This window comes from Cryptomeria japonica, chromosome 7, assembly GCF_030272615.1.
Source record: "Cryptomeria japonica chromosome 7, Sugi_1.0, whole genome shotgun sequence".
Classification (NCBI taxonomy): domain Eukaryota; kingdom Viridiplantae; phylum Streptophyta; class Pinopsida; order Cupressales; family Cupressaceae; genus Cryptomeria; species Cryptomeria japonica.
Window position 1 is genome coordinate 67,352,497 of NC_081411.1, and position 144,179 is coordinate 67,496,675.

Consider the following 144,179-nt stretch of genomic DNA (forward strand, 5'->3'; position numbering starts at 1 on the left):
AATTTTCATTATTTTCCATCCTTTTTGGCCATTAGTTTTTTCCTATTTATTATGTTTTGTTTTTCATTAACTTTACCAACATTTTTTTTATGATGTCAACTTTTACTTAAAATTTATTCTCCCTACCATGTTTTCAACTACAAATATCATACCTAATTTTATGGTAGGTTCTTATCTTTTTTATTCCCCTTCAATTCAATAAATGAATTAACATCTAATTAATCTAAAATTTCCTTGACAAATCCTACTCTTTCTACCTTGGCACTCATTTTTAACTTCATCTATCATTGCTAGACGTCTTATTACAGTCTTCCTCTAATGTATTACCTTGTTCATCAATAAATGATGTAAGTCCTAATATTGGAAGTTGGTGTACTAGTAGTACTAAACCACACACATTGCTAGTTCATGACATGTTTTTGTGTTTTGATGAGCACCCTTGAATACTTCTAAGAAACTAGCTATTGTTTGATATCTCTAATGAATTAGAAGTTGCAGAAAAATTTCATGGTGTTTAAGTTTCAACATTAAGGACTCAAAATAAACAATTTTAGTATCATCTATAACAATGAAACTGAATAGGAAATGTCAACAAAAGGAATCATAGATGTGTAGGGTTTACACATATCACTACTCAATATCATATGTAACAATAAAACGAAATATGGAGCTCCCGCTGGCTGCAACAGCTCCCTTTCTTGCTCAGGATGGTTTGAATGATGGAGCTCCTAGTTTGAACGATTCTCTCCCAGGTTCACTCACTGCTCCCTATGTCAGTTATCCTCTTGTTGTTGGTGATAACTTAATGAGGAATGATGAGTACCAAACCGGTACTGAGAGCGGGGGGGGTGGGGGTGGGGGGTGAATTAGTACAGGCAAAACACTTTGCTTAAACCGGTTAGACAACAGACACTGTGCTTTGGCAGACAAATGGTAATACCGGTCTTAAACAGAGTACAACCGACAAAACCCAGAATAGATGAGACAAGCATAAACCGGTTGACACTTATCTTTTCATACAATCCTAGTACTACACTTCCATTTCACCCTTATGCATGAACAGGTAGTCAGTCATCAGAAATACAATAACAACTAGTTCAGCATGATTTACCATCAGACACAAATTACTTAAACCATCACATGAAAATCACCACACATAACACACAAATTTTTCACATGGAAACCCAACTGGGAAAAACCATGGTGGGGATGAATACCCACAAGCTATTTTGAACTCTTTAGAAGTCTGCTCTGTTAAGAGCCTAGTCCAGTTAAAGACTTATTATAACAAGTTCTATTAGGAACCGATCCTGCTAGGGATCACCTGGTTAAGGGATGGCTAAGATACCCGGTTAAGGGTTAAACCCTGTTAAAGGTTACCTTGTTAGAGGATTTAAAGAACTCAATAAATTTGAGTCACCCTATTAAAGGATTTTCAGTAAGCTGGATAGCTACCCTGTTAAGGGATTTTCCAACTGTTGAGGTGGTTAGAGATCAATAAGTATTACAATGATCTGGTAACAACACTCAATGCCAATGCAGATCCACTTTAGCTCCTCTTCACCTTCTGCACTTACACTCTGCAGGTATTACTTCTCTCCTCTGGTTTGGCAAGAATCACATATCACTTCACTAGGATACACACATACAACTTTTTCCAACAACTTCTAAAAGAGACACAACAACGACCTTATAGGAAATAGATAGGTCAGTAGCATAAACCCTAAACCCTAAACTTGTTAGGTTAAGCAATTCAAATGGTTCAATCCTGACCGTTGAGCACATTGCATTAAATGCAACAGTCTTGAACCGATCTCAAGACATTCACCATCATTCATTTTTCATCGCTTTCATGGCGGCTGATAACCCATCACGCGTTTTCACTGTTTACAGACTTTGCACATTCCCGAGGTAGAAGGGAACAATCTTCTCCATGCAAGATCCTTCATGCGCACAAGGCTGATGTGGAAACATGGTCTGTTCTTCGTTACAATGCTAACTCATTACACAAAGTCACCAGTTGAGTCACACAGGCTTGAAGCACTTCAACCGAAAACCCTGAGACTACCAACCGGTAGTCATACAAAGCTTCCATATACCAGTTCCCATATCAACGTGCCGGTTCACCTTGAACAGACACACCGCTTCACTTTGGCACATATACCGGTTCACAATGTTATAACGGTTCTCACATATACCGGTTCTCGATAACATACTGGTTCTCTCTTCTTCAACATATTGACATCAATGACAGCATACAATGTCATCATGTCCTCACATTGGTTCACATAATGCCAACAATCTCCCCCTTTGGCATTGATGGCAATATAAAAAGATATCTCTCTACTTCACATCTTCTCCCCCAATTTCTGCAGATATCTTCTCCACTTCACTTCTTCTCCCCCTTTGACAACAATGCCAAAGTGGAGGCACAAGCTTCCCTGTTCCATTATGTTGCTCCCTCTGAGGAGTAGCATCCTTCAACACATCAATCCTGAAGAGAAGTTTGACTATGCAATACTTGACTGATGTGGAGCATATACCTTTAGTTTACCTCCAGAAGGGGCAGCACCCCTAACTCACCTCTTAAGTACATAAATGTAGCCTTTGGGAGAGGCTTTGTGAATATGTCTGCTAACTGCTCCTTACTGGAAACATGTTCCAGTGTAATCTCTTTGTTCTGAACCTTTTCCCTCAAGAAATGATACTTAAGCTCAAAGTGCTTGGTTCTAGAATGTAAAACCGGATTCTTGGAGATGTTAATTGCACTAGTATTTTCACAAAATATACTTATCGATTCAGGTACAGGAACTTTGAAGCCATTTATACATGTTTCATCCAGATTGTCTGAGTGCAGTTCATGAAAGTTGCAACATACTCTGCTTCCACTGTAGACTGAGAGATACAACTCTGCTTCTTACCCATCCATAAGACCAGTCTACCATCGAGAAAGAATGCACCACCAGTTGTGCTCATCTGGTCTTCCACATTACCTGCCCAATCAGCATCTGTGAATACTTTCAAGTTGAAATCCTTGCTATATGGATACCACAATCCATAATCAATAGTTCCCTTCAGATACCTAAGAACCTGCTTGACTGCAACCAAGTGGGATTCTCTTGGACTTTTTTGGAACCTTGCAGTAATGCCAACTGCATGTGCAATATCTAGTTTGCTATGCACTACATAATGCAACTTACCAATCATTGATCAGTATTACTTCTCATTAACCAATGCTGAGTCATCCTCTTTGGATAGTTTACAACCGATCACCATCAGAGTACCAACCGGTTTGCTATCTTCCATGCCAAAGGTCTTCAACACCTCTTTGACATACTTGGACTGAGTGATAAAGATTCCATCTTTCATCTACTGAATCTGCAGTCCAATGAAGAACTTAATCTCCCCTATGAGTGACATCTCAAACTCTTTTTTCATCTCATCTGCAAACTCATGACTCATCTTGTCATCTCCACCAAAGATAATGTCATCAACAAATACCTCACAGATCAGGATCTGATCTCCTTCAGATTTCAAGTAGATATTTCTATCTTCACTTGTTCTCTCAAATCCAATCTTCACAAGATGGGAGTCCAGGTGTTCATACCATGCTCTAGGTGCTTGCTTTAGACCATATAAGGCTTTATGTAGCCTACACACCATGTCACTGTCTTTAGAAAGGGCAAACCCATCTGGTTGCTCTATATACACCTCCTCTTCAAGTACTCCATTTAGAAATGCAGATTTTACATCCATTTGATATACTTTGAATCCTTTAAAAGCTGCATATGCAAGAAGCATACGAACTCCCTCCAATCTGGCTACTAGGGCAAAGGTTTCTCCATAGTCTTCTCCTTCTTCTTGAGCATATCCTTTACATACTAGTCTAGCTTTGTTCCTTACCACTGTGCCATCCTCATTCAGCTTGTTTCTGAAATCCCATTTGGTTCCAATGACATTTTTGTGCTCCGGTCTGGGTACCAAAGACCATGTACCATTCTTCTCTATCTGGTCAAGTTCCTCCTCCATTGCCTTGATCCAGTCTTCATCTTTATGTGTCTCTTTGAATGATTTAGGCTCAAATTCAGAGATCATACAAGAATTTTCTCCGACCTTTCTTCTTGTAAGGATTCCTACATCCTTATCTCCTATGATCTGCTTTGGATCATGATTCAGTTTGACATATCGAAGAATGTTCTTGACTGATTCTTCCTGCTTTTCTTCTTCATCCTTATCTTCATCAGCATCAGCATCTACCAATGAAGGAGCACTGTTATTAGTACTTGGTTGATTAGTAACCGGTTCCCAGAAGGTTACTACCGGTTCATCTCTTACTTGCTTACTGTCGGTTTCCTCGGGTTTTCCAGAGTTTTCATCAACTCTAACATTGATGCTTTCAACAATTCTCTGAGTCCTATTGTTGAAACATTTGAGAGCTTTGCTCTTGGTGGAATATCCTAGGAATATTCCTTCATCACATTTTGCATTGAACTTACTCTGATGTTCACTCCTCTTGATATAACATTTGCTACCAAACATTCTAAAGTATCTTACTACTAGAGTCTTACCAATCCAATACTCATAAGGAGTCTTGTCTTTTCCTTTCTTGATGAGTACCCGGTTCATTCTGTATACTGCAGTGCTCACTGCTTCTCTCCAAAAGGTGTGAGCAACTTTTCCTTGGATCAACATAGTTCTAGCTGCTTCAACCACAGTCCAGTTGTTTCTCTCTGCTAAGCTATTCTGTTGTGGAGTCCGGGGGGCAAACAGTTGCCTCTTGATGACGTTCTCTTCACAATATTTGTTGAATTCACCGGAAGTGAACTCACCTCCTTGATCAGTTCTAAGGCATTTGATTCTTCTACCACTTTCCTTTTCCACCAATGCTCTGAAAGCTTTGAACTTTCCAAAAGCTTCAGACTTATCCTTTAAGAATGTGATCCACATCATTCTTGAGAAATCATCAGTCAGAATCATGAAATACCTATCTCCGTGCACACTTCTAGTTTTCATAGGGCCACACAAATCAGTATGCACAAGATCAACTAAATTGTCAGCAGTGAAGGATTTACCTTTGAAAGTTGAGGAAGATATTTTCCCAAGTTGACACTCCCTGCACAAAGGACTTTCCGGTTTGCTTAGCACTGGCAATCCTTTGACTGCCTTGGTCTTGCTGGCCTTCACAATGTTGTCAAAGTTTACATGGCCGAGTCTCCTATGCCATATCCAACTATCATCAAATTTAGCCATAAGAAATGTACTTACATTTGCATCTAGTTGAAATAAGTTACCTTTGGTCTGCATACCGGTTGCCATCAATCCACCATTCTTTCCTTTGATTTTGCACACTCCCTTTTTGAATTCTAGAATGAGTCCACTATCATTCAACTGGGCAACACTTAAAAGGTTGTGTATGAGACCATCAACCCAATACACATTGTCAGCACTGCTCTTTCCATTCAGAGAGATGGACCCTCTTCCTTTAACCATACATGGTGCATCATTACCAAAACGAACAACACCACCATCATATTCTTCCAAGGATAGAAACTTTCTCCGATCACCAGTCATATGGTGAGAACAACCACTATCAATAATCCACTCATTGAAATTATCAAAGTGGGAGATAAGAGCTTTCTTGTCTGACACATCTTCCTTTACTGCAACAAACACAATGTCTTCATTCTCTTCATCTTCTGATTTCTCATCTGTGACACCTTCATCAACTGCAACAAAACTGTTTCTCCGGTTTATCCTTGTTGTCACCATTAGGATAGTTTATAACAATATGTCCTATCCGGTTGCAAGAAAAACATTTCAAAGGGAGCTTACCTCTGTATTTGTCGGTTCCTTTGGGAAGTTTCCTAGCAAGAAGAGCTTAAAATTCCATCAGGATCTCCTCATCATCCATTTCTCTGCTCTGTCTCGGTTCACCACTGGTGCACGCTTCTTTTCCTTTTCTGGATGGTACAGCAGAAGCTTTAAAAGCTGATTCAGTCTTTTGAATGCTGCCATCAAAACTATTTAGCTCATAGGCTGCCAACTTTGCAATGATGGAGTCTAGGGATACCTTGGTTTTGTCTATTGATCTCGACTCCTGAATAGCAGCAACCCTTATTGCATAGATTGGTAACAAGGATCTCAAAAGTTTGCTTACCACAGTGGAATCTTCCATTTTACCATCTGCACTCTTGATATCTCCAACAACAATTTTGATTCTTATTCCATACTGTTGAATGGTCTCACCTTCAACCATCTGCATGTCTTCAAATTTCTCTCTAAGGCTTTCTTCCTTAGCTTGTTTTACATGCTCATCACCACCATAGATATTCTCAAAAGTGTCCCATACTTCTTTGGGATTATCTTTATCCTGGACATCAATAAACTCAATGTTAGATAAGCTATTGATTAGGGCTTCCATGACTTGCCCATTCTCTTGAATTTCTCTTTTTTGATCATCAGTGAGAGTACCGATGGGAATAAAAAAGGCATTCTCAGCATAGCTCCAGTGTTGAGCACCCATGCTTCTGATGTAAATCTTCATTTTGTCCTTCCATATTTTGAAGCTATCTTTATTGAACTTTGGACCTTCCCTCTTCATCATTACAATAGGATCTTTCCCTCAAGCGGTTAAGCTTACAACACAAAGGACCTGGAGGACGCTCTGATACCAATTGATAACTTAATGAGGAATGATGAGTACCAAACCAGTACAGAGGGGGGGGGGGGGGGGGGTGAATCAGTACAGACAAAACACTTTGCTTAAACCGGTTAGACATCAGACACTGTGCTTTGGCAGACAAACAGTAGTACCGGTTTTAAACAGAGTACAACCGACAAAACCCAAAATAGTTGAGACAAGCATAAACCGGTTGACACTTATCTTTTCATACAATCCTAGTACTACACTTCCATTTCACCCTCATGCATGAACAGGTAGTCAGTCATCAGAAATACAATAACAACTAGTTCAACATGATTTACCATTAGACACAAATTACTTAAACCATCACATGAAAATCACCACACAACACAAAGATTTTTCATGTGGAAACCCAACTGGGAAAAACCACGGTGGGGATGAATACCCACAAGTTGTTTTGAACTCTTTAGAAGTTTACTCTATTAGGAGCCTAGTCCGGTTAAAGACTTATTACAATAGGTTCTGTTAGGAACCGATCCTACTAGGGATCACCCGGTTAAGGGATGGCTAAGATACCCGGTTAAGGGTTAAACCCTGGTAAAGGTTACCTTGTTAGAGGATTTAAAGAACTCAATAAATTTGAGTCACCCTGTTAAAGGATTTTCAGTAAGTTGGTTAGAGCTACCTTGTTAAGGGATTTTCCAATTGTTGAGGTGGTTAGAGATCAACAGGTATTACAATGATCTAGTAACGACACTCAATGCCAATGCAGATCCGCTTTAGCTCCTCTTCACCTTCTGCACTTACACTCTGCAGGTATCACTTCTCTCCTCTAGTCTGGCAAGAATCACGTATCACTTCACTAAGATACACACATACAACTTTTTCCAACAACTTCCGAAAGAGACACAACAACGACCTTATAGGAAATAGATAGGTCGGTAGCATAAACCCTAAACCCTAAACTTGTTAGGTTAAGCAATTCAAATGGTTCAATCCTGACCGTTGAGCACATTGCATTAAATGCAATGGTCTTGAACTGATCTCAAGATGTTCACCATCGTTCATTTTCCACCGCTTTCATGGCGGCTGATAACCCATCACGCGTTTTCACTGTTTGCAGACTTCGCACATTCCCGAGGTAGAAGGGAACAATCTTCTCCATACAAGATCCTTCACGCGCACAAGGCTGACGTGGCAACACGGTCTATTCTTCGTTACAATGCTAACTCATTACACAAAGTCACTGGTTGAGTCACACAAGCTTGAAGCACTTCAATCGAAAACCCTGAGACTACCAACCGATAGTCATACAAAGCTTCCATATACCAGTTTTCATATCAACATGTCGGTTCACCTTGAATAGACACACCGCTTCACTTTGGCACATATACCGGTTCTTGATAACATACCGGTTCTCTCTTCTTCAACATATTGACATCAATGACAACATACAATGTCATCATGTCCTCACACTGGTTCACATAATGCCAACAGTTGGTGCTTATGCTCAGGCTTTGGATGAATCCCTTGCGGCAGTTCTTCCAGGGGGTGTTGCGACAACTCTTCTGAGGGATGCATTTGGTGATTTCATTTCCGCTTCTACCCTCCCATCTATTCGGGATGCAGTGGCCTCGGTTCTTTGGATGGCTTGCGTGATCCCTCCCATTTTGTTGAGGGTGTTGTCATGGGTTTTGGATCTACTCTATCTAGTAGAGCTACTGCTGCCAATGTTACGGGTCCTAAGGTTTCTAGACCTTCTACAGGTGGCCGTAGCTTTTCTCGTGTGGCTAGATCTACTGCTCATCCTGCCAAGGGGATCTTCCCTTTTCCTTGTGCCAAGACCTCTCCTATGATGGTCTATGGTCTGGAAGTTGCTGAGAATATTGATTAATACCAACGCACAACGTTGGTATGAAAATTTATGGGTTTGGAGCCTTCTCTCTTGGATCTCCATCGTTGGGTGAGTGTTTCTTGGAAACCTTTGGTTGCCTGTAGCATTGAACATTTCCCTTGTGCTAAAGTCTTTTTCATTACTGCTTTCACTTCTTCCCACAATCGTGACTTAGTGTTGGGCAAGTTGTGGGCTTGGGGAGATCACTCTCTCTACCAAACCTTGGACAACTTCCTTTAACCCCCTTATACCGAACCACTCAATGTGCGTCCAGTTTGGGTTCGCCTACCTAATCTTCCTCTTCATTTTTGGAAGGACTCATATTATGAGGCCATTGCTAACTCTATTGGTCGATTCTTGAAGGTTGATGATGTCACATCCTCCATGGGTCATTCTACCTTTGCTTGCATTTTAATCAACATTGACATTTCCAAGCCTCTCCTTGGGGGGATGTAGTTCTTATGGTTGGGGATAGGCCATGGACTCAATCATTGGACTATGATGCCCTCCCCTTTAGCTGTCAAAGGTGCTTCTCTACAGGTCATTTGGCTTCAAATTATCCTCTCTCGACACAAATGCTCTACTACTTGGTGGAAGGATGCTACTGCTAATCGTTTGACTGTCAATGTTGTTGATACTGATGACTCCTCTCGGGATGAGGTTGTGCCTCTTACTACTATTGAAGCTCTTGTTCAACCCCTTGGTGCTACTAACTTGGCCTCCTCTTGCCCTATAATTGTTGCTCATGTTCTACATCATGGATCCACTCTTGCCAAATCTACTCCTGATGTTGTTCTATTGTAGCATCTTGTTACCATTTTGCTGCAGTAGCCTACTACCAATGCTGATTGTAACTCTACATGGTCCTCCTTGCCCAATTCTTCCTTTAATGGTCTTAATGATAGTATTTCCTAGACCATGGTTTGTCGCAGGTAGAAGGGAAAATTTTCCCCCTCCCCCAAATTTGCCTTAGCTTGAATGAATCTCCCCATCTTTGAGCTGGGTTTTAGGTTGTTTCAGGTATGACGTTGGTTCCTCTAGGGTGACCTTGGTTCCTCTAGGGTTCGTAACCCTGTTTTTTTGTTTCTTTTACTACCTTTGGGTTGTGTTTTTAAGGGTCAGCACCCTTGTCTATTGTTTTTGTAATGTTGATAATCTTTGGCTATGTTAAGGGTCAATGCCCTAGTAAATGTTGCTTTAGTAATAAAAAACAACAAAACCAAACTTATAACAACCACACAATAGGGTCTTTGTGTTGGATATTGTTGCTGCTAAGATATGTTGTTGTCATTGATGTCAACATATTCATGTGTTTTGATGTTGCAAAGAGTTGTTTGGTGATCTGGTGTTTGCAATGAGTTGATCTGGTTGGTTTATCTATTTGGGATGTTGAATCAAATAGAGATAATTCATTCTTTATTGATTCCATGATGCTATTTGATGGTTTGATTGAGTTGAAGATTTTGGTATGGACATTAGTTTTCAGTGTTCAATGTTGCGGTGTTCTAGTGTTTGATTCGTTGTGTTTCAATATAATCATATCTTGTGTTGTGGATTTGGGAGAGTGTTTTGGATGTTCATGTGTATCTTCATTTCAAATGGTTCGTGATTTGATGCTCTACAAGCTATCTTTCTTATCTGAGTTGTTGCTATTAAGTGTTCTTGAATGCTAGCGTGTTGATTGATGAAGATTTGATTAAGTGGTGTTGGTGCAGCTATTGTAGATGGTTCTAATGTTCTTGTTAGTGTTTACTAATCATGTCCTATTTGTTTTGATGATCTGCATTGATCATTGTCTGTGTTCTTGATGATCTTATGGGTCTGGTGATATTCTTCGTGTTATGTAGTATTTTTGGTGGTGTAACATGTTGCAGTTGATCTTAGCGATATTTCTGATGGTGATGCGTGTTTGGGGAGTTGATTTGGGTCCATTCTATGTTGTTTATGACTTTGTATTGGTTTGGTGGTTGTTTTATATATCGTGTGATGTAATTTTGTAATTAGGTGTTAAGGGTTTGGCCAACCTTGTAGTCAAGGTTGATGATTTGTATAAATGGGTGTAATATTCATGTAATTTGGGTGTTGGTGTTGGGTCTACATTATCAAAGAGTTGTGTATGTGCGAACAACTAAATTCATCTTTCAGTGTGGTGTATTGAGGAGAGAGTGTTGCAGACATATGAGCTTAATCGGAACTGTCATAAGGCATTAGCAGATGCCTTTCCTTGCAGTTCATCTTTGTCGGATTGTAGTATGAATATCTTTGTAAGGTAGTGAACCTTCCTTAAGGGTTGTAGCCTTCTGGGTCATTGTATTTTGAGCAATGAGCTCTAGGCAGTGTGCCTGAATGCATGTGTATTCCCCATTGTAATATTTACACATACTACTGTAGAGTATCATCTCATTGTGGGTAGGTTCCCACTGTGGGTTTTCCCTTGACTGGGTTTTCCATGTCAAAATTTTGGTGTTATGTGTGTTGTTGTTATTGATGTTATCTTTCTTTTTGTTTAAGTTGATTAGATCTGAGATTGTGCTTAAATTATCTAATCTAGTGAAAATTGATTCACCCTCCCCCCCTCTCAATTTTCCTTCCTTGTTGTTGACAACACTTTGCCTAGATTTTTTAAATGTTTCTCCCACCTACTACGTCTGCGTTCCAATAAGAAATATACTTGCTAAAAAAATTTCATTGATGTCAAAGATGAGAGGACATATTGTCATTGATGTCAACAGTCAGAAGATTAGTTCTCTTCAATATATAAATTGTCAATGTTGTCATTGATGTCAAGGTCGACTAGAAGTTTGTCATTTATGTAAACAAAGTGAGACAAGGTTACCATGTGACATGATGATACAAAAGTTGAGGAACATGAATGCATTGATCATACTCAAGAATTTATAAATTGGATGGAATGGAGGCAATTAGATAATCTAGTAGTGGAGTCAATAGAGAAGTGTTCTTGCATATGTTTATCATCAAACACTTTTAGAAATAATGTTTTGGATTAAAAAAACAGTGTTAACTAGGGCACTAACCCTTAACAAAGAGACCTCAATCCCTCTACAATTAGCATTAACTATTGCTAATTGTTTTTAAACAAAGCAGCGTTAAGAAGGGTGCTGACCCTTTACAAAGCCAAAGGCTATCAAAATTTAAAGAACAAGCATGGGTGCAAACCTCAAAAGGACAAAGTCGGACCAACCAAACCAACTAGTCAAACCACAGAAATAATGTTAATAGTATAACAAGGTTAGATTTTTCAAAGCACTATATCAGAGAAGAAATTAAAAAAATAGGCCTAAAGATTTATACTAATGTGAAAATGATGATAGTTAAACAAAAGTCATATGTTACATATAATGGTGTGGATAGATGCAAAGAACACATTGCAAAAATGAGAAAGGTTTTAGAGCATTCAATACTAAAATGATTTGATTAAAACTAAAAGAGAAATATAAGGTTTGAAGATGCATATATGAATCAATAAGAAAATTAAAATTAAATAGTATTGATGTCCAAAACAAAAAACATAAAAGTCTACTTCCTTGCAACCATAGCAGTAGTTACAATGCTTTGAAGACAATTAACAATTATTAAAAATGATTGACCTTCTCAAGAACACACAACAAATTCATTAAGACAACAATCATGTTGAAGACTCATATAAAGGAAGGTGGCAACTTAAAACACAAAAAGAGCAATGATTTTATTAAGAAGATTTGATTAAAATCCAAAGATTAATACGCAAAAAGTTTAGTTGAAAAAATTTAAATATATAAAACACATAAGACAAAACCATAAAAGATAAATTAGGGATGAGACAAAAGTTAAATAAGACAAGATTTGTCTTATATAAGGCATCAATTCATATTTTAAAAGGTTGTTAGTTAATAAATGGAATGTAATGATTTATGAAAGGAAACTAAGCAACCGGTTTCCAATAAGTATTTTTGACTAATCTTTTGACTTTTACTTAAGAGATGTATTTTTGTTAAAAGAAAAAATGTGATTTATGAAAGAAAACAAAGTTTGCAAAAGAGGTGTGGTTTATAAATAGGCATGTGGAAAATTTATAGTCATTTCTTAGAAAATTTGAGTAAAGAAGTGAATATGAGGATCTAAGAAGAAGAGTAAAAGAATATTTGTCAAAATATAGTCATCCATTTAAAGAGAAACATTCAAGAAGAGAAAGAAGAATATAAAAGAAGATTTGTGAAAGGAAGTATATGAGTTGAAAAGATTAAATTGTCCATTATCCAATGAAGAAGCAACAATCAAGATGGAACCTACTTCTGATTTAGAATTGGTGCCTCATAGAAAAGAGATTGGTGTCTCTTATTGAGTTGGTGCTCAAGTAGTGGGATTGGTGCCTCTAGTGAGTTGGTGCTCACAAATTGAATGAGGTGTTGGTGCCTCTAGTGAGTTGGTGCTCACAAATTGAATGAGGTGTTGGTGCCTCTAATAGTATAAAAGTGTGCTCAACATAACTTGCTAACGACCTCCTTTTTCATGCCCATCCTAACCACATGGAGTGCATTGATTTTATTCTTTCCCTTGACTTTTGTTTTTAACAAAAAAGCACAATTCTTGACTTTTCCCTCTAGATTCTTCTTGCCACATGTTGGTATTTGTTTCCTTTGCTCCAAGTAGAAGGAACTACCTTTTTGTCTAACTCAAGTTAATGTGCTTGGTACACACCTCATCAATATTAATCAACACATCAAGTTCCATGACAACCTTGCTAAGGTGAACCACTTTTTCTAAAATTTCACATATAAATTTGCACACTTTTACTCTTGTTGCTACCTAAAAATTTGTCATTACATCATCTAATATTCATGGTAGATGGGGTAAAAATGCTTGAATAATACTTTTCTAATGCCTTGCCACTTAGACACCACTTGGACACCAACCCAATTTTTTTTGAAACTTTTAAGGAATGTGTGTAGCTCCCATATGAGGTAAGAGCATGCTTGACAAGTTTCAACCTCCTGGACAAGATTTTTGCTATGGAGATAGATGTTGCAAATTGAAATATGCTTCCATTTGACATATTTGTTCCTTTACTTTCTTTGAATTGATTTCTCCATCATAAGGTTATATATCAATTTTGGCCTCCAATTTGAAGTTTCTAGCAAAATTTGGAGTGCCCTATTATTTCAAACTCACTTTCTCATCTATACCTTTATCTTAGTGCACCTTATTACAACTCATTATTTCTATCAAGGAAAACATATACTTTCTAGCCTATTTGGCTTTCCCTCAACAACATATCTTGGCCTTGTTTATTTCCAACCTCTTAAATATCACTACTCCAACCTTTTTTCTAATTTTTTTTCTTGTTGATCTCACCCTTCTTAACCATTGCCTTGACTCAATCTTAGACTCAAATGATAGTAGCCTTCTAGGACCACTCGATCTTGTATTAGACATAAGCCAATAAATTATGAAAATAGCATTCTCAAGCTATGCAAATATGCTTTGATACCATTTGGTACATAAACTCACTAGGTTAATAACCACAATGTTGGGTTAATTATGGATTCCTGACCCAGCCCTGCTTTCAACATAGCAAGTATTAGGTGCATGGAAATTTATTGAAGTTAAAGACCTACGAGATAGTTGAACTATATTATTACAAACTTCTTCATTCATTTGTCTTGTCCCTTCCCAACCCAAATTGGATGCTTCCAGTTTTGAGTGGGATGGTAAAGTAGTGGATGTTAGGCCTATAACTTATGTTATTTTAGAATAAATATTTTTGTGTGCATAAATTAGTTTGGATAGGCAATCAAATTATTGTTTAAAATTGTAGAAGAATCTACAATTATTGAGATCATGCGTACAATTTCTCCTTTAGTTTGATAAAATTACATCAAAATTTATATTAACAAATATAAGAAAGTAGCCAATTAGTATTGAATATTTCCATTTTTTGATAATTCATGACATGTGTGAAAGTAAAAAGTAAAATTGAACAATTGTGATTGAATAGATGGTGGTTGCTTATTCAAACTTCATTTATTTTTAGTCTTTTTTGTTTTCCTACTTTATCAAATCATTAGTAAATAACTATAATACTCTTTATATTGATTCAAATCCCTACATTGCTATTAATTTTGAATTGAATATTATGTGAAGATGGAAAGGTGAATAGAGAAGAAGTATCTTTGCAATAAAATGAAATATTAATGAGAATGTTATGTGTTTGGAAATCTCTATAAGTACCATGTATTTATATCATCAATTTCTTGGTTTAGCTTATACAACACTAATGATCACGATCACTTTGTTGCCATGTTTTTATGCATAATAATTAAATATAGAATAAAAAGACCAATTCCCCTTATAAATTAGACACATGCAAATGAAAAAGAGAATGAAATTAATAATTTCTTTTAACAACAATTCAAGAAAATAATAGAGTTCTTTAGAGAAAATATAGAATTTTATCAATTTTAATCTAAAATCTTTAAATGACTAATATATAGTTTTGTGATATTTTAGGAGTGGATTTAAATGGATAAAAAATAGACATTTTGTATAAATCTTTAAATGACTAATATAGTTTTGTGATATTTTAGGAGTGAATTTAAATGGATAAAAAATAGACATTTGGAAAATATAAAATTGTAGTTCTTTTATAATGTCATTAATTAAAAATAATAATTGTAATCAACATCTTATTTAAATAATTTAATAAGAATTATTAAATATAAATTGTGTATGACAATATAGATATTTAATGGCAATAGTTCATTATGGGGTTAGTGTGCCATCGTCAAATGACTTACAGAAGGCAATGGATGGGAATTCCAATGTTAAGTGGTGTAAGCTCAATAGCTTTAACAAACTCTAAAATGAAGCAAGGTAAAGGAAGAAAGTGGTCAAAGGTGTGGAATTTTTAAGCAATATAGGATGTTTCTAGATTCTGTTCATTGATTTTGAAAAGCTTGGAGGACGAGGTAGACAATTGGTATTGAAGGATTTTGTTGCCTTTCCTATTTTTATGGCCTACTAAATCAAGTCTTGATATTGTAAAACTTTTACTATATATGATTACTATAAAAGGAGCAACCCCCACAGTTGTAACTTATCAATTAAATTAAATAAATAGATAGATATTTAATATTTTTAACAAAATTATTTATAAATGTATGCTAGAATATAAATACATCATTATAGAAATATTTCCAATCATATACGATCAAAGCTAAAATTCAAAATTTAAAAAGATATGAAATATTAAGAGCAAAATTCTAAAAGAAATTAATTTATCATCCTCTCATAATGTATGCATGATAATAACTTCAATTGTACAATAATATTTTAAAAAATAGAAATTTCTAGTAATCAAATGGCGTCTTTCTATATTTACATTTGTAATGTTCCACAAATTATTTCAAAGATATAAAAAATTGAGTTCAAATATTATTTTCATTTCTTTGTATAACAAACTGTTAAACAAAAACAAACTGCTAAACAATTTAAGTTTTAATCAAAAGCAACACACCAAAGATGTTTAATTTGTTGTTGATCCCACTGCACGAGTTTTAGCCTATAAACAATAATTAAGAAAAATTAGTCACATGACATGTTGAATACCATAATTTTGTTATAAATTCAAATTATTTATGCTGAAAAATGCAAATAATATGAAATAAAATATAGTTTAATAATGAGTTGAACCTTAAGAAAAAATTATAGACAAAATCACATAATTATTTATAGTCTAAGTGAAACAATTTTCTTAATAATAAAATAAGTAAATTATTCAAAACTCTTTTAATTATTTTACAACTTCTAATATTAGAAAGAGTTGTTTGAGCTATGGTAAATATTTATATTCAACATGAACTTCAACTTCTGGTGTGTGAAGGCTAACAATTTTATAAACTTCTAATTGTTAATAGCTAAATAATATGTTTTTAAAGAACAAAGCACATTAAAGAGGATGTGGGTCCTTTCATAAACTTGTAATTCTTAATAAAAATAAATTATTATAGTTTGAAATTAGTTATTTCTCTCCAAAAAAAGCTATATATGGAGGATGTGAGTTCATTTATGAGGTAGATTTGTGAATAATATTATTATGATGTTGGAATGAACCTAAGTTCTTCCAAAACTTTTTGAGGATGAGAACCCTCTAGGAGTAGTTGCACAAAGCCCAACCCCCTCCCCTCGTTCAATTGGTTAAGTGGTTTCATATAAAGATCATAATTGTGATTCAAATCGAATTTTTCAGATTTTGGGTTGTTGAGATGAAGATTTTTGCAATGTTTTGAGTTGTTGGTTTGGAGTGATAGATAGAAAGATTTCAAGAATATTTAAGGTGTTTTTTAGAGGGTAATTTTGTAAGTCTCATAGCTGGTCGTATCATTTCACCTAGTCAACTCTTTGTAGGTGAATTTGTTGAGTATTTATTCTCCTTTGTTTGCTGTTTAGACTCAATTTTTTGCATCCTTGCAAGTCGTACCAAGGTGCTATAGTCAATGAAAACGTGTACAATTTTGGTACAAGTGTACCATAATATTCAAGATGGGCATGTGACCTAGGGGATTGAGCGCCTAGTTTTGGGAACCTTTTTCACTTGATGAGGGGGCGTCTTGATACTATTTAAAATTTCTAGGCTATTGGAAGGTGGAGAAATGAATGTTAGAAGAGTCATGATGATTTTTAGGGGTTTTACACATTGTACCAACACCCATATCAAATTTGTATGTGTCTAAAATTCATTACAATCTAATATATTCTCTTTTTCGCAAGATAGCACAAATTATCAAGCATAATTTGAAGTGGTCTATCAATCGTTCTTCATGTTGGGTATGTTTGATGATAGTTCCAGTTGTAATGTCCTCTTTGGGGATATTCTTAAATTTTGCCCTAAAATCACAATTCCAACTAAAAATAAGCAATTTAATATAGCTAAGAGTATAAATTACCAATTGAAATGCCTTCTAACAAGATAAATAACATATATCTAAACTTAAAAATGGTTCTCCCACTTCTCCCCAATGGCTCTCCCGCCTCTCTCAATTTGAATGCTACTATCGGTGCCTCTGGTTAGAAGGTGGGTTTTGTTCCTACGGTGTTATCCACTGCGGATGTCTGTGGTGTTCCCTCGTCTTCGGACTTCCCCCCTTCCTCCTCACATGAGGGTTTCTGCTCCTGTGATTCACTATCTGTTTGATGTTGCCACTGATGTTTGGTTTGATGCTCCTCATGTGGTTGTTGTTGTTGGCTCCCCATGGGGATTTGCTTGGTGCAACACTCACGCCCCTCGGTTCTCTGACTGGGGATCCTTCTAGTGTCGACCCTATGGATTATGGGGTTGTGGCTTTGCCAACTGATGCTGATGTTGTTGGTTCTTTGCCTAAACCTACTGGCAAGCGTAGCTTTACTCGTGTGGCCAAATCTTCTGCCAACCCTCGAAGGGGGTCCATCCTCTTCCCTGTGCTAAATCCTCCCCTGTGGTGGTTTGTGGATAGGATGTTGTGGACAACATTGGGTTCTACCAACGATGTGCTCGTGTGCAAATTCTCTAGGCTTTGGCCTTCTCTACCGAACCTTCATCGCTGGATAAGTGACTCTTGGTGGCCTCTGGTTGCTTTCAATATTGAGCTTTTCCCATGTGCTAAAGGTATTTTTGCCGCTTCCTTCACATCTTTCGTTGATCAGGATTTGGTCTTGGGCAAGTTGTGGGCTTGGGGAGTGCACTCCCTCTTTGTTAAGCCTTGGACAACTCCTTTTAACCTTCTCACTAAACCACTTAATGTGCGTCCAGTTTGGGTCCAACTCATCAATCTCCTTCTTCATTTTTGGGAGCACTCTTGTTATGAGGTTATCGGTAACTCTATTGGTCGTTTCCTGAAAATTGATGAAGCTACATCATCAATGGACCACACTACCTTTGCTTGCATTCTTGTGGACATTGACATCTCCCCTCCTCTCCTAGGAGATGTGGTTCTTATGGTGGGGGATAGGCCTTGGTCACAACTGTTGGATTTTGAGGGCCTCCCCTTCCGCTGTAGGAGATGCTTCTCTATGGGTCATCTTGCTTCAGATTGCTCTATTTCACACCACAAAGATGTTTCTACCTAGTGGAAGAATGCTACTGCTGATCACTTAACAATCAATGCCCTTGACTCTGCGTTCGTTGGCTCCCATCATGATGATGATGTCGATGTCGTGCCCCTCACGGCTATTGATGCTCATGTTGCTCCTTTTGTAAGCTCATCTCCAGAGATCACCACTTCTGCTTCTCCTGTTTTGCAGCCACGATCCCCTGTTGTTGTTGTTTCGTTGCAGCTTGTCGCTGCTCTACAACAGCCTCCTCTTGTTTTGTTGCAGCACACTGTTGACAACATTGTTTGTAACCCTATGGGGTCCCTTCTGGTTGATCTATCTTTTGATGGACCTATTGACAACATCGCTTGGACTGTGGTTGCTTGCAAGCGGAAGGGGAAGTCTTCTCCCCTGCCCCAAACCCCCCCTCGTTGGGGTTTGGGTGGCTCCCCCCCCTTGAGTGGGGTATTTTCAGTCCTCCAGTTGGATTGGTTTCCTTGCATGTCTGACGATGTTCGTTTCTAACTGCCTTTAGGTTTTTGTTCCTTTTGCCAACATCATCTCTCTTGATGTTGCTTGTTGTTTGTTGTTGGTTTTTTACTTTGTTAAGGGTCAGCGCCCTAGTTAAAATTGCTTTAGTAATAAAAAACAAGATAAATCCTAGTTTAGGTCTTGTACACAATATTAATCACTTAGAAATTGACATTAAATCATAAGTCAAGCTAGCATTTATTTTTGACTTATCATTAATGTACATCATGAAATCATAAAAACATTCAATTTGTTTAACATTTGCAAACCACAATCTCAAGGTCGGTTGCCCTTATATTGCGAGAGCATGGAAGGTAGGCTTCCCTTCCACCCCTCATTCACCTTGGAGGCTAGTTGTCCTCCTTGTTCAAGCCCAAGAGCATGGAAGGTCGGTCTTCCATTCCATCCTAGGGTGGTGTACTTAATGCGACCTCAAGCCCAAGGGCACTCAAAGTCCCTTGGCGCATGAGCATAACATTCATCTCGAGGTGGCATGCTTGGGTGTCATAAACTCATAAGGGTAGCCATCCTTTCTATTTGTAGTTTGTTTCTCTAAATTCAAACTAGGTTATTAAACAAATCCTTTAGCAACATATAATGAAGAGATACATTTAGGTTACTCATAAAATTCAATAATTCTTGCAAATATTATTATAGTATGCACACATAAATGCACACCTTTAATTTTACTTTATTCACATAAATTATCTTTAATCTATTTGTTGCTATTGAACATTTACTTATGTTCTTAATCTAGATCTGATTACTTATTTTCTTATCTTTTTGTTGATCATTGGTCGCCCCTCCAAAATTAGGCTTCAAATCCTTTTATACCCATTAAATTGGGAAGGGTTACATCTTTTTTAAGGGATGCCCTCTTCTTGTGCACCCACTAACACCCATTTCCTTTTCATTACACCCATTTCCCATTGATAATCATTACTTAAGGAAGCACTGACCCCGAGATAATAGTTAATATGTTCAAGGCAAGCATCAACCCTTATTTAATATCTTTTACTTCTTCTTATGCGGTGATTGGTTGTGTTATTATATTTTTTTCATCTTATCTTACGGTGGGTGGCATGATAGTCGGCCCTTCCTAAGATTGCTTGTCCTCAAACAATTAAAAATTGGGATGATCAAAGATTTTAGTTCCTTCTCGAGTAGTGTCTTCCATATGACCAAATACTTACGAATAGCCTTATTCCTAAGTTTATTTTCTCGCATATCAATAATGGCTTCATGTACCAAAATCAATTTTCATTCATTATTGAGTGAGGCTAATTTAGAACATGGTGTGATATGTTGTCCTAGTACCTTTTTAAGGCAAGACACATGGACAACATTATGAATAATGCTATTCATTAGTAACTCCAACTCATAAGAAACCCCACCAATCCTCCTTATGATCTTGTAAGGCCCATAGAATCTTGGTTTCAATTTCTCGACTCCACTTACTCATGCAGAAGCATCCCCGGTTCTTGGCAATCTTGCATCAACCAAAAAGATTTATTTTCAGTTTGTTTTCTGTTTTGCACTTCTATGCATTTGCTCACCGGATCTTGCGGAGCTGGATTTTGCTTGTAATCGTGACGATCTTCCTTATTCCTGAACCGTGGGACGTTTGGATCTTTTTCTGGCAAGTTATCAATTCTGGATTCCAAGATAGTTTTCTGGCTTAGAACACCGGAACCACTTAGACCTATTTGCTATTGGTGAATCTTGTGGATCATTTTCATAGCATGTGGAGCCCTAGTTCGTTGATTCCAATGTTCCTTGGCATGTGGCCGACCTTCCCTCTGATCCACACTTCTTCCTTTGTATTTTTCGGAGGATTTTCATTGGCAAAGGCCGACCTCGTTGTTTTACATGTTTGATCTTGTTCTTCGGCATTTGATCCCTCTTGGGCCAACCTGGGTCTCTCTTGAGCATATAAATCAATGTAATTAAGCATCATAAATCATCAGAGAGAATATAGAAGATACATCTTAAAATTTAGAGGTCTGGAGTTGATCGATTATGTACTTGAGCATGTATGTAGCAAGCCAGTGAGCTGAATCTTATAGCCCAGATGTTACCGGTTATTTGTAATCAATTTTCATGATATAATTAATCAATCCTACATTGCCTACATCGTCTTGTCTTGCTTTCGTTGTGTTTTACTCTTGCTGCACGGTCCAGATAGATCTCATTGAGGTCCCTCCTAATCGTGACTACACCAAGTGGTATCAGAGCAAGATTTTGTTCTGGAGATTGCGTTCTCCTGAAGATTTTGTTGTGGGGTGGCGGATGTGGATCCAACTTGCTTCTACAAAGGATTGGTGTGAATATGGCATGAAGAGAAAATAGGAATGGTGGAGCGCGTAGGAATGCAGACCCTGTTGTGATCGAAATGTTGAGAGGAATTGCAACCCGGTTGGAAGTTGTTGAGACAACTCAAAGAAGAGGTCGACATATTGAAGATGTGAGTGAAGATGAAGAAGAAGCACCAGCAGAACAAGCAGCAAATCCACCGGCGATTGATCTAGATGAAGAGAGATTTTTTAGGGTTTTGAGTAGGGCAAACACCAAACCACAATTTACCCCACCGGAGTATGATGGAAAGTTGGATTCAGATGAATTAATGGACTAGGTCTCGGAGATGGAGAAGTATTTTTTTTTTGAGAACACCACAAAAGAAAGAAAGGTGAAATATGCATGTACTCGGATGAAAGGTCATGCATCTCTTTGGTGGGAACATTTGCAAGTTGATAGACAAAAAAGAGGTAAAGAGAAGATCAAATCATGGGAGCAAATGGTTGCTAAGTTGAAATCGAAGTTTATGCCAGCTGGCTACCAAGTAAATCTATTCTGAAAGTTATATAACTTAAAGCAAAAAGAATTAAGTGTGAAGGAGTATACCAAAGCAGTCTACAAGTTGAATATCATATCTGAACATGTCGATGATGAGATTGAACAAGTTGTAATATTTGAATGGATTGCAGATGTCTATGCACAATGAACTCTATCTAACCAGCTTGCAAAGTGTTGAAGAAGCTTACTAATATGCCTTGAAAGCAAAAGAGAAGTTGAACAAAAGACATGAGCAAAGATAGAGAGGTAGAGGTGGAAGGTTTTCTAGAGGAAGATTTTAAGGAGGAAGAGGATACTCTGAAGGAAAGGATATTCTAGAGGAAGAGGAACCTATACAGATCAGAACAAGGAAAAGAAAGTAAGCAAATATGGTAGTTCATACCATAAGGATGGCATAAATTTCTACCAGAGAAGAGAACCAAATGGTTACCAAAATGAGGGTTTTGGAAAAGATGACAAAAGACAAGATAATAGAGTGTTTAGAGGAACTTGCTTTAAGTGTGGAGGAGGACATCGTGATTTTGAATGTAAGAAGACAGAGAACACTAGGAGAACCGCATTGGTAAAAGAAGACCCCATCGGATCAGCTAACAAATCGGAAGATGGAGAATTGTTAATGACGAGGAGAGCTTTGTGTCATACCAGAGAGGATGAAAAGCCCTTGCAGAGAAGAATTTTGTTCAAGACTAGATGTAATTTTGAAATTTTCTCAGGCATATATGTACTTCATATATGTTTTCTCTTTTATTCTATTCATTATATATATACATTGGTGGTGCTCTTTCAAAAGGTCACCACTTTTAATTAATTAATTCAATTTGATTATATTATACCATTATATATAATATTTATATTATCTCAATAATATAATAATTATATCATAATAATTATATTATCACAACAATATCCCACTAATAATATAATTTGGAATATAATACAAGTAAATTGCAAACACAAATGTCTAAGGCCAATAATCCAATTAGACATTTGAATTAGATTTATCTACATTAGATAACACAAAAAATTAACACTCCCTCTTTATCTATGTAGATAGATATATGAAAACTCTTAATGTGATGATGTTCACGATTTACCACGGAATGACTCAACATGGTGAAATCAAGATAAACATTGATTCATCATGGATTCACTCAACATGATGTTCATCATGAAATCACCCAACATGATGTTATGCACAAGTGCCCAATTGGAGAATCACTCAACGCAATGTGTTAGCCAAGGAATCTCTCAACAAGGCTTGTTATGGACTCTCTCAACATGACCTTAATTATGACAAGTCATGAACTTTCTCAACATGACAAATTATGGACTCTCTCTGAACCCGATATCAACCTTCTATTCTCCTCGTCCAAGGTTGTATCTAATGAAATGTCAAGGTCCCTCTGAAGCTGAAATGTCAGTTTCTACATTATGAGTTTCACTGAACCTTGTAGGTTGGTCCCCACTTGCATGAAGTTCTTTTTGCAATCATCTTACTCACCATGCTATGTACTTGTGCTTAAAAAAGAAAAAACTCAAACTTGGTTCTAAGATGATCTAAAAGCTTAGAGAATCATGACATTAGGGATAAGTAAAGAAGTAGATTCTCAGAGATTCTTCACAAATTTTATACTTCAGTATATCTAGCACATTTATCCCTTTCTCGATTATTTATTTCGAATATATGTTGGAATGACTTACTTATTACTTTTCTTCTAACATCATGTGCATTTGCAGCCATACTCGGCACCTCCAAAAAAAACATGGCGCAAATCAAATGTATACCTTTCATTTTGGACAACTTTCAGGTCAAGGACATATGATAGGCTATCTAGTCTCACATTTTCTGTATGTTGAATTTGTAGTCCTTATCAACATTGATTCTAGTACCACATACTTTTGCTTGAATGCTTTCAGAATCAATTCAAATATTAATCGAACCGCGGACCAAGAATGATATACACTAAGATGTTGGCAAGTTGAAGTCCGATCTAGAAAAAGAACAATGACAACATAGCCAAACCACCGACCACAAAATAGAATGAACCAATCAATTAGCAAATGATCTGCCACCATGTGGGCTAATGGATATAACCACTAAAGATAGAAACAAGACCAATAAAAATTTGTCAAAAGGATGTCGGCAAACCACACCTGCAAATCTAATAGATACAATGGTTTGCCGAAAATACAAAGGAAACCGGCCCAAACTGTTGCTATTAAACCTATTCCCTAAGCCGAATACTCAATGCACCTACAATCAACTCTTCAACATTATCTAATTATCAACAGCAGAAATCAAAGTCTCTATTCTGAGACAGTCACAATAAACATCATAAGTCTTTCGACACTTACCTTCCCAAACTCTCAAATGCACTCCAGACTTAACATACACTCGGGCACATAAAAAAACTACTCTTCAATATCACCCGAATCTTCAACTCTCCTTCATATACGCTATCCCAGTCAAAAATTCACAAGCATAATATATGGCATTGGTTTGTCTCAATTTTGAGACAAGATGCTATCTCTTCTCACCGATTGCTCAAGCTACTCGACACATGGGTTCCTGCCAAACAAAATGCCTCTTCCATGGTTCTTCCACCAAGTCGGCTATGAACATCATGGGAATCAAAGTTTCTACACCTTATACATTTTTTGTTATTGGAAACCGAGAATGGCCGGTTATGATAAGATTTCGACCACCCTTGTCGAGCCCTAGCGAATGCAATTGGAAGCAACATCAAACAAGGGCAGTTGACTGTCTTCATAAACCGTGGCATAGACAACTGAAACCATTGCCAATACAAGGCGATTCATCCTTTCAACATTGAGTGATCTTTGAGTGCTTCGTTTTATCCAGTCTTACATTCACATGCAGCCAAGAGTTGTTCTTCTTCTTGGGTTTGAATACATTTAATAAGCCACAATGTGATCAAACATAAACAACGCTAAACAAAGTGAAGTCGCCTTCATACATTTCGATATATCTTCACTGAATATGCATTTTGCCCTGTTAATGCTTTGGCCGAGAGTTTCTCAATTCGGCAGGAATTCGACCAAAATAGCAAATAGCATCAACAACAAATCAAATACGATTCAATTCTCATAGACTGTTACACAGATCGACATATGTAGAAACTATGCTTACTCATTATTCTTAACATATTCGCTTCCTTACATATTTGCATTGTTGGGTTGTGGAGGTCGAGAAGGACGAGCCAAAAATATAGTCGATTTTTTATCCATCCTTACTGTGCAGATTACTCCCATCCATTTAACAGTGTACCCGAGGACATTTACTTCATTCTGGGTGTCTCGACCTGCCAATATGAATGATTCCTCCCGATCTAAATACTAACACAACAGATTTGAACCATGCATCAATCGTTTGATCTACGAGGTTCTTCCTTCGTCACGCACCATCTCTGAATGTGCAGATTGGGAGAAGCTATGATACTGGTGTCCATTGCAAGTTCCAATCCCCATCGTAGAAGTATTTGTTGCCTTCACTAGGCAATTCGAACAAATACTTAGCCAAGTAAGTCTCTGCATTTCCTGGGAAAGAAGACAAAATCTCAATGTCTTGACGATTGTCAATGAGGAGCATACGCACACCATCTTGAGCACCTTGCTTGAAGTAAGGTTGTTTGACTGCGACCTTGGAGCCTCTGGGATAAAGCCTGCAGTGGGCTTCCATTTCCACTGTGGGAAGGCAAGCATTATATATTGCAAGTCGAACAACATCTCCATACTGGTTATAATGCCCACCATCTTGTGCGCATCAACACACAACATTCGAGAGAGAACACAGCCTTTATGATGCTTATCAATTTGGAACTCTCTTGCTCGAATGGGCTGAAGACCTTCTACATTGTCCTCGATACTTTTTCTCAACCTTTCCCAAATTTCGTACCCACTCTGATACCATGTTCAAATTTTCTCAGGTATATATGTACTTCATATATGTTTAATTTTTTATTCTAATCATTATATATATACATTGGTGGTGCCCTTTCAAAAGGTCACCACTTCTAATTAATTAATTTAATCTGATTATATTATACCATTATATATAATATTTATATTATATCAATAATATAATAATTACATAATTATTATATCATAATAAATATATTATCTTAAGTATTATATTCTCACAATAAATTTATAATATAATTATATTATCAGAATATAATATAATTATATTATCACAACAATATCCCACTAATGATTTTTTGAAATATCTCTCCCACTCCCCTGCAACGGCTTTCCTGCTTTGTAATGTTTGATCGATGCTTCTACTACTGGTGTTGGGTTTGGTGAGTGAGTTGCTCCGTCCGTCTCCCACATGCCCTCATATGCAGATTCCCCCCCCCCCCCTCCCTAGCGTGGGGGTTGTTGGCGACCTTCCCTCGCCCTCCTGCTTTGTGCCAGTTGAGGTTGTCTCTCCAGACAATGTTTTGGGTGGCCCGGACCTTCCCCCTCCTCCCGTGGGCTCTAGGTTTGGGGGTCTTCTCTTTACTAAGGGCATTGTTGCTTCTTCGGTTATTGCTTTTGCAGGCAAAGGTGTGGATGCTCCCAAACCTCCTCCTCTTTCTAGCGGAAGAAGTTATGTTTGTGCGACTAGGGCTTCTACTATTAAGGGGTTTTGTCCCCTTCCCTGTGCCAAATCTTCCCCTATTGTGGTTTGTGGCCAAGATGTTGTGGACAATATTGACTTCTATCATAGTAATGCTTTGGTGTGCAGACTTTTTGGGCTCTATCCCTCTCTTCCAAACCTCCATCGTTGGGTGAGTAACTCTTGCACAGCATCGAGCTCTTTTCTTGTGGGAAGGGTTTTTTTATTGCATCCTTTACTTCTACCTTGGATAGAAACTTGGTTTTGGACAAAGTGTGGGCTTGGGGAGATCACTCTCTTTCTGTCAAGCCCTAGACAACCTCTTTTAATCCCCTTACTGAATCATTGTCTGTGCATCCAATTTGGGTTCGCCTTCCTAATCTCCCTCTCCATTTTTTGGAACTCTCCTACTACGAGGCCATTGGCAACTCCATTGGTCGTTTCTTGAAGGTGGATGAGGTTGCGTCTTCTATGGGGCACTCTACCTTTGCTCGCTTGTTAGTCGACATCAACATCTCCTCGCCTCTCCCCAAGGATGTTGTTCTTATGGTTGAGGATAGGCCTTGGTCTCAGCCATTGGATTATGAGGGCCTGCCCTTCCGTTGTCGAAAATGCTTGTCAACGGGGCATCTTGCTTCAAACTGTTCTCTTCCTTGCCATAAGGGTGCTGCTACTTGGTGGAAATATGCCACCATTGAACATTTGATTGTCAATGCGTTAGATACTACTTGTTCCTCTCATGAAGATGATATTTCCTCTTGTGATGAAGAGTCTCTCATTGTTGATGAACCTTCTACTGATCCTCTCGTTGTTGTTTAGCAGCCTTGTTCTACTATTGTTGAGCCTGCTTCTGGTGTTGCTCTACTTCGACAACCTACCCTGCAACAATATGTCGTTGTTTCTCAGCTTCTTGCTGCGGTTCTACAACAATACTCTGCAGCTACTTTTGATCACAACTTTATTTAATCACTTCTACCTGATCTCTCTCTTGTAACTAATAATTGTATCGCCTGGACTGTGGTTTGTCGAAGGCAGAAAGGGAGGTCTTCCCCCCTTATCCTAACCTCTCCCTCTCAAATCTTGTGTGTCTCTTCCCCTCCTTGAGTTGGGTCTAGTTTGTTTTTTGATCTGATTGTTGTAAAGGGGCTTGCTCCCTTGGTTTGTTTTGTCTTTTTGATAGTCTCTGACTATGTTAAGGGTCAACACCCTAGTTAATGTTGCTTTTTTAATCAAAAATAATATCCCACTAGTAATATAATTTGGAATATAATACAAGTACATTGCAAACACAAATGTCTAAGGCCGATTAGACACTTGAATTAGATTTATCTACATTAGATAACACATAAAATTAACATGTAAGGTATCCAGTAAGTGTTGTAAAGTAGTTATTGATAGTGGTAGTTCGGATAATCTTGTTTCAGAAGAGATGGTGAATAAATTGAAGTTGGAAAGGTTGAGACACCCTAAGCCTTATCAGATAGCATGGATTCGGGATGATCATAAGTTGTTGGTAAGTGAGCAATGCTTGGTGAAATTGAAAATTAGAAATTATCATAATGAAGTTTTGTGTGATATTATGCCTATGGATATTTGTCACCTTTTGTTGGGTAGACCTTGGCAGTTTGATAGACAGGCAATACATGATGGAAGAAAGAATATATATACTATTGTACCAAATGGGATGAAACAAACCTTGTTACCCTTGGAGGAGCCCCTGAAGAGTGAAGTCTGTACGAATGCTAGAATCTATTTGGTGGATGGAAGGAAATTCTTGGATGGAATGATACATGAGAACGTGTGTTTTGCCTTGGTTCCTAAGAAAACTAAGAAGCCGAAGCATGAAGAACAACCGGAGGAGATAAAAGAGTTGTTAACAGAGTATGAAGACATCATTTCAGATAATGTCCCTGATGGATTACCACCTGTGAGGAGTATCAGTCATTGCATGGACCTGATCCCTGGAGCTAGTTTGCCTAACAAAGCTACACACCTGATGACACCGGCAAAGAATGAGGAGTTGAATAGACAAGTGCATGAATTTTTCAAGAAAGGTTTGATTAGAGAAAGTTTGAGCCCTTGTGTCGTAATAGCAGTGTTAGCACCTAAGAAGAATGGGCAATGGAGGATGTGTACCGATTCTAGAGGGATAAACAAGATCACATTAAAGTATCAGTTTCCTTTGCCTAGGATGGATGACATAATGGATTGCCTAAGTGGAGCCAAATACTACACCAAGATAGACTTGAAGAGTGGATATCATCATATCAGAATCGGAGAAGGGGATGAGTGGAAGACAACATTCAAGACAAATGAAGGATTGTATGAATGGTTGGTGATGTCTTTTGGGTTGACTAATGCACCAAGTACATTCATGAGATTGATGAATGAGGTATTGAAGAAATTCTTGGGTAAATTTGTTATTGTACATTTGGATGACATTCTGATTTTTAATAAGGCAAAAGAGAAGCATTTGTTGCATTTAAAACAAGTTTTGCAGAGGTTGAGAGAAGAGTTGCTGAAAAATCTAAAGAAGTGTAGTTTCATGAAGGAAGAGTTAGTTTGTTTGGGATTTGTGATATCTGCATATGGATTGAAGATGGACCCTAAGAAAGTGAAAGCAATTGTTGAATGGCCTACACTGGAAAGCATTGGAGAGGTAAGATCATTTCATGGATTGGCTAGTTTCTACTGAAAGTTTATCAGAAATTTCAATTCAGTTTGTAGCCCTATGACTGAGACAATGAGAGGAGATAGGAAAGAATTCAAGTGGACAACCAGAGCAAATAAGAGTTTTGAATTGTTGAAGCAGAAGGTGACTCAGCAGACTGTGTTAGCTTTACTAGATTTCAACAAGGTATTTCACGTAGACTATGATGCAAGTGGGAATGCAATTAGAGTCGTATTAAGTCAAGAAGGGAGAGCAGTAGCTTATTTTAGTGAAAAGTTGAATGATGCGAGAAGAAGATATTCACTGTATGATCAAGAATTTTATGTCATAGTTCAAGCCTTGAAGAAGTGGAGACATTACTTATTGCCTAAGGAATTTGTGTTGTTTACTGATCATCAAGCCTTGTAGTATTTGAACAGTCAGAGTAAGTTGAATTAGAGACATATGAGATGGGTAGAGTTTTTGCAGAGTTACACCTTTGTGTTGAAGCATAGGAGTGGGAATTCAAACAAAGTTGTTGATGGATTGAGTAGAAGAAGGAATTTGTTGACAAAGATGAGAGTGACAATATTAGGATTTGAAGAGTTGATGACCTTGTATGAGGATGACTCGGATTTTGCAGAACCTTGGAAACCATATAGAGCACCGGTTATGGTAGATAGAAGTAAGTGGTTGGATTATTTCATTTAGGATTGGATGTTATTCAGAGGAGTTCAGTTGTACATACCTAAGAGTTCAATGAGGGAGAATCTAGTAAAGGAGAAGCATAGTGTTGGATTAGTCAGACACTTTGTTATTGACAAAACAGTAGTATTGGTGAGTGAACATTACTTTTGGCCTCAGATTCATAAGGATGTTAGGAAATTTGTGCAGAGTTGTAGAATTTGTCAAGTTGCAAAAGGTAGTAGTCAAAATGTGGGATTGTATAAACTTTTGAAAGTACTGGAGAGACCTTGGGAGGATCTAAGCATGGATTTCATACTTGGATTCCCTAAGAAACAGAGAGGAAATGATTCTATATTTGTGGTAGTGGATAGATTCTCAAATATGGCTCATTTCATACCTTGTAAGAAAACATCAGATGAAGTGCATATCGCTAACCTATTTTTCAAGGAAGTGGTGAGATTGCATGGATTACCTAAGAGCATAGTTTCGAACAAAGACACTAAGTTTGTTGGTTATTTTTGGAGAACACTTTGGAAGAAGATGAAGACAGATTTGAAATTTAGTTATACTTTTCACCCACAGATCGATGGACAAACAGAGGTAGTAAACCAGAGCTTGGGAAATTTGTTGAGATGCTTAGTTGGAGAGAAGACTGAAAGTCGGGATCTGATTCTTGCACAAGCAGAGTTTGCCTACAATAATTCAGTGAACAGGAGTACCGAAAGAACACCTTTTGAGATTGTTAATGGAGTACACCCTAGAGGTATATCAGAATTGAGGGATATCAATAACGAAGACAAGAGGACTGCAAAAGCAGAAGAATTTGCAGAACACATGAAAGCCTTATATATTCAGGTTAATCAGCATTTGGAGGATATGAACAAGAAGTATAAGGAGAAAGAAGACGAGAAGAAAAGACATAAGGAATTTGAAGTTGGCAATGAAGTGATGGTGTACTTGAGAAAAGAAATATTTTCAGTTGGAACATATAACAAGTTGCAAATGAGAAAGTTTGGACCTTGCAAGATCTTGAGGAAATTCAGTTTCGGAAATGCATATGAAGTGGAGCTACCGAATGGTTTGGCTATTTCACCTGCATTCAATGTTGCAGATCTACATTACTATCATGAATCTGAATTTAGTGATGACAGTATTACAGACTTGGAAAAATAGTTGCCTCGAAAGGAACTAGATCAGATTGAAGACATTTTGGACACTAAGATTGGGCGTAGTACCCAGAGCAGTCAATACATGGAGTATCTTGTGAAATGGAAGGACAGACCAATTGAAGATTCATCTTGGATTTCTCAGGCGTAGGTGGACCGCCTTGGTTTTCCTCTCACCCTAACAACGTGAGGGACTCACTTTTTTTCAACAACCCCAGATGTCTAATGCAGGAGCATCCCCGGTTCTTGGCAATCTTGCATCAACCAAAAACATTTCTTTTCAATTTGTTTTATGTTTTGCACTTTCTTGCATTTGCTCACTAGATCTTGCGGATCTGGATTTTGTTTGTAATCATGACAATCTTCCTTATTCCTAAACCGCAGGACGTTTGGATCTTTTTCCTTATTTCTCAGGCACGCACACACACACGCACATACACACACAAATGCACACGTGTGTGTATGTATATGTGTGTGTATGATGAAGGAACATCCCCAATCTATGAGAAATATTGCATCAACCAAAACTATTTCCGTTTAGTTTAGTTCTTGTTCAGTTCAGTGTGCAGTTTTACATGTTCTTGTCAGTGTGTTTCGGTAGTTGCTTGCTTTTCGTTGCAGATCATATTTTCGATTTTCAGGCTTGTTCTTGTGCTTAATTCCATATCCTCGGTCCATTTGGATTCCTTTCCAGTGAGATGTTGCTTCCGGTTTGGTTATTTCTGGGTTGCAGAGCAATTTTGGGCTTATCGTCTAAGTTGGAGATTTCTTCTTTTCCATAGCGGTTTCTTGGATTGCGGATTAGTTTGGCTCCCCACTCGATGTTCTTAGGCCCTTAGACGACCTTCCTTTTGATCCGCACTCCTTGATTATTCTTTTCCGGAAGAATTTCCTCTCATTATCGAGGCCGACCTATTTACACATTTCATTTTCCTATCTTGGTAAATGTAATCTTTTGTGGTTGACCCAGATATGTTCCGAAGGGTATAAATATTGTTATATGAGATCCTTAGGGGGCAGTTTGAGGTTTAAGAGTTCCTAGTTATAGGATTGATAATTCGGAGGTCTCTTAGAGATCCGGATAGATTGTAATCTGGCTTGTTAGCCTGCATGTAACCAGTTGATCTATGATGAATACATGATGGTGTGAATATCCGATTTTGTAATCTTTTAGTGTATTGTTGTTGCTTTAGTTGTCTTCATCTTGCTGCATGATCTGGTTTGTTCTCCTCGAGGACCCATCAGATCATGGCTGCACCAAGTGGTATCAAAGTTGGTTATGAACCTATTGATGGAGGAAGAGCTAGTTGCAAACCTTGAGGCATTCCTTTCGATGGACAGATCACCGATTGGAGGCAGGTTGCGAACATGTTCGATAGATCGTCGAGTTGAGGTAGTTCACCAGAGCAAAGGAGGAGATTGCACCTAGAAGGATGAACCCTCAGAGGGTGGAGTAGATGATGTAGTACTTCAAGAATGAGATGAGGAACGAGATCCGGAACGCATTGGCTAGTTTGCGGAGGAATCTGGAGTCTGAGGATGAATATGAAGAAGTTGGAGAGGAGCTTGAGACCAAAGAGGTTGATGTACCGAAAGATGGAAGAGAGGAAAGACTTTTGCGAGCGATGGCACAAGCGAGTAAAATGCATAGAGTGGAGGTTTCAAAAATTTTCGAAACGCTGAACCCGGAGGATTTAATTGATTGGATTGGAGAATTGAAGGACTACTTCGAGTTTGAGGATATCAGGGACCCACAGAGAGTCCGGTTGGCACAGACTAAGTTGAAAGGGCATGTTGCCTTATGGTGGAAAGAGTTGCAGAGACATAGAGTGGAGAATGGTGAAATGAAGATCATCCGGTGGAGACAGATGGTTGCAAGTTTGAAGGCTAGGTTCATTTCGGGAGACTATGAGTTGGAATTGTTCAAGAAGTTGTAGAACTTGAAGCAGAGAAACATGAGTGTGAAAGAGTATTCTGAGGAATTCTACAAGGTGATGATCAGATCTGGACACAAAGAGATGGATAGAGAAAGGTGTCGAGGTACATAAATGGACTTGCATTTAACATTCAGGATGAGATGAGTATGTTGAGGATTTCCACAGTTGAGGAGAAGGTGAGAAGAAGATAGCAGAATAACCCTAGAGGGAAGGAGAGATACAAAGGACATATGAGTGGTAGTATAGAGAAGCAGATTGTTGAAGATGAATCAAATCCTAAGTGGAGTAAAGAACTGGATCAGAAAACACATAGGAAAGGGAGTGGCAGTAGAAGAAGAGAATTTTCGAGTAGATGTTTCAAGTGTAGAGAGACTGGACATAGATTTTTATGAATGTAAGCAGGGAACGGCAAGAAGTTGACTAGACTTAGAGAAGGAGTCTTTTCCGAACTATGTCCAAATTAGGTGGTAAGTGTTGCAAGGTTATTGTGGATAGCGGAAGTACTGATAATTTGGTATATGAGGAGATGGTAGTGAAACTTGGATTGAAGAGGCTTAAGCATCATTGTCCTTACAAGGCGAGTTGGTCACACATGAGTTGGTTACAAAAACTCTTCACATCCCAATAAAAACAACCCTTTAAGGTTCATTTGAGGTTATAATCATTACAACCAATTGATATAGCTCTATCTATTGCACCTACCATCAATAAAAACAACTTTCTTAGCTACAAAGAAAGTTGACAAAGCAAATAATTTCATTGAATACAATCAACATATTCCATATGAAGTATTAAGAACTTTGCTAAAAGATCCAATCCGTAATTGGGATCAAACACAAAACCAATTCAAAGTTGGTGAAAGAATATTACTCCATTTGCGAAAGGAGAGACTGGTAGGATGTTTTCTCTAGTCTTCCATGCACAATTTTTGTACTATTATTTTTATCTTTTTTGGACATCCCAGAAGTAATCAAACTTAAGAAAAATAAAATCCATCTAATTGAAACATGCTAGCATGCCAAGGGTTTCTTTGTTGCTACTTTTGTTTCTTTTGATGACCGTGATTTGGTGTTGGGTAAGTTGTGGGTTCAGGTTGTTCACTCCCTCTCAACTAACCTTAAAACCTCCTTTAACCCTCTTACTGAACCAAATCTTCCTTTCATTTTCGGGAGAGCTCTTGTTTTGAGGCCATTGGTAACTCTATTGGTTGCTTCTTGAAAGTTGATGATACCACCTCCTTCATGGGTTCGCATCCTAATCAATATTGACATCTCCATTCCTTCGCCTGAGAGATGTGGTTCTCATGGTTGGGAACAGGCCATCAACTCAATTGTTGGATTACGAGGGCCTCCCCTTTCAATATCATTGCTACCTCTCTACTGGTCACTTGGCCACACATTGTTCTCTCTCGCATCATAAGGGGGATTCCACCTGGTGGAAGGATGTTATTGATGATCACCAGACTAACCTAGCTTTCGATTCTTCCTCTAATAACTTTTCACAGCCAATTGATGATTCTTCATAGGATGGTATTCCTCCTGCTGGTGGTTTGGCCTCCTTAGTTCTCGTAGATATGCCTCTGCCTCTTGTTGCTAGTGTGTCCCCCTCTGACCCATGGACCCTTCTGCTTGTTGCTCTTGTTCTGCTCCAACCTCTGGTGGTTGATGTTTCACCTTGTCAACATTTTGCTCCCTGTGTTGACAATCTCACAATGGGGATTCCCCCTCCCAATCCCCCTTGTAATTGTGTTCCAAACGATAGTATTGCTTGGATTGTTGCTCATCAACACAAGAGAGATTATGCTTCCTCCTCCCAAACTCTTCCTCAAGTTGCGGATTTTTTTTCTCCACACGCTTGATGTGGGTTACTAGTTATTCTACTAGTGTGTTGTAAGTGGTCTATTTGGGGTTGTCAATGGCATGTTCTTGACTAGTTGTTTGTGGCATATTCGGTCTATCTTTGTATAGGGTCAACACCCTTGTTTTGTTGCTTTTTTAATTTAAGCATGCCAATGTAAGTGGATCAATTCATTGATGCACAAGTGAAATACACAAGAAATTAAATTAAATTCCAATTTATCAAATTGTCAAGAGTGGATGGGTCCCTCAACAAGGGAAATCATAAAATATCTTATCCAATTTGCAAAACAGTGTACATATCTACTCTTTTGACTTTCTACAAAGGGGATTGTTGCTTCTCAAGGAGGGATGATAGATCTCAAGGATATATAATTTTGATAATCTTTCGATAACACAACTATTTTCAAGCCATAGTTTTTCTTTGCCACTAGCTTAATCATCATCTTAGGTACACATGATTATATGATGAAGCCTTAATTCATCGTACTTAATGTTGTACAACTTGGACACAATGCCATCCTTGTTAAGAACATAAATTAGGTGAGCAAGGTGAACCAAACAATGGCAATGGGGCAAGCAAGGAAATTCTAACCACCTTTCCCAAGCCCTCCTTTCTCAAGAGTCGGGGTTTTCTCCCCCCTCTTGATTTGGTTTGAGTGTTGATGGTTTAACTGGTTGGTTTATCTGGTCCGACTTTGTCCTTTTGGGGTTTGCACCCCTGCTTGGTCTTTAATTTTGATAGCCTTTGGCTTTGTAATGGGTCAGCGCCCTTCTTAACGCTGCTTTGTTTCAAAAACAATTAGCAATAGTTAACGTTAATCGTTGAGGGATTGAGGTCTCTTTGTATGGGGTCAGCGCCCTTGTTAACGCTGCTTTTTTTATCAAAAACAATGGCAATGGGGCAAGAATGTGCCTTGTAGATAGCCAAAATCATTAAATTATTTTTAGGCTTGGATATTTTACTCTTTTTATTTGCAAAGTGAAATAAAATTCGATAGCTATATTATATTCAAAATTTCCCCCCCAAAAAAAGCCTTGGGATGGGATTGTATTGGAATTAAGCTTGTGAGTCCAAAGCTACCTTTCATAGACTTCTTCAACTTCATCCTCAATGTTGACAGACTTTTTTAACTTAAATCTAATAAAATAAAAAATGTATTTGCAAGAAATTCTCAAGATTCTAAAATTTGTATATATGTCTTATAATAATTTTAATGTAATTTTTTTTTAATCGATAATAAGTGTTTTAGTATTAATGAAAAATAGAAATTTTACATCTTCCAAAGTAGAAAAAGTAGTTTCCATCATAAAACCACCCATCGAAAACCAACACCCTACCCAACCAAAACCACCAACCCAAACCCCCTATACAAACCACCAACCCAAAAATTTAATAGTTTCTTCGAGCACAAAAAGCTCATTGCACCAGACTGATAATTGACAAATTTTCTACAATAGATACACATGCCATGAGCTAAAAAACACAAAACAAGGGATGAACCCCTCAAAACAAGGCAAAACCAAAACCGGAAACATTTCAATGAGAGCTACTCGGGGAGATTGTCAAGGTTTGTTCACCATCCACCTTTCGCTTCCTCGGCCTCAAATGTCTACCTTACATCGCTTTCTCCTCCTCAATGGCATGTTGTAGCATTGCCTCGACCTCCATCAATTGCATGAACACTTTTAGGGCTTCCCACCCCCTTCTTGCCTCTTCTTTGTATCGTGTCTTTGTGCCATCTCACAAATGGGATGTAATTCGCCTCAACCATACGATAAAAGTTCTCAATTCCTTCACACATGTCAAAACCCACACCAAGAACCACCCATTTCAGTAACGACTCCATCCCCAAACGGTATTCCTCAGGGACAATGGCTTCCATCACTCTTCTAACCGATTCCAAAGAATTTTCCAAGTCCAAACCCCACGCTAGAATGAGCGAATATACATCCATATTGGTTATGTACCTGTAACTCACAACACCAATGTCCTCACCTAGAATAATCTATACACTCTTCACCAATTGTTCATCATTAAACAAAAACATTTGCCTCAAATGCTTTTCAAAAATAGGACCAAGAAACGGGCACAATTGTTTCTTTGTTTTCAAGGTGAAGTTTGCCTCCGTTGTACCCTATTTCCACAGTATCACCACCTTCGCTCTCATTTACCAGAGATCAACTCCACACTAAACTTTCGCAAATTCGAGAGAACATTGTTCTGGAAGCTGCTTCCAAAGTTAAGGACAAAGGTCGAAATCAAACATTCCTCATAAATGTAATGTACCATCCCCATCTGTCACCCTTACAAGATGGATTGGCAGAGATGCACAAGCTCTCCAATACTTGCCAAGGGGAACTTAATTATCCACTTCCAATGATACAAACCTCAAGTCCTCATACTAGGCTGGCCAAAGTACAACCTCATCAGCACTACCCCACCATTGGGATACAAAAAGGTCCAACTCACATGCCACATTGGACAAAAGGTCCACCACCCCATTTCCTACCCTTTTAATATGTGAAATATGAAAATTTGACAAAAGCATAACTTTAAGCACATGATTGAAATCTATTTACTTATACGCCAACAAGGAGAGGAACCCTTTGAAATTGCATCAACTACAATTTTGGAATCTCCTTCTAAGTGAACCTTCATAATGTTAAAATTGCTAGCCGACTCCACCGCCAACAATGCTGCTTGTGCCTCCACCTCATCATTAGTACCATCCTACAACCTTTGAGCTCTTTTAATTAACACTTTGCCTTACGCATCACAAGCCACACATCCTGCACTTGAGATTCCCAGATTGCCTCTCAAGGCTCCATCAAAATTCACTTTAACCCACCCTTGTTCCGACTTGACCCACACATTGTCCAAGCCCCCACCATCATTAAGATTAACCCTAGAAAGCCCATGAGCAAACCTAATGTAATTCTTATTAACTTCATATGCTATGTTTGAATTTCCAATAGATGTACATATGTCTATAACTTTCAAACTGTGTATCCTTTTTTAAAATTTCAAAAATACACCATAGTCTAGGCTTCATTAGCTACATGTTTTTTCATAAATTGTATTCCATTTTTTTACAAACTTATTTTGGCCACATTTATTTTTTAATGTTTTAAAAAAGTTGCACTATAAAAATCATAGTTAATTATTATGTACTAACAAATTCACAAAAATATGCCACACCCACTCACATTTTTTTTCACTTCTATCTAGAGTTTGAATGAAAAAAATATTTAGTTTTTGTTCAGGATAGATTGATCAAAATGACACCTATTATTTATTTATTTATGATAATTGTAATAGTCTCATTGAAATATCTAACTTTACCAAATTAATTTGAATTTATTTTAAAAGGCCCATAAACTACATTCAATTTCATATATTTTGTATTCCTTTTATAGATTTTGTAAATAACTTATTCAATTATTTATGTGTTGTTACTTAAGTCTATATTTAACATTTTCATAGCCGCTCAAAGATATTGTTTGAGCCATGAGCATCTATAAGAATCAACACAACAAAGAATCTCAATAGTGTGACCAAGCGATTATGTTTCTCGTAAATATCAAGTTACTCCACCTTCACTTTTGTTTAATGTGCCATATATTTGCCTCAAATCAAAAACTAAATCTTTCAATTAATTGATACATTTGATCTCTTAGATCATTGAATATATATGTAAAATTCTTCATGATACAATCTTGCTTATGATTCTAATATGTTGTCATATTGTTAATTTATTTTTCTGAACCACTCATATTATTGTTGTTGAGCTCTTCTTCATTAAACATTTCGAGACAAAATAAATTAGAATTCATTATTGTGTGTTGTCCCCTATGTCAGTCATCCTTTGGTCCCATATCATCATACTTTTCTTTATATTGTTTAAACCATATTTGATATCGTTTGTAATGTAATACCAACATTTTAGATGTCTAGTCTACTGAAGTCATCACCTATGTAATTAGAGGTGTTTAATTGAATTATTGTAATTTGTATAGTAAAATTTATAAATTTAGTTCAACTTATTTGGAGTTGTATAATTAATCCAATTGTAACCCATACAATGTAATTAGAGGCGTTTAATTGAATTATTATAATTCATATAGTAAAATGTATAAATTTAGTTCAACTTATTTATGGAGAGAAATATACTAATTGGATTATAAAAACATTGAACCTAGAAAAATCATTTTGATTATATAATTATCAAAAATAAATCAAAAGCTAAAAGAGGGATACTTACAACACGCCACTTGTAAGCTTCAAGGTTGATCTCTGGGGGAAGTCTCGTTTTTGCATATGCATCAATCTTATCCATTTCCTACATCCAACAAATGAGAAGACAAATTGCACTAGTTTTAAAACTCACCCCATATAATAATATTAAAACATGCATTGTTAATACATACTCAATCTAAAAGGTGTAAATTTAATGATTGCATTGTAACTTGGAAAAACATTAGGAATATATCATATCATGATTTCATATTTTATAGGACTCAATGTATTCTTTAATTTATTTAACTTTCTTTTAGGTCCTTTTTATTTTCTACCATTTGCAAACTATATCTTAAACTATATTTGCCATGTAGATTAATGTGTGCATAGGCTTGAAAATGACAATCAAAGCATGATAGTTCTTAAGAATAATACTAGTATGGCTTTGCTTAATCTAAGAAGCAACTAAAAAGTTTGAACTTTTAGATATTTGGTGAACTTTCTAATTACAAAATCACAAATAAAACTGCTCTTTATTCAACGATCTATTAGTCTTTAGATTACAACTAAAGCTAGTTTTATGCTTGCCTTGTATCCTCAATTATTTTCTCATAATTTTGCCTAGAGACGTCAAGATTGAAGGAAATGATGAATGTTATCCTAGACAATTATTAAAAAAGAATCACTACAAATTTATAGAACTTAAAACCATTTAGTAGAGAAAGAATGTAACACAATTTAGCTTAGGAAACTCTTTTGGAAATAAACCATATAAAAAATTAATAAAAAAGAAACTATTCAGATTTCATTCTAAGTATAATACAACAATACAATACAAGTACAACTTGAGTTGACCCATTGGTGGAGAACTTGTGCTCTTAAAAGAGAGGTCACAAGTTCAAATCCCACAAGGGGGTAAGGTATATATGCCTCGTTTGTAGTGCAGTTAGGTAGCTTCCGCAAGGAGTACGAGGTAGTCCCATAGGGCTCTAACCCATCTGTAGACCCATACATAGATGGTTGGCATTGTGGACTATAAAAGACCCTTTCCTTTCCTTTTCATGCAGTAGCTTTGAGCAACCACCACCACTACCAACTTATTTTGGAGCAATCACGATAGCATAAATATACTCCAAAAACTATGCTTCATCATGTAATCTACAAACATAAAATAAGACTTATTGCCAAAATCCAATTCATGTTCTAAACATCTAGTTTCGGCTATACATATTCATCATGTCTTTTATCATCGATTTTTTGTCTATCCTAATTAATCAAATAGTTTTTAATTATTTGATTAAGCTAATTTTGCTCTGATAATTAAATAATTTTTAATTATTTCATTATTCTGTATCATTTTCTATTCATAATTAATTAAATATTTTTATTTAATTAATTTTACCATTTTATCCCAAAATTAAATAATTTTATTATTTAACTAATTTCCTTCTCACAATTAGATAATTTAGCAAATACTTCTCTCAAAATTAAATAACTTCAAACAACATATTTAATTTTCCCACCTCAAATAAATAAATTTTAATATTTTATTTATTTCCTCTATTCATCTTACTCCCTACCTTATCCTTCCACCTCATCAATCCATGTGCATTTTAGGTCTTACCCTCTCAAATTTTCTCATTCGTTGATCTCTCTAATTAATCTCCGCCATTGATCAAATATTATCTAAGACATGTAAATAAGACCTTCACTCATTCATTTCTCCCTAGCTAGCACTCTTATGATCAAGTGTCCTATGGAATCTATTATGATCAAGTAAGCATCTATTGTTATCATTATCATGCTAGCCCTATCAGCATTCATTATCAAATATCAAGACTTCATACTATCACGATGATATCAAAGATATGCTACAAAGTCTAAGAGCAAATCTACATTGAGCATTCAAGAAAGCAAATATCAAGTAACAATGGAGCAATCTAAGGTCCTTGCTATGGTATTATTGTTTATCATTTGATTTATGTATGGATCTTAAGTTTCATTTTGTGATTTTGTGGATTATGAGTTTGGATCTTGCAATGTATTGTTTCCATCTTGTTTGATTCACATTTTTATACCTTCACACATGCAATAAAACATATAAAGAAAAAGACCACCTCTCATGAACAAAATGCTTTTAAAGAAAATTTCACTTGCAAGTTAAAGAAAACTTGCAATGTAAGTAAGCTTCCATAAAACAAGGAATTAACTTATTATTGCATAATTCCACTAGTTATTTAGAGAAGTGCACACAAATTTACCTATCCTAATTGTGAGTTCAAAGTCTACAAGGCTTGTAAGGTGTACAATGTACACTGAATTTAACATTATCCCACTTCTATACATCACAAAATGGAAGAAAAACATAAATGACTCAAGGTGATACCTTGTCTCCTTTACCTAGATCATTGAGGTGTTACATGTGCTTTTCTTGACCCCTAAGTTGTTACCTAGCTCTACCTAGATCATTGAGGTGTTACTTGAGGTTTTGTTGACCCCTAAGTTGTTGCCCAGGTGGCACATTGGGGTATCCCAAGCCTTGAATGTCTCAACAAGGTGATAAGTTGCTCAAGGATCTCTCTAAAAAAACTTCTAGAAGTCGTAATTCTTCGTATGGACTTGAAATGAGGTGCCATATTTTGAGATTGCATAATGTTTTAACATAAATCCAAATTCATAATCAATACCTTGACCATGTCCTTTAGAAGGTTTGTTTTGCTTCTCCATAAATGTGTCACTCAAGCAACAATTTGTTGTACCCTTTCCCTCACTTGGGATACCATTTAGGTGATATATTTTCTTATCTTTGCCCTCTAGTGAGGTATAAATTGAAGGAGACAACTTGTATAGCCCTTGCTTAAGATCAAACCTTGATGACAACTTCTTGTCTCCAAGTCCTTAAAGGTATCACTTTGAAGATTATCTATGGAATCTGGTAAATGATAGGAATTCCACACAATAAAGCACAAATTTTAAAGAAAGTTCTAGCGTAAACCCCCTTTAGCAAACCAAATTTCCTCGAACCATTCATCAACCTTATTTACTTCAAAAAACATGCACTGCCAAACCATTCATTTCTTATCACGAATAACAAGTATCTCACCAAACTTAGGATGAGCAACACAACCTCAAGAGATTCTTTGATCTTAAAACACAAGCATGGCCTCTCCATGATTGACAACTTTATTAGACATATTATCTCCTAAGAAAACTTTACCTCCATAATAATTTTCATATTGATAAACATCTCTCTATTAGGAGCCATAGAAAATGGGGCACCTGCATCTAACATCCATGCATCACACATGCACGTGTCCAAAGAGATGCCATGAACATATCTTTGGGTTCTTCTTGAGAGCATTTTTAGTCATCTTCAAATTCATGTTTCTTTTACTTTCCTTATAGTCCCTATCATGGCAAAATTCAACACGATACCATTTCACCTGGGATTTTCTAGAAACTTTGACCTACCTTTATGTTTCTATCTTGACCCCCACAAAATAGAGCTAAGGAGAAGACTTTACCTATATTTCTTGTAAACTAAAGAGGAAAAAATAAGGAAAATTAATAATAATATATTAGGTGGGCTTAATAATTTCAAATCTAAAGGCCATCTTAACAATACTATTATAATAGATAATAAAAATATTTTTAAATACAAATATCAAATTTTTTGAATGCTAAATAAAACATTTTAAATACTTATGGGAATATGGTACCAAGGGCCCAATTTTAAGCACTATTAAAGGAGGTAGATATCTTCATTTCAAAATTCATCAATCAAGTTATCCTCTTTTCAACCAAGTTTTTGAAGTGAGCAATTTGTTTAATCTAGGGCATCCAAGGCCAGAAACCCTTAGCTTGTTTGGGGTTTGAGAGGACAAACACCAAGCATAAGAATTTACTTACTATTTGTACCAACCACTTAATTTATCAAAATTTGGTTCAGATTCGTCTTATGAAGTGTTTAAGGGTTTGATCAAGTATTTTCCATCATTATTTTTAATTTCCAACTCGTTGTTTTAGTTTGATTCTTGTTTTAAAAAGTACAAGGTTAAAAATCATTAAAAAAATACAAAGAGAGCCTGACACCGTTTTCCTTTCTCTAGCCTTGCCCTTGGGCACTATCCTCCAACTTTGAAAAAGAAATTCGTTTGTGAGGTGCACCCTTGGCCCCCATGTGCACACCTTTGAATAGGCTTATGCTCTAAATATCAAAATCAACTTTTTTTTAATCAAGTGCACCCTTCTTCATTGCATGCACACATATGAACACAACTAGCCTTCAGATCTGCAACTCTACTTTTCCTCACTTCAAGTTTTAGCCTATAATTTGTCTTTTGAAAGTTCCAAGGCATGTCTCTAATGCTTAAGTGCACACCCCATAACATACTCTTGTCACACAAGTGCATCCTTAGCACTATACTTAAAATTTATTTTATCATAAATAAATCATTTATACCCGTGCATGTTGATCTTTAGACTTAGCACATCACTCCAACAACAACCTCTCTTTCTTCACCAAGATGAATGAATTCAAAATCCTCTCTTACACAATCATACAAAGATTAGAAAAGGACAAAGGACAACAAAATAAAGCAAATTAGATATGACTTGAAAATAATTTGCACTCGAGGAAAACAACTGAGTTTAGCTTGAAACTCAACTCAATACAACAAATTTGTATGGGGACAACACTACTCATATGGTCTATAGAGTTGAGTAAATATTTTATTAAGCTTAAGATAGAATAGTTGTACATACACACTTAATTTTGTTTACTAATAAATGGCACGTTCTCCAAATAGTAATGAATGTGAACTCTTCCTAAATACAGAAGCGACAATAATATAGAGGGAAAGAGAGGAAATTGTAACTGTGATACGAACTTCAAATAGAGCAATAACCAAATACAATTATAGGAGATAGGAGGTTATTCATGCATCAGAAAACGAACAATCAACTACTACAAGAGCGACATGAATACAATATTTTAAGCAGGGAATTGTTTTCTATTAGGAAATCAAAATAGAGCATCGAACATTACATAACTAGAGGCAAAAATTCATTCACCAAAACTCAAGAGAAAACTCCCAAATGTTTGTTTTATTCTACAACAAGAAATGATTACAAATATAGAGCATGAGAAGATAGCTCCCAATCTTTCACAGATCCAGTTCCATTCCACTTGTTAATGTTTATGCTCTGTCGTTCTTAAACTGCAATCTTCTCCTTATTCTCTTCAGGCTTGATCCCTCTTTTTATCCAAAATTGTCTTTGATTTCTCCAAAGGGGAAAAACAAAACTTGTTCGATGTCCTACTAGAATCACCCTTTGCCTTCACCCCAAAACCAATCTCCTTCCTTCGATAATCTTCCACCACAAAATCAACCTACCTCACACACACTTGGCTGATCCACCAACATGATTCCTCATCAATTTTTTTCTTCTTGTTTCCCCAATCTTTTTTCCAAACGATTTATGAACTAACTTCTTTAACTTCTCTTATCGTTGCATATCAACCTCTAATTGTGTGAAACTAAATCTCCCCAAAGGGATCAATTTGATTTTGACATAGGAAATCAATTGAAGGAGAGAGATCCTAGGAAAGATTCCAGATCCCGCCAAAACTTAGCAAAAGACACAAACCAAACAAATGAAACAAATAGACAAAACAAAGAAGTCGATGCTCCTGCATCAAGCTCCCTAGGTGAGATGTTTGTGCACATAGCTCACAAAGGGATTTGGGTAGTAGAACTACCCTTTCAAGCTATCATGAACTTGTAGTATACCCCATGTGTCTGGAATCAACAACCTTTATCAATTCACTTCTTTTGTTTCATCCAACATGTGCATCAAATAGTTTCTTTGTTACATAGTGAGATGAACTTTGGTTCTTCATGTTCACTTGTGGATTCATGTCCACCCTACATCAAACTACTTCTCGCAAGTACTCCCCCTTACATTCGCTATCCAAAAATTAACTCCTCTTGATTTGTTTTCTTCCACCCAAAATTTTGGTCTTCACGCCCAATCTCATTACCTTCAAGATTTGGCCACAATTCTACATGGAGCCTCTCATTATTGTACCTTTCTCAGTATTTACCCATGTTACAAGAATCGGGTCCATTATAAGGATGAGTGAAATTTGAGAAAATACCCATGGGGTTCGAAATGTTTCTTGTCTCCACTACTACACTATGTTGTTTGGCTTCCTCATAGCTCTCCATTGTAATCCTTGCACATTCATGTAAAATAACTTCAGCTATATCAAAGGATTGTGAATGTTGAAATATCATCTCTTCATCCTCTATTGCAGTGTTTGTTCCGCTTCCTGTCAGTAAAAGCCACTCTTCCTCAATGGCTGCAATTTGTAGTAACAGATCATCTTATGTATTTTGGTTTGTTGTCTCCTCACTCTATCCATGAAGACTCTTGACCATGTACTCATCCTAGCATTGTTGGTGTGAAATTTCTTGAATACCAAGTTGTCCTACATGCATATCAGCACAGTTCACATCCTTGCAACATTTAGAAAAAATAAGAAACGTCTCCTTGGTTGTTGCTGCAACTTCTTCTTTCTCCCTACCATCTACAAACTCCTTCCCACTTACTAACATCACTATGGCTATCCTCTTTTGGATTTTACAATGGCAACAAGGTATGTTTGGTTCCATCCTTATCAAAAGTATAAGTATTACTTCTACCATCATGCATGGCATTTCAATCAAACTGTTAAGGTCTACCAAACAACACGTGAAATACATTATATAGGCACGATATCTCACACAACATTATCCTTATAGCTTCCTATTTAAATTTCAACCAAAGCTTCTTCATCTACCAATAATTGATGCCCCTTTTGTAACCAAGAAACTTTGTAAGGTGTAGGATGTTTAATTCTCTTAAAACCTAGTTTATCCACTATTTAAACAACCACTTGATTATTAGTAGTACCACTGCCATTAATTAGTTTGCAACACTTAGATTTAGCCTTGCATTTTGTCTTGAATAATGCTCTTATTTGTGTCAATTCTTGACTCTCCTCTGGTGGCTTCAACACTACCTTTTTAATACCAAAGACTCTCCTATCTCAGGTTCTTTAGCTTGATGAGAAGGTGATCACACACTTTCTTGATTTGATTGCTCCTTTTGGGCCTTGCACTTCCTTGTAGAAACTCAAGATACTCCCAACTTGTGTCGTCAACATACTAATTGCAATTAAAACATATACCTAAGAAACCTCTTCCTCTTCCTTGATAACTACCTCTTCCTAATGATCGTCCTCCTCTGTTTTGATAACCTTCCCTTTCTTGATTGGTGGATCCAATAGAACTATTGGTCCCCTCATCTTGATGGTGTTGATGTTCTCTATTAGCGTGTTGTCCTTTTCCTCCAAATCCTCTTCCTCTAACTTTTTCTTGTCAACTTTTCTTTCTTATAAGCTCCTCCTCTACCTTAATGGCAAATTGATAGGCTTCTTCCAATGATCTAGGGGGCAATATACTCAACTCATCTTGCAAATTGTATCTCAACCCATTAAGGTATCTAGCTACCTTCTCCATATCCTCTTCACTATGGCCTAATCTAATCACTAGTTTGTAATAATCTTCAGTATACTCCTTCACTAACATATCCTTTTATTTAAGATTTTGCAATCTTTTGAAAAGGTTTGTTTGGTAATCTCCAAGAAGAAACTTTGCTTTCAGTTTGGCAACCATCCTATCCCAAGAAATTTCTTCTCCTTATTCCTCTTTCATCTTTCTGACTAAACATAATCCCACCACATCGCAGCATGGCCTTTCAGCATTGTACAAGCAAACTTGACTCTTCTTTCTTTAGCAACTCCTTCAAACTCAAAGTACTTGTCAAGATCATTGATCCAATCAATGAGTTCCTCTCCACTGAGGCTTCCAGAATAGGTGGGAACCTCTATCCTTGGCTTGGCTCCATCACCCATGTCTACTTTTATTAATTTCTCTTCAACTGCTTTTGATTCTACTCAAGAATTATCAATCGCTCCAAGCTCCTCTTCTTCCTCAATTTCACTAACATCAGCAACAACTACTCCACTCCTTTGTGCTTACTCTATAGCGTCCAATCTTACCATAATGTTCTACAACATCTCAAGTATCCCTTCATCTTGGCCTCTTCAACCACCTCTTCTAGCACCTCCTTTGTGCATTCTTCTCAACGACATTCTAACCAACCCCTTACGTTCCCAGTTTCTTACGTCTCTAACACCAAAATATGATGGCACATTCTCCTGACAGTAATAGATGTGAACTCTTCCTGAATATAGAAGTGACAGTAATATAGAGGGAAAGAGAGGAATTTGTAACTGTGAAATGGACTTCAAACTGAACAATAACCAAATACGATTATAGGAGACGGAAGGTCATTCACACATCAAAAAATTTACACTCAACTGCTACAGGAGCAACATGACTAAATATTTTAAGCAAGAAATTGTTTTGAATCAAGAAATTAAAAAAGAGCATTAGACATTACATAGTTAGAGGTAGAAATTCATTCACCAAAACCTGAGAGAAAATTCCCAATGTTTGTTTTATTCTACAACAAGAAACAATTACAAATGTAGAGTATGAGAAGATAGCCCCCAATCTTTCACAGGTCGAGTTCCATTCCACTTGTTAACATTTATGATTTGTTGTTCTTAAACTGCAATCTTCTCCCTATTCTCTTCAGGCCTGATCCATCTTTTTATCCAACATTGTCTTTGATTTCTTCAAAGGGGAAAAACAAAACAGATTCGATGCTCTATTAGAATTACCCTTTGCCTTCACCCAAAACCAATCTCCTTCATCTGCCAATCGGCTTCCACCACAAAACCGACCTACCTCGCACACGCTTGGTCGATCCACCAACCCGTTTCCTCATCCATTATTTTCCTCTTGCTTCCCCGATCTTTTTTCCCAACAATCTGTGGTCCAACTTCTCTAACTTCTCTCACCATTGCATATCGGCCTCCAACCGTGCAAAATTGAATCTCCCCCAATGGAGTTGATTTGATTCTAACATAGGAAATCAATTGAAGGAGAGAGAACTTAGGAAAGATTTCAAATGTCGCCAAAACTTAGCAAAAGAGACAAACCAAACAAATGAAACAAACAGACAAACTGGAGGAGTCGATACTCCTGCATCACTAATCTATAGACAAGACAAACAAAGGAGTTGTTGATATGTATCTGTGGTTGTCGCAAAAATCATTAACCTCCAATTGGTTAAGGAGTATGCATGTATCGTGGACAATGTAAATAGTTAGACACTTGTTTACAAGGAACACTCTTTTAAGACTTTATTGTTTGAAAGTTTGTCTTTTATAGAGGCTACTCACCTAGCAAACTTAACATGCACCTTTGAGTAAACTATTATACCATTTCCTATATGAAAGATTATAAGAATGGTATGAGATTTATATTGAACAAGTAAAAATTACATTATTGTACATAAATTGATTCATTATTCTTAGTTTCATGGTAAATGATTAAAAGCTCTAAAGCCCGACTATAACAGCATGACCTAGTTGGGGATTGTCTTCATCATGAGAATCCAAGGCAAGGCTCACTTGCTAGATTGTGTTTGCTAGATTGTGTTTGTTGATGATCAATCATCCCTTTTATTTACATTGTGTGAGTGGATTTATTTATAAGTTTATAGTTCATGTGGAGTAATTCAATTATTACAATAATTATATTTATTTACATAGGAATAATCAAACAATGTAACCAATTATTATGTAAGATGTGCAAATATTAGAAAGTGCATTACTTATTTTATTGCTTATGATTGCTTTAGCAGTCATCATCTTGATGTTTCATTAAGTACTTTTGTAATTAACACTATAAACAATAATAATTGATTATTTGTTGATTCTTGTAATCAATTTTACTTTTGGTTGCTTCCTATAGCCAATTTTAGTTTTACTTCATATAGCATTTACATTTTTTCTGGCATCTATAGTCAACATTGCCCTTATCCATATTTCTTTACTAAACTAGTTGCATACATACCACACTCAACCTCATTACATGCAGCCCTTGTGCATATTGCCACTACAGCTTTGCAAGCTTACGCTCTTGGATTGACAATGAATTAAAACAAACTTTAATCTTTCAATTCATTAACACTGAATCTATCTATATATATATATATATATATATATATATATGAGTTGTCCTATAACCAATTTAGTGTCATCCAATCAAGAGATGGTAATCCTACTAAGGTGTATTATTATAATATCCATGCGATTTATGATCATTGACCTTAGCACTCAAGTGTTATATTTAGTCATACAAGACACTTTATCCATCAAAGAATCCCAACTATATAGGTCACCCTCATCACTTTAACTCCTATGCGCCCAAGAAATCCTTGTACTTGCCTTTGAGACTGAAGCACATGTTTCTCTTTTAAGGCACATCTTAAGGCCACTTATGCCACTTAAACATCTTCTTTTCCGTATTGGACATGCTAATGTAATACTCTAGTCATCAAATACTATCTTGGTTTATGGTTCTTCCTCATTCACTCAATTGAGCACTCTAGGCACAAACTTTGCCCAAGACTATCACCCAACACTTTGTTGGGTGCCAATTTTGATTGTCTTCATCATTGTTTACCTCCCAAGTGCCTATTATATCCATGTCTACTATTTAAGCTCATTCATTTTGTTCCCAAGCATGCATTTATGTATCTCTATTACTTGAAAGGCTAAAGGCATGTGGTTCTCCCTCTTCTATCACTTAAAAAGGACTTAGTCTCTTCATGCTAAGGTTCGCTGAACCAAAAGAAAAGCTCGAAAAGCTCTCCAAGAAAATACTTTTTGGCTCTAAACTCTTTTAATTTTCTTTTATTTAGTTTCATTTTCTTGCTCATAAAGTGACCAACTTTATAAATTCACCATTCATATAAAATAAAGTCACATTTTATTATAAAAACCAAAGCTCAACCTTTAATTAATTAAATGTAAATAATGCCAAGGACTATTTAAAATTTATTTAATTAATTATCCCCTAATAAAGCCCAAAATTAGCCTACGGTTAATTAAATACACTAAAATGACACTTTCAACTACCCAACAAAAGAGGACATTATAAAGGCAAACACTAGAAGAGCTCAAATAACTAAATGTGTAAGGTGCAAAATCATTCCAAAGACCAATCTCATAAATATACCCTACTCTAGTAATTTGAGCATCTTCAGATTGTACATTAGAAAATGTATGTAGTTCATTTATTTTTACTATTTTTACCAACTATATATATTAAAAAAAATGTATTATTAATATTATCAGCATTGTATAAATGCTATAGTTTGCGTGTGTCTATATATATATATAAAGTCTATACCCAACCATACCAAAACCAAGAAAAACCAAAATGTCAACTCTATAATTGTCATGACTCCTTTTAGGAAATAGTGCCAAAAAGAAGACCTCTAGCCTATTTTCATTTCCTATAAGCTAAAAGGAGAAGAAGGGAAATAAATTATTAATTTAAGGAGCAACTTAAATAATATTATTAAAATATGTGTTTCTAAACACACAAAATACATATTTTTGAAATACTAAAAATAAAATAAAATAAAAAATGTTTTCTAAATACTAATTGAAGTGCAATGTAATCAAGGATCCAAATTGGAAAAATACAAAAAAGAAGGTGCTTAGCCTCATTTGGTATCTTAATTGGAAAAATACAAAAAAAAGGTGCTTAGCCTCATTTGGTATCTTATTTATATTTTGGCATTGATATCCAGTGATGAACACTCTTGGTTTGTTTGGGGTTTGAAAACCCTATTGGATTCCATATTTTGAGACCAAGGCAAAAAATCTTTGTTTCCCATTTCGGATGATTTGAATTGGGAACCACAAGCATGTTGATTCATTGAGGATTTGAAGACGTTTTCTCGAGTTTGCATGTCATTACAACAATATCCCTACAGTGGTTTGCTGAAGATTTCATCCTTGGAGGGGTTATATATTGCTACTACAATGTTGCACATCATATTTGAACGTTTCTACATCAATTTTTAGGACTTTAGAGGTTTAGTGTGCATTAACAAGTGTTGGATCTAAATTGTTTATAACATTTCTTGTTAGTCCTAGTTGAGCACTACCTTTGGAGGAGTAAAATCGATAAATTGCTGCACTGAGATCAATGATATGGTTGCTAATTTACATCATTCCCAGCCTCCAACAATCATCCTTAGTGTTATATTAGTCACATAGGTATTGTAGTAGTCATCAAAATGTTATACAATGTAATGTCCCATTCTTAAGCACTTCAATTTGATGGAATATTAGCTTATTCAGCAGGTTCGTAAGCTAATAAGTGGGGTTAGGGAACTTAAGATGATAGTTTGATCTAGTAGTGACAAGTGTGTCTTTGAGCTCAGGTGGTTGAGATGTGCATAATGCCCTTTTCTAGAATGGATTGGATGATTTTCCCATACTATTTTTGGTAAGTGAGTTCCAAGCACCGACTAATCTAGTTGCCAGCATTGCTATTTTTAGAATGGTCAGTAAATGCAATTATTGATGATATATCTATATTTGATATAGTCCAATGCTTTTAAATTAAATAGCGATAAGTTATTAAATTATAAAGTTATATTGGGCCTCTCTAGGTTGATTTGGATTCAAAGGAGAAGGAAGTTGTTGGGTGGATGAAACTTGATGTAGTTTGGGTGAAAGTCAACTTTGACGGGGCATTGAGAGGGGATCTAAGCCCTTTGGGTATAAGCTTGGTGGCAAGAGATTGGAACAAAAATATTTTGGCAAGTGGAGCTAAAAGATTGAAGGAAGGTTTAAACAATGAAACCGAAATGCAAGCAGCTTTACTAGCAGTTAGGATGGCCAAAAAATTATCAGTATCACAATTGCATTTGAAAGGCGATTCTTTAATTGTTATCTTGATGCCATTATCAAGGGTGAAATTCCAATGTGGAAATTAAATAAATTGTTAAACTTATTAGAGAAATTTTAATAACCTTTAAGGAATTTAAAATTACTCGTGTGTTGAGAAATGGAATTATGGTGGCTAACAGGGTATCAAAATGGGTGGTGTCGTTAATGGAGGAGCAAACCAAATTTTATTGGGAGGATCTCCTAAAGATCCTGATGGAAATATTGGCATTGATGTCATTAAAGACTAAAGACTCAACACATATATACACATCTACACCTACAACCTACAAGTTGAACCTACAGTATACGCTATGCAGAGGAATAGATGCTATGCAGAAAGCCACTGTCTTCATGATTGAGAAAGCACAAAGACATCACTATACCAATCCTATTCTAAAATATATCTTTCGGAGAATATACAGATACAGTATGGCGGAAGTAATATTGAAAATATATGTAGCGGATAGAGATATATGATCGGCGGAATTATTAAAAACTTACATAGTTTTATCATCGCACTTTGATATAGCTATTGAAAGTATTAAAAATAATATCATCAAAAACAATATAGTTTGCAATAAAACTTTATCAAACCAAATCGTATATTCATGAAGCGGAACCATAGCATTGAGCGAAGTTTTTTTTTAAAATATATTTCAAACCGGAGAAATACACAAAATTTTAATCGCATTGGACTTGGGCAACATTTATATTTAAATTATATTGTGCGGCAAATATATTGAAGCGGCCTTTTATTAAAGATATCGTGAAAGCTGTGCGGGATTAAAGTTAAAATGATAGATAATAATGATCACGATGAAGTGATTTTTAATTCAAGTTCTAAACATTATATTATCACAAGGAGCGGCAAAATGTTTATTAGCGGCATGCTCTTCGATGAAGTTCTTTACTATCGCAATTTTATTGGGTGAAGTTTTCTTTTATCGATATATTAAGATAAAGCGGTGATTGGCGGCAATCAAGTTCGTTTAAAAACTATATATCATACAAAGCCTTATATTCAAACATATAGTTCGGCAAAAAGCGTGAATATATTTAACTCTTATTTGTTCACGATATGTTATCAAGCCTAACTAATTATCAATGGCATTAGATTATCGGTAAAAACATTACAATAAGTCATCGGCTAATTAAATTGATTAAGCTATCACAATACTTCAAAAAGAGAAGTTACGAATGCTTGAAAGGTTGTGATATTTCAGAATATGAAGTATAAAATACATACAGAGATATAAAAAAAAAAAGGTGAGTTGATTGAAGTTATTCAGTGTGTGAGAAGTGTAGTTTGCAAAAATTTTAGGTTATAAGTCAGTGGAAGACAATACGTATGTAGAGGAATTGTTGTATACAAGTGTTGTGCATAAGAATATCACTTTTCTATTGAATGTAGGGAGTGTTAAAATAAAAATTCCAGATTGTGTTGTGATAGCCATGCTGAAAATACAAAGAGATCCAGATTTGTAGAGGCTTCTTAATACAAACTATGAAGCATGTTTTGTAAACATTCTTACAGCAGATAGGAACACATTAAGGAGAGAAATAAAATCAGATTTGAGGAAAGAAATAATGTCCATCATCCGTTGAAGAAGCAACATTGTCAAGGTGGAATTTAATATTTAAGTGCAGTGGGTTGGTGCTCACAGAATCAGATTGGGGAGTTGGTGCTTCCGGTGGGTTGGTGCTCACATAATCAGATTGGGGAGTTGGTGCTTCCAGTAGGTTGGTGCTCACAAACATTGTAAAAGAAATATATATATAGCAAACATTTTCAGTGGTTTTCTCCCGCATTGGGTTTCCACTTAAATCTTGTGTTATTGTGTTCATATGCATGCTTATTTTAATTGATTACAAAGTATTAAATTGAAAAAGATTATTATACTGATTCACCCCCCCTCTTAGTATAATCATGTGCTCTTCAGATCCAACTTGATTAATAGAGATGGGTCATACACCGCCAATTGCAATAACCATAATGGAAAGGTGTACGTTTTAAATGTGATGGGACGAGCATTTGTTTTAAATGTTGTCCATATTTACCCCACAACTATTTGAAACTGGTGTAGGGTGGCATGCAGAGGGTTGGTGGCAAAGAGTTGCAGGATGGAGGTGAATTTCACCCTAGTTACTACAAAGCAACAATCAGCATTTTTGGGCTGAATTTGTAATGTCCCTTCCTCAATTTGGGTCATATGGTCAAGAGTAATTGCACGGTTTTGTCTGTACGGTGGAAGATGATGTGTTTCGTATGGTGGAATGTAGGACGTACAGTGAGGACGTACGATGAGGGTGAGGGTTGTATGGTGTGGGAACCATATGGTGAGAGTGTAGACCGTACAGTGAGAGAACAGTACGGTAGTGGAGACTTGTCACCTGAGCCAGGTTGTTCAGCGTGTGGTTTATTCGACCAAAGTGTGGTATATGGAATCGATGAAACTTGCAATAAGGTATGATGCCAAATAAACGATGAACACGAAGATCTATATTTCAAGAATTCGCACAAACCAGAGAATAGTCAGATTAATGCACTTCAAATTACAACAACCCTGGATTGAGAGCAGGGCAGAGTAGGGTGAGGAGTTACTCCCACCGAAATTGCGAGTACCAAATAGGGAGGGTCTTTCACCTCCAAAATGGCAGATAACAGAACTCCAACAGGAATTCACACAACAGAGAAAAATACCAAATTCGCATACCTACAACAATGACAGACTCAGCCATAAATATGGGCTCCGGGAAATTTCCTGAAGGGTTACAAACAGGCCGACACGACCAAAATAAAACTTGACTTATTAAATAAAGGGCCCGAAAGATTTATTATTAAATTTGGGGCCATACAATAAAGTATTTTAATTTTATTATTTAATTATATTAGGGACATTACAATCCTCCCGGGCCAAGAATTGCTTGCCCTCAAGAAATTGCAGACTTGGATGCTCCAGAATTTGCTCGCCTACCCAAGTGGCATCCTCGATCGGTAGATCCTTCCAACGCACAAGGAACTCCTTGACTATGCGCGATCTCAGTCTTTTCTCTCTGACATCGATGATCTTCGTCGGTTCCAGAATCAATTTTCCTTCTTCGTCGATGGGTGGCAGATCCTTAGACATTGTGACGCACTGCCCGACAGCCTTCTTGAGACATGACACATGGAAAACATTGTGAATTTGACTCCCCTCAAGAATCTCTAACTCGTAGGTGACTTCGCCCACCCTCTGAGCCACCCTGTAGGGTCCATAGAAACGCAGCTTCAACTTCTCCTTACCACTTGTCTTCAAGGAGCATTGTCTGTACGGTTGAAGTCAAAGGTATACCAGATCGCCCACCTCAAAATTCGCTCAATCCGGTGTCACTCGACATACATATTTTGCTGGTTCTGAGCCCTCTGTAGGCTATCCTTGAGAGATCTCAGGATTTCCAAACTCCCCTAAAGCCAGTCTTTGGCCCTCGGTGCACGACTATCTCCCAATGCCAGATCAACAAATGACAAAGGTTCATAACCATACAGTGCTTTGAAAGGTGGCATGGCTATCAACATGTGATAGGTGGTGTTGTAACAGTGCTCACCCAAATGTAACCAGCGAACCCAAGCCTTTTGTTGTGCTGAGACATAGTTCCTGAGATAACCCTCCAGCCATTTGTTCACAATCTAGGTTTGTCCGTCTGTCTACGAATGGTAGCTCGTGTTGGGCGACAACTCAGTTCCTGCCAACCGAAATAACTCCATCCAAAAGGTACTTAGAAAACAGCTATCCTTGTCACTTACTATGTCCCGCGGTAGGCCATGTAAGCGAAATACCTCACGGAAGAACAACTCGGCCACTTGAGCTACTTGGTATCCTATGGGGATGGCAAAAGAATGGGCATACTTGGTCAGGCAGTCTATCACAATGAAGATGCAATCCTTACCTTGCATTTTGGGAAGCCCAGTAATGAAATCCATCGAGATGCTATCGCATTTTTGGTCGGGGATTGGCAATGGTTGAAGTAGTCCAACGGATAAGGTGTGCTCAGATTTGTTCTACTGATAGGTGGAGCTTTCCCGCACGTACTATAGAATGTTGTTCTTAAGTCCCTTCCAGGAACACCTTTCTCGGATCTGTTTGTAGGTTTTCAAGTATCCCGAGTGTTCGGCCAAGGGAGAGTCATGCATTTCCTTCAGAATCTTCTCCTTCATCTTGGACTTAGGCACTAGATAGATTATGTCCTTGTAGTAAATGATGTCATCAACCACCTTGTATCTGTCATCCTGCACTTGTCCATCCATTCGCTCGCAGGCAAAAGTATTCTTGGAGTATTCAACCAACATATGTTCCTTCCAATCCACCGAAATCAGGGATAGAGAACATATGGCAGGCCTTCTTGACAGGGCATTGGCTACCACGTTATTATTGCCCTTCACATACTCAATGTCAAAATCAAATGCCTGGAGTTTTCTCGCCCACTTCCGTTGTCATTCGTTCAAATCCCTCTACTCCAAGAAATATCGCAGGTTATTGTGGTTTGTTCGTACAACAAACTTTGCCCCGACGAGGTACTGCCAAAACTTTGATAGCGTGTGCATGATGGCGAGCATCTCCTAGTCGTAGATGGAGTACAGTCGATCAGCTCCCGAGAGCTTCCGACTCTCGAACGCGATGGGGTGGCGGTCTTGCATCAACACCGCTCCAATGCCTTCACTCGAAGCGTCACATTCCAAGATGAAAGGGCGAGTGAAGTCCGGTAGTGCCAAAACCGGACACGTACTCATAACTTCTTTCAGTTTGTCGAAGGTGTGTTGCGCCTACACATCCCAATGGAAGGATCCTTTCTTTGTCAGATCTGTGAGTGGTGCACCAAGCTGTGAAAATCCCTTCACAAACCTTCTAAAATAACTGCACAATCCAAAAAATCCACGCAGCTCCGAGGGCATCTTGGGTGGGGGCCAATCCAAAATGGCTTGAATCTTCCCCTGGTGAACTTGTACCCCGCGGGCACTGATGATGTGACCCAAGTACAGGACCTCGTTCATTCCAAACTCACATTTGGACCTCTTGGCATATAATGATTGTGATTCCATGATCCCCAATACCTCGTCCAAATGTCTCAGGTGTTCTTCCCAAGTCTTGTAGATGAGTATGTCATCGAAGAATACCAGTAGGAACTTACGCAATTGCTTGTTGAAGATGTGGTTTTGCAAGATTGGAAAGTGGCTGGAGCATTGGTTAACCCAAACAAAATGACTAAGAACTCATAGTGTCCGTAATGGCAACGGAAAGTTGTCTTCTCCACATCTTGCTCCCTCATATGGATCTGATGGTAGCTGGAGCGGAGATCAATTTTGGAGAAATAGACTGCGCCATGTAGTTCGTCTAGCAGCTCATCAATCCTGGGAATGGGGTATCTATTCTTGATAGTCTTCTTGTTTAGCGCACGGTAGTCAACACACATTCTGAGAGTTTCATCCTTCTTCTTCACCAGTACCACTGAGGACGCAAAGGGGCCAGAGTTGGGTCGGATCCATCCTTTATCGAGGAGTTCCTAGATCGTTTTCTCTATCTCTTCTTTAAACTTCTTCAAGTGGCGATAGGGTGTGGTGATAACAGGTTTGGCTCCTTCCTCCAACTCGATGGTGTGTTCAAACCCTCGAGGTGGGGGTATACCGGGTGGAATATCAGCGAAGACCAAACTGCGCTTATCCAAAACCGCCTAAAGTTCCTCATTCTGGTAGTAAGTCGGTTGCCCTTCCACAGGTTTTGTCGAGATCAAGCAATGTGTTGCCTAGACGACTTCATCATGTCTGAAGATGGCTTCCATTCATTTGGCCGAAATCTCCCTCGGGCCGCCATTCGACATTACTCTGAGAACCACCTTCCTGCCATCCACTCTTTTTTGAAGCTCTGTGTTACCTGGTCGAGGGTCTCCATCCATTGAATGTCCAATATGACGCCTGTGTCATCCAGATCTACTACAAAGAAATCGTCTGTCACCGTGTAATATCCCATGGTGATGCTCAGTTGCGGAACCAAGTGAGTGCATGATATGAGATTGCCTCCCGCCACCTTAACGTCGAACCCTTCATGCTCTTTTGTGCGCAAACCCCTTTGGTTGACAAGTGATGAGTTTATGAAGTTGAGCGAGGGTCCAGTGTCAAGCATAACTAGGAATCGTTACCCTTGAAGCATACCACGTACCCTAAACACGCTACACCTTGGGGTGCTAGCCAGTGTGGCAATGACACCTCCCCTCCATACCAATGTGGAAATTCTTTCCGCCAGGCTTGTTTCTTCGTCAGATTCTTCCCTTGGTGGTTCACTTTCCTCATGCTCCTCTTCTCCATCGGACATCACCTTAATATTATGAATCTTTCCTTTGCCCAAACATTGGTGTCCTGATTCCCATGGCTCCTTGCAAGTGAAACAAAGCTTCTTCCTCCTAAGTTCTTGTTTTGTGGCCTCATCCAATGATGACTTCTTTGGGAAGAGTTTATTATCCTTTTCCTTCAGAATGAAGGGTGGTTTGGCATGTGCAAAATTTCTGGAAGAGGAAGATGTTGCCATGTTACGGGCCTTCTTGATTGCTTATGTGAGCGTGCTGGGGTTGAACCCTTTCACCCAACCTTTTAGGGGTTCCATCAATCCGTCCATGAACAAGACTACCAATCTCCGCCCTGAGATGTTTGTTACCAACACGAATAGCCTCTGGAACTTTGTGATGTAACTATCCACAGGTCCCGATTGTTTTAGTTGCGCCAGCTCCTTGAAGTTGAGTTCTGGATCCTTTCCATCAAATCGGTCTATAAGCCTCTCTGTGAAGTCGGCATAGGAAGTTATCTGGTCATGGCCGAGAGTAACCATTCCATGATGCCACCATTCATGAGCAACTCCTTCCAGGTGAAGTGTTGCAAACTTGATAGCTTCATCTTCAGGCATCGGGTTAAGTTGGAAGTAGGTATCTGCTTTTTGTATCCAACCTCTTGCCGAGGTTGCCCTAGTCCCATCAAAGGATGATAGATTGATCTTACCAACTTTTCGCTTGATGTCATCTTTATAGTGACCATAATAGCCCCAACTTCTGCCGCCCAAGTATTTCATCTGGAGCTCAGCATAATCTTTGAAGATTATGTCCCCCTCGAGATTTGCATCCCTCCAATCTTGGTTCAACTATGCTTGCATCTCCTGAAAAGTGGGTTCTTGCTCCCCGTGCGGTGCTTCTGATTTATGGGGAAAAGTCGACATCAACGGCCATGAATGTGAGCGCTGGGAGTTTGACCTTCCAGTGACCGAAATATCACCCTACCCATTATGTTCTCCATTCGTTTTTCCCAAGGCCAATTGTCGTAATGTTTCCTCCATGAGTTGTTTTTGTTGTTCCCCTCTGGCTATGGTGTTGTTGGGCTAAGCTTGGCTTCTAGTTAGCCCCCTTAATAGTGCCATGACTTCTCTGGCAGGATCTTGTGATTCCCCCATTCGGTCGCTAGAACGGTACCTCCTTCTAGTGTACACCTGCATCCACTAGCTGATAGGATGGCAAGATCACCAGCTCTAATACCATGGTAATGTCCCTTCGTCAATTGGGTCATATTGTCAAGAGTAATTGCATGGTTATGTCTATACGATGGAAGATGATGTGTTCCGTATGGTGGAATGTAGGACGTACGGTGTGCAACACGTACAGTGAGGGTGTGTGACTATACGGTGTGGGAACCGTATGGTGAGAGTGTAGACCGTATGGTAGTGGAGACTTGTCGCCCGAGCCAGGTCGTTCAGCGTGTGGTTTATTCGACCAAAGTGTGGTATATGGAATCGATAAAACTTGAAATAAGGTATGATGCCAGATAAACGATGAACAAGAAGATTCATATTTCAAGAATTTGCACAAGCCAGAGAATAGTCAGATTAATGCACTTCAAATTACAACCCTGGACTAAGAGCAAGGCAGAGTAGGGTGAGGAGTTACTCCCACCGAAACTGCGAGTACCAAATAGGGAGGGTCTTTCAGCTTCGAAATGGCGGATAACAAAACTCCAATAGGAATTCGCACAACAGAGAAAAATACCAAATTCGCATACCTACAACAATGACAAACTTGACCATAAATATGGGCTCCGGGAAATTTCCCGAAGGTTTACAAATGGACCGACACGACCAAAATAAAACTTGACTAATTAAATAAAGGGCCTGAAAGATTTATTATTAAATTTGGGGCCATAAAATAAAGTATTTTAATTTTGTTATTTAATTATATCAGGGGCATCACAGGATCTCACAAAAGAGATTGTGCAGCATCTTCAAGCATGATGATCCTATATTTGTGCAGATTTTGGACATCCTATTTGGGGAAGAATTTATGGGGATAGAGCACCGATATCAAACTAATATCAATATTGTTTCCTTGCTTGTGTCATGGGGGTCGGAGCCAAGAAGCAAGGAAGATGTTCAATTGGTTCTAAAGGAATGTGAGGACGAGGGGTGGACTTATGGTTTGAGGCCGATTCTTGTGTGGGCGTGTCCGGGTGAAGGTCTCATGGCACGGAAGGGCAATTAGTTGAAAATTGGAGATCAAAATCCACCACTTCGACCTTTCATTCGATGAAGTGCATCGAGCGGTATGGATGAAAAAAAAGGTGAAACCCATATTCGTTGGGAGGCTTTGAATGATTCTCTGTGAACGGAGTCTAGAATGTGTTAATGTTGGCATGACAAAGGAGCGAGGGAAAGCCCATACGAAGCTAGAACATGGTGATGTTGGTGCAGAGAAAGGGAGAGTACATAGAAATTTCAAATTTGAAGATTACTAGGTCAATGGACCCCTCAAGGCAAGCAAAAAATAGTGTGCAAAGGAAATGAGGAATTTTTTGTGAATTCTCTATAGATTTAGATAGTATGTACATATATGTGCCTTCAATTTTGTTGATATTTTGCAATCTTGTATGACTGTAGTAATAGCTTTGGAGTATATTTCATGTATTTATGAATAGGGAAGCCAATCGAAGTGGGGAATGTTATAATGTTTTAGATACTAATGTGGTGGTTTAGTGTATGGAGGGGTAGTTAGGGTTTTAAGTTCTATGAATTTTACAATTATAGATTTATGAATATTGTGTAAAATCTGAATTTTAAATATTAATGAAAATACTATATTACAAATCAAAAATAAATTATAGAATTAAACTAAAGATTTAGCTTTATTGTTATTTTAATATAAATAAAGGACTATAGGGTGCCCAAATTAAAAAAGTGCAAAATACTTAAAAATAGGTCCTTTTAAAAGAGGACATTGTTGTGTTTTTTATGCACCTCGAGCACAGAATAAAATACCAAGGTATTGTATCCTCTCTTGAAGAAAGAAACCTCATATGCTATACAAAGCGATCAAATGAGATGACTCCAAGGTTTACAATGTGAACAATGCGACTTAATTACATAAATAGACTCAATGAAATTGATGTGATTTTGCTGGAATCACAAGGGGGCTTACATTTTGCTTGAACTTTGTTGGAACATAAAACTAACTCACTTTGAAAATAAAAGACAAAAGGGAAAGGGTTAATAAGTCTAATCTATTCCTAAGAACAATGACGACAATGGATAAAACTTGGATAGACTAATTTCCTCAAACCAAGGTTTGCTTCGCTATGATAACAACTACACAAACTTGATGCAATATTCTAAGGAAATGAAAGGTTTTCATATTGTAAATACATCACTCAAATATCTAGTGCTGGCACAACTTTAACAAGTATCCACAATCGGAACTTAGCACAATGATTAGGTCCAGGCTAACTCTACACTATAGCTTACAATCAACAAACTACAAAAAGTATGAACCAAGGAATTCATCACAATATCTTTATAAGCATCCACCATGATCAATGAACTCTAATTAATCTTGAAAAGTAACAAGAAACCATGCAAAATATAGAAACAACACAAAGATCCACCATAACTTCAATGAAATCAAGTACTTACTTCCACGAGTCTTGGCAACAAACTCTAGTGTCCTCCTCCTACTCTACTGCTAACTACTATCTAACAACTATTATTCAACCATTAACCTTTACAAATGAGAAGATAATGTCTTATATAGACATCCCAATTACAATTCAATGGTTCATATCAATTCAAGATCATAGCCGAGATTCAACTATGAAACCCTAATTAGGGTTTGTTACAACAAACGCCTTCTGGCCAATGGAATAATTACAATGCATTGAATAGATGTCCATCTTTGAGTTCTAACCAATAGGAATTGAAGTTAGGTGCATAAAATAATATTTGATGAAGCGCCATGTGTCACTTGCTCCTTGACTGGATGAGTCAAATTTGTTGAACTTGGACGTGTTGACTTGGAATAACTAGATTAGTTGAATGATGACTAGAGGCCGCCTTAGTTTACTCCTCATGTAGATCACCACAAAGTGTTTGTGATATGAGCAATATCTCTCGATACTCAACATTACCCAATTACCTGGTGTGATGTGGTAGATCATATTCCCAAATTGCATTATCTTGATCAAGTCAACCTTCTAACTTTGATTAACTCTTCTAACACTATCTTTCATTGATCACATATCACTTTCAATCTTCAAACTCGGGAATCCACCTCCTAGTGATGCATTATATCCTTCATCTTGAATTTCTTGTCTTGGATTGCTTCCTTGTTGTGCTAGCAATGATCTTGGATTTTCCGAGGAAATTCAAGATAGTTGTAAATATCCTTCATTGTAGAGTAAAGTCTTGAACACCTTGAACTCAATCATCTTCTTTGTCACTCTTGGAGTGTGAATCTTGTCCTTCCTTGCATTGTTAAACTTGAAGTCTTCAAGTTGTTGAGTCTTGATGCATCATTCTTCATCTTCTTGAACTCCTTGGCGTTATCCTTGTGGAGCAATCCTCATGAAGTCCTCTTCATTGGGTGGGAAAGTCCTTCATTCCATACTCTTCTTTATTCCTTGATTCACCCATGCATTAAACCTAAAAGACAAAGAGGTTTTACACCAAAACACAAAGGAATAAATGAAAGTAATACCTTGCAAATCATGTCTCCTAAAAACCCTCCAATCTGGAAATAAGCTTTACATACTTGGAGAATATTTTGGAAATTATGCTTAAAACTGGAAATGTTGATGTTCTAGATCTGGAATTTGATCAATTCTTTGAAGAAATTCACTCCAAATCAAGGTGTTTGTCTCCATTTTATTTTAAAAAAAAATCACCCTTCTTGAGTCTAGTCAAATTCGTACTTTTGATTCTACTTGCAAAGTGGTGAAAAAATGTATCCAAATTTGCCTCAAATAGTAACTAAAAAGGTTGCCTCAAGTCTGCCACAAACTCGCTATCTTAATGTCCTTAATTCGGCCTTAAATGATCTATTGAATTTCACTTTAAATGTAAGTCTAAATGATTTTAAATGCTCTGCCTAATACAATTTTGAATTTGGAAGTGAATGCTTGAATGAAAGGATTGCTTCATCTTTATGTTAAAATGTGGTGACTGATCAGCAAAGTACTGTACACTCAGCATGTATCCTCGCCGGGGTCCAAGGCCCCGGGCAAGGATTCGGGGGCGGCAGCCCCCGAGAAAAGCGGGGGTTCAGAGGCGGGAGCCCCCAAGAAAAAAAATTTTGCCGTTTTTTGTTGATGAAAACCGACATTGTAATAAAACCCTAAAAAGGCCAACTTTGTTTGTTGCCCTAAAAACGCATGTTATAAGCGATTGGGATGCTTAAGGCATTGTAAGGTTGATGTACTGTTTTTGCTGGATAATAAGAAAGATTGGACGACTGTGTATGGTGGACGTAACCCATTCTGGGTGAACCACGTTAAATCTCTGTGTTATTCATGTCCTGTTTTATTTCTTTATCTTTTGTATTTAAATCTGCATATAATTGTTAGTTCATATTTGCTTCGGATCTGCTTGAAACCCTAAAAATTGGTATCAGAGTAAGGTTTTCTATAAATTGGCAGGACTTTCAGATTTGAGTGGGAGCAATGGAGGATTCCAAATTCAAGGTCGAAAAGTTTAACGGCCAGAATTATCAGTTATGGAAAATGTAGATGGAAGATTACCTGTATCAAAAGGATTTGTGGCGGCCATTGGAAGGAAAGGCAAAGAAAGCGACCACAATGTCAGATGAAGAGTGGGACATTTTAGATAGAAAGGCACTGGGATCCATTCGATTGTGCCTTGCACCGTCTGTAACATTCAATATAACAGAAGCAAAAACGACTGTAGATTTGATGGCGACATTGGCTAAGTTGTATGAGAAACCCTTGGCTTCGAATAAGGTATTTCTTATGAAGCGTCTGTTTAATTTGAAAATGAGTGAGGGAGTATCTGTAGCGGAGCACTTAAATGAATTTAATACAATTACCAGTCAATTGTCTTCGGTAAAAATTACTTTTGCAGAAGAGGTTAGGGCTCTCTTGATTTTATGTTTTTTGCCAGAAAGCTAGAATAGCTTTGTTATGGCTGTAAGTAACTCTGTCTCTGGTAAAAATACTTTGGTATTTGATGATATTGTTGGTGTTATCCTAAGTGAGGAAATGCGAATGAAAAGCACAGGTGAGACTCCAACATCATCGGGTAGTGTTTTGAATGTGGAGAATAGAGGAAGATCAAAGGAAAGAGTAAAAAGCTCTGGGAATGAGAAGTCACGAGGTAAGTCAAAGAAAGGACGCTTTCAATCTAGAGGAAAGAAAGATTGTTGGTACTACGGAAAGCCTGGTCATCTAAAAAAAGACTATTGGTCTCGGAAAAACAAAGAAGGAGACAAAAATGAAAATGACAGTAAGGAAGCTAATATTGCAAGTAATACTTTACAAGATGCTTTAATCTTATGTTTGGATAATGTTAATGATTCCTGGGTAATAGATTCTGGGGCTTCATTTCATGCTACACCCCATAGAAAATATTTTCTAGATTATGTTCAAGGTGATTTTGGACAGGTATATTTGGGTGATGATGAGCCCTGTCAAATTGTTGGAAAAGGAAAGATAAAGATCAAGTCGCAAAATGGTAATGACTGGTTTCTGCAGGAGGTAAGACATGTTCCTAATTTAAGAAGAAATTTAATTTCTACAGGGCAACTAGGTAGTGAAGGTTGCATAGTTACCTTCTCAGACAGTATGTGGAAGGTCACTAAAGGATCATTAGTAGTAGCTAAAGGTGCGAAGGTAGGTACATTATATCTGTGTACTAGTAACACTTACTCTACCTTAGCTGCTACAGATAAAGTTACTACAGAGACAACAACAATAAATGTTGCAAGAACAGATTCGATAATGTGGCACAATAGGCTTGGGCACATGAGTGAGAAAGGGATGAAAATCCTTCACTCCAAAAATCTATTGCCAGGACTAAAGAAGATTGATTTAGAGTTCTGTAAAAGCTGTGTTTATGGTAAACAGAAGAGAGTCAAATTTCTCAAGGTTGGGAAAGAGAAGAAGAGTGAGAGGTTAGAGCTTGTACATTCAGATGTATGGGGACCGGCTCAGGTATCATCTCTTGGTGGCTCTTGTTATTATGTTATTTTTATTGATGACTCAACCAGAAAAAACATGGGTATATTTCCTAAAACAAAAATCAGATGTTTTTGAAACTTTTAAGAAATGGAAAGCTTTGGTTGAGAATGAGACAGGAAAAAAGTTGAAGTGTCTCAGATCGGATAATGGAGGTGAGTATTGCAGCAAAACATTTGAAGATTACTGCTCCTTAAATGGGATTCGAAAGCAAAAGACAGTTCCAGGAACTCCATAGGAAAATGGTGTGTCAGAGAGAATGAATAGGGCTATCATGGAACGCGTGAGGAGCATGAGATTGCATGCTGGATTGCCCTTACATTTTTGGGCAGATGCTGTACATAATGCTGTCTATTTGATAAATAGAGGACCTTCAACCCCTTTGGATGGTGGTATTCCAGAGGAGGCATGGACTGGTAAAAAGGTAAATTATTCTTTTCTAAAAACTTTTGGTTGCGAAGCTTTTGTCCATGTTGATAAAGAAAACAGAACCAAGCTTGATGCTAAATCTCAGAAATGTACCTTCATTGGATATGGGATAGATGAATATGGCTATCGATTATGGGATTTTGAAAATAAGAAAATAATTAGAAGTAGAGATGTTATATTCAATGAGAAGGTTATGTATAAAGAAGAGATGCAGGAAAAGAAGCATGAACAGGACAAACAAGAATATGTGGTGTTGGATGAGATTCCTGAAAATGAAATGCCACAGGTACCTGATGCTCAGCAACAACAGATTGTCCCACAAACTCCTACAAGTGTTAGACATTTTACGAAGACAAGTAGACCCCCTGAAAGATTTTCTCCTTCTTTGTATTGTATTTTATTAACGGATTCTAGTAAACCAGAAGAATATGAAGAAGCAATGCAGGTAGATGTCAAACAACAGTGGCAGCTAGGCATGAAAGAGGAGATGGACTCCTTGATGAAAAATAAGACTTGGGACTTAGTCCCTTTAACTGCAGAAAAAAGAGCCTTGCCTAACAAATGGGTTTATCGGCTGAAGGAGGAGGAAGGAGGTCAGAAAAGATATAAGGCTAGACTTGTGGTAAAAGATTTTGCACAAAAAAAGGGTATAGATTATGATGAAATATTTTCTCCAGTTGTAAAAATAGCTTCAATTAGAACTGTACTTAGTCTTGTGGCTGCAAATGATTTACATCTTGAACAATTAGATGTCAAAACAGCTTTTCTCCATGGAGATTTGGAGGAGGAAATTTACATGTTGCAACCATAGGGATATGAGGTCAATGGTAAGGAGAACTTGGTGTTCAGGTTGAAGAAAAGTCTATATGGCCTAAAGCAAGCACCTCGACAATGGTATTTAAAATTTGATAGTTTCATGGTTGAACACGGTTATCATAGATGTCATTCTGATCATTGTGTATATTTTAAGAGATTTGATAATGGCAGTTATATTATCCTGTTGCTTTATGTTGATGACATGCTTGTTGCTAGGTCTAACATGCAACATATAAATGATCTTAAACAAAAATTAGCCAGGTCATTTGCTATGAAAGATTTGGGTGTAGCTCAGCAAATTCTCGGTATGAGGATTACACGGCACAGGAAAAATAGAACCTTGAATTTGTCCCAAAGTGAGTATATAAAGAAGGTGTTGAAAAGATTTAACATGCAGGATGCAAAAGTAGTTAGTACACCTTTGGCTAGTCATTTCAAATTGACTAAGGAGATGTGCCCAAAGGCACAGGAAGAAGTTAATAAAATGTCTAACATCCCGTATTCATCAGCTGTTGGCAATCTGATGTATGCAATGGTATGCACAAGCCCAGATATTGCACATGCAGTGGAAGTTGTGAGCAGGTTTATGAGTAATCCGGGTATGGAACATTGGAACGCTGTGAAATGGATTCTTCGGTATTTGAAAGGAACTACTACGAAGGCATTATGTTTCAAAGGATCTAATGTTGCTCTGAGTGGATTTGTTGACTTTGATCTGGCAGGTGATATTGATTCACGGAGGAGTACTACAGGGTATGTTTTTACTATAGGGGGAATTGCAGTCAATTGGATTTCTAGGCTGCAAAAGGTTGTTGCACTTTCAACCACTGAAGCAGAGTATGTTGCTGCTACAGAAGCCAGCAAGGAGATGATTTGGTTGCAATGTTTTCTGGAGGAATTGGGTCAGACACAAGAGGATAGCCCATTGTATACTGATAGCCAAAGTGCCATTCATCTTGCAAAGAACTCTGCTTTTCATTCAAGGACAAAGCACATTCAGCTCAGGTACCACTTCATCCGAACTGTTTTGGAGGAGGATCAATTACGGCTTGAGAAGATTCACACAAGTGAGAATCCTGCCGATATGTTCACAGAGGCAGTTCCACAAGAGAAACTGATTTCTTCATCAGTTTCTGTTGGTCCTTCTTGATTGATAATTGTGGAATTTATACCAGTCGAGTCCTAGTGTTTTATCCAGCGGATGTTGCATGTACAGTGGTGTCGTGTAGTATCAGTCTCCAAGTGGGAGATTGTTCGGTGTGGAGCCTTATCAGTCTCCAAGTGGGATATTGTTAAAATGTGGTGATTGATCAACAAAGTACTGTACACTCAGCATGTATCCTCACCGAGATCCAGGGCTGGGTCGGGCCCCGAGCAGGGATTCGGGGGCAGCAGCCTCCGAGAAAAGCGGGGGTTCAGGGGCAAGAGCCCCCAAGAAAAAAAAATTTGCCATTTTTCGTTGATGAAAACTGATATTGTAATAAAACCCTAAAAAGGCCGACTTTGTTTGTTGCCCTAAAAACGCATGTTATAAGCGGCTGGGATGCTTAAGGCATTGTAAGGTTGATGTACTGTTTTTGCTAGATAATAAGAAAGATTGGACGACTGTGTATGGTGGACGTAACCCATTCTGGGTGAACCACGTTAAATCTCTGTGTTATTCATGTCCTGTTTTATTTCTTTATCTTTTGTATTTAAATCTGCATATAATTGTTAGTTCATATTTGCTTCGGATCTGCTTGAAACCCTAACACTTTATATATGTATCTCCAAGTTGGGATGCACCTCCTCACATATGTAGAAGTCGGCCTTGCATAGGCAAAAAATTCTTTTATTTTGTTTCTCTTACCACTTTCTCACAACCAACTTGCTTCTCTTTCATTTCATAATGTCATTGAAATTCAACACCAAAGGGTGGAAATCCGATATGCACAAGGGTGGAAATTTGACCACTGCAAGGAAGGGTGGAAAATCGCTACATAGAAGGAAGATTTTGATTTCCTTGTTTTTCATCCTTCTTTGTTCCATTTTACTTGCATTGTTCACCAATTTGCTTGGAGAGTGGAAAATTGAACCACACAAGAAAATTTCTTTTTCAAACAAAGGGTGGTATTTCATGGTCTACAAGGAAATTCCAATCTTTCACTTTATTTTGCCTTGTAAATTTTCACTTAGAGTGGAAAATCGACCTCCACAAGGAAATTTCCAATTTTCAATTCTTTTTCTTCGTTTATAACTAATTTTTCATTCAATTTCAAAGGGTGGAAAAATGACTCTGACAAGGAAGATGCCACTTCTCTTTTATTTTTATTTAACATTCAATCTCCAAGAGTGGAAATTTGATGGGTACAAGGAAATTAGGAAATTTTACTCTTCTTCATTTTCCATTTAACACTTGATCTCCAAGAGCTCAACCTCCACAAGGAAATTAGGAAACTTAGATTTCCAATTTGTCAAAGGGTAGAAATTCATGGTCAACAAGGAAATTCCACTCTTCCTTTTCAACTTTATTTTTAAATTTTCCTTAGGAGTGGAAAATTGACGTCCACAAGGAAATTTCCAATTTCGCACTGCCTTGAAATAAACTTCATCATTCAATACTTGGTTCAACCATTCTCCAAAGGGTGGAAAAACGACCCCTAGAAGGAAACTAGGAAGTTTCACTCCTCTTGACACCTTTCCTAAATACCTTGCAACATGACAACATTAGACAATTTCTTACAACCTCTAGCAATTTGTCCTCAAACTTAATCCTAACACTCTACCAAGGATTCCAGAATCAAACCAAACCTTCTCATACGCAAAGGCTATAAACTAAGAAACTGCTGCCAAGCTAGGACAACTAAGCCTAAAACAAAGACTCTAAAAAGCAAAAAGTGGGGACCCCACTTGCAATGGGGCGATGGGTGAAAACGTCACAACAAACTTTGGACATCAGGAGATTCAAAAAATAAATTAAAAGCAAAAGGCAAAGGGGGCATAGTTTTTGGAGAGATATAAAAGCAAGTTTAATGAGCTCATTTCATATGATTGGTTTGTTCATCCTGTGGCTTTGTGAGGACAAAATCCCTTGCAAGGAACATCTTCCATATTGGTGAGGGACCCAATTTGGAGGATTTTTTGGTGGTTTCATTCAAGAATCACAATGGAGCTTCAAAAGTGTTGTGATTCAATCTTCTTCTTCAGGTTTCAGAACTTTAGATTGATAGAGATTATTCAGGGAGACTGATTGAGGAGGGTTTCTAAGTTTATTGCATATTTGTGGGACTCTTTGTGGCTGACTGTAACATTTTATGTTGGTCGCACCAACTCTAGGCTGGCCATACACCTACTGAAAGAGGCGTTTGGGTAAAAGGGGAGGTCGATTGGGGTTTTGAAGGCTTTATCTGCATTTTGTGGCATTATTCCTCTTGCTATTCCTTCCTCTCTTCTGGCTGTCCCTCTTGGTACTGGTTTGGTGGTGGCACCTAGGTTTTTTGAGCATTTTATTGCTGGTCATTTCTGTCATAGCTTCAGATTTTCTGTAACCAGCATATGTGTATGTTGAACATTTGATTGTAATGATATTTAAACATCTGGGCATCTCTAGTTTTACTTAAGAATTGAACTTTCAAATTAAGCTGTTTAAGGGCGTTGGAAATATTGTATTTGCAAGTTGTTTCCTTTGTTTATTTGCTGCTATAAATCTGTATATCTTGCAATATACTTCTGCACTTCTATCTCCTTCTACCAAACACAATTAAAAAAAACAAAAAAAAACAAGGGTGCATATTGCATATCAATGATATAAGGTGGTGTTCCAGCATTTTGGAAGGTTACATTAGTCATATTAGGTGGTGCACCTGTCATCAGAAGGTTATACCAGTCACATAAGATGCTTTTCCAACATTCTAGAAGGTTACATTGGTCATATAAGATGCTGTCCCAGTTAACTGAAGGTTATATTGAACAATTATAGTGCTGTACCTGGCTTTGAGAGCATTCCTAAATCATTTAGATTGACTTATCAGTGGCCATATTTCCAAAATCAGTCATTGTTCATTGTCAGCTGATTTGGGAAAGTAATTATTCTGAAAATTCATTTCCCACCTTGCATATCAAAGTATTATCATTATTCCCATCTTGCAATTAAATAACATAAATGTTGTTGCTTTTGTCATATTGATTTCTAATCATATCTGAGTGTGATTTAAAGTTATTTAAAGTTTTTGTGAGGTTTCCAACTTGGCAGTTGTAATCAGCATCTGCATTACAAGCTTTAGTTGCTGTTCTACTGGTGTTGGTTCTAAAAATCAGAAAAGTACAGAAAACCAGAAAATAACAAAATTATAAAAAGGGGACATTTAAGTACCTGTTGTGACGTATTCACACATCGCCCCATTGCAAATGGGGACCCCTGCTTTTTGCTTTCTAGGGTTTGTTTTCTAGGTATTTTAGGGTTTTGTCTGTTAGCCTTTAGCTTTCGAGTGTCGCCAGGGGGATCACCTAGATAGCAGGTTCTGCTTGAGTTAGGTCAAGTTGGTGAGTGATGAAGTCTAGAATGTCCTGATCCTAAAATTTGGCTAAGTCTGGAATGTCCCGATCCTGAAATTTGACTAAGTCTGGAAAACTGAAGAATCTTCCAAAAACTAGATTTTGCAATATAACTCCTGGAGGTCTGAAACCACTCTCAGACATCCTGAAAGTATATATGGAATATAACTTAAAGTATAAGAATTTCTTATACTTAAATGTTATATTCATAAAATTATCCTGACGGAGAGTCTAAAAATCTCAAATTTCGCTCCTGACCCTTCCAGAGGGTCCAAAGCGAATTTTGCTCCTAACCCTTCCAAAGGGTCCAGAGTGAAATTTTCCATATGACATTCTAGTTTGACCCAAACTTAGAACCAACTCGTTCCTAGGGATCTTTGAGGGCAAAACACTTGTTTGGATGGAGAAATGTGAAAATGAAGTCAGGATTTTGGCCAAGATTAGGAATTTTGCTCCTGACCCTTCCAAAGGGTCCAGAGTGAAAATCAACCTAGGACTCATTTCTTGCCTTATTTGACCAAATTTTGATTTGCAAGGCATTTTGAAGGGAAGAGCGGACATGTTTGGACTTTGGAAGTGTTTGAAAACCTTGAAAAAATGATGGATTCTAGCCTGGGAGAAGAATTTCGCTCCGGACCCTTCCAAAGGGTCCAGAGCGAAATTCATCATAAACTTCATTTGCCACCTTGTTTGAGCTTGAAACCTTGTTCCTAGGGCGAAGAAAGATGAGAATTTACCTTGCAATAAAGATTGGGTTTGAAAGAATGATGATTTTGGTCTAAAAAGGAAAAATCGCTCCTGACCCTTCCAGAGGGTCCAGGGCGAAAATTCTTCAAACACCTATTTTCCCTTGCGAAATCAAGTGAAACTTGGATTGAAGTTGAAAGGATGGAGGAACATGCTCAAAACTTGAAAATCGCTCCTGACCCTTTCAAAGGGTCCAGGGCGAAAATCCTAAAACCTATCTTTTCCTCCAAAGTTGAGCAAGGCCAAGCTTAGACATGGGTGTAAAATGACATTTGAATTGCCTTGAAGTTGCATTGGATTGCTAAGGATGCAAGTTTTGTTGCCAAGAGGAAAATTCGCTCCTGACCCTTCCAGAGGGTCCAGGGCGAAATTTCCAAATCCTCCTATTTCCTTGCATTTCAAGATGAGATTTTGGTTTTCATGACTTGAAGGGGAGTAAGGCCAGATGTTTTATGCCATGGAAGTGATTTGAAGATGAAAGGATTGGAAAATAGGCCTAAAACCTAAAAATCGCTCCTGACCCTTCCAGAGGGCCAAGGGTGAAAATCTCAAAATCCCCTATTTTGCCTTGCAGGAACGAACCAAGCTTAGATGGAGTGAAAGAAGAAGACCTTTGCCTAGCCTTGAGGGGTGGATTCAAGACAAAATGATGAAGAAGTAAGCTCAAGCAAGAAAAATTGCTCTTGACCCTTCCAGAGGGTCCAGGGCGAAATTCCCAAAAGGCTCTTATTTTGCAATGAAAAAGGTCAAGTTTGGGCATGAGTGAAACAAAGACAACTCCCTTTACCCTCCTGATAAAGTTTCAAATTGAAAAGATGAAGAACTTTGTTGAAAACCTAAAATTCGCTCCTGACCCTTGCAGAGGGCCCAGGGCGAAAATCTTTATGGGAGATGTTTTTTGCTTAATCCTGGTTGAATTGGAGTGTCAAAGGCGTGATGAATGGTGAAATGAACATGATGAAGCCCCCAAACTTGTTTGAAGATGAAAGAATGAAGGAGTTTTGCCCAGGAAAGGAAAAGTTGCTCCTGACCCTTCCAGAGGGTCCAGGGCGAAATTCCTTTTAAACACATTTTTTTTGGTTTTTCTTGGACATGAAATCCTATTCATAGCACAGTACAAGATGAAATCTTACTTGGCAAAGAGGTTTCAAGGTGAAAAGTGAAAGATTTTGGTCAAAATTGCAAAAATCGCTCCTGACCCTCTTAGGAGGACCAGAGCGAAATTTTCAAAACACCTTTCTCTTGCAAGGTCAAAATGATTTTTATGGTTGGAGTGGATGTGAAGAAGTATGTTTTATCCTTTGAAGATAATTTGGATGGCCAACAAGAAGCAACCAAGCCCAAAAAAGGAAAATTCGCTCCTGACCCTTCCAGAGCGTCCAGGGCGAAAAACACTAAAGACACTTTTTCCTCCAAAATTCAAGTGAAATCAAGCTCGAACTACAGTAAAAGATGCCATTTGGAATGCCTTGGTGAGGTTTTGGACTTACAAAAATGAGAATTTTAAGCTCAGGAGAAAAAATCGCTCATGACCCTTCCAGAGGGTCCAAGGCGAAATCATTAGCAAGCTTCATTGGGCCTTGATCAAACATTGATATTCTCCAGTTTGCACTAAATCGCCAAATTTGCTAAGTTCGAAACATTTGGGAAGATTAAATCAAATTCGCATGAATTAAAGGCATTTTTAATTTTATAAATTAATTTTTGACCTTGAAATAATCAAAAAAATGTATCTTGGAGGCACTAAAATTAATTTTTAAAATTAAAATTTATAAATGAGTGCTCAAAGGCATTATTTTGCCTTTATAGGCAAGTCAGCCACCTTTTTAAAGAGTTTTTATTTATTTTTTTACCCCTTTTGCCAAGTCGGCCTTGGAGGAAAGAGGGTGAGCGCTCTACATAATAGGGGGGCATTGTTTCAAGTTCAAATCATTCATTCATCCCTTCTAAAGTGCGAAATTGAGGAGCAATTTGAGGAGCAAAATCCAGCAGATTGAAGGCGAAATTTTACTACGTGTTGGAGGCTAAGGAGGGTGGAGCTCTTTTGAAGACTAATGGAGGCGTAATTCATCCAAGGGAAGACTACAATCTAAACCTTGTCTAGCAAAATCCAGTCTTCTTTCATCATTTTCGAAGGTCTTAGAGTTAAGTACTCAAGAGAAGGTATGGGAATTATTTTGATATTCTTCATCAAGGCTTGTTTTAATTTCATAGCAATTTTTGAAAAAAGTCTAAGACTTGAGAGTTTGATTTTGTTGATTAATTAATTAGGAAATGAAGAATTCTAGATTTATCATGAAATTTCCTAATCAATATCTTGAATCTTCCCTTTGGAGAGTCTTAATTTCTACACTTTAAGATATAATGCTTAAAGACTAATTTTGGAATTTTTGTGTAGGCATCAAATGGCAACTCCCAAGCCCGGAGGATCTACAAGTCGACAGGCTCTCATCAAAGAAGATCCGGTCCAGGACAAGGATGATCTCCTCCAATCCAGCATCATTAAGGACGAAATTCTCCATCTATCTTCCAGTCCAGCATTTGAAGGAAAGCATCACCAAATTGAGCATCAACCAGGTGTCGGACAGGGTGGCATCCCAATCATCACTCCTTCAGTCGGATTGGTCCACCTCAGCGTGTCCAGATTCAATGTACCTGACTCATGGGAGGCAGCACAAACTTCGATGTACCTACCCCGGCTATCCATTGGTCGAATATTCCAAAGAAGACATGTGTCCAAATAATGCAATTATTTCATTGGTCAGAATTAAGTTTGTTGTAACAAACCCTAATTAGGGTTTTCATTGTAGAATCTTGGCCATTGATCTCAAATTGATCCAAGCCATTGAATTGTATTGTGGGCACTATATAAGCCCTGGCTCTTCTTTTGTAAAGGCTAATAGGGAGTAAATAGAAAATAGTTAGTGAGTAGGGAGTCAATAATAGTTAGTCAAATGATAGAATAGCAATTAGAGTAGAATAGAGAGAGAAGGCAAAGATTGTTGCCAAGATGTTGTAAAAGACTTCTAAAACTTCATTGAAGAAATGGTGAAATCTATGGGTTGATTCAACAATTTGCATGGTCTCTATACTTCTCAAATTTGATTTCATGTTATTAGATGAATGGAAGAAATGTGTTTGATTGATGGTGAAATTCGCATATCCATACTACTAGCAGTTTGTTGATTGCAGACTTGCCTTGTGTAGTCAACCGGAATCATTCAGCTTAAGCTCAACTTCAATTGTCGCTCCTTCACCGATATGCATCAACTTGATGGTGTCTATGCTTGTAGCGATGATCTGAACATCATAAAGCTTTCCTCTGAAGATCGCACTAACCTTGTGGAGATGGTCCTGCGATGTCAAAACAAGACTTAGTTAGAATTTTCATCAAAGATCAATCATTGCTCCTACATTTCCTAGTATCAGAATTAGATCCTTTCCTCACCCTCGTTCTTTTTTCCTTTCTTTTTTTAAATCTAAGCCAATAAAATCTTGTGATTCCAACAAATCAGACGTTTAGGTCATCAAGTGTAAGTCCCCTTGTGACATCATACCACAGAGAGCTTATCCACACGTAGAGATCCTACATACAAAGAACCTCGAAGTCATCCTAATTGATCCTTTTCGCGACATCTTTAGCATTCGGAGACTTTATTCAAGAGAGGATAAGGTACCCTTTAGGTATTTTATTCTATGTTCGCATGTGCATAAAAAACACATCAACAGAATTGGCGCTAGAAGGAGGGCCCAACCGGGTCGCAATGAATTCCTAAACACCTGAAAATCCAGATTCTATCAGTTCATAATTTGCAAGGAGTAATCTTAAGGACTTTTTTTTTACCCTCCTCCACGCTCGACAAAATTGAAAAAGAAGAAAGGTGAGCGAATGCGAACTCTAGAATCCAAGGAAGATCAGTGGAAAGTCATCTTCAACACTCGACATAGGTGGTACAGAGAAAGGAGGTGATCGTTGGATCGTCTGTTGGACTTGCGAAAACAAGGACGCAAGTTGGAACCAGTTGAACGTTCAAGTTGAATCTAAGATATTCAAGATCTCCCTTATTCCAGAAAATCCAAAAAAAGTGAAAAAATAGAAAATCCAAAAAAAAGGTGAAAATAGAAAATCCAAAAAAATCGAAAATCAAAAATCAAAAAGAAAAGATTTCTCAATGGAATGGCAATGGTTTCACGATGAACAACAAGTTGATTTTCCCGAACTTTGGTGGAGATTAGATACACAACTTTATCCACGCAAATTGTCTGAGTTTGCAAAGCCAGGGCAGTGTCGAATCCACGAGATAGAGGAACATGATGAGATGCATTGCTTGAAGTACTTATCAAGGATGGAATCGGCAGCGCAGGGAAAAATCTTCTTTTGGGATGTCCCCAGGCCAGAAACAGAAGAAGGCATCTTCAGTGTCCCAGAGAGCAAGGATCCTCTTCTAAGCTTCTTGTGGACGATTGAGAGTCAGCTCATTTTGAAAGGTGAAATGCATTTAGAGAACATATTGCTACCATTGTGGTGTAGAATTCACAACTCACCTCACTCTGAATTTACTTGCTCAATATGTGAAATGGCTATCAATCAAGTCAGAAACCAGTTTGGAATGCCAACTTTGTCCGAGGAAGAATGTATTATGAACAGATCTTGGGGTGCACATCTCGTAGCTGAATTCAGAAGGACCTATGAACAAGACATCGTTCCAGCATCTGATTGTGAGAAAGATCAGTTATACGTTGACGATACAAATGTACCTGATGATCAATGTATTACAGTGGATAGCCCGCCATGCCTTGCACCTAAAAAGGAATACCATGAGACAAAAGTTGAAGAAGCAGTTGAGAATACTCAAACAATGATAAAGGAAGATCCAGGAGTTGAACAAGCAATTAAAGAAGAGGACTCATTCCTTGAGGAATTCTCACTTATGCTACAAAAGGAGATCCTTGAGATTGAATTGCAAGAGGTTTCAAATGACATTCTTAAAGAAGACAATCAAGTTGACATATTGAACAAAGAAATACAAATCATCATAAGTGAGACCAGGTATGAAGAACAATTCAAAGGGGCGCTTGAAGATTTCATCACCATTATGCTATTTGAGGAAGCATTGAAAGATCTTGTAGAGGAAGCACAAGTGGAATCACTGCCCAAATTTTTTCAAGACAATCAAGTTACTGTGAGTGATATGATCCATCATCAACTCCGACCTCCCGAGACTATGTTTGAAGAAGAAAGGCCACCAGAGATTACATTTGATCAAGTAGAGGAGATGTTTGAAGCTCAATCCCTCCAGGAGACTCTCATTTTTGAGGATATGCTAACAAATGAAGATGCCTGGTTTATGCAAGATGTCTCAATGAAAACAAAGAACGTTGAGCTATTCGAAGAGGCGCTGAGCTTGTTTCAAGAGGAATTTCCAAATCAAGATCAACATACTACAGATGCTCGTGGAATGATTCATCATCAATGGCGACCTCCTGAAGCGGCTGGTGACCTCGCTTCCGACAATACAATTCCGTCTGAGCCAAAAATGTGTCAGGCATCAAATGGCGACTCCCAAGCCCGGAGGATCTACAAGTCGGCAGGCTCTCATCAAAGAAGATCCAGTCTAGGACAAGGATGATCTCCTCTAGTCCAACATCATTAAGGACGACCTTCTCCATCTATCTTCCAGTCCAGCATTTGAAGGAAAGCATCACCAAATTGAGCATCAACCAGGTGTCGGACAGGGTGGCATCCCAGTCATCACTCCTTCAGTCGGATTGGTCCACCTTAGCGTGTCCAGATTCAATGTACCTGACTCATGGGAGGTGGCACAAACTTCGATGTACCTACCCTGGCTATCCATTGGTCGAATATTACAGAGAAGACATGTGTCCAAATAATGCAACTATTTCATTGGTCAGAATTAAGTTTGTTGTAACAAACCCTAATTAGGGTTTTCATTGTAGAATCTTGGCCATTGATCTCAAATTGATCCAAGCCATTGAATTGTATTGTGGGAACTATGTAAGCCCTGGCTCTTCTTTTGTAAAGACTAATAGGGAGTAAATAGAAAATAGTTAGTGAGTAGGGAGTCAATAATAGTTAGTCAGTTGATAGAATAGCAATTAGAGTAGAATAGAGAGAGAAGGCAAAGATTGTTGCCAAGATGTTGTAGAAGACTTCTAAAACTTCATTGAAGAAATGGTGAAATCTATGAGTCGATTCAACAATTTGCATGGTCTCTATACTTCTCAAATTTGATTTCATGTTATTAGATGAATGGAAGAAATGTGTTTGATTGATGGTGAAATTCGCATATCCATACTACTAGCAGTTTGTTGATTGCAGACTTGCCTTGTGTAGTCAACTGGAATCATTCAGCTTAAGCTCAACTTCAATTGTCGCTCCTTCACCGATATGCATCAGCTTGATGGTGTCTATGCTTGTAGCGATGATCTGAACATCATAAAGCTTTCCTCCGAAGATCGCACTAACCTTGTGGAGATGGTCCTGCGATGTCAAAACAAGACTTAGTTAGAATTTTCATCAAAGATCAATCATTGCTCGTACATTTCTTAGTATCAGAATTAGATCCTTTCCTCGCCCTCGTTCTGTTTTCCTTTTTTTTTTTAAATCTAAGCCAGTAAAATCTTGTGATTCCAGCAAATCAGACGTTTAGGTCATCAAGTGTAAGTCCCCTTGTGATTCCAGCAAAATCACATCATACCACAAAGAGCTTATCCACACGTAGAGTTCCTCCATACAAAGAACCTTGAAGTCATCCCGATTAATCCTTTTCGCGACATCTTCAGCATTCGGAGACTTTATTCAAGAGAGGATAAGGTACCCTTTAGGTATTTTATTCTGTGTTCGCATGTGCATAAAAAACACATCAACAGTACCCAAGGTGATAATTTAGTCACACCTTCAACACCTTTCCCAACATTTCTTACAAGGGAATCACCAAAGCTCTACTGTCATGTCCCTGTATTAAATGTATCCGACATAAATACATTTTTTTTGTAATACTAATTCTTGATCAAATTATTGTTCAATTTCTGCCAATGAATATTAATTTAAATTAAATTTTGAACCAATTTGATGTGACAAAAGACTATGTATTAATTCTCTAATTTATGAATTATTATTAACTATTAGTGCAATTAATTATTATTTCAATAACAAATGTTCATGATTGATATTAATTATGGTATCACTAATGTTAATGAATCCATTCTAAATTATTACTGACCAAAAGTCTATAAGAATTGCGGCTCTCTTATTGAAGTCGTGCCTCTACAAAGCACTGGGAAGAACGCAAGGAAATCACGTCCTTACAAAAGGTCGTGACCCAGCCTTCCACGGTGGCACAAGATGCTATTGTTGGTGTTGGAAATAAGCCACACCCGGACCGACGATGGACTGGTTCAAGAGGGGCCAGTAGCTCAGTTGTAGAGCACTCCAGCAGCGTATGGAAGGTCCTAGGTTCGAGTCCTAGCTGGTCCATGTCTCAACATGGTATCAGAGCCAGGTCCAAGCTAGGAGCCCCAAGCACACGAGAGGTGTGGCTTAATGGGGGGTGTTGGTGTTGGAAATAAGCCACACCCGGACTGACGATGGACTGGCTCAAGAGGGGCCAGTAGCTCAGTGGTAGAGCACTCCAGCAACGTATGGAAGGTCCTAGGTTCGAGTCCTAGCTGGTCCATGTCTCAACAGCTATATAGGGCCTTGGTTGGGCTCTTACACAGGGACTGGGGAAAAAAAGCGGGGGGATAAAAAGTAGGAAGAAGGCAAGTCAAAAGGGGATTAAGTGGCTGTTTTCCCAGAACTGTCTGCAAGAAAGGGAACCGTTCCAAGTAAGTCATGTCCGCCTTAGTCTGGGATGGCGTTTATATTATATCAGTAGAATAAGAAGGATATAATCTGCATCATTCTTTATGTTGATGTATAGCTTCGGTCGGACTTCTCAGGGCCAACTCTGCCTTCAAATGTGTGAAGGGCCGAAACGGCCTTACACATTTAAAATATCCAATTTCTCATTTACGTCATTTACAATAAAAGACTTGTTAATAAATACACCGATCACATTGGAAGTCATGACCATTGGCATAAGACGTGATTATGAAGAGTCAAGTTAATTATAATATAACCGATGTCTAATAAATGAGATGTGTTGGTTGAAGCCGACTTTTGATATAAGTCATGTTGCTTGATCATGTTGAGATTGGGTATATAGATCGGTGCATTCTATCTCCTTTGGCAATTCAGATTAATCATCAAGCAGATCGTATTCTTCATCTACAGCAGTTTGTGATATAACTACAGCAGTTCGTGATATACCTACGGCAGTTCGTGATATAACTACAGCAGTTCGTGATATACATCTATAGCAGTTGTATGTTCACAGCAGTTGGATCATAGACAGCGAGAGGACTGCACTTCTAATTCACAGCAGATTGTATACATTCCTCTCACTTTGTGAATGCTGGATAGAAGTCTTCAATATTGTAAAGATATATTGTAAATTGATAAAATAAAATAAGAAATATCATTGTTGGGTTTTTCACCTTCAAGAGAAAGGTTTTCCCAGGATAAACTTTGTGTAGTTGTATTTGAATTATCTCTATATAATCTAATCATTAGTATTTAACATGGTATCAGAGCCACGGTGAAAGAAGATCGTGATCAGATTCTATACAACTACTAAGTATTCTCTCCTCTCTCTCTCCGTCGAGCAGTATCTCTAAGTCTCGAAAATAATGAATGGTCTTAAAGTCAAAGATAGGCTTGAAGGTGCATCTAACTTCACCTCATGGAAGTTTAGAGTGCTCATTGCACTTGAAGAAAATGATCTTCAATTCATAGAGGAAAAGGATTTATCTGAACCTAAAGATCATGAGGAGAAACAGCAATTCAAGAAAAATGCCATCAAAGCAAAGAAGATATTAATAGACTCCGTGAGGGATCACTTGGTGCCTCTCATCTCCAAGATGACAACTGCAAGAGATATGTTCAAGACCTTGGAGGGTTTATATGAGATTAAGAACGTAAGTAGGGCTCTTGCCTTGAGACAACAACTCCACCAAGTGAAGATGGCGAAAGGAGATTCAGTCATCACCTACTTCATGAAAATTTCAGAATTGAGAGATCAACTAAGCGCAATTGGAGATCAAGTGATAGATAAAGACCTTGTTATGCTAGCCTTGAATGGTCTGCCTCATTCATGGGAGCCATTTATCCAAAGCATAAGTGGAAGGTCCAAATTACCTAAGTTTGATTGACTCTGTGCAGATTGTATTCAAGAAGAATCAAGATTGACTACTAGAGGAATTGTCAAGAGTTCTCAAAATGAAGATACACATGTTCTTACCACTCAATCTACCAAGAAACGAAAGTATTGGAAGAAGGGCAACTTCAAAAAGAATAGAGATTTCAAATCAGATTTTGCACCTGATTCTAGGAAGAGGAAGAAAGATCTCTCTCACATCCAGTGTTTTAGGTGTGACAAGTTTGGTCCCTTTGCAAAGGATTGTTTGACAAGACCTAATCATGAAGGAGAAAACATCAATGAAGTCTCATCTCAGAAGGAGGTTGAAGATAACTCCAATGGTTTTCTTTTCATATCAGCATTATCAAGCAATGTTCCTACAAACAATGATACATGGTTAATTGATAGTGCAGCCTCTCGACATATCACCGGTCATCGAGAGCACCTTTCTGATCTAGTGGAGAAAGAGTCACATCTCCAAGTCATTATTGGGGATGATGCACGCTATGTTGTAAGAGGAGTTGGTGCTACATCTCTAAAACTTGAATCTGGAGTTTCTCTACACCTAAGTGACGTATTGTTCGAACCAGGGATCAAGAGGAACCTTGTGTCTGTTTCAGCACTGGAGGATAAGGGCTATCAAATTGCATTTTCTAAAGGAAGAGTTCTTGCTTGGCCTAAAAACTCCAGCATCAAGATTGCTCGTGTGATCGGAAATTGACATGAGAGTTTATACAAACTCCCCACTCTCCCAATTCAAGCTCTTATTCATGATTCTTCCAGTTCCAGCGAACTCTGGCACAGAAGACTTGGACATATTCACTTCAGAGCTCTTCCATCTTTGGAGAAGATGGTAAAAGGTATTCCTAAACTTATTCATGTAAATGATGGTACTTGTAAAGGTTGTGCTATGGGTAAAAATATTAAAAGTCCTTTTCATAGTAGTGAAAGTAGGTCTAAAGAAATACTAGATCTTGTACATTCAGATTTATGTGGTCCAATGTCAATTTCATCCCTAAGTGGATGTTTGTATCATGTAACTTTTATAGATGACTACTCTAGGAAGACTTGGATTTATTTCTTAAGGTCTAAAGAGTCTGATGAAGTCCTAGGTAGGTTTAAAGAGCTTAAAGCTCTTGTAGAAAATATCTCTGAAAAGAAAATTAAAATTTTAAGGTCTGATAATGGAGGTGAATACACCTCGAATAGCTTTCGTGATTTCTGTATTGAGGCAGAGATCAAGAGGGAGTTTTGTGTTCCTTACAACCCTCAACAAAATGGGGTTGTGTTGACGTGTATTTTATACACAATCATACACAGAATAAAATACCCAAGGGTACCTTATCCTCTCTTGAATAAAGTCTCTGATTGCTGAAGATGTCGCAAAAAAGGATCAATCAGGGTGACTCCAATGTTCTTTTATGTAGGGTCTCTACGTGTGGATAAGCACCAGTGGTCGTTGTGATTGCTGTTTCATCAAGGGGCCTTACGTATCCGAATTGCAGGAACAAGATTTCCTAAGTTCTCAAAAAAGATCAAAAGAGTAGGGTGTGCAAGAGATAAATTCTAATCTAATCCTAAGAATGACTCAATGTAGACTTAGACTTGGCAAGATTCTACCAACTTCAATATTGCCATGAAATAACAACTCAACTGAAATTGATGCGATCTTCTAAGGTAACTAATGATCTTTCAATTCATCAAGGATCATAGACACTACCACAAAGGCACATATCCAAAGTTCAATGACGATTGAAGGTTTAGGTGTTTCAAGTTTCTCCAGTTGACCACGCAAGGCGTTCCTACAATCAGCAAGAAGCTAGTGGTTTGGAACGTGAATCTCACCAAAGATCAAGCCCAACACTTAGTCCTTCAAACTTAAATACTACTTTGACTGAGAATGATTCAATAAAGTAAACAACCATGAAGATAACCACAAGAATTGCAATAAAACACCATAACTTCAATATTTTATTGATCTCAAAGCCATCATAAACAACAATTGTTCGAAATTCCTTCTTCAAAGCTCAGTCTTGCTACAAAATAACTTGCTTCTCCAAAAAGCTCTAAACTCTAACTATTTCTTATTGCTCTCTCTTTTTTAATTTCTAATTGCTAATAATAAAATGAAAAGGAGTGAGGGTATATATAGCATCCTCAATTACAATGAACGGTCCAGATCAAAAGAAGATCAATGGCCAAGATTATGACACCTAAACCCTAATTAGGGTTTATTACAAATAGTCCCCTTTTTATTGAACAATATTAAATGCATAGCCAAATATTTAATTTGGCACAAAAATCTAGGAAACATAGACCAATGATAATTAAGGTGCCATGTCATCTATAACAACCTATCTTCTAGAATCTTATTCCCTTTCCAATGTTCTTTCTTAGCATATGCAATGAATCTAGACACGATTCCTTCAATCTCAGCAATTGGAATCTCGGGAAGATTCCTCATTCGCTCCTCCAAGTGGATGACCTGATCGAAAGCCTTGAGAAGAGCAGTGTCCCATTCAGGTTCAAGTTCTTTGATCTTCTCAATCAGGAGCATGGTAGAAAACATTTGGTCCCGTTGCTCATCTGTGATAACATTCTCATCTTTGCAAAAGATGACCTTGACTCTTTCTTCTAATTCTTGTAAATCCACATCTGTCTCAACTTCGATCCTCCTGCCAAGAATAGTACATAATACCTCAAACACTCTGTCCTGGATCGGGTGGATGACCTCCTCAACATGATTGCATTTGGTACTGATGTCCTCGAAGAGAACTTACTTCATCTGGAGTAAGGTTGACCACTGAAGTAAACTATGAGGTCCTCCATCCATTATCTTTTCTTGTGCTAGGACCTTCCTTGATGTTTGTCTGATTACTTACAGGACAAGAATGATAACATCTTTAGTATGGGCAAAGGCGACTACCGTTATCATTAGGTTGTGGATGATCTCAAGAACCTGGATAGCTCTGTGAATGGTCTGCATCATTCTTGTTGCAAATTCAATAGCAACTGTATGGGATTTGTCAATCCAAGAGCTCATAAGCTGGACCAAACTCTTGACTCTTTCTGCCTCACCAACTGATTCAATGGGAAGTGCCTGCACAGGAGATATTGCTGGATCCTGACGTCCCAAAGGCTGATTGAGATGGCTAAAGTAGCCTCTCCAAGCACCGACCTCTCTCTCAAGCTTTCTATTCTTTTCCATTTCTTCCTTAAGCTTGTCCTTAAGTGCCTCAAATGAATCAGTGGCCTCATCCAGTGTCTGCTCAGCTATGAGTGGACCAAGCTCAAATGTTTCTACATCATATTCCTCTGCGAGGATCTCACCTTCATACTTGTCCACTACTGGTGTAGCTATCTGCAATTTCCTGGATCCTGTCTCATCTCTGATCATCTTGGACATCTTAGTAGCCGTCCTCTTTTCTGTCACTTCCTAAGAATTCCCAACAAGGCTTTCTAAATCAATCACATTATCTTCGTCCTCAATCACAATCACCCTTGTCAGTCTCTCCTTTAACCAATTCGGAATGGTAGATCTTGTTTCTCTAACCTGTATCTCCTTAGGCAATGTTTCTTCTCTGAGAGGAGATGTCACTTCGTCATCATTCTTGTCTTCATGTAGCTCATTGACTTGGAGAGATCGACTTGATGAACGTTGAGGTGCCTGTCCTTCTTCCTGTTTATCGTTCTGTACCATTGATTCCATAGATTCCTCCATTTCAAGTGTCCTCTTCTCTTGTCGAGAAGATGTGCCGGATGAACGATCTCGGTTGGCCTCTGGCTTCTTCTTGGAGGATTCTCTTTTCTCAGGTCTCTCTTTCCTCTTCGAGCCTCTAGGATGAGGATTGCCTTCACTTGCGCTTCGAAGGTTGCCTTCGCTCGTGCTTCTGGGATGAGGATTACCTTCACTTACACTTGCTCCTCCTTCTCTTGGTCTTTCCTCCAAAGTAAAAGTCATAGATATGTTCTGTTCTCTCAGCTTCTGATGTTGCACATCTACCCATCTGCGAGTACAAGACAAAACTAGAGCCATCAAAGCATCTAGATCCAAAATCTCAGGCTCATTCCAATCTATCCTCACTGCTTTGTTTTCTCGATCATACGAAGATTGGAGATGTCTGCCACTGTCTTGAGCTTGATCGGCCACTCTGTAAATTTTGCATTTCCTGATGAAATCCAAAGGTAATCTAGAATGCATCTTTCTCTTTACTTCGAAATCATCTGCGAGATTCATGAAAAAGTCTTCCACCTGAAATTCATGCTTGTACTTTCTACCAAGTGTCTCCTCTATATACCCATAAGGATCAAAACTTTCTCTCAAGGCAAAAAATGAAAATGAATATAAGGCCAACTCCTTCTCTGCATCATCCATGGCTGGAAAATTAGGGCATACCTCAACTGAATCTCCTAGTATGATGGGCACAGGAATTCCATTTCCATGCCTATGTCTGAATGCCTTCGCATAAGCTGCCAACTGTCTAGTTACCTCAAGTAACACTATTCTGTCTGTCGGATATCTCGGCAACATGTAGGGAGGTGAAGGACATCCATGAACTCTAATATAAGTAAATTTCTGAAATTGGATGAACCAAGCACCATACCTCTTTACAAGCTCTTGTGCATCTTGAGATAGTCGATTGTGAATCCCGCCTTGCAATGTCCTAGTGATGTTCATCGTGAAGGTATCATTGACTAACTTGTAGTCACTTTCTGGCGGATGATGCAAGTGAACATAGGAATCACAAACTCTGACCTCCCCGAGCCCTCTTCCAATCACTCCTCTGTGAGGTAGTCCTGCATATTCAAAGCTCCTGATCAAGGCATATATGATGTATGAACTCATGTGGAAGGACTTGGTAGCCTTCAGTCTCCTTAACTGTACGTCCAAGCAATGGCTAATCATTCTAGCCCAATGAATTGTTCCTTTTCCCTGAACTATCACTTGGATGAAGTAGAACATCCACTTCTCAAAATAGAAGGCTTGAGGAGCTCCTGTAACTCGGTTGAGTAATGTTATCAAATCTCTGTATTCCTCCTGGAAGTCGATCCTATGTGGTGTGTTTGGAATCTTGCTCAGGCGAGGACGACTCTTGAGTAACCAGTTCTTATTGATGATGCTTAGGCAAGTGTCTGGATCATCTTCGTACATGGACCTGGCTCCTTCTAGGCTTTTGTAAATCATATCTCTGTGCTCCGGAAGATGGAGAGCCTCACTTATAGCCTCCTCTGAAAGATAGGCCAAAGTGTTTCCTTCCATGGACACGATCGATCTTGACTGTGGGTCTTAATGGCGAGCACACTCGATCATCAACTCATGGCACTGGATTGCTGGAGGGAAGCCGGCCGCCTTGATAATGCCACTTTCAATTATTCTCCTTGCGACAGGTGATGGCTTGCCAATGTAAGGGACCTCTCGAAACTTCTTCACACTGAAGTTTCCCAAGTTGGTATCTCCAATGTTGCTCCATTTTGACACGATCTTGGTCTCCAATTCTTCGTTCTTCTGATCTTCCTTCATGAGGGCTGGACGACTGGTAGATGCTCCCGCCTTTGGGGTCGCCATTATGACACCTACACAACATTTCATAATGAGTAATAGATTTTGCAATGTAGAAGTATAGATTAGATTAAAGTTTAAATTTAGGAAACTTCATGATAAGTCTTTGAGTTATCATTTCCTAAATACGATTGAGCTACTGGAAATTCAAATTTTCAAAATTCAAAATTCAAGATTGAGACTAGGACGATTCAAAATTCAAAATTTGGACAAGAGGGACTTCGCCATACCTCACTTTGAGAGCTAACTCTAAGAAAAGATGCAAAATTAAGCAAGTTTGCTAGGCAAAATGAAGATCGAAGTCTTCAAGGTGAGCTTCCTCTAGCAAAATGCGTCTTCTTTATTAACTTCACCACCCTTGGGGTCTTCAACGCTTTGAGGGAGAATTTGCTCCACTTCCAACAAAATTCGCACTCTTCTTGAATGAGATTTCGCACTCCTCTATTCTTCTCCAAATCGCATATGAATGAATGATTAAATGATGATTTAAAATGCTTCAAAATACCCCTCTTATATAGGCGCTCATGCATTGGAATCCCCATAGGCCAACTTTTGGAAATAAGGCCAATAATAAACAAAATTTAAATAAAAAAGAGGAGGCCGACCTTTGTAAAAACATTAAAATAGAACCCCAGGTGCACTCCTTTTTATTTAATTTTAATAATAATAATAATTAATTTAAAAAAACCTTTGCAATTAAAGTTTCGATTTTTTAAAAGGCTAAATTAATTATTAAATGCCTTATGCGAACTTATTAAATGCCCATTTAATTAAAAATATTTCAAGTTTTATCGAATTTTAGCATTTAATGCAATTCGAAAGGTATTGGCGCCTAAGCATGGGAGATATAAGGGACACTAACCACATCGCTCTGGTCCCTGGGAAAGGGACAGGAGCGCCTTAGCCAATTTGGATTGATTTTCACGTTCAAAGTCACTTCCTTTACGTCCAAACTGGGATCTTCATTCGTAACTTGGAGTTTGATCTATTCAATTTTTGGAATGAATGCCTCTTAGAACCATTTTCGCCCTGGTCCCTGGGAGAGGGACAGGAGCAAACTTGTCTTTTATCCTTGATCCTTGTCCTTTCAATCGCCAATTTATGATGTGAGGCAATCAATGATCTCTATCTGTTCGCTCAATGCATGTTCAATTCGCCCTCTCAAGACAAAACGAGCCCCTTCTAAGGATTTTTGCCCTGGTCCTTGACTGAAGGACAGGAGCGATTTTTGCATTTTAGCCAAAATTTGTCGAGTCTTGGGGTCAATTCCTTGTTTATCATCATTGAAAGGCATTCCTCACTTTGCACAATTCTTGCCTTGGCGTGATTCTGGAGGGAGATGTTTGATTTTATAGAAATCGCCCTGGTCCTCCAGTGAAGGACAGGAGCGATTTTGCATTTATGGCACAAACCCTTAATCATATCAACATCAAATTGTCTTCAAGGCGTAAAACATTGCTCCTTATTCCTTCTTGAGTCTTGCAAACAGAATTGGCACTCTAAAATTAGGCACACTTGAAGATTTCGCTCTGGTCCCTGGGAGAGGGACAAGAGCGCCTTAGCCAATTTGAGCAAGTTTTGTGGTCTTTTGCAACTTCGTTCCTCTTAGAGGCCTTCCAAATATCATCTTGACCCTGTATCTTGGCTTGGACTCATTTAAATTCGGAGGGGGAGGCTAGATAACCTAGATTTCGCCCTGGTCCCTTGGAGAGGGACAGGAGCGAACTTGCATTTATAAGCTCATTTGTGTTTTGCCAACCTTCAAGATTATCTTCAACGGGGTGATCACGCCTTCCTTCCTTCATGTCAAACTTGAAACTTGCTTCACTCTTGCTAAAAACTTGTCTTTTAAGAAAATCGCTCTGGTCCCTTGGAGAGGGACAAGAGCTTCATTTGAAAATCGCCCTGGTCCCTGGGTGAGGGACAGGAGCGAACTTGTACCTTGGGTCGATTTTCTCCTTCGTGGTCCATTCAAGTTATATTCAACGGGCAAAACGTACTCTACTTGTTCTTCTCAAATTGCGAAATCATTCAAATCTTGCAAGGATAAGGCGAACTTGGAATTCAAGCTCTGGTCCTTCAGTGAGGGACAGGAGCGCCTTTGTCATCTTGGCCTATTTCCTTGCTATTTTGTCGCTCAAATTATATTCAATGGACAAAACGTGTCCTTCTGGATCTCTTCCAATCATAAAATTGTCCTGGTCTCGCAAGGACAGTGCAAATTTGGAAATCAAGCTCCGGTCCTTCAGTGAGGGACAGGAGCGATTTTGGTCCTCAAGGCCAAATCTTCACAATTTTCATCTCAAATTTCCTTTGCTAGGGAAGATACCATCGTTTCGCAAGCTATGAACAAAAGCCCAAATCCAAAAAAATGTTCAAGAAGGTGTGTTTGAGGAAAATCGCCCTGGTCCCTGGGAGAGGGACAGGAGCGAACTTGTCCTGTTAGGCCAAAAGTTCAAAATTCATTGCCAACGACCAAGTCTGGATACTTGACTGTGCTCATTTCACCTTTCATTGCGTCCTTGATGTTTCAGTCTGATCAAAGGAGGCCCAAAACGTCCTAAGTAGGCTATTTCACCCTGGTCCTTCAGTGAGGGACAGGAGCGATTTGGCTTTAAACCTTAAAAACTTGTCATTTTGAGTCTTCAAAAATCTTCAAAATCTTCAAATTATGTCCAATTGCATCTCCTAGCAACCCTGCATAAAACAAATAAAACAAGTCAATAACCAAGATGCATAAAATACCAATTTTCGCCCTAGTCCCTGAGGGAGGGACAGGAGCGATTTTGCCCTTATAAGCCCAAAATATCAAGAATTTAGGCTTTCAGTCACTTCACAAGGCATAATTAGGTTATCTCCAAGGCCAGGGGTCAATTATCAAAACTTCCAAAATTTGGTCAAAAATTCAATCGGACAAAATTGCACAATTCCATCATTAGCACTTAGGTAAAATTTAAACTTGCTTTCAAAACTCCGACTGGACCTAGACAGACATAGCTGACTTCTTGGCCAACTCAGCCTATTTCAAAATTGCAATCCTCGGGAGAAGGCTAAATAATCATTCAAAATTGGAATGGACTTCGGCTTGAAAACATCAAAAAAGGAAACCCTAAGGCTTAACCCTAGTCCAGACGACTCACTCACTTACTCAAAACCCTAAAAGCAGAGAGAAGAACAGGCAAAACCGAGCAAAAAGAGGGGGTCCCCATTCTAATGGGGCGATGTGTGAAATGGTCACAACAGGTTGCTGAAAGGAAGAACAGATCTATTGTTGAAGCTGCAAAAGCTATGATTCATCATCAAGACCTTCAGATTTTTCTATGGGCAAAAGCCTCTAGAACAGCAGTGTATGTTCAAAATAGATGTCCTCATCGGATATTACAAAATATGACTCTTGAAGAAGCCTTCTCAGGTATCAAGCCTGATATCAGCCACCTGAGAATGTTTGGTTGTCCTGTGCATGTTCATATTCCCAAGGACAAGAGAACCAAGTTGGAGCCTTCTAGCAAGAGAGGAATATTTGTGGGCTATAGTGAAACCTCCAAAGCCTACCACATTTACATTTCTAGTCAGAAGCAAATAGAAGTTAGCAGGGATGTCACATTTGAGGAAGATGTTGCATTCAGGAAATCAAAGGGCTCATGCATGTAGATAGATGATGAGACTCCTCAAGAAATAGATGTTGATCTTGCTCCTGAGATTCAAGGGGAGACTACATATGAATAATGACCCAATTGATCCTTTGGATCCCATTGATGGGCCTAGAGATATTGTTGTGTCTCGAAAGAGACCTCTTTGGGTGCGAAACACTATGCAAGAAGCACAATGGTTTGCTACTCCTAGAGGCACATTCAGGGAAAGCAAAAGACCACAAAGATTTTATGGTTATGTTGCATTAATGTGTAATCTTATTGAGTCTAAACCTTCTAGTGTAGAGGAAGCCGCAAAACAACAAGTTTGGAAAGATGCAATGGATGAGGAGTATCAATCCATTCTCAAGAACAATGTGTGGGATATTATGCCGAGACCAAAAGGGAAGTCTGTTGTATCTTCCAAGTGGTTGTACAAGATAAAACATGCAACTGATGGCAGCATTGAAAAGTACAAGGCTAGATTTGTGGCTCGTGGCTTCTCTCAACAAGAGGGAATAGATTACGAAGAAACATTTGCTCCTGTTGCTCACTATACTTCCATTAGAACCATCATTGCCATTGCAGTAGCTAAGGGATGGAAGTTGCACCAGATGGATGTGAAGACTGCCTTTCTCAATGGTTTGATTGAAGAAGAAGTCTACATCGAGCAACCTGAGGGGTTCGTGATTCATGGGAAAGAGTCTCATGTGTGTAAATTGAAGAAAGCCCTATATGGCCTTAAACAGGCTCCTCGGGCTTGGTATGAAAGAATTGACAGATACTTAGTGGGTTTGGGTTTCTGCAAGAATGACGTTGATCCAAACCTTTACTTCAAGGTATTCAATGGTGATATGTTGATCTTGGTACTTTATGTCGATGACCTATTTGTTACTGGAGAATATCATCTCATTGATCGATGTAAGGAGTTGACTTCCGAATTCGAGATGAATGACTTAGGACTCATGCACTTCTTTCTAGGGTTGGAAGTTTGGCAGAAGGCCCAATGGGATTATCCTAAGTCAAGGAAAATACACCATCGATATCTTAAAGAGATTTGGAATGACAGATTGTAAATCTATGTCCACACCAATGGAAACTAACTTGAAGAAATTAAGGGAAGCTGCAGCTAGTTCAGATCTTGTGGACCCTACTATGTACAGGCAATTGATTGGGTCCCTGATGCATCTAGTTAACACTAGACCAGATATTTGTTATGTTGTGAGTGCACTTAGCCAGTTCATGAGTGAACCTAGATAGATACATCTAGTTGCAGTCAAGCATATCTTGAGATACTTGCGTGCCACAATTGCATATGGCTTGAAATACTCTTCCAGTATGAACCTGATTCTTGAAGGATATTCTGATTCTAATTGGGCAGGGAGTGTTACTGATCGAAAGAGCACTTCTGGTTGTTGCTTCAGCTTGGGATCTGCTATGATTTCCTAGTGTAGCAAAAATCAGTCTTCAGTAGCTCTGAGCACTGTAGAGGCAGAATACATTGTTGCATGTGTAGCAACTCGCGAAGCAGTGTGGCTTCATAAGCTCCTTGGAGGATTGTTTGGTCAATCATTGGAGCCTACCATCATACATTGTGATAACCAAAGTTGTGTAAAGCTTTCGGTCAATCCAGTATTTCATGACAGAACGAAGCATGTAGAGATTCAGTACCACTACATCAAAGACATGGTACAAAGGAATGATGTTCAGTTGAGATACATTTGTACAGAGGAACAGACGGCTAACATTTTCACCAAGCCTCTTGCGAAAGTGAAATTTGTGCATTTTTGAGAAAAGCTTGGAATTGTGCAAAATGAAGCTCTTGCTAAGAGGGAGTCTCAACATCAGTGATTACTTGATATGTATTATAATGCATTCTTCTTTGTGAGAGAAGTTTGAGGTGCAAGCCCTTGTCATACATTCTTCTCTATGAGAGAAGTTTGAGGCATCAACCCTTGTTGAGCATTCTTCTCTGTGAGAGAAGTTTGAGGTATCAGCCCTTGTTGTGCATTCTTCTCTGTGAGAGAAGTTTGGGGTACTAGCCCTTGTTATGCATTCTTCTCTGTGAGAGAAGTTTGAAGTATCAGCCCTTGCTGTGCATTCTTCTCTGCGAGAGAAGTTTGAGGTTCCAGCCCTTGTTCCACCTTCTGTGAGTAGGTATGGTGAATGTCATGTGAGAGACTTCATGACTTAGCATTTGTTTATGCTCACCCTCTGGGAATAGCCATGATGGATATGACCATGCAACTCAGATATCAAGAAGGATTCCTCCCTAGCTAAGAGGGAGTGTTGATGTATAGCTTCGGTCGGACTTCTCAGGGCCGACTCTGCCTTCAAATGTGTGAAGGGCCAAAACGGCCTTACACATTTAAAATATCTGATTTCTCATTTACATCATTTATAATAAAAGACTTGTTAATAAATACACCGATCACATTGGAAGTCGTGACCATTGGCATAAGACGTGATTATGAAGAGTAAAGTTAATTATAATATAACCAATGTCTAATAAATGAGACGTGTTGGTTGAAGCCGACTTTTGATATAAGTCGTGTTGCTTGATCATGTTGAGATTGGGTATATAGATCGGTGCATTCTATCTCCTTTGACAATTCAGATTAATCATCAAGCAGATAGTATTCTTCATCTACAGCAGTTCGTGATATAACTACAGCAGTTCGTGATATACCTACAGCAGGTTGATATACATCTATAGCAGTTGAATGTTCACAACAGTTGGATCATAGACAGAGAGTGGACTGCACTTCTAACACACAGCAGATTGTATACATTCTTCTCACTTTGTGAATGCTGAATATAAGTGTTCAATATTGTAAAGACATATTGTAAATTGATAAAATACAATAAGAAATATCATTGCTGGGTTTTTCACCTTCAAGAGGAAGGTTTTCCCAGGATAAACTTTGTGTAGTTGTATTTGAATTATCTCTATATAATCTGATCATTAAAATTTAACACTTTATACGTTAATCTTTAATACTGAATTCATAAGATAAGAAGTTAAATGAAATCTCTGCTAATCAATAATACCGGAAAATAAATACCAGGACCCGAATACAATGATATGTATATAATAATAATGAAAGAACCTCAATTAGTACAGTGAATGAACTTTAATGGATTCTTATCTTTGTTTATTTGACACAATAATGTTAATGTTAAATATAATCTGGAAATACAATAGATGACAATATCATGGAAATACAATTAATATAAAATCTAGTAAATCAGCAATGGTGTCAAAGAACTCTATGGAATTAATGAACAACAATACAAATAAGTGTATTATTTAATTAACATCTGATCTAATATAGTAAACTGGCAAAAGAGTGCGGAGTATGAACAGGTAAGTAAGACCCACACCATGATTAGTAAGACCCGAAAAGCTTATCATGGGCTGGCTGGGCAACCTGATCGTGACTCCAAACAGAGTATGATTGGTGGAATAAGACCCACACCACGCTAGTAAGACCCAGTGGGCTGGCATGGGTTGGCTGGGCAGCCCCACCATAACCATATTGCCTATAATAATTCAGCTACAACAGAACTATTCATAAATGAAACAACTATTTAATATGTTGGATAATGTACTAATCTTAATAGTTTCTGTAGAATCTTTTATTTATTTTCAGAATTGTTAAATAGAAAAGTCATTTGTTTATTTTAGTTTACCGACTATTTGAATTCATACCAGGATATTAGTAGGGAACATCACATCTACATTATCTTGCAAATTGGAAATAGGAGAATATCTCTCACCCCCTCTGCCTCTCTCCCTGCCATTACTTATATTTAGGAAACAAAAGTTTTGAGTTTAAGGCTGCAAAATGGCAGATCTATAATTGAAATCGTTGGTCATAGACAGCAATTCACTGCATGTAACAGAGAATTCTGAGGGGCTTGCAAAGGTCTGTCATTATCATTTCACATTTTAAACACAACATTTTCATAATGATATGGAAACATATATATTTAACTTCAGATACTTGAACTTTTTGTGTCAGAAGGTATTTGAAATAACTCCTTAGTATGTACTGAAAAATGAATATGATAAATTAATTTTTAATACAGATGGTAGTATCGGCATGAGATATAAAAACTCCAAAGAGCATGCCCTGCAATAATATAAATGCGGTTTTCATGCATTTTTCACCATTATTGCTTATATATAGTTAGTTAGTTAGTTAGTCAGTCATTTCATGTTATGTTTTCTAACTTTTCTTTGTTTCCAAGAACTATTGGGGCTTGTGTTGCCAAAAGTATTCCCCTTTTTGGGAGCCATACACAATTCCATGCTTGGTCAAACTTCGGATCACTTATTGTATTATTCCTACATGGGGAGTTCTAATTACAATTACTACAAATTTACATATCCATTGGTGGATTGGAAATTCAACATGTTGAGAATGTCATTAGAAAGGTTAGAACTTGAACTCACTAAAATACAAAATTGCAAAGTAGAGGAGAAATAGACCCAAGTCAATGCATATAACTTCCATATTTCAATACATACATTTAAGATAACTGTTGCAATGCAGTCACACTCCATAAACAAATTATTTTCTATTTATTTAATACAATCATTGGAAATAATGGAACATTTTTTTGACTAACCTCAACCCATTTTGCAAGTTTTGGCCTGGATGTTGTGATGTCAAAGTTCCTCAAACTTGAGAAGAAAGTTTGAAATCTCTCAATAAAAGGGACATAGGCAATGTCAACCTGCCCATTGTAATGCATAATCTTTATTGAATCAATACACAGAAAATGCAAGAAATAGTTAATGCACTAAATATCAATTTGCCCCAGGATGTATCATCCAAAACATCTTACCACACCAAACTGGCCCAGAAAGAAAGGTCCCTCGTCAGCAAACTTTCCCAAAGAATCTTCCAAATGGTCAAGAACAGGACCTGAACGAAAAAAGATACAAACCTACGTTATATTTAAGTTCATGAAAAGATACTTATCGAAAATCGTTTTAGTTGTAAGATCCAAACTCTCCTACCAAACTCTTGCTGAATCTCAGAAACAGAAAAGCCGTCCTTGCTCAGAACAGGGAAGCCAATAGTTATAAGAGTATCTATATACTTTAGCAGTTCGCTTGCAGCTTTCTGCTTAACAGGTCCCTGCAGATTTGAGTCACAGCTGAGTACTATGTAGAATTATTACATGACAAGAAATCCAGGTACACATAGGGAGGCTTTACTGTTTATGTACCTCAGGGAAAAGTTTGGGACCTTCAAAATGATCATCAAGATACTGAAGCAAATCCAAACTCTCTCCTATGACTTTGTTATTATGTTCAAGGGCAGGCACCTGCAATTTTTAACATTATCATCTAAGCATTTCATTTAGGTACAGATCACTGGTAATGTTGACTAAGGATGTAACAAAGATCCATACATTATACCTGCAAATATTTATCAATTAAATTACAATAGAAAATCATTAAAAACCCATATAAAATAGGAAGAAGGGACTTCACCCAGTATCAAGTTGATATTAAACCTTTGAGAAGGCTTGAAGGGCTGCCCATAAAGCTAAAATTATGGGCCTTGGTTTAGTATTCAGACATGCTAACATTGAAAATTATTAACTTATTCTCCAAGGAAGACTCTCTCCTCAAATCTAACATAAGATGAAGAAACTAGAAAAACAAGGATCAGAAGTTGCAGGACTTAAAAGAAGCAGTAATAAATCCTTGTAAGAGAGTAGATTCGTTTATGTCCTCAAGAAGGAAAATAAGTGGCAGACTTGTCTGCTAATAGATATTGTGTTGATTAAAAGCTAAAATGCATCATTTGAATGAAATCAAGGAGATAAGACTGAGGTATCTAGAAATAAACTCCAAGCTTCTTTAATAGTTATCCCAAATCTTCAAGAAATACAGAAATAGTTGTCAAAGGAATTTGCATAATGAGCTTTATACTTTTTGGGTGTCAATTGTTGCATAAAGAGCACCAATACCGAAAGCAACCATTTATGGCAATTGGCACAGATATACTCCCCCACAAGGTTACAAGGGTGCTCCGCTAATTTAAAATGCATTACAGAAAAAACCTACCAGAACTAATCATGCCTTAGCCAAGGCTCATTTGACAGCAAAACATATCTTCCACAAAAATTTGACTCTAGCTAGTTTTATTTGTGCTTCACTTCTCATCTGTTTGTTGTTTGCTTGTCCACCAAAAAGTTTTCTATCATGATTGTTTCAGTACCCGACTTGAGATCATAATCAAACCCTACTCTCTTTAAACCAAACATACATACCATCCAAAGTAAAGCCAATTACACTTTCTTAAGTTCGCAAGCATTTGAATAAGTAGTGGTCCTGAACATTTATCTTTCTAGCAATGGTTCATTATTTTTCATGGGGTATTGAGATAGAGTTTGTAAATATTTATTGTTTAATTAAGATAATATCATCAATACATAGGTAAGAATACCTTGTTAGGAGGGTAGACTTTCTCCTTGTACCAATCAGGCTTGTCTTGAAGACTGATTCCAATTACTTCAATATTCTCAAGGTTCTGCAACTCAACACTTAAGATACTTTAATATTGGAGATTTGAAAACCTGGAGTCATTGATAAGATACTTGAGCATGATTCTTGATTTCAATTCTATGTTTCCCACAGTAAGTGTGCATTTTGAGCAACTTCTAAAAAATATATTTATCCATTTTAGAGAAAAATTAAATCTCCTAGAGGTTGAAAGCATAAATTCCAAGATCAATGAGTTAACTAGATGAAAAGAATCATGCAAACCTTGAAGTTTCTAGCTATCCACACCCTTTGTGCATAGGGACAGATAGTACTGATGTATAACCTGTATTTCTCAACTTAATCAGTTCAGAATAACATGAAAGGAAAAAGTTATTAGATACTGCATGCAGAAAATATTTATCTTGACCTAAGACAATTGTTAGGAATTTCATGTATAGAAAATTCTTCAACTTTTTACAGTAACCAATTTCAGATTCTTTACCATATAAATACAGATATAAAAGTGTGTGTACATGTGTGACCAATAAATCCAAACTCAAGCATTGGGCATATTTATGTACCTATTGTGACTGATTAGAGACCATTCCCACCAAAAGAGCAACATCTAAGATATGTAACTTTCTCAAAGAAATATCTTATCCTAATTTGGAGTGCCAAAGAAATTTGTTATTGACAATGTGTAATGGCCATCCCTACAGAAATATTCCCCTTAATTTTTTCCCAATTTTTCCAATTACAAGCACCACAAGCACCCGTTAGGATTAGAAAATGATAATTAGAAACATTGCTGAAAGTAACCCTTCCACTTTCTGATCACCAAGAGTCCAATGTGGGAAGGTGAAAGCATACAGTGATAAGAAGATTGTTAGCTCAATGATCTGCTGGAAATTACAATGCAAAGTACAATACTGGACGGCAAGCCAGCCCCTTCCGCTTATCCAACATGTGATAGAAATTCCACAGCAGTTTGGCGGTGCAACCAACCAATTATAAGATTACAAGGAACTGAAAATAGCAACAATCACTCGACCACTTATCCAATGGGAGGACTAAAAATGGAATTGCAATCTACTCAACCGCTTATTCAGCAGGAGAACGGTGTTACAATAACAAAAGAAAGGTGGCAAGTCAGCCTCTTCCACTTATTCAGTGGGTCTTGAGCAACAATCCAGAAATAGATAGTTGTCAGTACTACTAATCAGCTTTACAATGCATAATAAGGATTTTTTGATTATGTGATATCATTGTCCAAAAGATAGGCGACAAAGCCAGCCTCTTCCACTTATGCAGTGGGACTAAGAGTAATCAAGAAACTTGTTGTTAGTACTACTAAGCAGCATTACAAGATGAATATGAATTGTAAATCAAGTGTTGATAACAAGTCCAACAGCTGCAAGTAATAACCAATACCTTTCCCACCAAACCAATGAACTCATAAACCCGTAAAACAACTCCAACCTCGAATTTCAAAATCTGATATACATGAATAGCAAGCCGGAAACACAGACCAGCAACACTAAACCCCACAAAAACACTTCTAACTCATTCAAATCCCAACCAAACAACCTCAAAACATATTCAAAGGACCCCAGGCATGAGGCGACTAAGGTAGAACTGATAAATAGCAACAAACAATGCACAAACCTATAACATGCAACCCAAGGCACCTCCCAGCATAGTACGTATAAGGCAGAAAGTTTGACTTGCTAAATAAAAATCATCTCTCCAAATTAAGCGTTGGGAACTGTTGATATGTTTTTTATGCACATAACAATACAGAATAAATTACCAAAGAATTTACCCTCTCTTGAACAAAATCACCTCAGATGCTAAGAATGAGATCAACTAAAATGATTCCAAGGTTTCTACATGTCAGGTCTTGACGAGTGGGTAAGTTCAGTGGTTGATGTGAATTGTTGTGTTTCACTTGGGGACTTACACAAATGTTTGGATTATCATGAATGATGCGAAATAGGTGTGCTGACAACTTAAGATTTATCAATAAGGCTCTGGATTTACTTCTTACTAAAAAAGGGGGAAAAAGAATAGGGTTCAGGAAATCTATTCTAATCCTAGGAATGTAGGAAATGATGAATGGATCTAGTGGAATAAAACCAGGCAAGGTCTCACAATCAAGTATTGACACAAGCTTAGTGCAATCATCTAAGGTATACGTAAAGATTTTCAGACTATTATCATCAAACGTAGACACCATCCAAGTTGATGCTTGTCAACGGACGCATAATAGTTGAAGTTATGCTTACTCAAACTCCAGTTGACCACACAAGGCGCACTTACCAGCGGAAAGAGGCTAGTGGTATGGACTAAGGATTCCACACAAATGAATTCAACAAATCTTTCACTCAATCTAACATACATGAAAATAAATTCTAATCTAAATTCTAATCTAACTTGGAGGAATTGAGAACCATGAATGCAAATACAACATTTGAAGAGCAAAATCACCAACAATTGAACAATGATTAGGATTCAAATAGCTGTAGCATATAACAACAATTCTACAAAAACTCTCTCTTACAAATGAGAGACAAAGGGGCATATATAGAGTCTCTTACAAAATGGATGGCCCAGATTGATCTAAGATCAACGACCAAGATCATGCCAACAAAACCCTAGAATTGCCCTAATTAGGGTTACATCAAAAATAGCACCACCAACATATGGCCCAATGAAAAGATACCTAGACATCATATAGGGAATCTTCTAGAAGATTCCTTCCTGCATCTCTCTCTCTCCTAGCATACTCCAAAAATCTAGCCAATACTGAATCTAATTCCTCCATGGAAATGCTAGGCAAGGTATCCTGTTGTAAATCAATCAAGTCCAATGAATCCAAGCAAGCATTCAAAGTGTTATCCCATTCAGGCATAAGCTTTTGCGAATTATGAACATGAATCAACAAAGAGACCAAGTCATCTATCTGACTCTTCTGCAAAGAGTCCAACTGGCAAAAATACATAAACTTCATCTTGTCTCTTAATTCGGCTAAGTGTAAACCACTAGCATCACTAACATCAACACCCAATAATTCCTCAATCGAGGCAAGGATCTTCATCTGAATGTCCTGAATTAATCCTTCCATCTCCATGCAACTTGATTGGGCGTTCTCATAAGCTAATTTCTTCAAGGCTAATGCACAATACCAGCCATAGAAATCGTATCTGTCTCCACTGTGCACAATGTTCTCGCTGACCAAGGTGGAATTAGGAACCTTCTTCAATGCCAGGAGGCGTGGAATAGTCTTCTCTTGGATAGGCTGGAATTCTTCCCAAACTCCCTCCAAATACCGGATTCTGAATACAAGTGATGTTGTCTTATCATATGCTTGGATAAACTGAGTAAGGAAATCATCTGCTTGCTTTCTTGTGCTTTCAATCCACTTTTCCACCTCCGAGTGTGTACCTCTCGCTACCTCGCAGTGTGAATGTATTCCATGGTCAACTACAATAGGGGAAATAAGGGGGGGATTCTCACGCCTTGTCCCTGCAATATACTCTCTGAGTCTAATATTTTCTTCTTTGTACCTTTCATTCTCTTCAAGCGCTGTGCCTAACCTTGCATTGATTGCCTGAAGGTTGTTGCCAATCTCCTGGAGTTCCTACCCTGGGGTTGTACGACCAAGGATAACTGAAGTGATCTGGAAATCCATAGGAGTAGCAATGTCCATTGTCATGCCTGCAATAGGAACAGCGATCTACGCAATCCGCATTCCTGTTTTATCTCTAGCTATGTGCGACAAAATCTCTGCTCTCTTGGGCTCCTTCTCCTTAGCACTCCTAGCTAGGTAGTCATCAATATCATGAATAGGTTGTACCTCTATTATATGTTTACTTTTCTCCATACTCTTCTTCAACCATTCAGGAATAGCGGTCATCTCCATACCATCGTCAAGGCATATTTCTCGATCAAGTCCTTTCAATGCCAAGATAACTTCATCATTATCATCAGGATTATTCCTGGTCCAATCATATACATCAATTCCCAAACTAACTTCCAAAAGGACAGTAGGGGATCCCGGCTGGTCATCATTCTCATCAGGAGGTGCAGATGTCGCTGTGGCATGAAATTCTTGAGTATTCTCAGGTACTATCACAGTATTGGAACACTGCTGAGTCTCCTTATTTTGTTCTATTACTTCAATCACTTCGATTGATGAGACACTAGGAGGGGGTGAGGAAGGATAAGTGGAGGAATGATAGTCTTCTGTTTCTTCTTCACATCCTCAATCTTCTTCCCTCTAGCCTTGACTTCTCTTGGCGTGTTCTTCCTTCTCTTGGGAGCTTGACTCTCCTCGTCTGCATGAATCCTGACATCACTGACAGTCCTTTGATCATCCTCAAAAGTAGACTCCTCCGACTTCATCCTTTCATAAGTGAAGGGAACAACCATGTCAGTTAACTTATTCATCTGTATATCCACCCATAGGCGGGAGAAATTCAAGACCTCTCTAGTCAATACATTCAGGTCAATCTCTTCTGACTCTGACCAATTAGGCAATAGGATTGCCTTCTTCATTTCACTCTCATACTGTGGATGTGTATGATCTCTATCATCTAATACTTGATCAGAAATGAGGAAAAGTCCACACTCCATGAAATCCACTGACATTCTGGACCACATTCTTCTCTTCACTGCTTGCTCGTCCATCAGGTTAGCCCAACAATCTTCTATGTCAATCTTATAAGTGAACTTCTCTCCTCTGATCCTCCCAACCTTCTTGTCTGGATCAAATCTTTCTCTCTTTTTATAGGTAGCACATCTGTAGAATGCAAGCTCCTCACCTGCAGTGCTGGCAGCTATGGCGGATTGGCAAACCTCTGACGTCTTTCCAACCGAAATAGGGAATGTCATTCCTGTCCTGTGCTTCTCTCTCTAGATAACATAGAACTCTAGAAGCTGTCTCACCACCTCCAACAATATCATTCTGTCAGTAGGATACCTAGGAAGTTTGTAGGGCTCGGATTGAAACCCATGAATCCTCAAGTACGTGAAAGTGGGGAATTGTATATACCACGATCCATATTTCTCTATTAACTCTATTGCCTCCTTGGACAATCTTCTATGGATTCCGCCCTGCAGCATCCGCGTGATGTACATGGTGAATGCATCATTCACTCTCTTGTAGTCTTCAATTCTATGCATGCTCAGCTGGGGGTAGCATTCATAACTCTTGAATTGTCCTTGCCCATTCCCGACTTCACCCTTGCATATTAATCCTCTGTATGAAACAAATCGTGCAAGCAGGTACACCAGGTAAGAAGTCATGGCAAATGACTTGGACCGCTCTACATTCCTCAACTGAAAATCCAAATTGTCACTTATGCTCTTGGACCAATTCACTAGTGTTCCTCTAAGACAATCCTGGATGAGGTAGAACATCCATCCATGAAATATTGCTCCCTGCGGCATTCCCATCACTCTATTGAGTAGGAATATCAAATCACTATATTCCTCCTTAAAATCTATGCACATAAGTGTCTTGGGAGCCTTGGAATGATGAGACCTAGGCTCAATCATCCACTCTTTGTTAATTAAACTCTTGCATACACCCATCTTCTTTGTGTATCTGTCTGCATAATCCTCCTTGGTCACATCCTTCATGTCAGTTCCGCGTGGAATTCCGAACACCTCTGCAATGGCATCCTCAGCAAGGTAGGCGATGACTACGCCCTTGGGGACTCTTGATCATTCTTGTGAGCGGATCGTAACATCGTGCACATTCCAGGATCAACTCACTGCACTGTATGGATTGTGGAAATCTAGCGGCATGGAAAATGCCACTCTTCATAATATTCACATATGCTGGAGAAGGAACTTGATCTCTAACTCCGAACATTCGACGCTGCATTTGGTCTTAGTTCAGAAAATGCATGTTTGTATCCGCGATCTCCTTCCATCTGGATGAAATCTTAAACTCTGGATAAAATCCAGTCTTCAGCAGTTCTTTCCTTTCCTTGTATCCTGACTTTGACATTGCACCTGTACGAAGCTCGAAGTTAGACTTAGGAAAATATTCGTAATAAAATTCTTGACTTTCTATAGATTTAGTTAATTTAGAGCATGGAGTCAGGAAAATAATCCATACATTTGGTAAGTTTTAGCAATTACGTTCAAAGTGTGACAACACTAAGGCATGGAAGCCTTCCATAAAATTCATTTATACCTCCTTATGCTTAGAAAATATGCAAGCAAAAAAATGCAAAGGAGTATACTAGATAAGTGATGACTAAGGAGAGGTGTGAAAGGTTGTGTTTTCACACAATGAAAGTCTGAAGACACCTTCCGCAATCAACAATGGAGGTCAAAATTTCTGAAGACAACCTGAAAAATCAGGCTTTTAAAACATGTTATAGTCTTCAAAATGTTAATAAAATCAATAAAAATCAGTTGTATTGATGAAAACAATCATTTTCTGGAATGTAAGTATGGCTGGTAAAATTTAGTTTTATGAGGACAAGTCTGAAAATCGGATACTTCAGACTTACCAGCACCTTGCAAAGTGGTTTAAATCCCTGAAAATGATGAAAAATTGCTAAGGAAACAGCCCAAGCAAATTCGCCAAAATTGGTTAGGTGGCTGGAAATGAAAATTTCTGAGGACAACCGCCTAACAATGGAGTTTCAGACCTGCAACAGCGATAAAATGGTCTAAAAAATGCACAAAAAACTCCATAAAATGCCTCCAAATGCTAAATGTTTTAAGTTGGAATTGGCTGGGCAATAAAAACTTGTCTAAAAATTAATGGCAGCCATTAATGGAGGTCAAAATCTGAAGCAAATCTCAGATCTGAAGCGAATCAGCAGGCTGGAGGTGATGGCAGCCACCAAACATGCATGAAAATCATCAAAATATGGCACCAAAACACCTCCCAAGCAAAATCGAAATTTTTCCAAGTCTAGTGCTTAACTTAAAAAATTTGAAAATTGTTGTCAATGGCAGCAATCTGCAGCAATGAAGGTCTAAATAGCAAGCAAAAATGGTGGAGGAAAAAATCGCCCAAGTCTCCAATCATGAAATTGCCAACTTTCACCAAAAATTGCTAAATTTGGAAAAAAACGCCAGTCTTAGCAAAATCGAAAATCTGAAACTGGTCTTTAATGGCAGCCAAGGAGGATAGTTCAACAAGCTGGAAAAAAATGGAGGAAAATAAATCCTCAATCCCACACTTCACAAAAATGCCTTGCTAAAAAATTCATCCAACTTGGAGAAAAATCGCTTTCATGGAGACACCTGGCAAAAATAATAATAAAATAATGTTGAAGTTCCTCTCATATACTTGCTTTCATCTTTCACTTTCACCACACAAGCAATGTGGGATAAAACACTTGTATAAATACTTGCTTGGTGAAAGCCTAACTTGCTTCTAGAAGGTTCAAACATTTAATAATTATTGCAAGTTATTAAATTTTGCTTTTAAATTTTAAATAATCATTAATAATTATTTATTAAAATATCACAATTTAAATCCAAAATAAAGCCTCCAGGGGAAAATCGCTATAGGTTGGGATTGAAAAATCCCTTCAAAAATCACTTAAGTGTCAAAATTCGCCCCATAAGGGAAATTCGACCCATGCTTGGATAAAAATCCATGCTCAATTTCATCAAAATGTACATAAAAACCCTCCCAAGGGAAATTTGATGTGAGTTTGGACAAAAATCCGGACAAAAATGCACTCATTTTGCAAAAATCACCCTCCAGGGGAAATTCGATGTGTCTGGACCAAAATCCATACTCAAAACTCGCTTAACTTGAAAAAATACCTCCCTGGTGGAAATTCGACCTTAGTCTAGATGAAAATCCGGACTCAAAACTCTTCATAATGTTCCCAGTGGAAAATCGATCCCTGTCTGGATAAAAATCCGAACAAAAAAAAAATCCAAACAAAAAAAAAATCCTTACAAATGCTCTTAGGGGAAATTTGATCCCTGTCTGGATAAAAATCCGGACAAAAATCCTTACTTAGTTGTCACAAAATCCTGGTGGAAAATCAACCCAGGCATGGAATTATCCTTGCATTCCATTCCACACTTCCAGTCCGCACTCCTGGTGGAAAATTGATAGCAGTTTGGATAAATCCTGACACTTAGCCAAATTTTAGCACTTCCAGGGGAAATTCGATGGTAGTATGGATAAATAGTGGGAGAAATTAGTGGCCAGTATGGATTCCAGGGGGAACCTATGTGTAGTATGGATTTTGAGTGGGGGAATGGGTTGGGTAGTCTAGAATGTGAGGGGAAAAACACCTCTAACATGGATTTTGACCCTTTAACCCTTGGAATATGAATTTCCCTTAGGATTTTATCATTTTAACCACTCAAAATCACTCAGCGACTTTAAATTTAACTGGACTTAGACTAATTTTCCAAAAATATGAGTGAAACGCTAGGAAAATATTGGAATAAAGTGCGAAACCAACTTAAATATTACCTTAGGAGCAAGAAAACAACTCCAAAAGGTCTGTGAATATCTTGGCACTTTAAAATCACTTGATGCGCGTGTTTAAAAACACGTTAATTCTTCAAAAGAGGTTTACACTTAGCAAAACTTACGATCATTAAAATATCAACTTTTGCAACTTGATCCTATAACTTCAAAAACCCTAGATGGCACTAGGCATGATCAAAACTCCGAGACTTGGACACGGGAAACGCAAAATTGCCCACTAAGAAGCCAAAACCCTAACCTAACAACGCAGGAAGCTGGCAAAGAGGGGGTCCCCGTTAGCAATGGGGAGATGTGTGAAAAGGTCACAATAGGAACTTACATGAAGAATTGCCTAAGGCATAGGAAGAGGTTGAGCAAACACCCAGAACCATCAGGTATCCACACAGAGACTTATGAGAAAAACACACCTACAGCCACACTAAAAAACAGCAACGCGGAACACACACACAACACTCCAAAATCAGGAAAACTGGAACACACACTTGCAATGAAACCATCCATTTTTCTGAGTGAAGAATAGTCTCAAATCTCAACTAGTCGCTATCTTTCAAGCGAAAAGCCAAGCCAAGTACTCAATCTAGGAGGAGACAATCCTTGAAGCATCCAATCAACAATCCGACAGCACTTCGTCATAATATTCATGGATACCAAAACTAAGAGCCCAAGGCCTTTATTTATAACATTTTGCCAAGCCAAATTCAAATTCAAATACACTCCAAATGGCACCCAAACCAAATGCAATTTCATTTCCTCCTAATTTGCATTGGCATTTCATTTCATCCCCTTGGCTTATGGCGTCCAAGTCAAGTCCTCCCTTGGTTGCACTCTTTGATCAATTAAAGGCTTATAACATAATATTAATGAATTTGCATTTAGGCATCCATTATGAAAGTCAAATATATCGCCCAAATATTTCCCCTTTTCAAGTCGTCCAAGTCTAGATGTAATATATATAAGCCTTAATCAATAAAATATACCTTCTTCAACAACTGCCACATTTGAACTAAAGCCAAGGTACTGAATTGCAAAAAATGTCATCTGAACCAAAATAACACTGCCATAAATAGCCACTAAGCTGAGCTGCAAAACCCCTACCAAAAATAGCACTACTAAAAATAGTACTTACTATAAATATCATACTACTAAAAATAGTAAGTGTTTCCAAAATGATTTTTACTACATTCTGAGCAGTTGTCAAAATTACTAAAAATAGTAAGTCCTGAAAAAGTCATCCAATGCAGATGCATGTCAAACCATCTTGTAGCTCTCTAAAAACCCGGAAGGAATCCAGAATCCAAACTAACAAACTTCCACGAACACCCTTGAAAACACCAAGGAATCTTCCTAGAAAATAGGAAACCCTAATTTATGCTTCTGACTAGCCTACGGGTCTCCGAAATAGGCTAACGACCAACTGAACTGGTCACTGCTAAAAAGGGGACATTACACCTACTTTTTTTAATATATTTTTGCCAATAGGAAACAAGCATAAACTTCCTAACAAGAATACAATGCTGTCATTAAGTCTGATATTGAAAAACAGAGTGATACAAGTGCTAATACAAGATTACAATGCTATTACAGAGTGTTGTACTAATATGCATTGAAGTAAATCATTCCCAAGTTGTCCAAACACATAAAACCAATCATCCACATAGAAGTAACAACAAAATACCTCAATGAACAGCTAAAGGAACCGTTTGCAGGTCTGTAGATGGATTCATAGTTTTCTATTACAGTCTAGGCAGCAAACAACTTAGAGGTCTCCACTAAGTCATCCCCAACACTCCCAACAAGAATTGCTAGAACCCATCAAAACAGGACAGCTCCAAATCAACACACAACTCACCCATGTATACCAACATAAACAGGAGATGCCAAGCAGGCTTTCACAAGTCTAAAACTATTGGAGCAGTGGGTCTAAAGGTAACATGTCACCGAGACTGCCCAGAAAACCTCTAAACTATCTGATACACCTTCCAAAGGTTGTCACATGGTAGTAATCAACTCCAGCCCTGCCTCCAATACACCCAAACGGACTGAGAATGACAGAATTGCATATCTAAGAGGATGCTGGTAACCTTCTAGAAGAAGAACTTCACTCTCCATTCACTCAAAATAAAGACCAAACCGATATTAATACATCAACTCTCAAGCAATCCAAAAACACCATAGGAAAGGATGAGCAAACCTAAATCCACATGCCTATCTTCATTAGAGTGGTACAGCCCTCTTTTTCTACCTGTTGACGTGTATTTTGTACACCATCATACACAGAATAAAATACCTTAAGGCATCTTATCCTCTCTTGAAAAAAGTCTCTAACTGCTGAAGATTCGCATGAAGGATCAGTTAGGATGACTCCAATGTTCTGGTTAGTAGGGTCTCTACGTGTGGATAAGCACCAGTTGGTATGATGTGATTTGCTGTGTCCTCAAGGGGATCTTACACTCCGAAATTCCGAAATCTTACTAAACTAAGAAGCTTTCAAAAAATAACAAAAGGATAGGGTCTACAAGGAGTCTCATCTAGTCTAACCCTAAGAATGACTTCGTGTGAACAAGACTTGGCAAGATTCAACCAACTTCAATTTTGCCATAAGATAACAACTCAATTGAAATTGATGCGATCTTCTAAGGTAACAAAAATGATTTTCAATGCATCAAAGATCAAAGACACTACCACGAAGGTACATATCTAAGATACAATAATGATTGAAGGTTAAACGATTCAAGTATATCTCCAGTCGACCACGCAAGGCGTTCCTACAATCAGCAAGAAGCTAGTGGTTTGGATTACGAATCCTACCAAAAATCAAGTCTCACACTATGTCCTTCAAATTAACACACTACTTTGATTGAGCATGATTCAAGTAAATTGAACAACCATGAAGATAACCAAGAAAGTTGCAACAAAACACCATAACTTCAATATTTCATTGATTTCAAAAGTTATCATGTACAACAATTGCTTGAATTCCTTTCCTCAAACTCAATCTTGCTACAAAAGTAAAATTGCTTCTAACTCTAATCTCTCTAATACAACAAACTCTCTGATATCTAACTATTACCAAATGAAATGAAAAATGAGGGTATAAATAGCATCCTCAATTACAATGAAAGGTCCAGATTGAAAGTAGATCAACGGTCAAGATCATGACACCTAAACCCTAATTAGGGTTTGTTACAAATGGCCTCCTTTTTACTGAACAATATTAAATGCATAGCCAAATATTAAATTTGGCACAAAAACCTAGGAGACATAAACCAATGACAAATAAGATGCCATGTCACCTATAACAACCTCTCATCTAGAATCTTATTCCCTTTCCAATTCTCTTTTTTAGCATATGCAATGAATCTTGATACGATTCCTTCGATCTCAGCAATTGGAATCTCGAGAAGATTCTTCATACTCTCTTCCAAGTGGATGACCTGATCAAATGCATCTAGAAGAGCTGCGTCCCATGAAGTTTCAAGTTCCTTTGTTCTTTCAATCAGGAGCATGGTGGCAAACATCTGATCATACTGCTCGTCTATAACATTAGCGTCCTTGCAAAAGATGACCTTGATTCTATCCTCTAATTCCTGCATATCCACATCTGTCTCGACCTCGATCCTTCTGCCAAGAATGGTACGAAGTACCTCAAATACTCTGTCCTGGATCGGATTGATCACCTCCTCAACTTGGCTACATCTAGTATTGATGTCTTCGAAGAGAACACTCTTCATATGAAGTAAGGTTGACCACTGAAACAAACTGTGAGGTCCTCCATCCATGATCTTTTCCTGCGCTAAGACCTTCCTTGATGTGTGTCTAATAACTTTCAAGACAGGAATGATAACATCTTTGGTATGAGCAAATGCGGCTACTGTTATCATCAAATTGTGGATTATCTCAAGAACCTGGATAGCTTGATGAATAATCTTCATCATCCTTGTTACAAACTCTATGGCCACTGTATAAGATTTATCCATCCAATTACTTGTACGCTGGACCATGTTCCTGAATCTTTCTGCCTCATTGATTGATTGAAGTGGAAGTGCCTGTACTGGTGATCTAGCTGGATCCTGACGTCCCAAAGGTTCATTGATGTGACTGAAATATGTTCTCCATGCACCGACCTCTCTCTCAAGCTTTCTATTCTTCTCCATTTCTTCTCTAGGCTTGTCTTTCAATGCCTCAAATGAGTCAGTGGCATCATCCAATGTCTGCTCTGTTGTGGATGGTCCTAACTCAAAAGTCTGTATATCATATTCCTCTGCTAGGATCTCACCTTCATATTTGTCTACTGTCGGTGTAGCTATCTACAGTTTCCTGGATCCAGTCTCATCTCGAATCATCTTGGACATCTTGGTAGCCTTCCTCTTTTTTGTTACTTCGTGAGAACGTCCAACAAGGCTCTCTAAATCAATTGCACTATCTTCGTCCTCTACTACGATCACCTTAGTTAATCTTTCCTTCAACCAATCTGGGATAGCCGATCTTGTCTCTTGAACTTGTATTTCTTTATGCACTACTTCTTCTTCTCTGGGAGGAGATGTCGCTTCGTTGTCTTCATCTAACTCATAATCTTGGAGAGACCCATCTGGTGAACCTTGTTGTGCCTGTCCTTCTTCCTGCCTATCGTTCTGTACCATAGACTCCATGGATTCTTCCACTTGAATTGTTCTCTTCTCAGGTCTAGAAGAAGTACCGGATGATCGATCTTTGTTAGCCCCTTGCTTCTTCTTGGAAGATTCCTTCTTTTCTGATCTTTCTTTCCTCTTCGAACCCCTTGGATGGATATTACCTTCACTGGCACATCGAAGGTTACCTTCACCTGAATTTCTAGGATTAGGATTGCCTTCACTCACACTAGTTCCACCTTCGGCTGGTTTCTCTTCCAAAGTGAAAGTCATAGTAATGCCTTGCTCTCTCAACTTCTGATGCTGTACGTCAACCCATCTGCAAGTGCAAGACAAGACTGGAGCCATCAAAGTATCTAGATCCACGACCTCGGGCTCATTCCAATCTAACCTTATTGATTTGCTTTCTCGATCATAGGATGATTGGACATGTCTGCCACTGTCCTGAGCTTGGTCGGCCACTCTATAAATCCTGCATTTCCTGATGAAATCCAAAGGCAATCTAGAATGCATTTTCCGTTTCACTTCAAGATCATCTAAGAGATTCATCATAAAATCTTCAATTTGGTACTCATGCTTAAACTTTCTGCCGACTGTCTCCTCTAAATGTCCATGTGGATCAAAGCTTTCTCTCAAAGCAAAAGATGAAAAAGAATACAAGGCTAACTCCTTCTCTGCGTCATCCATAGCTAAAGCATTAGGACATACCTCAACTGAATTGCCCAAAATGATAGGTACTGGAACTCCATTCCCATGTCTGTGTCTGAATGCCTTCGCATATGCTGCCAACTGCCTTGTTACTTCAAGTAACACAATTCTATCTGTCGGATACCTCGGCAACATGTATGGAGGTAAAGGACATCCATGCACTCTAATATAAGTGAACTTCGGAAACTGAATAAACCAAGCACCATACCTCTTTACCAATTCCTGTGCATCCTGAGATAATCTGTTGTGAATCCCACCTTGCAACGTCCTTGTGATGTTCATCGTGAAGGTATCATTAACTAACTTGTAGTTGCTCCCTGGCGGATGATGCAAGTAGGCATAGGAATCACAAGCTCTGACCTCGCCGGGTCCTCTTCCAATCACTCCTCTGTGAGGTAGTCCTGCGTACTCAACACTCCTAATCAAGGCATAGATGACATATGAACTCATGTGGAAGGATTTGGTAGCCTTGAGTCTCCTCAACTGTACGTCCAAGCAATGGCTAATCATTCTAGCCCAATGTATGGTACCTTTCCCTTGAACGATCACCTGGATGAAGTAAAACATCCACTTCTCAAAATAGAAGGCATGAGGGGCTCCTGTAACTCGATTGAGCATGGTAATCAAATCTCTGTACTCCTCCTGAAAATCAATCCTGTGTGGTGTGCTCGGGATCTTGCTCAGACGGGGACGACTCTTGAGTAGCCAGTTCTTGTTAATGATGCTTAGGCAAGCATCTGGATCATCTTCGTACATTGACCTGACTCCTTCTATGCTCTTATATATCATGTCCTTGTGCTCTGGAAGATGGAAAGCTTCACTTATAGCTTCCTCTGAAAGGTACGCCAAAGTGTTTCCCTCATTGGACACGATCGTCCTGGACTGTGGATCATAATGACGAGCACACTCGATCATCAACTCATGGCACTGAACAGCTGGAGGAAAGTCGGCCGCCTTAATGATGCCACTCTCGATTATTCTCCGGGCGACAGGTGATGGCTTGCCAATGTAAGGGACCTCTCGAAACTTCTTCGTGCTGAAGTTACCCAAGTTGGTATCTCCAATGTTGCTCCACTTCGACACGATCTTGGTCTCCACTTCTTCGGTCTTCTGATCTTCCTTCATAAGAGCTGAACGACTAGTGGATGCTCCCGCCTTCGGGGTTGCCATACCTACACAACATTTCATAATGAGAAACTAGGTTTTGCAATGAATAACATAGATTAGAGAATAAATTTTTAGGAAACCTCATGATAAGTCTTAGAGTTATCATTTCCTTAAAAAAAAAACGATTGAGCTAGGAATTCAAAATTCAAAATTTCAAAATTTAAGCTATGACGATCAATATTTAAAATATTAAAACTATAAAACCAATATCGCCATACCTCAATAGAGAGCTAACACTAGAATGCAAAATGAATAAAATCGCCTAGGCAAAAATGACGTTAGATGGTCTTCAACGTGATCTCCTCTTCAAAATAGCAATTTCGCCACCTTTGATATGCCTTTGACGTGATCTCCAATGCCTTTGACAAGTTCGCACGAGTGAAAACTAAGTTCGCACTCCTTAGATGATATTAGCACCTTCCTTTGCTTGAAATGAAAGTTCGCACTTCTCAAACACAATTCGCACTTGAATGATAAAATGGTAATGTGAAAATGAAGATTTTCACTCTCCCTTTATAGCGCTCACCTCTCACCACCATATAGGCCGACTTTTGTAAAAAAAATAAAGCAATTTTAAACGATTTTTAATAAATAAGAAAGCCGACTTTCATAAACCAAGCGCTCCCTTTGATTTTTTATTAAATTAATAACTAATTATTAAATGCCTTCGTTTTTTTAATTAATTAATTCGATTTTCTTATAAGGCAAAAATAATTAATTAATACCAAGCGCAAATTTTAAATGCCATTTTAATTGGATTTTCAAACTTATCGAATTTTCTAGCATTTAAATAAATTCAAAAATGTGTTTGAGCGCCAAAATTTGAAAATGAAATATACAAACCTCATCGCCCTGGTCCCTGATTGAGGGACAGGAGCGATCCATCAATTTGGTCTTGATCCTTGCATTTTTGACGTCCAGAATCTTCATCTCCGCGTTGGATTTGCCATTTACGTTGGGTCCTTCGAGCTTGATTAACTTATCCTTGCGATTGAATGTCCTTTTGTGGTGATATCGCCCTGGTCCCTTGGAGAGGGACAGGAGCGATCTAGATGTTTTCACTTAGATCTTGCATCTTCAATCTCCAATTTCCATCATAAGGCAAATAATAACATTGTTTCTTCATTCCACGCTTGTCTCACTTGACTTCTACAAGGCGTATTTGATGTTTGGAAGGTTATCGCTCTGGTCCCTTGGAGAGGGACAGGAGCGATCCATGTGTTTTCTCCATTTCAAGCTTAAATCGGTAACATCTTAACGTTCACCTCCTTTGTATCGCCTTCCAAATGATGTTTAAAACCTTGTGCAACTTTGCTTTGACGTGATCTTCAAAGGATAACAAGTGACTTAACAAATATCGCCCTGGTCCCTTGGAGAGGGACAGGAGCGATCCTTGTGTCTTGGTCTAAATTCGCCATCTTTCAATCTTTGTTCTTCATTCATTGCCTTCCAAATAGCGTCTTTGATCTTGTGCGACCCTGCCTTGACATGCATTTGAAGGAAAATGAAGGTTTTAATAAAAATCGCTTTGGTCCTTGTCCAAAGGACAGGAGCGATATAGCTTCATTGTTCAAATTGATGATCCTTTGACGTTCGAAACCTTTGTATATCATCTTCTAATCATGCCTTGGACCTTTTACCACCTTGTAAAACCGTGACCTAACGTGACTTTTGAGAGATTTGGCAAATATGATAAACATCGCTCTGGTCCCTTCCTGAGGGACAAGAGCGAACTTCAACGTTTTGAGCTTGTCCTTGCCTTCTTCAATTTGCAATTGCTACCATCGTGTAAAATGAAGTCTCTCGATCCTTCTTGGTTGCTCAATACTTGATAAACTTTCAAAATCTAGGCCCTTATAGGAATTTCGCTCTGGTCCCTTCCTGAGGGACAGGGGCGAATTAGGGTATTTTAGTGCAAATCCTTCAATTTGGTGATCTTCGTAACTTTGTGTTTGATTGAGATGCCTCGAAACGCCCTTGCCACCTTGTTCTCCGTCTTGGAGTGTCTTGAATTTGGAGGAACGGCAATATAATCATTATATCGCCCTGGTCCCTGGCTGAGGGACAGGAGCGAACTTAGTCCTGTAGGCTTCATTTCACTTTATTAACCTCAAAATTTATCTTCAACGGTCTTGTCATGCTCTGTTTCACTCATCCATGCCTTGGAAATCATTGTAACTTGGCAAGAAATTTGTCTAAAACAAAAATCGCTCTGGTCCCTGCCTGAGGGACAGGAGCGAACTTGGGCATTTAGGTCCCTTGTTGACGTTTGGTAATCTTCAATTTGTCTTCAACAGGTTCAAGTCACATCCCTTCTTGCTTTCAAATCAAAAACTCGCTTGATCTTCATCCAGAACATGCCCTATGAAGGATTTCGCTCTGGTCCCTGGGAGAGGGACGGGAGCTACAAAGAACTTCGCCCTGGTCCCTGACTGAGGGACAGGAGCGATTTTTCCCTTTTGGTTCATTCTCCTTCACGACGGCACTTCAAGTTATATTCATTTGATAAAATGCATCTCCTTGGACCTCTTCAAATTGACAAGTCGTTAAAATCCTGCAAGTACAAGGCAATATTTGATTTTGAGCTCCGGTCCTTCACTGAGGGACAGGAGCGATTTTACTTCCTGAGGCATTTCCGTGTTCGTGAAATTCTTCAATTTATATTCAACGGAAAGATCACGCCTTTCTTCATCACTTCCAATTCGCAATTTATCTTGATCCTGCAGAGACGGTGAGATTTTTGAAAACGAGCTCCGGTCCTTCACTGAGGGACAGAAGCGATTTTGCTCCTACAGGCCAAAATAACATGATTTCACAAGTTTAATCACTGCACGAGGCAAAAACAAATCATTCCAAATGCCCAGGATCAAAAATCAAAAAACTCAAAATTTGGTCCAAATTACTCAACTGGACAAAAATCCACATTTCATCATCAACACTTAGACAAATTTAAGCTCTGCACTCAAAAAAATTCCAATTGAAAATAGACCATTCTGGCGAATTTATTTCATTCAAAATTGCATCCTACAAAAGGAAGCTCAAAAAACTCTCAAAACTGACTGGATTCTGGCCTGAAAAGATCAAAACGGGAACCCTAAGGCTTGACCCTAATCCAGGCAACTGACAAACTAACAAAACCCTAAAAAGCACAATGAAAGGCGAGCGAAAAACGAGCAAAAAAGAGGGGGTCCCCATTTTAAATGGGGCGATGTGTGAAATGGTCACAACACTACCCAGCACAATAATCATCAATGGAAAACAATCTGTAGTAATTTGAAAGTTTGATCCCCTTAGATTGCCCTATAAACCTCATGTCAAACCTCCAAACCCTATATGGTCAGTAAATGCTAGTGGTACATACTCCAACACACAGACAAATTCGCCTTTAGCACTTGTACAATTCGCAAAAGGATGGAACAATAGACAATAAAAAAATTAGAAACCCCTTATAGCTGCAAGAATGGCATGAGTAGGGCAATAAATGGAGTGGTATGGCTAGCAAATGGTCTCCTCTAGTTGCCCTCCAACGAACTCAAATCTCTCTCAAAAACCTCAACAAAACTCTGCAAAACGATTACCTTTCAAAACCCAAAATCCCTACAGCTAGAAACACCAAACTACATTGAAGGTTAAACCACCATAAACCAACCAAGGAGGATCTTTCACCACCAAAACTAGCAAACTCAAGAGGGTTCCGTCATCAAGGGTTTTTGAGAAGAGCACAAATTCTCTCCAAAATGCAAAAGGAAAATCAAATTCAACCACAAAAAAAACAATGAGCCCTCAACCTCCTTTTAAAACTTCATTCCTTATTTGCTCCAAAATTCCTTTTACAGAATAAATAATTAACTTTAAGCAACATTTTTCACCTTTTTGAGGAAGAATAATATTTTCTCACGAATGAAGTCCCTTGTAGTTAGTGTACAATGTCTATTGTTATAACACAAATTCTCTCCAAAATGTATAAGGAAAATCAGATTCAACCACAACAGAAACAATGAGCCCTCAACCTCCTTTTAAAACTTTTTGAAGCAATAAAATATTACTTCATTCCTTATTTGCTCCAAAATTCCTTTTATAGAATAAATAATTAATTTTATGCAACATTTTTCACCTTTTTGAGGAATAATAAAATTTTCTCATGAATAAAGTCCCTTGTAGTTATTGTAAAGAATAATTGTTCCATTTGTAGAAAATACAAGGAGGAAAAGAGGATGACAATTCACCCTTGAAGAAGTGTCACTCACAAGGAATGAGCAACACCTTACTCTCCAAAAAAGGGAATTGTGAAGCCTAAGGAAGAGGGTAACACTTCACACTCCAAAAAGGACAAGCATAACTCAACCTAAGTAAATGAGCTATCTAAGAAAGCATACTCTACAGTGTAGTAAATGCATAATTACACCATCATACCCTCAAGGGTGCACATAAGTGAAAGTGTAAAGAATGGACCAAATAATAAGGCTACAGTCTCAAAAAAAGCATTAAGAGATGTCATGTACGGCTATTGCTCTTTTGTTATTTCTAACACTAGTAAAACTGCAGCATACATCAAGGAAAAACCATTGTGATGCATGAAATACAATAACATAACTGGAACCACGATAACAAAAACACAATTGCCACTCTGATACAGCTCTCTATTTTCAATACCCTTCTTTGGATGTTTAACAGACCCAAGGTGTCTAGTTCTACCTTAAAAACCATCTACAACTTCTGCAAACCCCTAGAACGATATTGCATACTCTAATCTTACTGAAATTCACAATATTAGGAGCGCTCTAATCATTTTCAAGTTGCATAGGCAGTCAATTTGACTTATCAAAGAGAATAATAAATTAGTAAACCGAACTTATATTTCATAATCCTATTCAGATGATGTGTGTCACTTGATGTCAAGATCTTTATTTTCTTCAGCTGCTTGGACTTTGCTTGGAACAGGATAAGAAAATAACAATGCTGAGAGTTATGAGGAATTGGACAAATGTTGGATGCTGCACTAACAAAGTGACTATCAAGGAAGTAGTTTGCATTTTGTACAAAATGCTTCTGAATGAACTCTATTGTATTGCCCTGTATACCACAATAAGTTGCTGGAACATTCTTAAGCTGCACTTTAAAAACAACGAAGCCAACCATTTGCAATGTAAGCACTTTGGTCACCTGCTACGTTACCCGAGGCCGCGTCACCGGTGTTTTTTTCAGGCATCCCCATCCTGGGGCCAGGGGACTCCTAGGGGACATCCCCTTAAATTCTGCATATTGACAGTGAATTTTGACAATGAATTCTATAAGCAATTTGCCTTTGACTCTCAATTTAACACAAATTTGGCATAAGAACTCTACTAGTTCTTATATGCTAAGTTTCTATAATGTATATTAACACAAATTTGGCATAAGAACTCTACTAGTTCTTATATGTTAAGTTTCTATAATGTATATGTCCATGCTTTATCCATGTTTTCATATTAATATTTTAAATTTCCCTATATGTTTTAATTTTCCCTATTTTTATATAGCCATCCCCTTTGCCGTCCCCTAGCCGTCCCCAAAATTGGCAAAAAAAATCACTATCCTGGAAACGAGTACCCCCGTCCCCTATCGTCCCCGTCCCCTGTTGGGGTAACATAGGTTGCCTGTGATGGTTGATATCTTATTTGCAGTCCATGAAGTCTAATTGAGCATATATCTATGAGGAACTTAAGCCATTTGAAGCATCACAAGCTGCATGCTCTGTTTCTGCTGTCATTGTCAGTAATTTTGACATTTTCTTAGAAAATTTATTTTGTGGGAGCTGCAATTTAAGGGGTTTCCTTTCCATCAAAACTCACCAGAGCCTGGCACCTTTCCTTATCATTTTCCTTAACCATTCAACTACATTAGCAGCAGAGGATCAAGTCTTGTAGGGTTTGGAAATTGGACAAGGGTCATTGTCATGGTAATTACTCCTGCCATACCCCCGGATCATGGCCCATGGGGCTAGGAAATACTGGTGAACCAATCTGATTTAGGCTATAATTTCTGAATTTGATTTCTCTAATGCTGTTTCTTAAACTGTGTCGTGTATATCTTTTGTGAGACACATTTTGAGAAAAAATGCAAGAGCAGATCCGAATTTGCAATTACGAAAATGACTGTGTATCTCAGGTCAAAAGAACTGATAGCAAATGAAGTTGCCAGAGAGTTGGACTAGTGGATCATTAAGTCTAATTTGGATTGTGAACATGGATATACAGGCTATTCAACAAATTTACAATAATCATTACATATACAAATTTTTACATTAGGCCCTATAGCTAGCTAGGTTTTGTTTTGGCCAGTGACTTGCTAAGTTCCTAGCCCAAATTAGAGTCGACTGCATTCTAATTTATTTGTAATGTGTTTCCATCTTTGTTTTCATGAAACATTTTTTAAATTATAGATAACAAAAAATAGGAATTTGTCATTTGTTAATATGTCAAGCATTGTTTTCATGAAGACATTTTCCACCATAAATAACTAGAAAATAGGAAAATCATTAGAAATCTCCATAAAATATGGGGTTTACATTATGAAAGTAATGCCACTGAAAAATATTACCCATTACAGAGTATTATAATACAAATTAAAGACTCTTTCTCCCGAGTAATTCCCTCTAAAAGAGAGCGATAATATTGTGAGATTTCCACCATTCAATATTTGAATTAAAAGGATTCCCATCTTAATTTTCTGAGTGATGAATTCGGGAAAATTATAGAATTCAAAATAAGAAAAATACTCTAACCTCGTGGTGCCATCAAAGATTGCAGGAGGGTTCGACTGGGAATTCAAATGCACTCTGTATTCAAAATCATTTGAAAAATTTAGTAAAATGTAAACTTACAAAATATAAATTTAAAACATTTCTATAACACAAGCACTATATGATTTAAATTGCTACAGTAAAGAGGTTCGATACTCACATTGCAGCCATTATCAAGATCTTGCTTTCGTTCCTGTTCTTGTTCACGAGACGCGTATTATTTCTGTAACAAAATTTAGAAGTCAAACTATACGGTAGAAATATAGCATTCATACAACAATTATTTTCCCCTCTCGATGTGTGCAGTATTAATTAAATCTGAGCTTACGTGGACAATGGGATAAAGCATGTGGAAAACGTAGCAGAGGAAAAATATAAAAAATATGCCCGTTGTATAGGCAATCGTTCGAACTACCCACGAGGTTGACTCAGAAAATCTTTTCCAATATTAGCAATTAATATTCAAATGGATGCCTCCATAATTAAGTTAGTTTTTTCCTTTTAAGGATGCCTCAATAATTTAGTTAGTTTTTTCCTTTTAATTGAAAAAACATATGGGTCAATTTTTTTACCGTTGGTATGTTTATATTTTAAAAAAATAAAAAATGTGTTATTACAATTTGTTAATGAGGTCAAGTTTAATTAGAAAATGATAGTATCTTTCATCATTTATCAAAATTTAAATCTTATATATGTGATTATATTAATTTTAATATAAATATGATTTTGTTGGAATGGAACTTATTTTTCGTGATAATTTTCTTTAGGTATTTTGATAAAATGGTCGACTTACTTATAGGTTATTGAAAGAGGCTTCTCAAATAGGTATATGAATATTCAACATGTAGTAATTTGTTCAATTTAAAGATGTCAATATCTAGATAATTGAACTGAATCTATAAAAAAATAGTATTTTATGTATAATTTTAAATGCTTATAATATTTTTTATGTGTGTGCATTTTGGTATCCTCATGATTTGGCTTCATTTTAATAAAAATACTTTTAAGTCTTTGTTGTTTATGTAGGCAAAGTAATTTATGATGGCACCCTTAATTAAGAAATCTATAAAAATCATTTCCCCGAGGTATTTCACGAGGTAAGAATTTTAATTGTACTCTTGATGTGATTTGTCTATACTAAATTCTTATCATGAATGTGAATGGTTGGAGTAATTTACTTCGATGGGATACTTTGTCAAAAGAATCCCCTCAAAACATATATACAAAAATTGAAAGAAAAATTGCAGCCATCTATAACAATTTACATATTATAAAAAGAGAAATTTATATGCAAACAAGTATTCAGAATCCATATATAAAAGAATGGACAACATGCCATCAAAGGCGATACAAGATATACCTTGGGAAAACCTTTAAGAGGAAAAAAAATAGCCCCCAAAAGCATCCATCGCTCATGTATTATTTTAAAATAAAACATTACAACACATCTTCATAGTCTCCATGAACACTTTTGAAATATCAAGCTCTCTACATGCACTTCACGTGAACATGTACATGTAACTATGCATCCCATGTCTTGCTTCAAACCCTCACATGTGCAACCTATTGGAACCAATAACATTGAGAGGGGGGGGTGAATCAGTGTTATACCAGAATGATTAATTTTAGCCTTATTAAAACATGCATACACCAACTGGTATACCAATACATATAGAATTGAAAGAAGTAAAGCAACCAATAAGTCAATCGCATAAATGAGTACCATAACACATAGAATTATACATGGAAAACCTTAAAGAGGAAAAACCACGATGGGATTTGTGACCCACAATATCAATCCATTGGCCATATGAAGAGATATTACATAATATGAGGGGGCTACACTTGTAGGAAGGCTTATAGCCTAGGCCACTTATGCGTACAACCAGCCTAAATCTAAAAGAATTCAGTCCCTAAGATCAGCAACAACTCTCTTACAAATCTAATTAGCTTATGCAATCAACTCCTCACTATGAACTTCTTTTTGAAATTGTCCCATGACAATTATTTGCAATATACACATAGAGGATTATACGGTGCACCTGTTAGTTTGCAGAAGCATTCTAATGGTTGTCAACTGTCTAGTCGTCTTCGGGTCTCATGGGTTTCTGATCACAGGTGTGCGTAACTTCTGAATTCCGCAGATGTCGCCACCATCATAATGCCCATCGCTATAATAAATATTGAAAAGTTGGTATATATTTTAAAAAATAACTTTTAAGTGAATTAAATTAATTTTATATTAAGTATGGCACTTTACTCAATCACAAAAGGAGCCTCACCGACTACATATAAATCCAGACTACAATCCAGAGAAATGTTGAACTACTAAGATAGCATCTTCTATGCCAGAATATAGTTATGGTTTAAGCTCTATCTGTTTCGGTCTTAAATCCTAAACCCTTTACTGGAATAACCCTTACATGAATTTCCTCACATACATAATCTCTCTGATATATTTCGTATCATATTACATTCACATATCCATAATCTCCTATGTCATGTCCATATATATAATGATCTAATCCAACTGACCTATATGCCCTATACAATTTATCATGCCTTATGTCGGCTTACAAAGATATATACAATATCAAATTATGTGTTGGCCAGATAACATAGATGCATAAATATTAAAACCAATTGTTGATCCGGATCCAAGAGATGTCGGCCTCCAATACCGATAACCTTTTACTAAACCATGTCAACATGCATTGTCGGTAACCAAAGAAATACTTTTGTTATGTCGGTGCTGGTGTCAGTGTAGTGTCTGTGAAGTGCCTGTCGGTACACAACTGAACCAAAACATAAAGTCAAAACACAATACCATGTTGCCATCAATGTTAACATTGTGAAACCAACCAATTGAGTGTCAATTGCCAACAATATCCCCCTTTGGCATTGATGGCAACACTCATGTGAAAAATGGTCAAGGTTTCATTTGTCGGTTTCATCCTGCCTGCTCCCCTTGAGCTAAATATCCATTAATGCAAAATACTCCCATATATCCATAACTCCCCCTAATGTATACAACTCCTTCTATTCTTTTTCACATTTATACTACTCTCCCTTTGACATCAATGCCATAAAAAGGTCTAAAAAGAATGTCAAAGAAAAAGAACTGTACAATGAATATCCCAAAAATATCTTACCGGAGCTTAACAAATTTCAAAATTTTTGGATAAGCCTTATCCAATAGCTCAAGATAAGTATCCCAACTTGTTTTGAAAGTGTCGGAAATGGATACAAGTCCATTTAGTATATGTGCAAATGACTATTTCTCATTTACCTCTACCGATGTGGGCTTTCCCACCATATCCATACACTCTTTCTTATGTACACTGAGTGAATCCAACTGGGGACTCACCAAGCCTCTCAGACTTCTGGCTCTTCTTATAATTTTGTCACTTTCCTTCTCAAGAATACAAATTTGGTTTTTCAAAATCAAAATTTGACCATCAATTGATGTAGTCAATGAAATCAATTCGTCAAAAGAATTAGCTACATTTGCAATTTTCTCCTGAAGTTCTTTTATATTCTTATCCACATTAGTTGTAAGTATATCAGTGTTACAACATACCCTATAAATATTTGTACATTGTTTCAACGAATTTTCTATTAGTTTCAGCTTCTCATCAATCTTCTTCTTCTCAGATTCAATTACCTAATCAAATGCAGCTCTCTTAGCCTAAGTAAATCTCTCCAATGCTTGCCGGTTTGAAATTTGTTGTAAGGATTGAAAATCCTTTGAAATATGCTCAGTAATAATCTTAAGCTTTCCGGATGGGCTCGCTTCATTGTCAATCTGGCACTCTGGGACTAGTCTGTGTAGAACAGTGATTGACTGATCAATAATCCCTTTGTCTGTAGATCCTTCCTTCATTAGTTTTTGTGCTTCCATCATCATGAGTTCAGTAGGACTCATCTCTATTATGTTTTTCTTTTTGACCTGTGAGGTGTCAATTGACAACAATGATGGACCAACTACCGGTTCCCAGTCGGATTCCCCTTTCTTCTCCTCTAAAGATTCATCCTTTATAGCATCCTCACTTGCACTAGTGGCTTCACCACTTGGTGCAGTCTGTGTAACTGTCGGTTCCTTTGTAGGAACTGTAACCTCAACCTATACATTTGGATCCAAAGGACTGTTATCCTCAATATTAGTATCTTGTACAACATTAACTTGTTCACTCTCTATATTAACTAGTATCTCAATATTTGTTTGTACATTTGTGTTTACCAGGGGCTTAATTTCCACTATCTTAATGTTTTTCAAAATTGAGGGACCTACACTTGCAGGAAGGCTTACAACTTAGAGAACACTGCTCAATCACAAATGGAGCCTCACTGACTACATATAAATCTAGACTACAATCTGGAGAAGTGTTGAACTGCTAAGATAGTATCTTCTATGCCAGAATACAGTTTCGGTTTAAGCTTTGTATGTTCCGGTCTGAAACCCTAAAAGCTTTATCGGAATAACCCTTACATGAATTTCCTCACATATATAACCTCTCTGATATATTTTGCATCATATTACATTTGCATATCCATAATCTCCTATGTCATGTCCATATATAAAATGATCTAATCCAACTAACCTATATACCCTATACAATTTATCATGCCTTATGTCGGCTTACAAAGATATATACAATATCAAATTACATGTCGGCCAGATAACATAAATGCATAAATATTAAAACCAATTACCGATGTTGGATCCAAGAGATGTCGGCCTCCAATACCGATAACCTTTTACTAAACCATGTCAGCATGCATTGCTAGTAACCAAAGAAATCCTTTTGTCTTGCCGGTGTCGGTGTCAGTGTAGTGTTTGTGAAGTGTCTGCCGGTACACAACTGAACCAAAACATGAAGCCGGAACACAATACCATGTTGCCATCAATGACAACATAGTGAAACCAACCAATTGAGTGTCAATTGCCAACACAACCTACAAGAGATGTTTACACAAACCAACTCCTTAGCCAAAATAGCCCATGTTAAACAACTACATATGTGCTTTCCTTCATAGACATAAGCTTGTACAAAACCACTAAGTGGTATTATATAAACCATGTGACTAATGCCATGAGCTTACAAAACCATTTCGCCCTCATTTACTTTTTGATACTAAGTTTTCACAATATTATTTTTTTTCTTGATGTGCAAACTCATATTAAATATTATCTCAATGTTACATACAACACATAAAGTGGCCCCAAGAATGTTAACCCCATGTGATGTATGCATCCCTAGATCATCTAGGTGCATAAAAAATAACATTAAATTATAGTGTAACACTATGAAAGGTGTACAACACATCTTTTCCTAACAAAAACTACATGAGTGCCTCCTAAATTTATTAGGAAAATCTTACAAGTTGATCAAACTATTTCCTACATAATCTCATGAGAGAAATATATGCATACAGGCATACAAGCTTATAGAATAACCATATGCAAAGATCAAGGACTTGCCACAAGATAATGGAAGATATACCCTAGAAAAAGCTTAGCCTCCAAAAGCATCCATGCTCAATATATTATTCAGCAATGAAAATATTACAATGTAGTTATAGAGTCTCATTAATACTTCTAAAACATCAAGCTCCTTTAATGAACCCTACATGTCTCCAAACATGTATACACACATCCCATGCTATACTTCACATATGCCTTTCCATAAAAGAGCTCAATACAATAACAACCAAACCAAAACCAGTAACAACCAACTAGCCAACCTCAGCCACTAAGCATGTGAATGCTTTTATAGAATCAAGCTCACAAAAATAAAATCAAGTTTTGAGGTAAAACCATGAGTACACGAGGCCATTGACCCCACATTTATTTCAACTACTAAGTTTCCCAAATATTAAACATTTTTCTCATTAGCAACCCATGCATTACATATCTAACTAATGTTACATGCAACATTACAAGTGGACCCAACTAAATATTTATTATGTCTAAAGAAAGCATCTAAAATGTACCACAAATAAATATTTAGTTTACACAAGTAAAACATTTATTTCTCGTATACACTCCATTCCTACTAAAATTCCCTTTGTTATTAAGTAACAAGTTGTCAAAATTATGACCATTTTGTTTGCTTTGATTTGTTTTGGTAAATCATGAGGTTGTCATCTCCAAACATGGGTTTTGGTAACACATCTATTATTTGTTTCTTACATGTTTCCCCTTAGACACATGATTTTGTGGTATTTAATCAAGAAGCTCTTAAGGTTCTCAATTTGGTTTAATTACCAAAGTTGTTATTGTCTAATTATTCAATTATTGATCAATTAGCTTCCTCCTTAGGTAAAATGATTTGTCTTTAGCTTCATAAATTATTTCCCACTTATGCACAAAAGTGAGTTTGTAGATTGTAGACACATAAAAATTTCCATTGATTTGTTTGCATTTAATTTCAAATTTCTCTGAACATCGGGTGAGTCCTTGTTATTTCTCCATAATTCATTATTCATAATTTTCATCTTTTATTATATTATTATTAATATCTCATCATTTATCTATTAAATTTATTAAATAAAATATTATTTCATATTCATGTATACACCTTCATGCATTCACTTTATACACATTTCTCTATTTATTTAATAAAACCCTTTAATATCCCCTCATACCACTTACCATTTCCCACTTGCCATTTCCCACTTACTATTTCCCAATTACCATTTCCCATTTACCACTCTTCTTCCCTATACCACTCATCTTGCATTATCCCATATTCATCCCACAACATGAACTCACCCGAAGAAAATCTATTTAAACAAGCCCTCCTCTCTAATTTGAGCATCTCATCTGTATGCGTCGAACTTATGTCAGTTTGCATTCTTCATCATCTTTGCATTTCGTTTTCTTTAGTTTCCTTTGCATTAATCATCTTGAATCTCCAAAAAACCATAGCTTCTTGTGTGTGCTTCTGAGAGCAATATTATCTACATAAGATCTTGGTTTAAGGAGTGCAATGGAGTAGAATTTTATAACATGCATGCGTGTTTCTAGTTTAGATTTCAATTTGCATGTGTGTGATTTGCAGGAAAAACTTCATTGTTGGATGTTGGAAGATTGAATCCTGTGTTCAATCCATTTCCTCCATCTACAATTGGCACGACCGATGGGACACCTTTGTGCACTCTCACATTGAGCATTATATGACCATAATGTTGCAGATTTAATATGGCTTTATGAACATTTATTTGATCACATTTTGATAGGCTTTGATATGGTTTTGGGCAGCTATATTGAATATGTTTTTGGCAAGTTTTGATATGGTTTTGGGTAGCTATATTGAACATGTTTTTGGAAATTTTTAATATGATTTTGGACAACTATATTCACCACTTGTTTTCAGATTTAGAACAAGCTCAAAATGCCTAGTCTTTGTCACATTTTGTGCAGATTTTGGATAGGTTTATAAAACAGTTTTAAAGCCTTGTTTTGGCTCACATATTGCTGATTAAAATGTCTTATTGTTGGCTCACATATTTGTTGATTTAAAACAAATTTAATGCCTTTTTTTCTACCATGCTTGGATAGATTTAAAACAGAAATGAAAACAATTTAAAATCTTGTTCGTGTGGCTATATTTTGCATTAAAAAAATCTGCACTTTCAAACAACAAGACATGTTAATTTTAAAGCACCAATTCGAAATATGATCTAATCTAAAAATTAGACAATCTGTTTCAAATCACCATTTCTTCGACATGCGTCATGCATCAAATGACATTAGTAGTTTCAAGAGATTATCTTCAATGCACGAGATTGGATGCCATAAGAGGGAACCTGCACAAATAAACATTAGTCTAATCAATTATATATATATATATATATATATATATATATATATATATATATATATATATATATATATATATATATATATATATATATATATATATATATATATATATATATATATATATATATATATATATATGATGCCCTCCTAAATGGCACAAGGTTAGTTTATGATCAAACAACACAAAATACACAAGACGTTAGAGTTAATCAATCAAAAACTAAAACATATGAAGGCATTCCAAGAGAGACACTAAAAAAAACATGCTAATGAATCTAACTAAAGAAGTAAAGACAATGAGACATCTCCAACTATCTCTTAGCATGAGATTAGCTCCTTCTCCCTTGTTCCTCTCCTCTCCAAGTTCCAAAATAGTGTAGCTCTCAGCAGCTTTTTGCACTATGGATGCTTATGGAGGATTGAGATTGTAATATAGCTCTAAATGTGAAATAAAAAGCTAATGCTAATGCTAAAATGATATATTTTAACCAAAAGACAAAAGATTAGATTGTTTATGCTAAAATGCTCTCTAAAATGTCTATAGCTTAGATGCACACAAGTTTCAGGATCTGCATTATGAAGGAATGGGCTCTATTTATAGGAAAAATGGAGCAATGGATGGCCAGGATTGAAAGGTTTAATCAAGGGTCAAGCTTGAAAGTTGGGGATCCATGTGCACAATTGGCACCAATAAAATAGTGACAAGTGTCAACACAGGATTGGGTTGAGAGAAGAGGTTGGAGGCATTAAAGGCCTGAGAAGACCTCATGGTTATCTAAAGGCTAAGGGTCAAGTAAGTTAGGTTTACCCACTGAATTAGGAGTTAATCCAAGGATAAACCTTTGTGCAAATGATTAAGAGATAATCATGGTCAAAGCATTAATGACCTGATGAGACCCTTGGGTTGAGTAGAGGTTGAGTCAAAACAAATGTTTTAACCATGTGGGAGGGTTTGAGTTAACCATTAATGGTTATTGGAGACTTTGGGGATTAAGTGGTTGAAAGTTGGAAGCCTTTAATGGTTTTCAAAGACTTTGGGGTTTTTGGTGGTTGAAGGTTGAAAACCTTCAATGGTTATCAAAGACTTTTAGGCTTTGAGAAGTGACTCCATTTTGCTTAGGAATGTGACAATAATTAGGGGATGGATTGGGCTAATTAGGAAGGGGTTAGAAGAATCTAGAAGGGGATTAGATTTTGCAAGTGGATTTGGTGGGTGAGGGAAAATAGGATTTTATTTAAAATAAAAATTCATTTATTTCAAAATGTGTGCAAGTTGCATTTGTGTGAAAATGCAAGTGGGGTGGGGATAATGATTTAAATAAATGTTTTATTTAATTTATTTAAAAGAAGAAAAGGGGATATAATTAAATAAATTGATTTTATTTATTTAATTGATTGGAATTGGATTTAATGAATCAATTAAAATAAATTGAATAATTTATTTAATTAATAGAAGAATGTTTGGAGATGAATTAATTAAATATTAATTTAATTAACTGATGGCTAGTGGATTTTTAATCAAATAAATACGAAATATTCATTTAATTAAAAATGGACAGATTTGTGTGACTACAATATATATATATATATATATATATATATATATATATATATATATATATATATATATATATATATATATATATATATATTAGGTCCCTATATCCCTCCATCCCTTATGCGGGATCAACAAAGGCACACATCTTTGAGCACCTTCCATCCATCCAAAATACCTTCATATCATTCATATTCATTTACACATTCTTTTCCTTCTCCAAGCAATTTGGATGCCAAGCATAAAAGTCACGAGTCAAACAATCCACATGCATTTAAGGATCAACATGTCCCATTTAATCGACATGTAAAAACAAAGCAAAATGTGATCCAAAAAGAAAAAGAGATATACAAAAGGCCACAAAGGCCCATTGAGCAAAAGAAAGAAATTTCAAAAACCATATGGGTTCCTAAGGTGCTTGTAGAAGAAATGCATTCCAAGGGACTACAAAAGAAAGAAATTTCCAAAAGCCACAAAGGTCCACAAAGAAAGAAGAAAAGTCAAAATGCGTATGGCTTCCCAAGTCTTACATCGAGACAATGCATTCTAATGTATCACAAAAAAATGAAAAATCAAGAACCATGTGGATTCCCAAGTCGCTCATACAAGACTTGCACACTAAAGAAAAATCAAAATTGGCAGTCAAGTTTGCTACCCCAGCTTCTCCCACATCCAGTATCCTAAAACCTATTTCACCTCCTACATCCATTTTGGCTCCTTGTGTCCTAAAATCTACATCAACCTTTCCATCAAAATCAGAAACTCTGAAATCCACTATTCCTCCACAAGTCCACCACCCCTCAAGGTGTGTGCCAATTGATCTTGCCAGCATTTCCATCCAGCCATGCACAGTTCTTCCAACATCCCATCAATTATCCAACACCTATGTTCTATCCTTCCATCCCTCTTATCCAATCCTTTGCATAAATCCTTATAACCTTTTCATCTTATCATCCATTTCATCTAGTCCCTTTACCATCACCCTATCGACATCTTTGAACATATCTTCAATAGCCATGGATCATTATAGAACATTTTTCAACAGTTCAAAAAAAAGTCAAAAAAAAAAAGAAAAAAAGAAAAAAAGTGAAAAATCAGAAAAAGTAAAAAGAAAAATATTTGTCCATTGGTGAAAACTTGGTAAACAGGCACCTTGGGCAAGTACCATGATGAAAACCTGGAAAATAAGTGTCACATGTAATCCATTATTTCTTGCACTATTCACTGGGGGCAAGTTCCATCCGTGTACATCCATCTATTATCCCTCATTCACTCTATATTCATACATAACCCTATTTCCACCTTTGATCTCGACAAGGTTAAGGACCTTTGTAGTCTTTGTGTGTCGTATTTATTGTACTTGATCCACACCCTTTAGCTCCTATCCTTCATTATCACCCTTTGATCTTGGGTATCATATCTCCCTCCTAGCCAAATCTATCCCTTGATCTTGATCCAAACTAAGGACATAAAATGTAACAAACCTCTTGACATGGTCATTTCTTTGGACCATATGACATTAGTTACACCATACCCTTGCTTTATATTTCTATATCTGATCCTTGAGCTTGGATTAACGTGCTACCCTATTGTGAGATAGTCCTTGACAATCACATAAGCTTTCTCCATCATTCACTTATTCATTCATGTTGTGTTCATTCATTCATCCGCTCAAAATCCCTTTTTCCTTGCTAGACACTTAGGGCAAATATTCAAAAATCATAAAAAACATAAAAAGTCTTGAAAAAATAATAAAAAGTCCTGAAAAAATCATATAAAAAGTCCTCAAAAAATCATAAAAAACATAAAATGCCATGAAAAAATCATAAAAGAGCCTAAATTGTCTTGAAAAAAATCATTAAAAAAAACCTAAAATGTCTTGAAAAAATCATAAAAAAAACCTTAAATTTCTTTAAAAAATCATAAAAAAAACCTAAAATGTCTTTAAAAAATCATTAAAAAAAACCTAAAATGTCCTAAAAAAATCATAGAATCTCCTTAAAAAACCCTAAAAATTAAAACATTCATAAAACCCTAAAAATCATAAAACTCCAAAAACATGCAATAAACATTGCGATGACACAAACACTTCAGACAAGCATGGAACTTTGGAACTTCAACGGACTCATGATGGGACGAGACTTAAATTGAGCAAATAGAACAACATCTGATCAACTTATACACCCGAACCCATCAACTGTGAACAAAAAATAAATCATTCGACATGAAACATATTGTTTGCTTATTTTCTCTTGATTGTTTTTTATTTTCCTTTTTGGTGACATGTCTTTTAGCTTTTCCAGGATGTCCTTGACTAGAGATTTTATCTTCAGGATGTCATTGACTAGAAAGGCGAGGATGGGGCATGTTCACTTGTTTGTTGCTTGTGGATGTTCCTTAGGAATATGATGACATGTCTTAGGACATGATTGCTTAAGATCATCGAGGACATATTGGTCTGATACACACTGAGGCATTCCTTTACTGTCTGATATATTTTCTTTCTCGCAATTGGTGTGACTGTTTCATTTGGGTCTAATTGATATCCAAATAATTTTTTTCCTTTTTTCTATAATAAGCTCGATGATGATACAAGCACTTAAAAAGCACAAGAATTTTCATCGCCTTCATATCATCTTTCTCATCACCCATTCTTTTTTTCTTTTCTCACCACTTTTCTCTTCTCCTCCTCCTTCTCATCTATCTTTTTCATAATTTCTTTCACCATCTTCTTCATTCTTCCTATTGCAGCAAGATCAATTAAACACTTTATCCAATTGACGCATGTCTTTGAATCTTTACTCTCTTTATCAACCACCTTGCTTCTTGCAATCTCAATGCCCTGGATCAATCAATCAATCATTGGATCACCTTATCTTGTGCTAGCATCAATCCCTATGAGCTTAATCAGCTCAATCAACTTATCAATTCGGCTATATTGTTCATTTCTATCAATTGTTCAATTACGCCTCATCAATTGTGCATTTCTATCAAATGTACATCTCAATCTAATCACTTGCGCGATATCAATCATCCAATCTTCTCTCCCGTGATCTATCGAGAGATCAATCCCCATCATTCTGTTCAATCAATCTCTCGAGGGGGCATAACCAATCAATCATCATCCTTACCATAAAACCTCTAGGGCATATATCAGTTGATCATTTTCTTTGAAACAATGCGACACGATGTATTGTCTCGAAGAGGGGCAAAATGTAGACACATAAATTTTTCCATTAATTTGTCTGCATTTAATTTCAATTTTCTTTGAACATCGGGCGAGTCCTTATTATTTCTCCATAATTCATTATTCATAATTTCCATCTTTTATTATATTATTATTAATATCTCATCATTTATCTATTAAATTTATTAAATAAAATATTATTTCATATTCATGTATACACCTTCATGCATTCACTTTATACACATTTCTCTATTTATTTAATAAAACCCTTTAATATCCCCTCATACCACTTACCATTTCCCACTTACCATTCCCCACTTACTATTTCCCACTTACCATTTCCCATTTACCACTCTTCTTCCCTATACCACTCATCTTGCATTATCCCATATTCATCCCACAACATGAACTCACCCAAAGAAAATCTATTTAAACAAGCCCTCCTCTCTTATTTGAGCATCTCATCTTTATGCGTCGAACTTATGTCAGTTTGCATTCTTCATCATCTTTGCATTTTGTTTTCTTTAGTTTCCTTTGCATTAATCATCTTGAATCTCCAAAAAACCATAGCTTCTTGTGTGTGCTTCTAAGAGCAATATTATCTACATAAGATCTTGGTTTAAGGAGTGCAATGGAGTAGAATTTTATAACATGCATGTGTGTTTCTAGTTTAGATTTCAATTTGCATGTGTGTGATTTGTAGGAAAAACTTCATTGTTGGATGTTGGAAGATTGAATCCTATGTTCAATCCATTTCCTCCATCTACATAGATAAATAGATCTTTTGAAAGACTTCAAAGAATCTATTAGCATTCAAGTTGGTTATATTTATCATGTTCACAAATCTTTATACAATCAACCTTCCCAACAAATGTTTTGGGGTCAATCCACTAATAAAAGAATCAAGGATTAGTCACTTGTTGCTACAGGCTAGTTTTGAATTCTAATATTGAATTGTCGCTAATGATTATTGAGGAAGGTTGGAATATGGCTTCTAGTCACATGATTGGCCATAAAACAACAAAAAAAATACCAACCCTAGCACCAATATTGTCTCCACTAGCCATAACTTTAAACCTTAGCTCTCACCTCAAGACATCCCAAGTAGAATACAACAATTTTTTAGGTAGCTGAAAAATATAGATGTATTTAAGAGAAAACCTTTGTATATGTTGTCAAACCAAGGGTTTTTAGAGTGTTTCCTACAACTAGGGTCTTTCTCTATAATGAGCTTCTTTTAGTGTGTAAAGTATCTGCAAACCTCTTATCCTTTCAAGAATTCTACTGGACATTCTCATGGCTTTGCTCACACCTTAAAACAAGGAGAATGCATGTCAAAAAAGAGATAATCATATCAAAACACAAATTTAATGTAACAAAACCATGGGAAGTCTCTTCTAAATATTTATGTTGTGCTTCAAGGATTAGAGTTTGAAGAAATATAATGAACCCTATAATTTTATAAGTGTCTCTTCACGAAATGTTAGTGGCCATACAAAACCGCTTGACAATTATGTAGTGAGAGATGCTAGAAGACAAATTGCAAACATTAGTATTCTAGATATTTACATAAAATTAGAATCTCGAGTTTTTTTCATTATTTGTCTATAAATTCATTTGGCCTAGTATCTTTTTTATTGAATAGCAATAATGATCAAGGTTGTGGAGAAGAAACTTTACTTTTACCTTACCCAAATGATGGTCATATTATTTTGATCTTACACTCGACCCTTCTCATATGGTTCTAGAGTCTTTTCAACATTAAATATTAATCTCTCAAAATCATTGACCTTTACGCTTCAACTAATGTGATAGAAAGGGCCTAACTTTAGAATTATCTTGTTGACGAGTTGCTAGATGTCAATAGATTTTTTGTCATGCATATAGCTTAAGATGACATCTTACAAGAAAGAATATTTCCTATGCAAAGGGTCACTGTAGAGAGAGGTAACAATACATACATAGTAAAGATTGCATTTATGACCATTGCTGGTGTGAACATGGGTATTTCCTATCTAATTTCCCCCACTGTAATGTGAAAAAGGCACATTATCTAGCTAGTCATCTTTCTAGAAGTTTCTAGTTGTCATGTATGAAGAGCACAAGCTTATACTAAAAGTAAGGGTGAATCAGTATAAGATGATCTTTTTATTATTAAAATCTAATAATGATAATGAAGCAATCACAAAAAGCCACACACATAAGAGATATACAATTTTACGTGGAAACCCTTATGAGAGAAAACCACAAAATAATACTACTTGTATAAAAACTTCTTACAAATCTCATGGACATTGACTCATAGGAGACACCAATCTCCTATTCATGATATGTAGAGACCAACCCATTGGAGACACCAATCCCCACCATTGAGCACCAACCTCTTGATCTCCTTAGTTAGAAGATAACAACCTCCAAATGAATAGTATGATAATTATTTAAAAATTATTCTTGGATCAGCTCTAATTTTCCTTTGCAAATTTTCTCATGACTTTATCAAAATATACCTCAATATCTTATCACAAATCTACCTCCTCACAAATCTACTATAAGCTACTCACAAATCTACAATATAATCTTCAATAGTTTATGCTCATAAATTTGGCATGATCTTATTTTTAGATCTACGATAAATTTGATTTAAATCTGCTCCAAAAACTTTGATTTTATTCTTTGTGATCTGCTCTAAAATAGAAATGTATCCTATTATTTCTTAATCATTATAGCTCCCCCTCTTTTTTTTTGATGTTTTATACTCCACAAAATACCACTTCACCCAAAGGAAGTGACTCTTTGGAAGGGATCAGCCATACTTGCAATAATATATTTTATTTTATTTTAATTTTTCAAAGATGGTCGACCCAATTAAAACACCATCTATTTTTATTTTAAAACACTAAATAGGTGCATTTAAACATGAGGTCATCCCTTATTAAAAATGAATTTATTTAATTTAATTTTAGTTTTATATACAAGTCAAACAACTTTTGAGCAACAATCACCAAGGAATAAATGATTTCAATCAACAGTGAATCAATGGATGTATTGCAACGATCTAATTTATTCATCAACAATATATAATATTCTCTCTATGTCATCAATGAAAACAATAGGATGGAAACATAAATTCATTTACCATCAATCTATGACATTAATGACAATAATAGGATGGGAACATAAACTCATTTGACATCAATAATAATATTGCCAACAATATCCCCCATTTTCATTGATGACAACCTCTTATAAGAATAATTTGTATAATGCTCCCACTATTCTTACTCCCCGACTTTGGTATCAGTGACAAAGGAATCCTTGGAGCTACAGGATAATGCAATGGAAGATCCCCTCAAACACATTATTCTTCTCAAGAATTTAGTGATTGGATGAGAGTGATGTCACTCCCAATTTTTACAGATTATTGGACTTTGTTGGGTCCCTAAAAAGGATGAATTGGAGTGGTATAAAAAGAATTATCCTACCCATGTAGCCACATGGGACATTGTGAAAGGATAGTGTTTAGAAAATTTTGGAACTCCATCAATTCCCATAGAAAGTGTTACAAAAATGAGAAATTTGACAAAAGGAGACAGTGAATCCATAAAGATCTATGATAGAAAATTTAAGGAAGTATGTATAAAGTTAGAAGAGCCACTAACAAAAAAACAAAAGAGCGAATTGTTTATATCTGGATTGAATAACGAAATAAGAGTTGGATTGGATAAAAGAGAATTTGATAATTATATTGACCTAATCACTATGACTTACTAGATAAGACTGAATAAGGATCAAATTATTGAAATATTGGAAGATTTACAAGAGAAAGTACAAAGGGTAGTTATACAACAAGAGATTAGGGCCGTTAAGCCTAAGAAATCAAAGAGAATATGGTGTACATATTGCAACGAAGAAGGGAACATCCAAAATGAATGCCTAAAAGATAGAACATAAAATACCCTAACATAAGTGAATATAGTAAAGAAAAATTCAATGTATTGTGCTATATGTCAAGGATGGAACTTACATTTAACTAAAGATTGTATGAAGAATAAACCTCTAGTTCGAATTAGAGGCACACAATGTTTTCAAAACCATAAATGTGGCAATGAGGAGAAAAATCATGTTAGCTATCAAATGCCACCTTGGCAAGATAACTAGATTGCTTGTGTAATACAAAATAATTGGCAAGGTGATCCCATGATAGTGGGTTACACTTTTTGGTCAATTTTGATGTTGAAATCAACATTTTGAACTAAACCTACACTTTTTGATACCTATAGCCGCTAAATAGTTAGGAATTTGAAAATGATGTAAACCAGTGATTTGTGAGATTTTGTTTATAGATTCTAAATATATTTTTTTTAAAAAAATTGGAATTAGATTGTAATTTTTTTGTCTCCTTTGATAACTAGTTTTTTTAATAGTAAACAACATTTTAAAAAAGTGATGTGTATATGTCATGCAATTTTTTTTTTCTACAAAAGATAAAATTTTAATTATTTTGAATTTATATTTGTAACTCCAATATCTAGTGCCTACATTTGGTTTCATAGTGTTCTATTGATTTTTTTTTAATTAAGTTTTAAAGTCAAACCAATTATAATTTAGACATAAGTGTATTTTATCCAACATAAAAAAAATTGTATGTATCGAAATTTATTTTTTTTGGTTGGGTCAAGAACATCAATACCTAGTGCCTAGATATTTTTTAGATTTTTTTAGTAATCTACTATTTTTCCACATGCAGAACATAGAGCTTGATTTTTGGTGGAAAATTTATGTTTAGTTAAACTAGATAAAACTAAAATATATTAAAACTATACTTGTTGGAAAGCTCATTTCAAGGGCTATGATTGTACCACAAGGTTTGTCAAGTTATTTCCTTTTCAATCTTCAACATGAGCCTCAAAAGCCAAAAAATTGTAAAAAGTTGCAAATAGAGGGGGCAAGTGCAATACAAGGGGGTTGAAATGAACACCCCTTCGTTTGAACCCATCTGGATCTCGTCATTTGAAGGGGGGTTCGAACAAAGGCCCCTTTGATAACTCAATGATGAACAAATAGTACCAAACCGGTACTGAGAGGGGGGGGTGAATCAGTACAGACAAAAACACAATCCTAAACCGGTTTGTCAGCAAGCACTATGCTTAGGCAGACAAACAGTAACACCGGTCTTAAACAGATTACAACCGACAAAACCCAGAGTAACTAAGACAAGCATAAACCGGTTGACACTTATCTTCTCATACAATCTAATACTTTATTTCCATTTCACCCTAGTGTATGAACAGGTAATCTACCATCAAAGATATATATACAAACAGCTAGATCAACATGATTCACCGCTTGACAGAAAACAACAGAGCATCACATGAAAAAGACATCACATATGACACACATATTTTTCACGTGGAAACCCAATTGGGAAAAACCACGGTGGGGATGAATACCCACAAGCTATTTTTGAACTCTTTAGAAGTCCGCTCTGTTAGGAGCTTTGTCCGGTTAAAGACTGATACAACAGATTCTGTTAGGAACTGATCCTGTTAGGGATCACTCGGTTAAGGGATGGCTAGAATACCGGGTTAAGGGTTAAACCCTGTCAAAGGTTACCTTGTTAGAGGATTTCAAGAACTCAATGGTTTTGAGTCACCCTGTTAAAGGATTTACAATAAGTCGGTTAAAGCTATCCTGTTAAGGGATTTCGCAACTGTTGAAGTGGTTAGAGATCAACAGGTATTACAATGATCTGGTAACAACACTCAAAGCCAATGCAGATCCACTTTAGCTCCTCTTCACCTTCTGCACTTACACTCTGCAGGTATCACTTCTCTCTTCTGGTATGGCAAGAATCACGTATCTCTTCTCTTGGATACACACACACAACTTTTGCCAACAACTTCAGAAAGAAACACAACATTGACCTTATAGGAAATAGATAGGTCAGTAGCTTAAACCCTAAACCCTAAACTTGTTAGGTTAAGCAATTCAAACGGTCCAATCCTGACCGTTAAGCATATTGCATTAAATGCAATAGTCTTGAACCAATCTCAAGACGTTCTCCATCGTTCGTTTTCCACTAATTTCATGGTGGTTGATAACCCATCACATGTTATCACCGTTTACAGACTTTGCACATTCCCGAGGTAGATAGGGACAATCTCCTTCATGCAAGATCCTTCATGCGCATAAGGCTGACATGGCAACACGATCTGTTCTTCGTTACAATGCTAACTCATCACACAAAGTCACCGACTGGGTCACACAGGCTTGAGGCACTTCAACCGAAAACCCTGAAGTTGAGACTACCAACCGGTAGTCATACAAAGCTTCCATGTGTCAGTTCCCATAACCACACGCCAGTTCACCTTAAACAAACACACCGCTTCACTTTGCCACAAATGTTGGTTCACAGTGTTATACCGGTTCTCACATATACCAGTTTTTGGTAACATACCAGTTCTCACATATATCGGTTCTCTCCTCTTCAGCATATTGACATCAATGACAACATACAATGTCATCATGTCCTCATACTGGTTCACATAATGCCAACAATCTCCCCCTTTGGCATTGATGGCAATATACAAAGATATCTCTTCGCTTCACATCTTCTCCCCCAATTTCTACAGATATCTTCTCTACTTCTCTTCTTCTCCCCCTTTGACATCAATTCCAAAGTGGAGGCATAAGCTTCCTTGTTCCATTATGCTGCTCCCCTTGAGGAGTAGCATCCTACAACACATCAATCCAAAAAGAATTTGACTATGCAATACCTGACTGATGTGGAGCATATACCTTTAGTTTACCTCCTGAAGGGGCAACACCCCTAATTCACCTCTTAAGTACATAAATGTGGCCTTTGGGAGAGGCTTGGTGAATATGTCTGCTAAATGTTCCTTACTGGAAATGTGTTCCAGTGCAATCTCTTTGTTCTAAACCTTTTCCCTCAAGAAATGATACTTAAGCTCAAAGTGCTTGGTTCTAGAATGTAAGACTAGATTCTTGGAGATGTTAATTGCACTAGTATTGTCACAAAATATACTTACCAGTTCAGATACAAGAACTTTGAAGCCATTTAATACATGCTTCATCCAAATTGTCTGAGTGCAGTTCATGAAAGCTGCAACATACTCTGCTTCCACTATAGATTGAGAGATACAACTCTGCTTCTTACTCATCCATGAGACCAGTCTACCACTGAGAAAGAATGCACCACTGGTTGTGCTCTTCCAGTCATCTACATTACCTGCCCAATCAGCATCTGTGAATACTTTCAAGTTGAAATCCTTGCTATATGGATACCACAATCCATAATCAATAGTTCCCTTCAGATACCTAAGAATCCACTTGACTGCAACCAAGTGGGATTCTCTTGGGCTTTTATGGAACCTTACAGTAATGCCAACTACATGTGCAATATTTGGTCTGCTATGCACTACATAATGCAACTTACCAATCATTGATCGGTATTCCTTCTCATCAACCAATGCTGAGTCATCCTCTTTGGATAGTTTACAACCGGTCACCATTGGTGTACCAACCGATTTGCTATCTTCCATGCCAAAGGTCTTCAACACCTCTTTGACATACTTGGACTGAGTGATAAAGATTCCATCTTTCATCTGCTAGATCTGCAGTCCAATGAAGAACTTAATCTCCCCTATGAGTGACATCTCAAACTCTTTCTTCATCTCATCTGCAAACTCATGACTCATCTTGTCATCTCCACCAAAGATAATGTCATCAACAAATACCTCACAGGTCAGAATTTGATCTCCTTCAGACTTCAAGTAGATATTGCTATCTTCGCTTGTTCTCTCATATCCAATCTTCACAAGATGGGAGTGCAGGCGTTCATACCATGCTCTAGGTGCCTGCTTTAGACCATACAAGGCTTTATGTAGCCTACATACCACGTCACTGTCTTTAGATAGGGAAAACCCATCTGGTTGCTCTATATACACCTCCTCTTCAAGTACACCATTTAGGAATGCAGATTTTAGATCCATTTGATATACTTTGAATCCTTTAAAAGCTGCATATGCAAGAAGCATACGAACTCCATCCAATCTGGCTACAGGAGCAAAGGTTTCTCCATAGTCTTCTCCTTCTTCTTGGGCACATCCTTTGCACACCAGTCTAGCTTTGTTTCTAATCACTATGCCATCCTCATTTAGCTTATTTCTGAAAACCCATTTGGTGCCAATGACATTTTTATGCTCCGGTTTGGGTACCAAAGACCATGTACCATTTTTCTCTATCTGGTCAAGTTCCTCTTCCATTGCCTTGATCCAGTCTTCATCTTTATGTGCCTCTTTGAATGATTTAGGCTCAAATTTAGAGATCATACATGAGTTTTCTCTGACCTTTCTTCTTGTAAGGATTCCTGCATCCTTATCTCCTATGATCTGCTTAGGATCATGTTTCAGCTTGACATACTAAGGAATGGTCTTGATAGATTCCTCTTGCTTTTCTTCTTCATCCTCATCTCCATCAGTATCAGCATCTATATCTACCGGTGCAGAAACACTGTTACTAGTACTCGGTTGACTGACAACTGGTTCCCAGAAGGTTACAACCGGTTCATTTACAGCTTGCTCATTGCCGGTTTCCTCAGTTTTCTTAGATTTTTCATCAACTCTTACATTGATGCTTTCCATAATTCTTCAATTCCTATTATTGAAACACTTGAGAGCTTTGCTCTTGGTGGAATACCCTAGGAATATTCCCTCATCACATTTCGCATCAAATTTGCTCTGGTGTTCGCTCCTCTTGATGTAATATTTTCTACCAAACACTCTAAAGTAGCTAACCATAGGTGTCTTATCGGTCCAATACTCATAAGGAGTTTTATCCTTACCTTTCTTGATGAGTACCTAGTTCATTGTGTAGACTACAGTGCTCATCGCTTCTCTCCAAAAGGTGTGAGCTACCTTTCCTTGAATCAACATAGTTCTAGCTGCTTCAACCACAGTCCAGTTATTCCTCTCTGCTAGGCCATTTTGTTGTGGATTCCGGGGAGTAGATAGTTTCCTCTTGATGCCATATTCTTCATAGTACTTGTTGAATTCACCAGAAGTGAATTCCCCTCCTTGATCAGTTCTCAGGCACTTGATCCTTTTAATGCTTTCCTTCTCCACTAATGCTTTGAAAGCTTTGAACTTTACAAAAGCTTTAGACTTATCTTTCAAGAATGTGACCCACATCATTCTTGAGCAGTCATCAATGAGAATCATGAAGTACCTATCACCCTGCACACTCCTAGTTTTCATAGGACCACACAAATCAGCATGCACAAGATCAAGCAAATTGTCAACAGTGAAAGGTTTACCTTTAAAGGTTGAGGAAGACATTTTCCCCAATTGACACTCTCTGCACAAGGTATTTTCCAGTTTTCTTAGCACCGACAACCCTCTAACTGCGTTGATCTTACTGGCCTTCACAATGTTATCAAAGTTTACATGGCAGAGTCTCCTATGCCATATCCAGCTATCATCAAATTTAGCCATAAGACATGTACTTATATTTGCATTCAGCTGAAATAGGTTACCTTTGGTTTGCATGCCGGTGGCCACCAATTCACCATTCTTTCCTTTGATTCTGCACACTCCATTCTTGAATTCCAAAGTGAGACCACTGTCATTCAGGTGGGAAACACTCAGAAGGTTGTGTCTGAGACCATCAACCCAATACACATTGTCAGCACTACTTTTTCCATTCAAAGAGATGGACCCTCTGCCTTTGACCATACATGGTACATCATTACCAAAGCAAACCACACCACCATCATACTTTTCCAACGATAGAAACTTGTTCCGGTCACCAGTCATATTGTGAGAATAGCCACTGTCAATAATCCACTCATTGGAATTATCAAAGCGGGAGACAAGAGCCTTCTTATCTGACACATCTTCCTTGACAACAACAAACACAATATCTTCATTTTCTTCATCCTCTGATTCCTCATCTCTGACACCTTCATCAACTGCCACAAAATAGTTTCTCTAGTTTCCTCCTTTGAATTTCTTGAACCTTTCTGGTTTGTCCTTGTTGTCGCCATTAGGACAGTTTACAACAATATGTCTTATCCGGTTACAAGAAAAGCATTTCAAAGGGAGCTTACCTTTGTATTTGTCGGTTCCTTTAGGAAGTTTCCTGGCAAGAAGAGCTTCAAATGCCATTAGAATCTCCTCATCATCCATTTCTCTACTTTGTCTTGGTTCACCACTAGTGCTAGCTTCTTTTCCTTTTCTGGATAGTACAATAGAAGCTTTAAAAGCTTATTCAGTCTTTTGAACACTGTCATCAAAACTATTTAGCTCATAGGCTGTCAACTTTGCAATGATGGAGTCTAGGGATACCTTAGTCTTGTCTATTGATCTCAACTCTTGAATAGCAGCAACCCTTATTGCATAGACCAGTAATAAGGATCTTAGGACTTTACTTACCATAGTGGAATCTTCCATTTTACCACCTGCACTCTTGATATCTCCGACAACAGTTTTGATTCTTATTCCATACTATTGAATGGTCTCACTTTCAACCATCTGCATGTCTTCAAACTTCCTTCTAAGGCTTTCTTCCTTAGCTTGTTTTACATGCTCATCACTGCCATAGATATTTTCAAGAGTATCCCGTACCTCTTTGGGATTTACCTTATCTTGGACATCAATAAACTCAATGTCAGATAAATTACTAATTAGGGCTTCCATGACTTTCCCATTCTCTTGCATCTCTCTCTTTTGGTCATCGATGAGAGTGCCGGTAGGGGCAACATAGGCATTCTCAACATAGCTCTAGTGTTGAGCACCCATGCTTCTGATGTATATCTTCATTCTGTCTTTCCATATACTGAAATTTTCTCTGTTGAACTTTGGACCTTCCCTTTTCATCATTAGATTGGGATCTTTACCTCAAGCGCTTAAGCTTATAATATAGAGGACCTGGAGGACACTCTGATACCAATTGATAACTCAATGATGAACAGACAATACCAAACCGGTACTGAGAGGGGGGGCTGAATCAGTATAGACAAAAACACAATCCTAAACTGGTTTGTTAGCAAGCACTGTGCTTAGGCAGACAAACAGTAACACCGGTCTTAAATAGAGTACAACCGGCAAAACCCAAAGTAACTGAGACAAGCATAAACCAGTTGACACTTATCTTCTCATACAATCTAATACTTCATTTCCATTTCACCCTAGTGTATGAATAGGTAATCTACCATCAAATATATATATATATATATATATATATATATATATATATATATATATATATATATATATATATATATATATATATATATATATATATATATATATATATATATATATATATAACAACTAGATCAACATGATTCACCACTTGACAGAAAACAACATAGCATCACATGAAAAAGACATCACATATGACACACATATTTTTCACGTGGAAACCCAACTGGGAAAAACCACGGTGGGGATGAATACTCACAAGCTATTTTTGAACTCTTTAGAAGTCCGCACCGTTAGGAGCCTTGTCCGGTTAAAGACTGATACAACAGGTTCTGTTAGGAACCGATCCTGTTAGGGATCACCTGGTTAAGGGATGGCTAGAATACCCAGTTAAGGGTTAAACCCTGTTAAAGGTTACCTTGTTAGAGGATTTCAAGAACTCAATGGTTTTGAGTCACCCTGTTAAAGGATTTACAATAAGTTGGTTAAAGCTACCCTGTTAAGGGATTTCCCAACTGTTGAAGTGTTAGAGATCAACAGGTATTACAATGATCTGGTAACAACACTCAATGCTAATGCAGATCCGCTTTAGCTCCTCTTCACCTTCTGAACTTACACTCTGCAGGTATCACTTCTCTCTTTTGGTCTGGCAAGAATCACGTATCTCTTCTCTTGGATACACACACACAACTTTTGCCAACAACTTCAGAAAGAAAAACAACATCGACCTTATAGGAAATAGATAGGTCGGTAGCTTAAACCCTAAACCTGTTAGGTTAAGCAATTCAAACAGTTCAATCCTGACCGTTGAACACATTGCATTAAATGTAACAGTCTTGAATCAATCTCAAGACGTTCTCCATCGTTCGTTTTCCACTGATTTCATGGCGGCTGATAACCCATCACACATTATCACCGTTTACAGACTTTTCATATTCCCGAGGTAGATAGGGACAATCTCCTTCATGCAAGATCCTTCACATGCACAAGGCTGACATGACAACACGATCTATTCTTCATTACAATGCTAACTCATCAAACAAAGTCACCAATTGAGTCACACAGGCTTGAGGCACTTCAACCGGAAACCCTGAAGTTGAGACTACCAACCTGTAGTCATACAAAGCTTCCATGTGCCAGTTCCCATAACCACATGCCGGTTCACCTTAAACAAACACATGGCTTCACTTTGGCACAAATGTCAATTCACAGTGTTATACTGGTTCTCACATATACCGGTTCTCTCCTCTTCGGTATATTGACATCAATGACAACATACAATGTCATCATGTCCTCATACCAGTTCACATAATGCCAACACCCTTTTCTTGAAGCCCGATAAAATAATATTGAAATATTGGTATAGTGGCTTTTGAATGAAGAGGCTCGAAAAAAACAGGTGGGATTTTCTTAATAGTTGGCCTTCGTTGAAAAGCTTGGCCAACTAGTTATTATTGTTTTTTTATAATTCATAATGTATATAAATATAAAGTTGTTTTTAATTTTTTTAAATCAATGTTTCAAGATTAATTTTCTTTTT

At 37.4% G+C, this 144,179-nt stretch overlaps 1 protein-coding gene across 3 annotated transcripts; it reads right to left on the bottom strand.

The window, feature by feature from the left end:
• Positions 1 to 15,784: 15,784 nt before the first annotated feature.
• On the bottom strand, positions 15,785 to 119,280 carry LOC131064497 (glutathione S-transferase L3). 3 transcript variants are annotated; one of them, XM_059209386.1, is made up of 11 exons: positions 119,176 to 119,280; positions 119,008 to 119,070; positions 118,830 to 118,883; positions 97,358 to 97,418; positions 97,038 to 97,121; positions 95,809 to 95,907; positions 95,597 to 95,717; positions 95,422 to 95,501; positions 95,203 to 95,310; positions 39,169 to 39,246; positions 15,785 to 16,095 (listed from the first exon to the last, which is right to left on the bottom strand). In XM_059209386.1, the coding sequence occupies exons 2-11, from the start codon at positions 119,016 to 119,018 to the stop codon at positions 16,060 to 16,062; spliced, it is 732 nt and encodes a 243-aa protein (XP_059065369.1). In that variant the 5' UTR covers positions 119,019 to 119,070; positions 119,176 to 119,280; the 3' UTR covers positions 15,785 to 16,059. The 3 variants fall into 3 exon arrangements, with proteins under 3 accessions (XP_059065369.1, XP_057854633.2, XP_057854634.2); XM_057998650.2 differs by lacking the exon at positions 119,176 to 119,280 and having other exon boundaries at positions 119,008 to 119,155; XM_057998651.2 differs by lacking the exons at positions 97,038 to 97,121; positions 119,176 to 119,280 and having other exon boundaries at positions 119,008 to 119,156.
• Between the last annotated feature and the right edge of the window lie 24,899 nt (positions 119,281 to 144,179).

Excerpts from the sequence above, each read along its gene's own strand:
- LOC131064497 (XM_057998650.2), bottom strand. The coding sequence starts at position 119,120 with ATGAATGCTATATTTCTACCGTATAGTTTGACTTCTAAATTTTGTTAC. Across the intron at positions 95,502-95,596 it reads TGAGATTCAGCAAGAGTTTG|GTCCTGTTCTTGACCATTTG; the intron begins GTAGGAGAGTTT and ends TTTTTCGTTCAG. Across the intron at positions 95,311-95,421 it reads TTCTGGGCCAGTTTGGTGTG|GTTGACATTGCCTATGTCCC; the intron begins GTAAGATGTTTT and ends TACAATGGGCAG.